We start from the raw sequence: 133,317 nt of genomic DNA on the forward strand, positions 1-133,317 counted from the left end.
TATGTTCATGTCTCTATGTTATTATGTCTCCATGTTTATGTCTCTATGTTCATGTCTCTATGTTCATGTCTCCATGTCTTCATGAACCTGTGCAGAGGGGGGATGCTGTCGACGGTCTTCAGGCTGCAGCGCGTGGACACCACGTTGAAGCTGTCGCTGCAGTCACATGACACGTGCAGGTGGTGCCGCGGGTGTCTGTTCTCCACCATGACGATAAGCCCCGCCCAGCCGTGGGTCAGGTAGTAGCAGGTCATCCCCTCCCTGCCCTGAGGGAGGCAAAAGTACCACGAAAGTACCACGACAAGTTAAAAAGTACTGCGTTGAAAACTTCCAGGATGAATGTTCCTGCAGCCTTCAGGTGACGCCGCATGCGAGTTAACTCCTCTACTTCCTGTTTGGTTTAGCATCGTATGCTACAAGGTACCTCGTGTCTCTCTCCTCTGGTCTCCGTCAGCTGGATGACGGCGTCGGCGATGGTGGTGCTGGAGGCCGGCAGCAGCTCCACCGCCACCAGCCGCGAGCTGTAGAGCGCCAGCAGGAAGCCGGGCTCCTCCCCCGTACTGGCGGCCCGCGTGGCGGCGCTGGTCCAGTGGTTGAAGGCGCAGCAGAGCACGGCGTACTCGCCCGGCTCCAGCATGACGTCGCAGCCCACGAACCTCCTCACCGAGCGCCGGCTGTGAGCCAGCAGGCGGCCGAGCGCCGGCGTCCCCGAGCTGTCGAAGGAGACCCTGAACAGCAGCAGGCAGAGGTCCAGCAGGTGGCTCTGGGTCGCGTCCCACCGCCTGAGGACGCGGGACACGCCCCCTTTTATTACCTCGTCGCATCGTGGCTGAGTCCAAGACGTTAAACGTTGAATTACAGCAAAATCGGTGTAACTGTAAATCAGCTTTGAGCAGGTTCCCGTCAGGTCTTACCGGCTGCCCTGCTGGAACAGAGCCAGCTCCATGGCCGTTCTCTCCAGCACCGTGATGGACGCCACCGTCACCGGGACGTCGGCTCCTCGCGGGAAAACACCGGGCGCCCGAACCTCCTGCCAGTCTGAGTGAATCTTACAGATATCCACCGAGTCAAAGTACCTGAAACACAGAGTCAGTGAACACCCGTGAGACACCACCAGGGGCCGACTCCTCTGGTTGTATAGAAGTCTATGCTTCATGTGTTAAAGCTGCATTCTCTCTCCTGACCACCAGGGGCCGACTCCTCTGGTTGTATAGAAGTCTATGCTTCACGTGTTAAAGCTGCATTCTCTCTCCTGACCACCAGGGGGCGACTCCTCTGGTTGTATAGAAGTCTATGCTTCACGTGTTAAAGCTGCATTCTCTCTCCTGACCACCAGGGGGCGACTCCTCTGGTTGTATAGAAGTCTATGCTTCACGTGTTAAAGCTGCATTCTCTCTCCTGACCACCAGGGGCCGACTCCTCTGGTTGTATAGAAGTCTATGCTTCATGTGTTGAAGCTGCATTCTCTCTCCTGACCACCAGGGGGCGACTCCTCTGGTTGTATAGAAGTCTATGCTTCACGTGTTAAAGCTGCATTCTCTCTCCTGACCACCAGGGGGCGACTCCTCTGGTTGTATAGAAGTCTCTGCTTCATGTGTTAAAGCTGCATTCTCTCTCCTGACCACCAGGGGGCGACTCCTCTGGTTGTATAGAAGTCTCTGCTTCATGTGTTAAAGCTGCATTCTCTCTCCTGACCACTAGGGGGCGACTCCTCTGGTTGTATAGAAGTCTCTGCTTCATGTGTTAAAGCTGCATTCTCTCTCCTGACCACCAGGGGGCGACTCCTCTGGTTGTATAGAAGTCTCTGCTTCATGTGTTAAAGCTGCATTCTCTAAGGGATTTTTAGAGACCACAATACTTCTCTAAGTGCTTTGGTCTACCTGATGAAATCCCAGAAGTCCATCCAGAACAGGCCGTCCTCGGCTCGCCGGGCGCACAGCTCCCTCTTCAGGTGCGGAGGCCAGCCGGGCCAGCCGTCCGCCCAGGGCCCGGTCCAGGAGAATCGACCCCACGGGTTCCTCAGCTGCAGCAGCCTGGAGCAGAAGACAGGAAGCAGCTCAACATCAAGTACTGAGAACAGGAAAAAGCTTTCATGTCACAACCTCACAAGGTCCAACACCAAGATGGCGACAGACAGAACGTCAACCAAGACGTCTCAGCCTCACACCGAGTCGTCAGTCTTACTTTGGTGCGATAGTAACAAACTGGATTTGGACTTTCGCTTCATCTACCTGCACATCTGCTGGAGGCCTCACCTGTGGCCGTCCACGTCCCTCACCTCGAGGACGGAGTACGCGTGTCGCGGCCGTAAACCCAGGGACTCGTACTCGCCGTCATCCACCTTCATGTTCCCGCCTCCGCAAGACGCCCCCATCAGGAAACTAGTGGAGAAGAGAAGAGTCAGGACCCACCGTCACGCAGAAGGAAGCCCCTCCTCCTCCTGACGCCCACCCTGCTTCCTTGGAGCTCAGCATCTTGGCCCAGATGAGGTCCGTGTCGATGGGCTCCTCCTTGGGGTTGGTGGCGCTGGTCTGGAGGGCCAGCGACTCGCAGGGGGCCCCGGTGAGCGTGGAGAGGCCCTCGATGGCGCGACCGGCCTGCAGAGCGAAGTAGGAGCCGTGCAGCTTCGCCAGCGCCTTTTCAATCAGAGCCACCCAGAGCTGCTTCCTCTGGGCCTGCAGAGGAGGAAGAGGAGGAGGAGGAAGAGGAGGAGGAGGAGGAGATGAAGCTCTGCGTCTACTAGCTTAAAGTCACATCGGAGATGAGCTGAGGAACGACACGGCTCAGACATAAAAGGCTTGAAGGGCCAACAAGGAATGCTTTCACGCATTATTTTATAATAATTTTGACTCTGGACTACTGGAGTCGTGCAACGGATGAAAACCAACAAAAAAAAAATTAAAAAATTAAAAAAAATTGGTTAAAAAAAATGCTTTCAATTCCAACATTTTTGCCCTAAAAAAAAATTCTCTAAAAAAAAAAAAATTGCTAAAAAAAACCGGATGAAAACAAAGATGGCGACCGCTGAAAATGACAAACTCAAGGAATTTAAACCAATGGGCAAAGATTCCTCCGACCAAGTCCACGAGACATCTGCACACCTGAGAGAAGAGGAGGTGAGTACCTGAGAGAAGAGGAGGTGAGTACCTGAGAGAAGAGGAGGTGAGTACCTGAGAGAAGAGGAGGTGAGTACCTGAGAGAAGAGGAGGTGGGTACCTGAGAGAAGAGGAGGTGAGTACCTGAGAGAAGAGGAGGTGGGTACCTGAGAGAAGAGGAGGTGGGTACCTGAGAGAAGAGGAGGTGGGTACCTGAGAGAAGAGGAGGTGAGTACCTGAGAGAAGAGGAGGTGAGTACCTGAGAGAAGAGGAGGTGAGTACCTGAGAGAAGAGGAGGTGGGTACCTGAGAGAAGAGGAGGTGAGTACCTGAGAGAAGAGGAGGTGGGTACCTGAGAGAAGAGGAGGTGGGTACCTGAGAGAAGAGGAGGTGAGTACCTGAGAGAAGAGGAGGTGAGTACCTGAGAGAAGAGGAGGTGGGTACCTGAGAGAAGAGGAGGTGAGTACCTGAGAGAAGAGGAGGTGGGTACCTGAGAGAAGAGGAGGTGGGTACCTGAGAGAAGAGGAGGTGGGTACCTGAGAGAAGAGGAGGTGAGTACCTGAGAGAAGAGGAGGTGGGTACCTGAGAGAAGAGGAGGTGGGTACCTGAGAGAAGAGGAGGTGAGTACCTGAGAGAAGAGGAGGTGAGTACCTGAGAGAAGAGGAGGTGGGTACCTGAGAGAAGAGGAGGTGCCCGCTGTCGTCACAGGGCAGCATGTCGTCCACCAGCACCGTGGTCCAGCAGCCGTCTTTGCACAGCCGCACCTGGTACGCTCCCTCTGCGCACAGCGAGCGCGTCACCATCACCTTCTCCACCAGCTCGGGCCGCTCGGCCAGAACCGCCAAGGCGCTCAGGAACCTGCAGAACCCCAAACACCAGAACCCCAAACGCAGCGATCCTCAGATCCTGTAAAGAAGTAAAAGTGCTGCATCTGCGCTCTGCGCGGCGCGAGTGGGCGGGCTCACCAGCAGTTACCCAGAAGGCCTTGCAGGATGTCGGACGGCCGCAGCGTGCGGAACACGCACCACGTGACCGCGCGCTCCCGGGAGGCGGAGCAGCTGATGTCTTGTGGGCGGAGCCACTTCCTGACGCGCCGCTGCACGCCGTCGTCCGCCGGGAAGCCCACGGACTGCGGCCCGGGAGGGAAGCTGTCGTCCACGAAGGTCACGGCGTTCTGGGGACGAGCCAATCAGATTGCAGGAAACGACCTCAGGTGAGTTCGTGGCGTTCCGATCGAGCTGTGAAGTGTAAACTTGCGTACGATGAAGAGGAAGCACTCACCTCCCTGCAGAAGCTGACGATGTTCTCCCACAGCTGCCTGGCTTCTCCTTCGTCGCTCTGTCGCAGCGCCTCCACCGGCGTGCTCTCCCTCCTCTCCGGCTGCAGCGGGGCGGCGCGTCGCCGTGGCGTGTGGCAGGCCAGGCAGAGCGGGGCGGCGCCCCGGTTGATGAGGGTGCAGGCGGGACACGACCAGCCCTCCGGGCCGGCGGGGGCGGCGGCAGCGTCTGCGTCGGTGGCAGCGGCTGTGGCTGCAGCAGCGGCTGTGGCTGCAGCAGCGGCTGCGGCTGCAGCAGCGGCTGCGTCGGCGGCGACGTCTCTGCACGGCGGGAACGCCGCGTAGGCATGCGGCGCGGGCGACAGCGGCGACATCTCCTCCTTCAGGATGCTGAGCCGTCTGCCGGGCGGCAGCTCCGGCTGGGCGGGGAGTTGGCAAACGGCGAGCGTCGACGGGGAAGGGCCGACGTGGGCGGTTTGGCCGAGGCCCTCCGGAGGCGGCACCTCCCTGCGGCTGCAGGGCAGCGGGTGGCGGTGAGCGGAGGAGCCGAGCGCGGCGTGAGAAGCTTCCGCCGGTGATGAGCTCTCCCCGGCGGTCGCTGTGCAGAGCGGCAGCGGCAGCGGCGGCGGCAGCGCCCGCCCTGCCGGCTGCGGCCGCACATCTCCGCCTTCCTCCTCCGTCGCGAGCAGGGCGGCGGCGGGGATCAGAGGCAGAGACAGTTTGCGCGGGCCGCCGCACGCCGAGCAGGACATGGAGGTCGGCGTGTTCTGCAGCGTGCACCTCAAACACTCCCACACCAGGCTCTTGATGGCGGCGTCCTCCGGCCTCAGGGGCCCGGAGCAGCTGCTGGAGCGCCGAGGTAATGAAGGTGCACCTGGGGGCCGGTCCCCGGACGGGTCCCCCAGGGGCCGGCCCGGGGCGCCGCACAGCGAGCAGGCCGGGCGGGCGGCGCGGTCGGACGGCGTGCAGCGCGGGCAGGACCCGCCGGGGCCCTGCCACGTCCACCGGGCGTCCGGTTTCCGGCGTGGCGCCTCGCAGACGGAGCAGCGCGGCGCGCCGGCGGCGTTGAGGAAGGTGCAGCAGCCGCAAGCCCACTGGCTCCTCTGCAGGGGCATCGACCCCGAGGAGAAACTGGAGAGGGAACACAACACTTCCTGGATCCATGAAGCAAACACACGCACAGGAAACCACACAAGAGCTGCACGAAGGTTTTGTGATCTTATTGAAAAACAGATGTTTGTCTCCGGCCGAGAAAGGATATTCATTTTTTTTGCAGAGATAAACACCGGTAAAGATAACTCTCTCTCTCTCTCTCTCTCTCTCTCTCTCTCTCTCTCTCTCTCTCTCTCTCTCTCTCTCTCTCTCTATATATATATATATATATATATAGTTATCACGAGTAAACAGGGAACAGAGTCGTGTTCTGTGACTGAATCAATATTTTGCTCCATCGTTCGGTCTTCAGGGTTCTGCTCGCGTTACGCTTCCTGTCAGAGACACCGGACGCCTGCTGGAGACGTCAGGAACGCAGCGCAGTAATTATTAATAAGAGGACGGCTGAGCTTTACTTTATATCCAACGAGTCATGAAAGATTCATGTTCACGTTCTGGAGCTCGAGATTCTCCACAAGTGTAGAATATAAATGTATTCAGTCATCAGCGGCATGAATTACTCATCATGATCACTTGTTTACACACCTGGAGTTCACAAACAAACAAGACCACAGAGGTCTGGTTGTATAGAAGTCTATGCTTCATGTGTTAAAGCTGCATTCTCTCTCCTGACCACCAGGGGGCGACTCCTCTGGTTGTATAGAAGTCTATGCTTCATGTGTTAAAGCTGCATTCTCTCTCCTGACCACCAGGGGGCGACTCCTCTGGTTGTATAGAAGTCTATGCTTCATGTGTTAAAGCTGCATTCTCTCTCCTGACCACCAGGTTGCAAAAAACGGTCAAAAAACAAGATGGCGACGGCCAAAAACCCAAACCGAGTTGACTGACTGTATCTGGATGCTGATTGGCTCAGAGGTTCTTACCTGCGCTCTCGGTGCCGGCCCGGTCGGGGCAGCTGCCGCGGGAGGGAGGAGCTCTGGCTGCTCCTCAGACACCCCATGACGGGGGAGGGGGGCGGAGCGGCACCCCGGGGCCCGGCAGCGTCTCCCTCAGCCTCCTCCACCAGGGAGGAGGTGGAACCTCCCATGATGCAGCTGGCCTCAGCAGGAGGCGGCGACCTGAAGGAGGATGGGAGTCGGCATCGATACCGTGTAATGTCAACAAAAGAAATCAGTGTCCACGAGACACGACCACGAGAACCAACACTACCGCTTTAGTCCACAGGGGGCAGCAGAACCAACACTACCTCTTTAGTCCACAGGGGGCACTAGAACCAACACTACCTCTTTAGTCCACAGGGGGCACTAGAACCAACACTACCTCTTTAGTCCACAGGGGGCACTAGAACCAACACTACCTCTTTAGTCCACAGGGGGCGCTAGAACCAACACTACCTCTTTAGTCCACAGGGGGCACTAGAACCAACACTACCTCTTTAGTCCACAGGGGGCACTAGAACCAACACTACCTCTTTAGTCCACAGGGGGCACTAGAACCAACACGACCTCTTTAGTCCACAGGGGGCACTAGAACCAACACTACCTCTTTAGTCCACAGGGGGCACTAGAACCAACACTACCTAAAATACAAGAAAGCGTTTGTTTTCACCTGAACTCTTTAGCCCCATGACATGAGGTATACAATTAACTAACAATTAACTAACACAATTAACTAACACAATTAATTAACACAATCAACACGTTCTCTGTCTGCCTGCACATTCACATCATCATCATACTGAGATATTGTGATGTTTTGTGTCATCAAAGTGTTCTTCACTCGTCAAAGAGCCTCTTGATGACATCCGGTGAGCTCTCCTCTCTCGTGTCCTTGGACAAGGACTTGAACCCGAGGAGTCCTTTGTCCACTTGTGTCCTCATGACATCACAAAGTCTCAAAGAATTCATCATTGTTCTGTCAAAAATGCATAAAAGCCCAAAACAACTGGTCTGAAGCCTGAAGGCAGAAGCTTCTCTGAGAGGAGTCCTGATGGAGAAGTTCCCGTATGGACCCGGGTACCTGGTGCACCTGCAGTCCGGCTGCAGAGGACACTGAGCCTCAGTGTCCTCTGCAGCCGGACTGCAGCTGCAGGACTCCGCTGCAGGACTCACCTGTCTGCAGGACTCGGCTGTCTGCAGGACTCACCTGTCTGCAGGACTCACCTGTCTGCAGGACTCGGCTCAGCTGCGGCGTCAGAGCTCCTCGCGTCCCTCCGTCGTGTCAGATGTGCAGCGTCACCGCGCGGCTCCTCTCCGCGCGCCTCACCGCCAGCTGCAGGGAACACGAGACACTTCCGGTCAGGACCTTCACAATAAAACCACATTTAAACCGACACATTTGCAGCATTTTGGGGTTCAAACTTTCATACAAAAATGATGACAAGCAAAACAAATTAACACATTTTTTAAATGTTCTCAGATTCTGAAACGTGAAAATATTTAATTTGTATTTCCGTGAATCTTCAAATAAACTAATAGCAATTTATCTTATACTTATATTTAATGTTCTGTTACACTGTTGTTGTTTCTCATTCTGAGTTCACGCACTAATAAAACATAAACATCATGTTTCTCTCATTGTACATTAACTCATGTACTTGTACTGCATTGTTCCTCCTTCAGTACTTTCAGTATACTTTACTACTTCTCAGAGGGAAATAATGTACTTTTTACATCAACGTATTTATTTACCGTCTTTATTAGGATTTGAAGTAAAAACATCAGGACACGTCAGTCATGAAATTATGATTTCAGATGAAAACATTGTACTTTTACACACAAAGAAAAATGAAAGCAAATATTTAACGAATGATTTCAATCGTTAAAAGTGTTTCAGAAGTCGGAGCTGTGAAAGCAGTTTATGTTTCATTCTGGAATGAAAACAGAATAAATCACCAAAATGAGACGAAGTTATGAAACTTCAGAGGAAAACTGAACATCTGATTCATGCATTCATAAAAACTCTCAGATCTCCAACCAGGAGACGAACGACTCGTTTGAATAGAAAACATTTTAATGATCAATAAACACGGAGCGCTGACGAGCGGCTGGAGAGGAGTTCACGTTCTCAGATTGGTGGTTGTGTGTTTTACAGCGTTTCCCTGAAGGCACCACGGGTCCCAGCCTCCTCCTCCTCCTCCTCCTCCTCCTCTTCCTCTTCCTCCTCCTCCTCCTCCTCCTCCTCCTCCTCCTCCTCCTCCTCTTCTTCTTCTTCTTCTTCTTCTTCTTCTTCTTCTATGGTGCTTTCCTCCAGACCTCCTCTCCAGCAATGAAGGTGGCCTTGACGTTGAGGGCGTCATCGAGCAGAACCAGGTCTGAGGACCGGAGCACACGGAACATGTAGAACCAATCAAACCCCCAGAACCAGAACCAGAACCAGAACCAGAACCAGAAGGCGTCCGCTTGCTGACCTGCGTCAGAACCAAAGTCCAGCGTTCCTTTCTGCTGCGTGATGCCGAGCAGCTGAGCCGGATGCAGCGACGCCGCGTCCAGAGCTGCTTCTACGCTGCAGCCTTCAGATCAATGACATACTGATCATGTGGTGGTTACTGATCATGTGGTGGTTACTGATCATGTGGTGGATATTGATCATGTGGTGGTTATTGATCATGTGGTGGTTATTGATCATGTGGTGGTTATTGATCATGTGGTGGTTATTGATCATGTGGTGGATATTGATGATGTGGTGGACATTGATGATGTGGTGGTTATTGATCATGTGGTGGTTATTGATCATGTGGTGGTTATTGATCATGTGGTGGACATTATAAGTATTTGAAAAAGACAAAGGACACAAACTCACCCGCGGCGTGTTTAAAGTGCCGCACACACATGTCCATCGGGGCGATGCTGCCGCTGAGCGTCGTCGTGCCTAAAAGACAGAAAGAGTTCACCAATAATCAATTAAATTACTTCCTGTTATTGATCCTGATCAGTTCTGACCCTCTCAGTCCTTTGATCGCCATCAGAGTAAACAGAACCAACAGGAGAAGAGCTAGTAGCGTTAGCAGCACCGCTAACAGAGAACCAACAGGAGGAGAGCTAGTAGCGTTAGCAGCAACGCTAACAGAGAACCAACAGGAGGAGAGCTAGTAGCGTTAGCAGCACCGCTAACAGAGAACCAACAGGAGAGGTAGTAGCGTTAGCAGCACCGCTAACAGAGAACCAACAGGAGAGGTAGTAGCGTTAGCAGCACCGCTAACAGAGAACCAACAGGAGGAGAGCTAGTAGCGTTAGCAGCACCGCTAACAGAGAACCAACAGGAGAGGTAGTAGCGTTAGCAGCACCGCTAACAGAGAACCAACAGGAGAGGTAGTAGCGTTAGCAGCACCGCTAACAGAGAACCAACAGGAGAGGTAGTAGCGTTAGCAGCACCGCTAACAGAGAACCAACAGGAGAGGTAGTAGCGTTAGCAGCACCGCTAACAGGATCAATAGCTGACCTGCCAGGTAGGCGTGGAGGCCCTGGATCTGGATGACCTGCTGGCCCAGGGTGTGGCGGCCCGGCGGGAGGCCCATCGCCGCGATGGCGTCCGTCACCAGCACCAGACCTGGGGGGACAGTTTAGGGGTGAGGACAGGAAGTCTCCACAGGAAGTGACATCGGGGGCGCCGCCCTCCCGACCTGCAGGGTGAGCCCGGTGGGCGATGCGCAGCGCGGCCGGGTTGGTGTGGATCCCGTCTGCGATCATGCCGTAATACACCGACCGGCCAGCAGGGAGCCGGTCACTGGTGAGCAGGCCCACGATGCCGGGGTCCCTGTGGTGGAACTGAGGGGGTTCACTACCGTGAATATCACATCAGAGTACAATCAGAGTACAAAGAGAATTCTTTTTTGAGAGCAAAGATTTTTGAATTGAATTTTTTTGAGGATTTTTTTTTTTTGGAGAGCAAATTTTTTTTTAAACTTTTTTGAGAATGTATTTTTTTTAAGGTGCATAATTTTTGAATTTACAGCAAACTTTTAGAGTTATTTTTTTTAGAGTAATTATTTAAAATATAATTTACTTACAAACAAGAAATTTGCTCAGATAAAAATACACAAATCTACCTCCATATAATAGTACCACAGTACTAGTACACAGTACTAGTACAGGTGCATCAGTGCTATACTGCAGTGTAGAAGTACACAGTACTAGTACAGGTGCATCAGTGCTATACTGCAGTGTAGAAGTACACAGTGCTCGCAGCAGTACTCACGGGCAGCATGGCGTTGAACAGGTGCGTGATGAAGCTCGCCCCCTGCTGGACGGCCTCCTCCGCCTGCGACAGGTTGGCCACGGAGTGACCTGAGGACACGAGGCCGTCAGCAGAGTACCACACAACTGTGTTTTTGTACACGGCGCGCGTACCGAGTACCTAGAGACACGGTGACGCCCCTCCGGCTGAGCTCCCTCACCACCGATTGGCTGCCGGCCAGCTCCGGAGCCAGCGTCACCATGGCGACGTGGTCCAGGCCGCCGTAGACCTCCATCAGGTCCTCCAGCCCTCTGCTCCCGAAGGCCCTCAGGAACCTCTCCGGGTGGGCCCCCTTCTTCTGCGCGCTGATGAACGGGCCCTCCAGGTGCACGCCTGAGGGGCCGGATCACAGATACAAAACTATATAGAAATATATTTCAAATATTTATATATACATTAAAATATATATTTTAAAAGAAATATATTGTTTTATACAAGAATAGATTTAAAGTTTCCCCGTGTGTTTTAGTGTCTTACCCAGAACGCCGGCGCCCTGCGCTCCTCCGGCCTGGACTCTGATCTGCGGCAGGACCTGAAACACACAGATTATGAATATGAATATGTCAATGAGACCGTGCAGGTGGAGGGCCTCCATGCAGCTTCACCTGGTGGTAGACGGCCGGCGGCGACGTGACCAGCGTGGGGCAGAAGGACGTCACGCCGTGCTGCAGGATCCTCTGAGACACCAAGGCCACGCCCACAGACACGTCCTCTGAGGCCTGAGAGAAGTCCACGCCGTACCCTCCTGCACCCAGAGGTCACCCAGAGGTCACCCAGAGGTCACACAGCATCAACGTGTGTGTGTGTGTGTGTGTGTGTGTGTGTGTACCATTGATCTGGACGTCGATGAACCCCGGGGCGATGATGCTGCCTTCACAGTCCACGCGTTCGTCTGCGTATCCTTGTTCATCGAAGAACAACTTCTCTGGATCTAGAATCCTTCCGTCACGCACCCACAGGTCCTCTCTGCACACGCACACGCACACGCACACACACACACACACACCTTTATACTCCACTACATTTCTATATAAATATACACATACTGTACATATAGTGTGTATAATACCTCTGCAGTGTGTGTGTGTGTACCTCTGCAGTGTGTGTGTGTGTGTGTGTGTGTGTACCTCTGCAGTGTGTGTGTGTGTGTGTACCTCTGCAGTGTGTGTGTGTGTGTGTGTACCTCTGCAGTGTGTGTGTGTGTGTGTGTGTGTACCTCTGCAGTGTGTGTGTGTGTGTGTGTGTGTGTGTGTGTACCTCTGCAGTGTGTGTGTGTGTGTGTGTGTGTGTGTGTGTGTGTGTGTGTGTGTACCTCTGCAGTGTGTGTGTGTGTGTGTGTGTGTGTGTGTGTGTGTGTGTGTACCTCTGCAGTCTCTGCTCCCTCAGCACTCTGCAGTTGATGAACTGGCTGATCGGAGCGTCAGAAACAGACTTGTTGGACGGCATGTTGTCTCCCAGCAGACGGGTGGAGACAGACTCCGCCCGCACTGGAGACACAGACGACCGAATCAAACGCTCCGTTATACTTTTATCTAGTAAATATTTTATAGAATAGTCAGTTTACTGAATCGCTGAAGGAATGTTTATAGTGAAGTATAAGCTTTGATTCATGTCCTCAGGTGACCTCAGAATGACGTCAGGTGACCTCAGAATGACGTCAGCTGACCCTTCAGGACCCTCGCGCACCCTGACCCCCTGAACTGAGCCCAGAGCTGCTGTTCCTCCTTTAAACAGTCTGCAGACCACTTTGAGCTGTTTAGAATAACTGTGATCTCTCCTGAAAGTGATCTTTATTTACCTTGCACCGTGCACGCGCACGGTGCGCATGCCCCGTGCACGCGCATGGTGCACACATGAAGCGGTATCTCAGGGAGGATCCTCTGGACTCTGACCCTGTGGTTATGCCCTCAGTGTTAAATACTTATTAATCTAGTCAATCTTCCAGGTACTAGTACTTGTGTACTAGTACTACCTGACTGCCTCTGGGGAACTATTACTTGTTGCTCTGGTCGGTTATTTGCGTGAAAACGCACAACGCCATACTCCATCCTGAAAACAGACATTTGAAGGTCTCGTCAGCTGTGAGCTGCTTCACGTACCTTTCGGGGGGAAGCTGTACAAGCAGAGGGTTTGTAGACTCCAGCCGTCACTTCGGCGTACACCACGTACACAATACTTCAAGTATTCCGGTAGAATTAAAACTTGTTCAACCGTCACCACGTCGCTCCTCTTGCACGAAAATACAGGAGCGAGCTGCTTAAAACTAAGGTTTTTTTAACCGAGTTCGGCGACCGTTCATTCCGTGTTTTCGTGCAGCTCTCGTGTCATCAGCAGGTTTCTCTCCGTCGGTAAAGTCCAGAGGAACTCGGTCCTGTTCCAGCTCAGCCTGTCGAATAGAAACAGGGAAGCGGATGTCACGTGACACAGCGGAGCTGCGGGTCACGTGACCAAAACAAACCCATAAACTGTCCTCACAGCGGCGGTAAACCCGATGAAGAGCGCCAAGAAAACACACGTTCATCAATAATGTTTAAATACTTCAAGTACAAGTTTGTGTGTGTGTGTGTGTGTGTGTGTGTGTGTGTGTGTGGGGGGGGGGGGGGGGGGGGGGGGGGGGGTGCTTAAAGAACTACAGTAAAAGTACATCAGTACTGTCAGTGTGTGCGTGTGTGTTCAGTTCTTAAAGGGCCAGCAGGGGGCGCTAAAAAACAACATTTTAACAGTTTACTCTGAGTTCTGGAAACTTCTGTTCTGGGTTCAGGTACTAAAGTACTTCATAAGTACACAATACTTCGTTCTGGGTTCAGGTACTAAAGTACTTCATAAGTACACAATACTTCGTTCTGGGTTCAGGTACTAAAGTACTTCATAAGTACACAATACTTGGTCATCAGCGTATCCTGGAGCAGTTTTTGTCATCTGAGTTTCTTTATTGTCTGAAGTCTTGAAGATGTGAGTCTGGATGACATCACTCACAGGTGAGTACTTGTACCTGTAATACTTCAGTCCCAGTATCTGATAATACTTCTGTTCTTCAACATCAATGCAGGAACTCAACATTTAAAACTGTCTAAAGTTGTATTTGTACGTGAATGTACTTGTACACCAGTATAAGTAGAACCAGGAAATGCAGTACCCCCCCCCCCTCGGCTCACAGCCCCCCGCCCTCGGCTCACAGCCCCCCCCCCCCCCCGGCTCACAGCCCCCCCCCTCCCCCCTCATTCCTGAAAGTCAACAATAAACCAGGTTTCCAGTAAGCCGGATGCCTCCTCAGGTCCTGCTCATCCCCATGGAGACCACTACGAGTCCTCCGTCCTCTGGCCAGACCGGGCCACCCATGAGGAGACCAGACCCCCCCACCCCCTCTTTCCTATGCCCCCCCTGCCCCCCCAATATGAATCAGGGCGTGCGTCTCCACTGGCCGACAGCGTGTAAACGCTGCTGTGTGCAAACAGAGGACTTGGCAGCAGCTTTGGTGCATATTTGAGAGGAGACCCGGGACGCCCCGTTGTACTCTGCAGCCCCCCCCCTCTCTCCCACACCCCCCTCCCCCACCGCCGCCCCCCCTCCCTCGTGGGCCGTGACGTCGGCGCCCCCCAGTCACACGGTAGCTTTGTCTCATTCATGGACGCTTGACTCCAGACCCTCGTGGCCTCTCGGTCTTTCATCCCGTTGGGTTTTGTCAGGCGGCCGAGTTAAAGGTCCGTTATGTGAGCGCCGGGTTCAGGGCGCCGGGTTCAGGGCGCCGGGTTCAGGGCGCCGGGCCCGCTTTACAGGAGCCGCTGACGGGCTGAAAGACGCCCACGAGGTCGCTGGAAGGTCGGACGCTGCAGGAGAAACGACTTCTCTCTGAGCCCGGAGAACGTGACTGAACCGATGAAGATGAAGATCATACGATCAATATCATCACATGAAGCTAGCAGTGTGGCTACATGTAGCTAGCAGTATGGCTACATGTAGCTAGCAGTATGGCTACATGTAGCTAGCAGTGTGGCTACATGTAGCTAGCAGTATGGCTATATGTAGCTAGCAGTATGGCTACATGTAGCTAGCAGTATGGCTACATGTAGCTAGCAGTGTGGCTACATGTAGCTAGCAGTATGGCTACATGTAGCTAGCAGTATGGCTACATGTAGCTAGCAGTATGGCTACATGTAGCTAGCAGTATGGCTACATGTAGCCACACTGCTAGTGAAGGTTTGAAGCTTCACTGTGATCGTCCTCTCACTCCTCCAGCACTCTGATCAACCTGATGTCATTTGTCCTCATTGACAGACGGCCCGTCCTCTGCTCCTCTGAACTACTGAGACTCTACTGGGACTCTACTGAGACTCTACTGGGACTCTACTGGGACTCTACTGAGACTCTACCAGTAGTTTAGTTATCTGGAGATAATCAGGAAGCTGAATCAAAACACAGAAAACGATTAACTCATCTTCACTTATCTTCACTCGTCTTCTCTTAACTTGACCTCACTTGTCTCCTCTCCTCTTATCTCAACTGAACTTGTCTCCTCTCCTCTTATCTCAACTGAACTTGTCTCCTCTCCTCTTATCTCAACTGAACTTGTCTCCTCTCCTCTTATCTCAACTGAACTTGTCTCCTCTCCTCTCACCTCCTCTCCCCTCAGAGGAGGTGAGTTGTGCTGTAACTTCCTGTCTGAACTTCATGTTCATGTCGTCTGCAGCCACAGGAGCTGCTTTGTTCTGGATCCATCTCCTGGGAGTTTACAAGGAGTGGAGGGAGGAGGACGAGGAGGAGGAAGGGGAGGAGGAGGGGGAGGAGAAGGAGGAGTTCTCCTCTTTCTCCTTTCTCTTTCTTCCCCTCCCCCCTCCCTCCATCCCCAGCAGCTTCAGGCTGTTTGCATTCCTCTCAGTTAATAAGTGTTTGTCTGAACCCTGGCGGGGGGTGTAAAGATCACACACACACACACACACACACACACACACACACACACACACACACACACACACACAGCCCCTCCTTAACTCACCCAGCTGTAAAGAGGACAGGAGTGATGCTGAGGAACAGAGGAGGTGCCATAAACTTCATAGACACACTGCTCAGCCATTAACTTATATAATAACACACACACACACACGCACACACACACACACACACGCACACGCGCACACACACACACACACACAGACACACACTGCAATATGAATAGCTGTGTGTGAATAAACAGCAACAGATGATTAAAGCAGGCGCTGGCTTCTCTTCCCTCTCGTGAGGTCAATCATTCTTCAGTCAGCAGGTTGTTGGTTCACATATTAAAGGAAGCAGAGTCCTGCTGAGGCCGACGGGCTGCATCCTGCAGGTATTTGGCCCGTAAAGTTCTCTGCTGGATGAAAGGTCAAAGGTCGCCCCGGGAGGAGACTGATGAACCACAAGCCATCCCATAATACTACAGAGCCAACCAACCAAGAGCATGGAGGCAGATGTTCCTGCAGTAGAGTCACTTCTATGGACTTCTATACAACCAGCGGAGTCGCCCCCTGGTGGTCAGGAGAGAGAATGCAGCTTCAACACATGAAGCATAGACTTCTATACAACCAGAGGAGTCGCCCCCTGGTGGTCAGGAGAGAGAATGCAGCTTCAACACATGAAGCATAGACTTCTATACAACCAGAGGAGTCGCCCCCTGGTGGTCAGGAGAGAGAATGCAGCTTTAACACATGAAGCATAGACTTCTATACAACCAGAGGAGTCACCCCCTGGTGGTCAGGAGAGAGAATGCAGCTTTAACACATGAAGCATAGACTTCTATACAACCAGAGAAGTCGCCCCCTGGTGGTCAGGAGAGAGAATGCAGCTTCAACACATGAAGCATAGACTTCTATACAACCAGAGGCTCTTTGGGGGTCTCAGACTCGGCCCCCACGTGGACCCGGGCCCTGTTTCTCGTCGGCCTGCTCCCCTCTTGAGGGTTCGGCGTCTCAGCGCCACAAAGAAAGCAGATTACAGTTTGTGGAGGCGTTGAGAAAATGGAAAAGAAAAGAGTCATTAAGAGAGGCGGCGAGGCGGCAGGAGGCGGCTCGCTGAGCGGCGTTTTCCTCTCATTGAGCCCCCCCCCCTCCCCCCTCTCTCCCCCCCCCCTCCCCTCCCCCCACACACAGCTTTGTGGAGGCATGCCTGGACTCGCCCTGCCAAGGTCAAGCTGTGGCCGCCAAGAACACAGCCGCCTCTCTGGAGGGTTTCAGGTGTCATGTGACTTTATTTCACCTTCAAAGAATCCTGACGTCGTTCTGCACAAACGTCGCTTTTCTTTTCTTTTCTTTCTCTTTTCGCGGCGTCGTGGCGTGAAGCGAGCGGCGTGGAGGAGACAATGAGGGGGGGTGTAAGCGGAGAATCTGTTTGGTAACCGACGCAGTGAGAGAGCATTGTTCTGTCAGGACTCACCTTCACGTTACCTGGACACACACACACACACACACACACACACACACACACACACACACACACACACACACACACACACGTCCGCTGGAGGCCGGTTCCCCCAGACGAGGCGTTCAGGGACCAGCGTAATGTGTAAAAACTGTCGGTCAGTCTTTATACATTACGCTGCAATGAAATGATTATGAAATGAATAAAAACTCATTGGATCAAATATGTTGACAAAATTCCTTTGGGGACAATTTGCGGTTGAAAAAAGGTAAAAAATCATAAAACATGTCAGTATCGTGATAACCTGATGGAGCGAAGTATCGTGATGACATCGTCATCCTCTGGTGTCGTGGGTCTGGTCCCCCCAGTGAGCTCCCACTGCTCCTCTGGAGGTTTCCCAGGTTTACTGGTTCCTCCAGATCTGGCTTTGTCACGCCGGTCTTCAGCCCCCCCCTTCACCCCCCCCCCCCTGTGATGAATAAAGCCCCCCCCCCCCTTCACCCCCCCCCTGTGATGAATAAAGCCCCCCCCTCCTTTGTCTCCGTGTTGTTACAGAGCCTGTGATGGATGTCAGATTACCTCTCGCCTGTGTGTCCTCACAAAGAAGCATCAGCCTGCACTGCAACAGAGGCAAACACACAAACACACACACACACAAACACACACACAAACAACCCCCCCCCCCCCGCCTCCCCCACCTCGCCAAATACACACACACCCTCAAACACACACACCCACCCTGAAGGCCTCGCATACAAAGATCGACAAATCCTCTTCCTGACCCCGACACCTGAACACACCGGCGCCCGGACGGCTCTGACAGGAAGACACACACACACACACACACACACACACACACACACACACACACACACGCACACACGCACACACACACACACACACACACACACACACACACACACACACACACACACACACACACACAGGAATATCTTCAATAAAAACATCAGTTCCCAGAATGCAACCTCTGGAAACTACAAACAAGTGAAAGTTTAGATCCAGTGCTCCTCCTCGTCTCCTCGTCTCCTCGTCTCCTTGTCTCCTCATCTCCTCGTGTGACGTAAGATGAGCATGTGAAAGGATGAAGATCTCCTTCATTTATAGAACAGATCTTCATCATTTTAATGAATTATGAAAGAAATATGTTTTTATTGTTTTCTTCTCTCTGGTTCTGTGTGAAGTCATAAATAATAAATAAGTAAGTAAATAAATGAATAAATAAGTGAATAAATAATAAATAATAAATAAGTAAAGTGTTTTCAAAGACAAACTGACGTTAAAGAGCTTCTCTCTGAGGTAAAGTGAACTTTCCGCTGTAATAAATCTGAGGCTCCACCATCGGCACCGGGGGGGCCGGTGCCCCCCTCCACCTTCCCTCCCCCGCCCCTCCCCCCCCCCCTCTTCCCCCATGCCCCCCCCCCCCCAGCAACAGACCCTCCATGACAATGGTACCAGCAGTTTCCCAGGAAACCGGCTTTTCATTAGCTGTGTGATAAAAAAGACGTATTCCCGTCTCTTCTCTTTTTCACATCTTGTTTTTTGGGGAAGGGGGAGGAGCTAGAGGCTCCCAGTAGCTCCCAGTGGCTCCCAGTAGCTCCCAGTAGCTCCCAGTAGCTCCCAGTGGCTCCCAGTAGCTCCCAGTGGCTCCCAGTGGCTCCCAGTAGCTCCCAGTGGCTCCCAGTGGCTCCCAGTGGCTCCCAGTGGCTCCCAGTAGCTCCCAGTGGCTCCCAGTGGCTCCCAGTGGCTCCCAGTGGCTCCCAGTAGCTCCCAGTGGCTCCCAGTGGCTCCCAGTAGCTCCCAGTAGCTCCCAGTGGCTCCCAGTGGCTCCCAGTAGCTCCCAGCGGCTCCCAGTGGCTCCCAGTAGCTCCCAGTGGCTCCCAGTGGCTCCCAGTAGCTCCCAGTGGCTCCCAGTGGCAGCGTCATGAACCTTTAGTTTTCAGACACTTCCTGCAGAGGAGTGTTGTGCTGAATGTTCAGAGTTGTCTCCTTGAGCTCTCATGAGACGTCAGAGCAAAGCAGACACAAATCTACCCAGCATGCATTGCGCCGATCGATTCTGAGCAGAACTGGCTCGCCTCGAACCGAAGAAGTGTTTCAGAAGCAGAGAGCTGGAAGCCGGTCCGGACTCACAGAGGAGAGATCCCACTTCCTGCCTGCAGGCGGCGTGCGGCTCGTGCGCGTGCGGCTCGTGCGCGTGCGGCTCGTGCGCGTGCGGCTCGTGCGCGTGCGGCTCGTGCGCGTGCGGCTCGTGCGGCTCGTGCGCGCCCCCGGTTAGCGTTTCAGCCGCGGCTCCTCTTACCGGCAGCCGTCAGCGGGCCAGAGGACGATACCGGCGTCGGGTTACCGGGCCTCTCGTGTGACCGCTTCAACATGAGGAGCCGTCAGCTGGAGGGCCGGGTCCTGCAGGTGATGCGGTCCAGGGGGCCGCGGGGACCAGTGTGTGTGTGTGTGTGTGTGTGTGTGTGTGTGTGTGTGTGTGTGTGTGTGTGTGTGTGTGTGTTTTGTTGGCTCTGCTTTCCAGGAAAAGCGCTCCGGTCCGGGCATGAGGACGCTGCATCCTGCTGCTCCAGCAGGGTGTCGGGTGTCCGTCACACGAGGTGCCGCATTACAGCCGCCATGACGGCATCGCTGGGGGGAGGGGGGGGTAAGAGGAGGGAAAGGGTGGGGGGGGGGGGGGGGCTTCCTAAACTCTGCATTTGCATTTGACTGTTGCAGCTCTTCATGCGGCTCGAGCCGCCAGCTGATCTGTGTCGGGTCAGAGAGACAAGGTGGTCTACAGCGGCCAGACGGTGATATATGGGGGGGGGGGGGGGGGGTACTGAGCACAAAGACCTGGAACAGAAGGCCAGAGCCCACAGGACCACCAGGAGAACCTCAGGGTGAGCGTCTGGTCCGAGGTTCATCCTGAAGGGAGCATGAACCAGACGCACATTTCACCACAACTCCTGTCCTCGACATGTTTACTCAGTCTCAAGGTTTAAGGACTAGACGTGAGGTTCATCATCTGGGGTTCATCATCTGGGGTTCATCATCTGGGGAGCAGGAGGGTCCCCACCAGCACACGGAGGAGATGGAGAGACAGGTCATTGAATACATTCAAGGTTCGACCTCACGGTGGCGCTAAAGCCAATGTCAGTCGACCGCAACAGTGGTGGAAGGTTATCCTCTGGGGAACATGAACATCTGAACCAAATGTAACACAAAGCCATCCGTCAGTTGTCCAGATAGCAACGTGATGTCACCCTGTAGGTGGCGCCACAAGGAAAAGTCTGAGGATCTCCAAAAGTCAGTCGGGTTCTTCATCTGGGGAACATGAACGTAATCCAACCAGGAAACGCTTCAACACGTCCTGATGGAGGAATTTAACTTAATGAAGCGTTTGTCCTGTTGGTGGCGCTAAAGCAGAAGTCAGAGGGTCAGTAGCGCCTTCGTCCTCTGGGGAGCATGAATGCTTGTGCAACATGAGCTGATCCATCTGGTATCGGTTAGTGTGACATCATGGAGACAAGCGAGATGCAGGAAAACTTCATTGTTTTTATTGACAAAGAAAAGTGTAAAATAAACCAGACAGGAAGTAGAAGCTTCAGACCGCGGAGGAAACAGGAAGTGAAGCAGAGACACGCGTCACATCTTTTGTTCACAATAAAAAGACATTTAGTCTCAGTGATAAAGTCGTTGTTGGCACATAAAGCTCGGCTTTAAAAAACAGCTCCAGAAGTTCTTCAGAGTTCGTTGTTGGAGGATTTCAACCAGTAAATACTTCACTTCCTGCAAAGCAATTATTAATCTAGTTAAACTGATGCTAATCATTTTGGACAAAAACAAACAGAAGAGTTAGTAACAAAAACAAAACACACGGAAACAAAAACTAAAACAGTAAATCACAACGACACCAAACATATGGCAAAAATTCACATATTAAAAACAACCAGCGACTTCTCTGCCAATGCGATGGCCCCGCCTCCACGAGGCCCCGCCTCCACGAGGCCCCGCCCTCATTTGGGCCCAAACAACAACACAGAACCACACTTTTTATGATGTAAACAGAGGCCGCGATGCGTTCAAGGCCCGTTCACACGCGTTGAGGAAACGTTCACGTATGTTCACTGAAACAAACTCAGAGTCACTTAGTCAAAGCTCAGGTAAGTTTTACAACTATAAAATAAATAAAACAAAAGGCGGGCTTTACTACTTTAGCACTTTGGCTAACTAGCTTGCATTAACTTTTAACTTCTCGCTACCAAAAACACACGTCATACGTACATCAAGCACACGCCAAGCACACACCAAGCACACGCCACCCTGCAGCTCTGTCGGATCCGGTCTCTGGAGGCTCTGATTGTGAACAGGACTTCGCTCGTCTCAAGTCGTCTCCTGGTTTCATAGTTTTGCTCGTCTTCCTCCATCAAACTCCAAAAAAAATACATCTTCAAAAAGACAAAGAGGGTTTTTTCGAGTGTAAAAAGACAACAAAGGGCGAGTCTGTTAATCCTCAGAGAGTCTGGTGAGGAACCGGACCGCCTCAGAGCAGCGAGTCGATCCGGCTGCTCGGGTCTCCGCCCAACGAGTCCCCGAGGTCGAACAGCTGGTCCAGGTTGACGGAGGCGCCGCACAGGAAGTCCCCGCGGCCCTGGTCCTCCTCGGGCCAGGGGCTCTCCAGGAAGGCGGTGGCCAGGAAGGTCTCCTCGTCAAAGTCCGACCCGTCGGTATTCCTCTGGGTCTCCGCCAACACGTGGACATCCGCCGGCCCCGCGTGGGGGTCCACGATGTGGGTGCCCCGCACCGTCAGGTCCTCCGTCGTGTCGGGGCTCAGGGGTTCTCCGCCCTCCAGGCTCAGCTCCCCGTTGAGGGCCGAGTCCAGCAGGGCGTCCCAGTCGAAGTCCCCCTTCAGGGGACCGAGATCCTTCTGCTCGTCCAAGGGCAACAGCGGGGAGCTGGACCGCCGGGGGGCTTTGGCGCCGCCGCCGCTGGCTCTGGAGCCCGGCTTCCTCTTGTGGCCGAGCCTCCCCCGCACCACGGGCCAGGACCCCAGCATGGTGCCCTCGGCCGGGTGAGGGTCCCAGTTCTGGTCGGCGCCGGTCGCCTCTTCGAACTCCCGCAGGAGCCGCTGTGACTCGGGGTCAACGCCCGGTCCGGGGGCCCCCGCCGGGCCACGGTGGCCCCCGGACCGGGGCTGGAGGTTCACCCGCAGCCGGCTCTGCAGCGCCGGGTTGATCTGGACCGGCGGCATGCGCCGCTTCTTGTAGGCGCCGCTCAGGAGCCGCTCGGCGTACTGCGGGTCGATCTTCCAGAAGCCGCCTTTCCCCGGCTCGTCCTTCTGCCGAGGAACCTTGATGAAGCACTTGTTGAGCGACAGGTTGTGTCGGATGGAGTTCTGGGGAGAGACACACACGGCCAGCCGCTGTTAGCTTAGCTTAGCATAACGACCGGGAACAGGGGGGAACAGCTCGCCGGGCGGTCTGGAGGTCGTGAAATACTTTATGTTGAATGAAAGAACATAAGATAAGTTGTTGAGGATCTTATTACTTTGTGTTTGTGTGGATACGGATGCTGGAGTCTTATGCTAAGCTAAGCTAACCAGCTGCAGACATGAGAGTGGTGTTGAAGCTGCAGCAGAGTGGTGACCCGGTGACCTTGGTTAAATATTATCTGCCCCATGTGCTGCTCTACAACAACAGAACAGATCATCAATCATTCATCCGGATAAATTAAACTTCTTCTGCTGCGGCTGCACTTCCTCCTCCATATATATATATATATATATATATATATATATATATATATATATGTGTGTGTGTGTGTGTGTGTGTGTGTGTTACCTGCCAGGTGGGGTCCGCGTGTCGGTAGTAGCAGTAGTTGTCGGTGATCCACGAGTAGATGCTGGACAGCGTGATCTTGCTCTCGGCGCGCGCCTGCATCGCCATGCAGATGAGCGTCGCGTACGAGTACGGCGGCTTGACGTGCGCGTTGGTGCTGTAGTCCACCTCGTCGGGACAGTGCCCGTGCGCCACGATGCCCGGCAGCTGCATGCGGCTGTAGGCCGCCGCCGTGGGCTTCCCCGGGGTCAGCGGCCCGGCGAAGGAGGCCGGGTCCGCGGCCAGCGGGGAGGCCGGCGCGTCGGGGCCCGCGGGCCGCTGCAGCGCGCGCGGCGGCCCGCCGGGCCCGAGGATGGAGAACTCCTGCAGCCACTGCAGGCTGGTGAGGCTGTCATCCAGCCCCACGGGCTCCACGGGGCCCACGGGCTCCACGGGGCCCAGAGGGTCCACGGGGCCCAGGGGGTCCACGGGGCCCAGAGGGTCCACGGGGCCCGCGCAGCCGTCCCGCTGCTCCGCCTGCGCGGCCGCGGCCAGCAGCTCGTCCTCGTCCCGCGCGCCGCTCAGCGTCAGCATGGCTCTCCCGCGGCTCCCTGAGACGCGACACGGCCACAGCGTGCGCGTGAGAGGACAATGACATTTAAACACAGAGCTGCGTGTGCGCGTGAGCTTTTACCAGAGGTGAGTCTGTCACCTGGAGGCCCGACAGCCGCGCGCTGCGCGCGACCTGACGAGCGGTTTTACATGTAATAATACAATACATATATGTATAATACATCTATACAATAAACACATTGCTCTGTTAGACACATAAAACACTTTAAACGGTGTTGTATATTCAGAGGAATGCGACACCTCCAGACGTTTCACTTTAACATTTATAACATTCTTTACTTTAATGAAGCTGGTTGTGTATTAATATGAACTATTACAGCATAATGTTGTATTCACATGATTAGAGCTGTGGAAGGTTTAGTGTTTCTTTAACGAGCCTTCGTGCTCTGTTATATAAATATAGTAATATAAATATAATGAAGTTAAACTCACCTTTCTGACGGAAAGAGAAACTTTTCTTCTTCTTCTTGTTATCCTCTCGAGCAGCTGATCGATGTGTGTGATCAGTGTGTGATCAGTGTGTGAGCGCAGTGAGGAAGAGGAGAAGAGGAGAAGAGGAGGAGAGGAGGAGAGGGGTTTAGTACCTGCAGCGGGAGGTTTGTCCGGTTACCGTGGACACGCCCCCCCTCTAACAGCTTCCCGGGCTCCCATTGGCCCGCTGGTTTCCATGGAGACTCACTTTTAATCACGCTCAAGTCAACTGAGGCTGCTGCTCTCAAGCCGAGGCCCGCGGACACACAAATACACACACACACACACACATATAATATATATATATATATATATATATATATATATATATATATATATATATATATATATATATATATATATATATATGAATTACTACGTTACTGCAGCACTTGTTAGAGCGAAAGTTTGTACTTACATGATGTGTGTGTGTGTGTGTGTGTGTTAATAGATGTGTACACGTGTGTAACTGTGTGTGTGTGTGTCAATAGATGTGTGTGTGTGTAACTGTGTGTGTTACTAGATGTGTAGCTGTGTGTGGAGGAATGTACTCTCTGAGGACAGAGAGACAAACAAAGGGATGTGGCCTCTGATCGTTGTGTTACTGAGACTCCTCACAGACACTGTTCACCAATAAACACACACACACATACACACACACACACACACACACACACACACACACACACACACACACGTAAACTAAATAAAGTGTTTTTCCTTCAAAATGAAAGTCTGTCAGAGGTCAACAGGAAGTCAAGAATATGTAGTATACAGGTGTGTGTGTGTGTGTGTGTATATATATATGTATATATATATATATACAAATATACAAACATATATATATATATATATATATATATATATATATACATATATATATATATATATATATATATATATATATATATATATATATGTATTCTCTTGAAAAAAAAGATGATTACAGAACAATAAGTAATGTTAAAGTAATACTACTTATACAATACGTCTGTATTGAGTATTCAATGTCAGATGACGTATGGACTGTTTGTGTGTGTTTGGTTTATATACCTGCCTAACGAAGCAGCCAATCAACTCTGTGGATTCAACAAATACCCACTCAAACGGGTGACGTTAGTAAACCCAAGCTGAATGAATACGCGTGGACAACTACAGCAGGGCGGGCACCTTGTTACTGCGCGAGAATCCGCTCGACTCCGCCCGTCGGCAACGTCTCAGAGCAGTTAAACCATCGCACTCAGTGAGTTTGAACGCTGCGGCCAATCAACGCTGCCGCTTGCTGCCTTCGCCGGCCAATCAGAAGCGCGCTGCTCTTTGTTGTTGGTGACGAAATGAAATATTGTTGTTGCTGCTCGACGACGGTGGAGACTCGGGTCGGGAGACTTCCAGGCGGCACCGGGGATCCAGCGGCCTTCAGCGGGCTCACAGCAGCGACCACGGCCACGGGGCTCATATCCCCCCGCGCAGATCTCGGTGAACATGGACGAGCTGCGGCACCAGGTCATGATCAACCAGTTCGTGTTGACCGCTGGGTGCGCAGCGGACCAGGCGAAGCAGCTCCTGCAAGCGGCCCACTGGCAGTTTGAGGTGAGACCCGGACCCGCCGGCCGGAGCCCGGCTCTGGGTCGCTCTTCTGTCCGCCGGGTTGAACGGGCGGCTCGTGACGGGGATTCGTCGTCTTAAGGTCCTCCGCGCGCTCCGGGCTAGCGGCACGAAGCTAGCAGCGCTAAGCTAGCCGCCCAGGACGTGTTTACATGCAGCACCACCGCGTCATCAAGCATGCAGCACTAAGCTAGCAGCACGAAGCTACTACGCTACGACACTATTATGAGATACTAAGTCACTATTATGAGATACTAAGTCACTATTATGACATACTAAGTCGTTATGACACACTAAGTCACTATTGTGAACTTCTTAGTCACTATTATGAACAACTAAGTCGTTATTATGAGATACTACATCACTATTATGAGTTACTCAGTTACTATTATGGCATACTCAGTCACTATTATGACATACTAAGTCACTATTATGGCATACTCAGTCACTATTATGACATACTAAGTCGTTAATATGACATACTGAGTCACTGTTATGACATACTACGTTTTTTTTAAACTTTAAACCACTTATTAATATTCTGGATTAATCGATTTGTTGTTAGTTCTTAAACTCAAAGACAGATATTCACATTCAAGAAGTTTGAAACAAAGAATTTAGATTTTCATCTGCTCACAAAACTCCTTGAATGGACTAGTTCTTCATTTATTAACTATTAAATTCGTCGTGGCGGTCGCTGCAGATCTCCTCACGCTCACAACCGCTGACCTCCGGCTGAAATATCACCTCCGGCCTGTGAACAGCTGACGACACCCGAAGAATCCTCCAAGCTCCAGATGGTTCCATTCCTCCTCGGGTGAAGGGGGGAGGGAGGAGGAAGAGGGGGGGAGGAAGAAGAGGGGGGGAGGGAGAGGAGGGAGCTCAGGTTCTGATTGACTAAACGTGGCGTCTGAGCGACTCGCGGCTGCAGAGCGTCACTGCAGTTTGAAAGCGTCATACTCTAAACAGTCGAGAAATCAACAGGAAGTAGAATCATGAGTTACGCTTCCTGGTCAGAAGAAAACGCCATCGGGTCACGTGACCCGCCGGCCTCCACCAGAACACCATATTCACTGAAGCGCTGGGTCTGGGACCAGGCCTCGCTTCGGGGGGGTCTGGTCTTATCGTTCTCACTTCAATAACTTGGATCTCTCTCTGCAGACGGCGCTCAGCTCCTTCTTCCAGGAGGCCCACATCCCCGGCCACCACCACCAGATGGTAAGGCCCGTTGACCAGTGAGACCAGTGAGGACAGCCGAGCCTCCCAGTTGTGTTTTAGGGTCCGCTGGACGGCGGCGCGCTGCGTATTTAAAGCTCCAAATGTGACTCCTGTAAAAAGAGGTAAAAACAACTTCCTGTTGATTCCTTGTGTTCTTGCCTCAGATGTGCACCCCCAGGAACACTCCGGCCACGCCGCCAAACTTCCCGGAGGCCATCACCATGTTCTCCAAGATGCGGGCGTCCGAGTGCGGCTCCGGCCCCGGCTCCTCCCAGGCGGCGTCCATGGCCTGCTCCCCCCCGGGGCATTTCGGCTCCTTCTGGGCCTCCTCGCCGCCCGGCCACCAGCCGGCCTGGCTGCCCCCGTCGTCGCCCACGGGCCACCACATGCACCACCACCACCATCACCACCACCACCACCACAGGCCCCAGGCGCCCATGTGGCCCCCCGGGGCCTCCCAGACCCCCGCGGCCCAGCAGCCCCCCGTCGTGTCAGCGCTCCACGGCCAGAGATGAGGCAGAGCCGCAGGGTGGAGGTGTGGGGGGTGTTGGGATGAGGGGTGTGGGTGTGGGGGGGGTTGGGGTCATGGAGGTTCACGTGAGAGAGGAAGTGAAAAAAAAGACTGTTGTCCTCTCTGTTTTTTTTTTTTTAAACTAAAAACTCAGCAAGAGACTCTTCCTCAGTTCTTCATCACGGGTCATACAAGCTGAGGAAGACCTGATGGTGATGATGATGATGATGAGCAACATGACTGAGTCCCTGGTCTTCATCCTCGGTTCTAACAGAACCAGCAGAACACTCGTGTGATCGATGGTTCTTCTCTCGACAGGAAGTCAGCAGCAACGAACAAGCAAAGGGTTCAAGGCCCCAGAAGGGTTCAAGGCCCCAGAAGGGTTCTAAAAGCATGAACATACTAAACATTTGAGTGACAGAGGCAGAGTCATGATGTCACTTCCTGTTTCAGCCTCTGATCCTCGAGACTACTTTGTACTTCAGCTCCAACTGAAACAAAGTAAAACTACAGCTTATCTTTGTGCGCATAAAGAAAGTACAGCTCCCATGAAGCAGCAGGAGCCTGTGGGCTTCTGGGAAACGGGGTCCGTTAAAGGCAGCTGAAACAACTCTTGAATAAATAGCTCATCTTGTCTTCATTCAGGATCAGACCCGTTTACGTCGTTTGTGTAAACATTTTAACTTTCACTAAATATTCCACTTCAATCTGTACTTGTTGGCGTTTAAAGCCTTTAAAACAATATTTTCACTGAGGAAGTTATATTCACTAAAGAGTTTACTTTAAAACAAAGTAATTTAATCAGATTTATATTTTTAGCGTGGTAGACGCTCAAAGCTTCGTTTCAAAGCTGAAGCTTTGAGCGTGAGATAACAAATGCATTCAAACCTCTGGGGTTTTATATCTTTTCTAAAGCGGTTCTGGCGTTGTGGGCGGAGCTTCATCCGGATGAGTCGATCAACGCAATAATCAGATTATGAAGAGAGGTTTTTGTTACCGATCATTTTTTTTATTTCTCTTAAAAAACCTGGTAAAGAGATTTTATTTGGAGGCTGTTTTGTACATAAACACAAAAGAAACATTTAATGTGACTCGAACGTCTGTTTATGATCTCTAGTCCATCACAGTATCATGTTTCAGTCTCACATCATGGAGACCTGCGGGTCCTTGTTACTTCCTGTCGGTCTGCAGGTCGTTGTTACTTCCTGTCGGTCTGCAGGTCGTTGTTACTTCCTGTCGGTCTGCAGGTCGTTGTTACTTCCTGTCGGTCTGCAGGTCGTTGTTACTTCCTGTCGGTCTGCAGGTCGTTGTTACTTCCTGTCGGTCTGCAGGTCGTTGTTACTTCCTGTCGGTCTGCAGGTCGTTGTTACTTCCTGTCGGTCTGCAGGTCGTTGTTACTTCCTGTCGGTCTGCAGGTCGTTGTTACTTCCTGTCTCGGTCGGGTCAGACGTTCTGAACCCACAGCTTTGTGTTTTCTTACCAAGTTCTTTTCTAGAGAAGTACTTCATGTTTATTTCCTCTGTGGAGAAGTTGTATTTATACGTTTAATAAAAACATAGTATGATGTACTTCTGTGTCGTCTTCTCTTGGTGCTAGAGGAGGATGTGGGCGGAGCTTCTGATGTGGGCGGAGCTTCTGAGCCTCGTGCTCCCATGATGCAACACATGACCTCCCACACGGACAGTGATGTTTAGTTTATAATGTAAAGTTACGCTAAAGTCCTGAGTGCATTCTGATGGCGCTCCATTAAAACACAGCACTGTTCCTTCATCATCATCATCATCACTCCAGTTTATTGTGACGCAAACACAAAGCTGAACATCCTCATGTTTGACAACAACTACAAATAAATAAACTTCAACATGAAGTTCAAAGATGAAACTACACAATTGTGTTTTCAGAGTGCGACGTGTTCAGTAGGAACCGACGAGGCCGGAGCTCAGACAGGAAGTGAGACTGCATTGAGGGACGGACTGAGACCTTATTTGGGCGTAAACATGAAACGTGTAACAACGTCATGACTTGTCGTGTACAAAGAGCTCAGAAGTAGTATCTAAAGGCTTTATTGAAGTATTTAATACCTGTACATGACAGGAGGCGGGCGGCGCCCCCTACAGGTCCATGAACCTCCTACAGGTCCAGGGGCTCCTCGTTGCTCTCCACTGAGCCCAGAGCCGACACGGGCCAGTCCCTCCCCGAGCTGCTGGAGACTGGACAGAGAGGGGTGAGGGGGGTGGTGAGACTCACACACTTCCCACAATGCACTGCTGTGATGTTAGTTCTGACCCTCGAGTCACACAATATCACTACTAAGAGTGCAGAGTGCCGTGTTCTGTTAAACGAGTGTTTTTGTGGATGGAGTCTGGTGAGTGAAGGTAAGAGGCCTCAGTAAACCTGAGGCTGGTCTCTCTGCAACATGCGTACCGTCCCTTTAAGCTCAGGAACATAGAACTGAGTGAGTGAGTGACTCACCTGAGCGGCTGCTCTTGGCGCTGTGTGGGAGATGAACCTCTGGAGTAGCGCCGGGTTTGTGGGGCAGAGAGCTCTTGGCCTTGTCTTTAGTTTTGCCTGCTGGACGAGAGGAACGAGGCAACAACATGTGATTAACACCAACAACAACAACAACAACAACAACATCATCATAACCGTTTAAAATGTTGACAGAATACATTCACCATCTTTGGTAGAGATTGTAATTGTAGGTAGTTTAGTTTCTGTATTTCTGGCTAGTGCGTTCAGGCGCCCCTTGTAAATATGCCCGTCCAGTCCGATGATATCAACCTCCTCCTAACACACACACACACACACACACACACACACACACACACAGAGTCATTGCTTATGCATTGAATATAACAATACAAGGTGGAGGCCCCGCCCCCGGCTCACCTGGGCCCCCTGGTCCTCCAACTGGCTGTGGGTCTTCAGGGTCTGCAGGAAGGAGCGGCGCTGGCCGGCCGAGGTGACGGTGTATCTCCCCCCGCAGCTCCGCGACACGGCCAGGAAGCCGGGGTCACTCGGCCCCTCGGGGAGCCGCTCGCTGCTGAGAGACACGAGGACACAGGAAGTAGATCTAGATCACATGACACCCGACACCTCTCCTCCTGTCGGTTCCTCTCCTGTCCTCTCTCCTCTTTCTCCTCCCTGTCCCTGACTCACTGCTGGATCCCTGTCTGGTTCTGGTTCTGGTCCCCGTGTCTCATGGTCCTCTGCATGCTCTCTATCTGGCTGCACATCACATCGTGGCTCCTCTGCAGCTGCTGCCGCCTCTTGACGGCCGCCTCGTAGCTGAGGCCGGCGGCGGCGGGCTTCAGGCTGAGAGGAAGACTCGTACTGTAGTGTGCCTCTGATCTCAGGGCACACTGTGAGGTAACGCACATTCAAGTTTAGTACTGTACAGTCCACCTGGGACCCCTGGTTCTCTGACTCTCGCACCCCTGGTACTCTGAAATAGTGGACTTTCTCTTATCATCTGGGTACCAGTACAGGTATCAGTACAGATACTGGTACCTGTACTGGTAAAGGTACTGGGACACTATCATGTCGGTTTGAAGGCTGAGACTGTGTGCCTGTCTGAGTGAATGCCGTTGGGGCTCTGGCGCCCCCTGCTGGTGGGCGGAGGCTCTGCGGCTCTCACCTCCTGTAGTGCTGCCTGAACTGCTCCATAGCGTAAACGGTGAACGGCCTGACGGACTTGTGAGGCGCGAGCCCGGCAGAGGACGGCAGCTTCACCGGATGCCTTTCATCACCAGGAACACACGGGAGCAGAGGTTTAGGGACAGGAAGTAAGACCACAGGAAGAGACAACAGGAAGTAAGACCACAGGAAGTAAAACAACGGGAAGTAAGACCACAGGAAGTAAGACCACAGGAAGTAAAACAACGGGAAGTAAGACCACAGGAAGAGTCAACAGGAAGTAAGAAAAAAAAGACACTAGAAGTTTAAACATCCCATAATAAGGAGGCCCGTGGGTGTGAACTCACTGTCCGTGTGCGTGCATGACGACCGGCCGGTCACAGGAGAGGCAGTGAAACCTGTCCACCAGCTGTCTGCAAACACAGAGGAGCGTCACGAGTCCTCGCCGCCCACAAGGACGCGTTTCTACTGGAGCGCCACTTCAAATGGAAACTAACCAGCAGAGACTAAACGTTAAAGATAGAGCAACGTTTGAAAGAAAGAATCTGATCCACAAATCTGACCCGATTAAAATAACGTCTTGATGGAAACTAGCTGTGTAGTGAGAGCGAGAGACCACACACACACACACACACGCACACACACACACACACACACACACACACACACACACACACACAAACACACACACACACACACACACACACACACACACACACACACGCAGCTCTTACTTCCTGATCCCAGCAGCGTCCTCCTGCTCTGGAGCTCTCTGAGCCTTCAGCTTCCGCTGGATGTTCTTCCATCGATCCTCCAGCTGCTTCTTCACCGAGTCCAACTCCATCCTGTTCAACTGAGGGAGGGCACAGGTGTGTGTGAGGTCTCAGGTGTGTGTGTGAGGTCTCAGGTGTTTGAGGGCACAGGTGTGTGTGAGGTCACCTTGTGCTCCATCTCGGTGGACAGCTGGTCGATGACCTTGCTCCAGTCCTGCTCCTGACCCGTCACTCGGCTCAGCAGCTCGTGGAACATCACGTTCAGCTGCTCGGTCACCGAGTCAAACTGCAGACGGCTCACCTTGCTCTCCAGAGCGTTTTTATCTGCTTGCTTCAGGTGTGGAGGGAGACAGGAAGTAAGACCACAGGAAGTAAGACCACAGGAAGTAAGACCACAGGAAGTAAGACCACAGGAAGAGACAATACTCACCATCCCGCTCTCGACCAGATGCTTGTCGGCTTTCTTCTCCTGCAGCTCCTCCGTGGTCTTGAACAGCTCCTGTGTTACACAACACCACACAAACGTGAAGCAGAGAAGAACACAAACGTTCCTCTCGTCTCCTTCAGGACTCAGAGGTCTCACCTCGATGTGGCTCCGCCTCTTCCTGCTGTCGTCCGTCAGGCGTCTGGTGGTTTCATGCAGCGTTTCACACTCGGCCTGAAGCTGCAGGATCGCCGTCTGCACGTCGTGCACTAGCTCCAGGTTCTGAGTCACACACACACACACACACACACACACACACACACACACACACACACACACACACATGCGTCCTCAGGTGATGTCACTCGAGTCGGCTGAAGACTACAAGTTTGAAAGTTCATAAAATAGATTAATCTGTGTGTTTGGAGTTGTAAAGAAGATGACTTCTCTGCTGCCGGCTACGTTAGCCGCTACTAGCATAACACGCCACAACCACCCGTATTGCATAGTGGGTAACGTAGGCACCGGGTTTTGACAGGGCAGGACAACTTTTGGAAAAAAAAACTTCCACAGGGAGTCTGATAACGTAACAGAGGCGTGCTGCTGAACCGGGCAATGCATGCTGGGAAGAGGCCAGCCTGAAGAGGACAAACAGCTGGAGCTAGCAGAGCTATAGAAGCGTCTGGTTTGTGTCCTTGTGGTGGTGAGAGTGGCCGTGTTCCTGACAGAGGGCCAGCTGAAGGTCAGCTGAAGGTCAGCTTGCCTCTGCGTCCGGCCGCCCTGCTCGGCCTGCGCCGGGCGGCGGCAGGCCGCTCACGGTGTCCTGCAGCTGCTCATAGTGCTGGTACAGCTGGCTGAGCTTCCTGCCCGTGGTCACCGGCCCCTCGGCGCCGTCAGCGGGGCTCGGGCCGCCGGCGCTCGGGCCGCCGGCGCTCCCGTCCCGCTCGGCCTCGGACAGCTGAGAGGTCAAGGACTGCATCGAGTCCTCCAGCATGGCCCGCAAGTCGTCCAGCTGGGGTCAGAGGTCAGAGGTTAGACGTGGTGAGAAGCGGCGTTCATGAAGCAGCTGCTGTTTCCTGTTTGAGGTTTCACAGACGGACTTTTCTTTTTACTGAAATGGAAAATAATACATCTCAGCTTTCTGCACTTAAACATCAAAGGGTCATTCATTTCAATATATTTTGTCTACTTGAGGGCAGAAACGAGCTGCAACTAGAAAGCTGAACATACTGGTGACGAACAGGTTCACTGGTTCTTGTCTCTGGACCTCATCAGAAGTGAAACCCCGAACACAAACAGCTCTGCCCTCCCTCCCATCCCCCCCTCACTTCTCCTCCTCCTGACCTGGTCTTGGAGGTTCCTGTCTGAGCTTCCCTCCACACATGAAGCCTGCGTGGCCTTCAGCTGCTTCACGTCCTCCTCCAGCTTCTTCACACACTTCCTGCACATGACGGTGATGAACATGAACGCCCTCAAGAGACTGAAGCGCGGAACCAGAGGACCGGTTCTGGTCTACATTTGGTGGAACGTCCCCGCCCGCTTGTGCTCTGAGGTGCTTGTGAGACCTGTGGTTACCTGAGGTAGGACTCCTCACTCCCTGAGTGGCCCTCCATGTTGAGGTGGGTCAGGCTCACTAACATGTCCTCCGCACTGTCTCGCTTTGGACGACACGTCACACCATCACAACCATCACAACGACTTTGAGAATGTGGCGCTCCTCGTGGGGGCGGGGTCTCTCACCTTGTCTCGGTCGCTCAGCATGCCTTTGATCAGCTCCCTCTGCGTGTCCAGCTGCTCCATCAGGGTGCTGGACGTCTCCCGCGAGCCTGAACGTACAACATCAGGACAGGTCGGGTGTCACGGGTCAGTGGCCCGGCGTGACCATTAACATGCACTGTGATTGGTCAGTGTGGCAGGAAAGAAGCTACGAGAAGCTCTCGCTTCTTGAACTGACTCTGGTCGGCGTAGTGCTCTGTGAGCCGGTCCAGCTGGACCCGGTCCGCCTTCCCTCTCTCCAGCGCGGAGACACGAGCTCCCAGAAGGCCGAGCGTCCTCAGGGCCTCCAGCGTCTCCGAGTAGCGCTCCGGCACGCTGGCAGCCATCAGGCCCAGAGGGAGAATGGGATCCTCCATCGAAACCGGTCCAGAAGCGATCGGCGCTCCAGGAGCTGCCGGCTGGCCGGCGTCCTGCACGAGTCCTGAGACCTCTGAAAGCTCCTGGAAGAAAAACAGAGTCGCTCCAGGACATTTCGGTCTTTGATTAGCTTTTAATTAGCGTTAGTAGCAGGACACCAACTAGCTAGACTAGTCGTTGGGGTCTCACCTGTGTAGTCTAGCTAGTTAGCATTAGCCATTTTCAGCAAACACTAATTTGCTAGACTAGATGTTGGGGTCTCACCTGTGTAATCTAGCTAGTTAGCATTAGCCGTTAGCAGCGAACACTAACTAGCTAGACTGGCTTTGTGGTCTCACCTGGGGCAGGTGTTCTCTGACCAGCGAGGCCTCCATGGCGTCCCAGGTCACGCAGCGACTCAGCTCCTCCGGGTCCAGCTGCCTCTGCACCGCCTCCCTCAGAAACTTCTGTCCGGTGGAAACACAAGAGACCACACGACGCTCAGCGTGACCTTGGAAACAAGGTGGCGGAAACACCGTTTGACAGCGGAGGTCACGTCTCACCACTGCGTGCTCCAGAGCGTCCACACGGTGCCAGCTCTGCTCCACGTCAGAGGCCGCCTCGGCCTGAAGAGTAAACGAGTGAAGTAGATATTATATCTAAAGTAGTATTTTATGAGTAATCTGTGTTAATATCGCTTTCAACGGTCTCACCTGCTGTTGGTGGCAGAGCTCCTTCATCTGCTCCTTCATGTCCTCCATCATCACCACCTTCATTTCCTCCTTCATCTTCTCCTTCATCTCCTCCTTCATCTCCTCCTTCAAATCCTCCTTCAATTCCTCCATCTCCTCCTTCATCTCCTCCTTTATGTCCATCTTCATCTCCTCCTTCATCTCCTCTTTCATCTCCTCCTTTATGTCCATCTTCATCTCCTCCTTTATCTCCATCTTCATCTCCTCCTTTATGTCCATCTTCATCTCCTCCTTTATCTCCATCTTCATCTCCTCATTTGTGCCCATCTTCATCTCCTCATTTGTGCCCATCTTCATCTCCTCATTTGTGCCCATCTTCATCTCCTCATTTGTGCCCATCTTCATCTCCTCATTTGTGCCCATCTTCATCTCCTCATTTGTGCCCATCTTCATCTCCTCATTCATCTCATCCTTCATGTTTCTTGGTTTGTTCAGATCCGGAATGTTCTGCAAACACAACAGACAAACACGTTATTATCAGTAATCTACCATCGAGTTTAAAGTTATGACGACAAACTTATGTAGTGTTGGTTCTAGTGCCCCCTGTGGACTAAAGAGGTAGTGTTGGTTCTAGTGCCCCCTGTGGACTAAAGAGGTAGAGTTGGTTCTGGTGCCCCCTGTGGACTAAAGAGGTAGTGTTGGTTCTAGTGCCCCCTGTGGACTAAAGAGGTAGTGTTGGTTCTAGTGCCCCCTGTGGACTAAAGAGGTAGTGTTGGTTCTAGTGCCCCCTGTGGACTAAAGAGGTAGTGTTGGTTCTAGCGCCCCCTGTGGACTAAAGAGGTAGTGTTGGTTCTAGTGCCCCCTGTGGACTAAAGAGGTAGTGTTGGTTCTAGTGCCCCCTGTGGACTAAAGAGGTAGTGTTGGTTCTAGTGCCCCCTGTGGACTAAAGAGGTAGTGTTGGTTCTAGCGCCCCCTGTGGACTAAAGAGGTAGTGTTGGTTCTAGTGCCCCCTGTGGACTAAAGAGGTAGTGTTGGTTCTAGTGCCCCCTGTGGACTAAAGAGGTAGTGTTGGTTCTGGCAAAGAGGAGGAAGGCCACATGAGACGGGTCAAGCTGTTACACTTCTGTAACCAGGAAATGTTTATTTCAGGGTTTGTTGGCAGAGTAAACGTGAGTGTGTGTGTGTGTGTGTGTGTGTGTGTGTGTGTGTTTGTCAGCCCTGAAACAAAGGACATTCCTGAGCTGTGAGTGTGTAACTTGTGACATGAAGTGATGCATAGCGACCCCACAGAGCTTCATCAGCATCCTGAATGACTAACAGCTGGTTAATCAGCGACGTTCCACCACACAGACCTGTCAATCACCCTGTAGCCCCGCCCCTAAAACCTCCCCATATTATGGTCTGTTTGACTCTAACAGACCATAATGTCCTAAATGAACATCATGCTGTATAGAAGAAGACTAGAAACTAGAGATTGAGACATAAACTCTTGTTTAAAATGTTTACTGAGGGAATACATCAAGAGAGAAGTAGAGTCACTTATATAGACTTCTATACAACCAGAGGAGTCGCCCCCTGGTGGTCAGGAGAGAGAATGCAGCTTTAACACATGAAGCATAGACTTCTATACAACCAGAGGAGTCCCCTCTGGTGGTCAGGAGAGAGAATGCAGCTTCAACACATGAAGCATAGACTTCTATACAACCAGAGGAGTCGCCCCCTGGTGGTCAGGACTCACAGCTGCTGGTTACTCTTCACCTGCGTGCCTCAGTGTGAGCAGTCAGCTGTTACCTGGACCTCACCTCCCTGCAGAGGTCACTCCGGGTCAGCTCGTCGTGGTGAAGTCAGCGGATACGGCGGCTGACCCGGACGTGGCCACAGAGGACATGAATGATTCAGGTGAGCATCACCTGCAGCTATTCTTCCCCTGACAGCTCGTCCTCTCTCCAGGGGACTGATCCCCTGGAGGGGGAGGGGTCAGCGAGGAAGCGCTGACGCCGTCTGGACAAAGACAAACACCCGTTTTTATCCCAAAGCGAAGGAATAATGAGGTCATTCCTTCGCTCCGGGCGTTTGTCTTTTCGGGATAAAAGCCGAGTGGTCGGCGTCCCGATGACAGAAACCTGAACAGAGGTCATGTGACACGTCTCCCATTGTCTCTGGCCTCGTGCGAGACATTTGAACTTTAACGTGTGTGAAGACGCCACAATAGACAATAACAATAGACAACACCTGTTGTGACATCACGGCTGGGGGCGTGGCCTCCAGGTGCAGAGTCACACAACTGAGTACATGTTCAAGGTACTTGTACACAACTTAAGTGTTTCTATTTCCTTGTATTTCATACTTTTCACTTATTTGACATGTATTTATACATATACTGTAGATATATGGAATATTGTGATGTTCATATATCCATATTAAAATGATAAACATGTTTATACTTGTATATACAAATATATAATACATTTGTACACATGCTAATATATTAAATATTTTTGTATAAATTAAGACAAATATATACAAGTATATATTTTAGTTTTTTAAATAATATTTTATAAAATATTTGTATATCTCGATATATCTGAAAATATTTGTATATACATTTGAATATATTAAATATGCATATCTATTTAATACATTGATTATTTACCACTAAATACAGTGCATTATGTTTAAGAAAATGTAAATTATTTAGTAAATAAAGAAAGGAAATTGGGGGCACTGTGACGTCACGGGGTCCGGTGCTCTACCTGCTCCTCTTCGTCCTCGCGGGTCCCGGTGCCGGAGGCTCCTGTCGCGGGATGCTGTGGCTTCTGCCCCCTGTGGGCCGGGTCCCGGTGGCCGGGCCGCGGCTCCTCCTCCCCCCTGATGTCCCCGTCCCTCCTCCAGCGGGTCTCGCGGACGTCCAGCTGCAGCAGTATGACGTGCAGCAGCGCGTGCAGCGCGCTGAAGTTGACCGCGCCCCTCTGAGGCGTCCCGATGGCTAAATTCAACAGGTCGAACACGCCGATCGTCTCCTCCGACATCTTTGTTCGCGACCGTTAGAAGTCAAAACTTTCCCGGTGAGAATAACTTCAGCTCGTGACAGCGCGCTATCCGGCTCCCTCGTGACGACACACCGGACTAAGAGCAGAAATAAATACTTTAAAAGTCACTTCAGTGGTTTCTTCTCGCGGCGCTCGGTGAGACTCGTGCCCGGCATCCCGCGGCTTTAATCTCGGTGTCCGTTGGAGGAATGTGAGTGACAGCTCTGGAGGAAACTAACGGCCACCGCGGCGGCGTCAAACGCACGCGCTCACCGGAAACACAGCGAGACGCCCTTCAAAATAAAACTTAAACGAAGTCGTTTTAAAAATGATCATACTATCCAGTTTTATTGGTGAAATGTAACTAAGCAGCCTACATCGCACGTGTTTGCTTTGTAAGTTGATTGAATGTAATATTATTCTATTCTGTTTTGTATATTTCTTGTATTTTTCTTATTCTATTTATTTCGTATAACTTGTGCATTTTTCCTATTATTCATTTTTTAAAATATTTAATTGCTTACCTTATGTATAAATGCTGCTGTCGCAAAAAAATATTTCCCCTTGTTGGATTAATAAATCTGTACTTAAGTACAAATTTGAGTTCTTTAAACTTTACCGTTTCTTTTTATGACATTTTAAACCACAATTTTTTCAGCTGACAGTTTAAGTTACTTTACAATTTTATTTATTTCCACACAAAGCAAATTTCTAAAAGATTTTACAGCGAAAACGATTAGTCCAAAAATCCTTATCATATTATATCATCTCATGATACAGTAATATAACAGTACAACGGTCACCGTTTAAAATACTAGCGTACTGATTATACTGACACACCTGTGATAAAAGGAACTTTGTACTGAAACAGAGTATTTTTTACTGTGTAGTACTTTTATAAAAGGAAGCACTCTGTCACACTTGTCACTTTTATTTTCTTGTTGTGACCGGATGTAGTATTCAACGTTGTTCCCGCTTGACGTCACTTCCCTCCTCGCGGGCCCACGTTGGGCTGCAGCGTTGCTGGTAACCAGGCAACAAGCGGGAGTCATGCTGCGTTCAGGGAACAATCTTCTAACTATTTTCATGACTTGAGTAAAAGACAGAAAGCAATAAATACGATAATTAAAGTTTGAATACGACTGTTGAAGATTCAGATATTTAAAACTTACTTTAATGTTTTGTTTTCTAAAGTTTGTATTAATATGCAAGTCAAATTAATAAAGATGAAGAGTTAATATATTTACATGTGTTCATGTCATTACACACAGAAGACTGCTTGTGGTTTATCCAGATAAAAGCCCCAAAGCTAATGTTCAAAATAATATTTATTGATAATAAAAACAAGCCAATTGTAACGAGACATTCAAGTATAAAATCAGCTTCGTAAACACGAGCGTTTCCCTTAACATCCGATTGAATCGTGAAACTTCTCACAGAGCGATAAATTACCAGAACGATGTGCTGTGATTCATAACAATAATAATAATAATAATAATAATAATAATAATAATAATGACATCATGATTCATAACGGGTAAACACAAAGAAAGTCAGATATTCCCACGCCGCATGAAAGCCTCACACGGAGATTAAAACTAGAAGAAAGAAGCGAAAAGAGCCAGAGAAACGTCCACAGGTTACAGGTCACGGTGCGTTCACTGACCACGGTGAGGCCTTCAAGGACTCGGCCTCTCGATGGCTTCACGTCCTGCTCTTCTCTGTCAACGAGACGTCTGCTTCAACGCTTCAGAGACGAAAGCCGGGATTAAAATAATCGATCGGCCGCTTGACTGATAAGGAAAATAAAACTGGTTTCTCTAAACCCGATGACATCACCGCCCCCCACCCCCAAGCCTTCATGACATCACCACAGAGTACGCCTCCTCCTATAAATCAGTGTTTCATGTAATATGTTATGTTGTGGTTTGATCTCTGTTCCCTCACACGTTTCCTCCCAGAGCTGACGGACTCCCTTTTGTACTGTTTTACCGCCCGCTGGCAACCCTCCTCCTCCTCCTCTTCCTCCTCCTCCTCTTCCTCTTCCTCTTCCTCCTCCTCCTCCTCTTCCTCCTCCTCCTCCTCTTCCTCCTCCTCCTCCTCTTCCTCTTCCTCCTCCTCTTCCTCTTCCTCCTCTAGATGCTGTCGTAGTCAGACTCCCTCCTGGTGGCCTCGGCCCTCCACTCGGCCAGGAGGAAGGTGACGGTTCCCAGGAAGCCGGTCAGCACGAGGATGAGCAGCTGCCAGTGCAGCAGCAGGTAGTTACTGTAGAAGAAGGCCAGGGCGGCCATGATGGACTGGGAGGAGAACACACACGGTATGAAATATTAAATATTATGACACATTTATTGTAACGTGGCTTTGGAAGGTTGGATGTTTAACTATATTAACATGTCTTCACGTCATAAGGTTTCTTCATTCTGTGCAGCAGTTCTCATTAAAACATTATTTATTTTATTCTCATATAAAAAGTTATTTCTGGCACATTGATAATGTCATAATCTCACAGGACACATTCTACTTTTTTACTCTTAAATTTAATTAAAAAAAAAAAAAATCTGCCGGGGAAAAAAAAAGTGAGAAAGTTCGCGGTGACTTTTGTATGGAAGCCCTTTTCCGCCACAAAAAAAAAGAAATTAGGACAAAAAATAAAATCTACTTTGTTTTTTTCGTTGTCTTTTGCCCCTGCCTTTTTTTTGTTGACTTGAAAAAAGCCAACGAAAAAAGAAAAAAAACAGTTTCCCGTTTCATTCCAGAAGAGAAATGAGAACTTGATTACTGATAACAATCGTCAAAATGACAGTTACAGCCGAAATATAATTGTATCTAATATTTGTACACACAAAGTACTTTGTTGTCCTTCCACTGACCATTTTAAGAACAACTAGCACACATACATGTGTGCAAAGTCCACACATATAATGAATGAATTATTTACTTTAATGTAACCATCAACAGTTCTAATTTTTTATCTTCTTTTATCTTCCTAATTTTTTTAATTTTTTTTCCTATTTTTATTTATTTTTTGGTCCTTATTTTTTTTTTGGATGTGGCGGAAATGGGCTTCCATACCTTTGACCCCCAAAATCTACTCAGTTAATTTCTGAGTCTCAAAGCTCAAAAGAATCTAAACACTTTTACAGTTTGTTTGTCTGTGTGTTACATTACAACACAATCGTACGACACACACACACACACACACACACCTGGATGAACTTGAACACGGCGAAGGCCGGCGCGCTGTTGTCTCTGAACGTGAAGCCGATGATGCTGAGCAGCTGAGTGTTGAAGCAGCTGTCACCCAAACCCAACAGGAAGCTGCAGAGCAGAGCCACGCCCACACTGGGGGGGGGGGGGGGGGTGAGAGGGAGATGAGTGTCCTCTGTCGGGCTCAGCCTGAGAGACAGTAAGGAGATGCGTACCTGGGCGTGATGTAGGCCTGCAGGTGCGTCCCCTCCTCCGGGGCGATGGGGGCGTCGCTGGCGATGTTGAGGAAGATGAGGAAGAAGGCCACGTAGTGCGTGATGAGGCCGAGCAGAACCACCGGGTTCCTGCCGAAGCGCCGGCACCGGTTCAGCATCCCGAACACGCCCCCTCCTGTCGGGACAGGAAGTCAGTCAGGGGCCGCCTAGTGGGCTCCAGCAGTACTACACAAGTACTACACAAGTACTACACAAGTACTACACAAAGGCCCCCTCCTGTTGCGACAGGAAGTCAGCCGCGGTCAGAGGTACACATAGTCCTGTACACAGTACTCCTCAGACTACACAGTGCAGTATACAGGACAGGTGCAGCAGCAGAAGGCGGGGCTTAACCGAAGGAGGCGGGGCTTAGCAGCGGGAGGCGGGACTTAACCTAAAATCTCTCCGATGCCGATGAAGATCCCTGAGATGCCGATCAGACTCTTGGCGTCGTGGCCGAAGCTCGTCATGGCGCCGATGCACGTCCCGTACACGCCGCTGTAGAAGGTGAGCTCCAGACCTGAGGAGACGCACAGGTGAGTCCACACACGCACACACACACACACACACACGCACACACGCACACACACACACACACACACACACACACACACACACACACACACACACACACACACACCTGTCCCAGCCCCTCACCTGTGTACCCGATGGAGACGCTCAGCAGCAGCATCTCCTTGGTGGTGAACATCTTACACGCCTTCACTGCAAAACACAAGGAGGACGTGAAGGTCAGGGGGCGTCGCCCTGAAGGTCACAGCTGAGGTCATTCTGGAGGAAACTCACCAAAAGCTTCCAGAGCCTGAGACCAGAGGCTCGGACGAGAGGCGCTGGAGAAGAAAGAGGAGGAAGAGGACGATATGAGGCGGATAAAAGAATGTTTAAATAAAAGTGATTGAACACCGACATCAGCATCGTTCCAGAAGAGAAGAATATCAACAACTATCCCTCATCAATAATCACATTTATCCTGGTGATTATAAACATGGAGTAGCGGTCTGAGGACTCACCTGGATGAGGACTACCTGCCTGCAGACTCACCTGGATAAGGAGCAGCTGTCGGTGGACTCGGCCTGCAGCAGCGCCTCGGCCCCCTCAGGGGGAGCCGGCTCCGGGTCCGGCTGGCGGATCAGGAAGAAGAGGAAGCAGCCCACCAGGCTGATGACAGTGAGCGAGATGAAGACCGTCTGCCGGTCCTTGTCTGGGGACAGAGTGAGTCAGAGCGAGAACAGGAAGTGAACTCTGGAAAGAGAGATGCGACCATGTGACCCTTTGACCCCATGACCTCGTGACCCCGTGACCCGCCCTACCGGTGATGTGGGCGTGTCCGTGCCAGGCGACGTAGATGTAGAGGTTCCCAAAGAACAGGCTGCAGAGAGAAAGGAGAGAAAATGACAAAAAACACTCAAACCAGACCCAGACCCAGGAGCCAGACCCAGGAGCCAGACCCAGGCCCAGACCCAGGAGCCAGAACCAGACCCAGGAGCCCCAGAGGCTCACCTGAACTGCAGCAGCGCCCAGAAGATGCCGCTGTTCCTCCCGATGGAGCTGTCGGTGGAGTTGATGGCCAGCACGTTGCCCTGAGCCGTCCACAGCACTGAGACACAAGCAGGGTTCAGACACTCGCTGACCAAGTCAGGACTTTTCCATGACTTCAAACCAGATTGTCAGACTTTTCATGAATTTTCACAAAATATTTATGAGTTTTTAAAACATTGTTATGAATTTACAAAAACAATTCAAAAAAATTTTTTCATGAATTTTCACAAAATTTTCACATTTTTTTTTTAGAATTTGCACAAAAAAAAATTACAATTGTTTTATATTTTCATAATTTTTTACAAAAATTTCATGATTTTTTTACAAAAATTTCATGATTTTTTTACAAAAATTTCATGACTTTTAACCAAATGTCCATGAGCAAACGTTGTGTAAAATATGTGTGTAAACAGTAAAAAGTGATGAAATGTAGTATTTAAACCAGTGGTTTTCAAACTGTGGGGTGCGACCCTCTAGTGGGGCGTGGAGGTATTGCAGGTCGGGCGTGGGGAGGTGCACATTCTTAAAAAAATAAAAAACATTTTTATTTTTTTTGAATCCTTTATTAATCCCACAGTGGGGGATTATTCTCTGCATGTCACCATCCTAAGTACTGAAGCAGCTTTGTGCTGCAGTGAAGATCTGGGGCTTCAGTGCCTTGCTCAAGGACACTTCAACATGAAACTATGGGGAGAAAACAGGAATCCAACATGGGGGCGGAGCTAGCTGCATTCACAACAAAGGGGAGGAGTCAGAGGAAGTCTCCTTACCTGCCGCTCCGATTCCAACCAGCACCGAGGCGGTGTAGAAGCTCCAGGTGTACGGGTAGATGAACATGGCGATGTAGCCGCTGTGGGGGGGCAGAGGGTTCAGAAGGCTGGATGCTGAGTCACTAGAAACATTGGGGCGGGGCAGGGGGCGGGGCAGGGGGCGGGGCTCACCTGTACAGAAGCCCGCTGAAGAACATGGAGAGCTGCGGCCCGATCACAGTCACCACGGAGGGGGCGATCATGTTGGAGGCCGAGAAGACCCCGTAGATGATGGCCATGCTGAGGGGACAGGAGCGCAGTCAGACAGGAGAGACCTCACGGGCTGGAACACTGCTCCCTCAGATTATATTAGGATTTCATTAGGATTCCAGCATGCGACAGATTACATTATTAGGATACAGACCTCGTGTATCCGCTCCCGTGGAACTCTGTGTTGTTGAAGCTCTTGAGAACCGTTTGCTAGAGAGAAGAAGAAGAAGAAGAGAGGCGTTCAGGGACTGACGTCTCCTAAGATGTGGAACGCTCGTCAGAGAACAAGCCAACACACCTCGATGTTTCCACATGTCTGAAAGGCCGTGAACATGAACATGAAGCCGAAGCCCAGGATGACGATGTTCAGCAGCTTCTTCCCCTCGGGACCCATTCTGCTCCGTGTTAGAAAACTCCTTGAGGAAGTGAACGCAACACAAGAAATCTGAGGAGAGAAGAGAAGTAGAAATCAGTGCAACGCTTCTCTTTATAAAAACGTTGTTTAATCACAAACACATGAACACTTAAGGTCATCAACGCTTTCTGACATTTGATCAAATAAGTAAAGTTAGATTTTAAAGAAGCGTTTTTTTTTTTTATTGAATGCCGATTCACAAAGTGGATCGTTTGGATCACAATAACATATAAATATAAGCCATATCCCGCATTGTGTCTGACTACAAGCACAGTAGCGTTTCATTTGCAGTGTTTTTCAAAGGGAGTTCGTCTTGATGGACTCAGAGGAGTCTTCAACTCACCGGACTCCTCGGCTCCCGTCGGGCTCGTTGTGCGGCTCAGAGTGTTTTCACAAACATAGTCGGCCTTTTCCGGAAGTCCCGACACAATCAGCTGTTCGTGTTCTTCCTAAAATTAACTTCAACGTGTCGGTTCCCTTCGTGGTAAAAACAGATCCTCTGGAACAACTTCCACGGCTCCCGGTAAACAGGACTTGCCTGAAACTAGAAAGGGCGGTCATGTGACTGAGTCAGCTGACTGAGTGCAGAGAAGCTACACCAGCCAGTTGTGCTGGTTTATTCACGGAAAAATAGATTCCACTTCAGGTCAATGGTTTATTAAGTTATCGTTATGAATCAGACATCAGGTAATTGATTTTGAACCGCCCGTGATTTAAAACCGGATTAAAATACTTAATACATTATTGTTTTTAAAAACGCGTTCATTTGGGTAACCGGAAGCAGCTACAGCTCACGTGAATAAAACTACTTCCGGTTATTTTTTATAAATACACGTTATGAGTAAAGCATATATGTAATTCCTTTTAAACCAACCGTGATTTATAAACATAATAAAACAAGTAATATCTTTTTGTTTTAAAAAGCAAGGAGAAGTTTCTCATTTTGGAGGTAACGGCTGCAGCTCGCGATCGAGTAAAGCGACTTCCGGTTATTTTGTATAACCGGCTCGTTCGTTATTAACAGGAAGTTACAGAATAAAATACTTCTTGTTAGTTCCGATATGTAGTCCATTTTTAGTTTACAGATGACGTTTGGATTAATTTATATGTGATTATAAATATATATTCATGTAGAAATGTGTGTATAGTTGCATCCTTTGTTGTTTTTATGTCTGCCTGTGAAAACATTACTACTGGTTTCGACGTGTTGTAGAAATACGATTTTTGGATTATAAACCACACACAATATGTTTTTACATTAAACCTGAGACTCATCATCAACAATAGAGCGTTAATTATTACAACTACACATAAATAAGATTTTTTTTACAACACGTGGTGTTTGCTGTCAGATCTAGGAGCTCAGCTCCAATCAGCTCTCTGATGTGGCGACAGTAGGCGTTTCCCATCATGCACTGGGCCAGTCAGGTGGTGGAGAGCTGCTGCAGCGCCTGCCTCTGAAATCTACGGCTGCCTCGCTCTGGTGAGATATTAAATATTATATATTTATATAGATATTTAAATGAATAATATCTTTTTGTTTTAAAAAAAAGCATGTAGAAGTTTCTCATTTTGAAGGCTCACGAGGGAGTAAAACTACTTCCTGTAAAACCACATATGAAACATATGAAAGTCAAACGTTTTACATTGGTAAGGTTTTGTAGAAAATTATAGTGGAATATTTTTGAAATGTTTTACTGAAGTAAAGGATATTTTTTAAATATATATTTTTGTGTTAAAAAAAAGTGCAATATTCAGCCACAAGGGGAAAAACATGCTACACCGTAAAATCACACTTTAAATCAGTGTTTGATGCAATATCTTATGTTGTGGTTTAATCTCTGGAGTCTGAACAGCAGCTGCTGTGTCGCCGGACCAGAAGACCAGTCAGGTCTAAAGCATTCCCTTTTTACTGTTTTACCGCCGCTGTCAACGCTCGCCGTGACCTGCTGGTGACACACTGCAGTCTGCCAGAAAAGGAGCGGAGTCAGGGACTTGTTTGATGAATCCCCGCTGGGCGCTATAATGCGTATAAAGGGGCGTGTCGCCCGGCGAGGCTCAGTGATGCGTTATAATGGTTGGGTTTGGTGGTGAATGTAGAATCTCTTTCAGCTGCTCTTCATCAAGACCTTTTAAAATGTCCTCTTCATCCTCACGCCTCTGCACATCCAGAATATTCAGATTGATTTTAAATGTTGGAGCAGAACAAGTGTTTGGTTCTACGATGTGAAACACAGAGTCTCCTTCTCCTCCTCATCCCCCCCCTCCTCCTCCTCCTCCCCCCCCTCCTCCTCTTCTTCCTCCTCCTCTTCTTCCTCCTCCTCCTCCTCCTCCTCCTCCTCCTCTTCCTCCTCCTCCTCCTCCTCCTCCTCCTCCTCTAGATGCTGTCGTAGTCAGACTCCCTCCTGGTGGCCTCGGCCCTCCACTCGGCCAGGAGGAAGGTGATGGTTCCCAGGAAGCCGGTCAGCACGAGGATGAGCAGCTGCCAGTGCAGCAGCAGGTAGTTACTGTAGAAGAAGGCCAGGGCGGCCATGATGGACTGGGAGGAGAACACACACGGTATGAAATATTAAATATTATGACACATTTATTGTAACGTGGCTTTGGAAGGTTGGCTGTTTAACTATATTAACATGTCTTCACGTCATAAGGTTTCTTCATTCTGTGCAGCAGTTCTCATTAAAACATTATTTATTTTATTCTCATATAAAAAGTTATTTCTAGCACATTGATGATGTCATAATCTCACAGGACAGTCTACTTCTTTACTTGTAAATTTACTTTAAAAAAAAAAAAAGCCAAAAAAAAGGTCACGGTGACTGTATGGAAGCCCTTTTCCGCCACAAAAAAAAAATAGAACCAAAAAAAAAAATTCTCCTTTTTTTTGTTGTTGTCTTTTTCTTTTCGTAAACTTGAAAAAAGGCAACAATTTTTTTTCTTCAATTTTTCCAAAAAAAAACCATATTGCTCAAAAGAATTTAGAACCAACACACACACACACACACACACCTGAATAAAAAAGAACACGGCGAAGGCCGGCGCGCTGTTGTCTCTGAACGTGAAGCCGATGATGCTGAGCAGCTGAGTGTTGAAGCAGCTGTCACCCAAACCCAACAGGAAGCTGCAGAGCAGAGCCACGCCCACACTGGGGGGGGGGGGGGGGGGGGTGAGAGGGAGATGAGTGTCCTCTGTCGGGCTCAGCCTGAGAGACAGTAAGGAGATGCGTACCTGGGCGTGATGTAGGCCTGCAGGTGCGTCCCCTCCTCCGGGGCGATGGGGGCGTCGCTGGCGATGTTGAGGAAGATGAGGAAGAAGGCCACGTAGTGCGTGATGAGGCCGAGCAGAACCACCGGGTTCCTGCCGAAGCGCCGGCACCGGTTCAGCATCCCGAACACGCCCCCTCCTGTCGGGACAGGAAGTCAGTCAGGGGCCGCCTAGTGGGCTCCAGCAGTACTACACAAGTACTACACAAGTACTACACAAGTACTACACAAAGGCCCCCTCCTGTTGCGACAGGAAGTCAGCCGCGGTCAGAGGTACACATAGTCCTGTACACAGTACTCCTCAGACTACACAGTGCAGTATACAGGACAGGTGCAGCAGCAGAAGGCGGGGCTTAACCGAAGGAGGCGGGGCTTAGCAGCGGGAGGCGGGACTTAACCTAAAATCTCTCCGATGCCGATGAAGATCCCTGAGATGCCGATCAGACTCTTGGCGTCGTGGCCGAAGCTCGTCATGGCGCCGATGCACGTCCCGTACACGCCGCTGTAGAAGGTGAGCTCCAGACCTGAGGAGACGCACAGGTGAGTCCACACACGCACACACACACACACACACACACACACACACACACACACACGCACACACACACACACACACCTGTCCCAGCCCCTCACCTGTGTACCCGATGGAGACGCTCAGCAGCAGCATCTCCTTGGTGGTGAACATCTTACACGCCTTCACTGCAAAACACAAGGAGGACGTGAAGGTCAGGGGGCGTCGCCCTGAAGGTCACAGCTGAGGTCATTCTGGAGGAAACTCACCAAAAGCTTCCCGGGCCTGAGACCAGAGGCTCGGACGAGAGGCGCTGGAGAAGAAAGAGGAGGAAGAGGACGATATGAGGCGGATAAAAGAATGTCCCATCCATCCATCCATTTCCCGTCGCTTATCCGGGTCGGGTCGCGGTGGCAGCACCCAGCAGACCGACCCAGGCTTCCCTCTCACCAGCAACATGTTCCAGCTCGTTCTGGGGGACCCCGAGACGTTCCCAGGCCAGCCGGGAGATATAATCCCTCCAGCGTGTCCTGGGTCTTCCCCGGGGCCTCTTCCCAGTTGGACGTGCCTGGAAAACCTCTAATGGGAGGCGTCCAGGAGGCATCCGGATGAGATGAACCACCTCAGCTGACTCCTTTCGATACGAAGGAGCAGCGGCTCGACTCCAAGCTCCCCCCTGATGTCCGAGCTCCTTACCCTATCTCTAAGGCTGAGCCCGGCCACCCTACGGAGGAAGCTCATTTCGGCCACGACCCAGAGTTCGTGACCATAGGTGAGGGTTGGAACGTAGACCGACCAGTAAATAGAGAGCTTCTCCTTCCGACTCAGCTCCCTCTTCACCAAGACGGACCGGTACAGCGCCTGTTTTACTGCTGCAGCCGCACCGATCCGCCTGTCGATCTCTCGCTCCACCTTACCCTCACTCGTGAACAAGACCCCGAGGTACTTGAACTCCTTCGCTTGGGGCAGGCATGCTTCACACTTGGCTGCAAAACGCCAACACAAGCCACGGGCCAACACGCACCAGGAACGCGTCTGACACAGCTCCTACTAAAGGTGTACAGAGATCGGATGATCATCTGCAACGGGTCCAGCACCCCATACTCCCGCAGCACCCCCCACAAAACCCTTAGAGGGACCCGGCTGAAAGCCTTCTTCAAGTCCACAAAGCACATGTAGACTGGTTGGGCAAACTCCCAGAACGCCTCCAGTAGTCTAGCGAGGGTAAAGAGCTGGTCCACTGTTAAACGACTGGGACAGAATGAGCAGTGTGATACCACGATAGTTCTAGCACACTCTCCGGTCCCCCTTCTTGAAGATGGGAACCACCACCCCGGTCTGCCAATCCCCCCGGCGCCTTGGCACCAAGGAGCCCCGCTGAGAACAGCCTGGGGTCGGCCCTGCTTTCCTTTCCTGGTTTGTCGGATGGTTTGCCAGAACCTCCTTGATGCCAACCAAAAGTCCTTTTTCATGGGCTCCCTGAACTCCTCCCACTCCTCCGCCGCAGCTGCAGCCTTCCTGGCCTGCCGGTACCTGTCAGCTGCTTCACCAGGACTAACCTGGATGACGACTACCTGTCTGAGGACTCACCTGGATGAGGACTACCTGGATGAGGACTACCTGTCTGAGTACTCACCTGGATTAGGACTACCTGTCTGAGGACTCACCTGGATTAGGACTACCTGTCTGAGGACTCACCTGGATTAGGACTACCTGTCTGAGGACTCACCTGGATTAGGACTACCTGTCTGAAGACTCACCTGGATGAGGACTACCTGTCTGAGGACTACCTGTCTGAAGACTCACCTGGATAAGGAGCAGCTGTCGGTGGACTCACCTGGATAAGGAGCAGCTGTCGGTGGACTCGGCCTGCAGCAGCGCCTCGGCCCCCTCAGGGGGAGCCGGCTCCGGGTCCGGCTGGCGGATCAGGAAGAAGAGGAAGCAGCCCACCAGGCTGATGACAGTGAGCGAGATGAAGACCGTCTGCCGGTCCTTGTCTGGGGACAGAGTGAGTCAGAGCGAGAACAGGAAGTGAACTCTAGAAAGAGAGACGCGACCATATGACCTTGTGACCCCATGACCCCGTGACCCGCCCTACCGGTGATGTGGGCGTGTCCGTGCCAGGCGACGTAGATGTAGAGGTTCCCAAAGAACAGGCTGCAGAGAGAAAGGAGGGGAAATGACAAAAAACACTCAAACCAGACCCAGACTCAGGAGCCAGACCCAGGAGCCAGACCCAGGCCCAGACCCAGGAGCCAGAACCAGACCCAGGCCCAGACCCAGACCCAGGCCCAGACCCAGGAGCCAGACCCAGGAGCCAGACCCAGACCCAGGCCCAGACCCAGGCCCAGACCTAGGCCCAGACCCAGGAGCCAGACCCAGACCCAGGCCCAGACCCAGGAGCCAGAACCAGACCCAGGAGCCAGACCCAGGAGCCCCAGAGGCTCACTTGAACTGCAGCAGCGCCCAGAAGATGCCGCTGTTCCTCCCGATGGAGCTGTCGGTGGAGTTGATGGCCAGCACGTTGCCCTGAGCCGTCCACAGCACTGAGACACAAGCAGGGTTCAGACACTCGCTGACCAAGTCAGGACTTTTTAAACCAGATTTCCATGAATTTAAAGCTAATTTTTTTACGAATGTTAAGCAACTTTTCATACAATTTAACCAAATTTTCATGAATTTTAACCACATTTTCATGAATTTTCACACAAAAATTAGGAATTTTCACATTTTTTTGTGAATTTTCACGAAGAAATATGAATTTTCACAAAGAATCATGATTTTTTACAATTTTTTATGAATTTCCACAATTTTTATGATTGTCCACAAAATTTTTAGGAATATTCCCCCCAAAAAATGGAATTTTCACACAATTCTTTTTAATTTTCACACAAAAATATACATTTTCACAAAATATTTATGAATTTTCACAACATTTTTTAGCTCATGTTTTTAATTTTTTTTTTTTCTTTTTACATTTTCATGACTTTTAACCAAACGTCCATGAGCAAACATTGTGTGAAATGTGTGTGTGAACAGTAAAAAGTGATAAAATGTAGTATTTAAACTAACAATGAGGATTCAAAGCATACAGTAAACCTTCAATGACACAAATGAATGAGAGACAATAGTTTGATTTAAAAAATAAACATTTATTTAGGTCATTCAGCATACATACAGAGCCCTGTATGTATGCTGCTGATATTTTGAGTCTCTTTCTTGTAAAAGCAGATTTGTTTCAAGGATTTCCTTGAGCATAAGAGCCCTGACAAGGAAGAGGAGTCAGAGAGCCTGGGGGCGGAGTTAGCTGCATGCACAATAAGAAGGAGGAGTCAGAGAGCCTGGGGGCGGAGCCAGCTGCATGCACAATAAGAAGGAGGAGTCAGAGAGCATGGGGGCGGAGCTAGCTGCATGTACTATAAGAAGGAGGAGTCAGAGAGCATGGGGGCGGAGCTAGCTGCATGTACTATACGAAGGAGGAGTCAGAGAGCATGGGGGCGGAGCTAGCTGCATGCACAATAAGAAGGAGGAGTCAGAGAGCATGGTGGCGGAGCTAGCTGCATGCACAATAAGAAGGAGGAGTCAGAGAGCATGGTGGCGGAGCTAGCTGCATTCGCAACAAAGGGGAGGAGTCAGAGGAAGTCTCCTTACCTGCCGCTCCGATTCCAACCAGCACCGAGGCGGTGTAGAAGCTCCAGGTGTACGGGTAGATGAACATGGCGATGTAGCCGCTGTGGGGGGGCAGAGGGTTCAGAAGGCTGGATGCTGAGTCACTAGAAACATTGGGGCGGGGCAGGGGGCGGGGCAGGGGGCGGGGCTCACCTGTACAGAAGCCCGCTGAAGAACATGGAGAGCTGCGGCCCGATCACAGTCACCACGGAGGGGGCGATCATGTTGGAGGCCGAGAAGACCCCGTAGATGATGGCCATGCTGAGGGGACAGGAGCGCAGTCAGACAGGAGAGACCTCACGGGCTGGAACACTGCTCCCTCAGATTATATTAGGATTTCATTAGGATTCCAGCATGCGACAGATTACATTATTAGGATACAGACCTCGTGTATCCGCTCCCGTGGAACTCTGTGTTGTTGAAGCTCTTGAGAACCGTTTGCTAGAGAGAAGAAGAAGAAGAAGAAGAAGAAGAAGAAGAAGAAGAGAGGCGTTCAGGGACTGACGTCTCCTAAGATGTGGAACGCTCGTCAGAGAACAAGCCAACACACCTCGATGTTTCCACATGTCTGAAAGGCCGTGAACATGAACATGAAGCCGAAGCCCAGGATGACGATGTTCAGCAGCTTCTTCCCCTCGGGACCCATTCTGCTCCGTGTTAGAAAACTCCTTGAGGAAGTGAACGCAACACAAGAAATCTGAGGAGAGAAGAGAAGTAGAAATCAGTGCAACGCTTCTCTTTATAAAAACGTTGTTTAATCACAAACACATGAACACTTAAGGTCATCAACGCTTTCTGACATTTGATCAAATAAGTAAAGTTAGATTTTAAAGAAGCGTTTGGTTGTTTTTATTGAATGCCGATTCACAAAGTGGATCGTTTGGATCACAATAACGTATAAATATAAGCCATATCCCGCATTGTGTCTGACTACAAGCACAGTAGCGTTTCATTTGCAGTGTTTTTCAAAGGGAGTTCGTCTTGATGGACTCAGAGGAGTCTTCAACTCACCGGACTCCTCGGCTCCCGTCGGGCTCGTTGTGCGGCTCAGAGTGTTTTCACAAACATAGTCGGCCTTTTCCGGAAGTCCCGACACAATCAGCTGTTCGTGTTCTTCCTAAAATTTACTCAACGTGTCGGTTCCCTTCGTGGTAAAAAATGTTTTTGGGGAACAACTTCCACAACTCCCGGTAAACAGGACTTGGCCGAAACTAGAAAGGGCGGTCATGTGACTAAGTCAGAGAAACTACTTCCGGTTATTTTTTATAATTATACGTTGTAAGTAAAGCACATATGTAATTAATTTTAAACCACCCGTGATTCATAACCATATTGAAATAAGTAATACCTTTGTGTTTAAAAAAAACAAAACACGTGAAAGTTGCTCATTTTAGAGGTAACGGCTACGGCTCGCGAGGGAACTACTTCCTGGTAAAAATAAAACCACGCCACATATGAAAGTAAAACGGTTTTGAATACACGAAGTTTAATCGTAGTGTAATGTTTTAAAAAAATATTTTACTGAAGCAAAGGATATTTTCCGTCACTGCTTGTTGTTTTAAATATATATTGTTTTGTTAAAGAAAGGTGCAATATTTAGTCATTCCACAAGGAGCGCAGGCGCGGCAAAACGTGCTAAATTGTAAAAGCAGAAGAAGAAGGTTCACTTCACTGGTTTGGGGCAGTTGATGAGCGCGAGGCAGACGGAGTTGTGCGGGAAGAAGTTGCGTGTTTTTGCGTTTGTTCGTCCTCGAATACTCTACAGGCGAAGCCAATCCGTTTAACTTACACCCTCGCGTGTGTACGGGTGTGTGCTTGGGCCTCTGACGAACAGGTAGGCTCCGTGGTAGCCGAGGTTTAAACTGTTTTAACGGAAGCCTGCTAGGCCTCGCGCCTCTTTTAGCGCCATGAGTTACGGTAGGCCTCCGCCAGACGTCGACGGCATGACTTCCCTGAAAGTGGACAACTTAACGTACCGCACGTCGCCCGAGACCCTCCGGCGCGTGTTCGAGAAGTACGGGCGCGTGGGCGACGTGTACATCCCGCGGGACCGCTACACCAAAGAGAGCCGCGGGTTCGCCTTCGTGCGGTTCCACGACAAGCGCGACGCCGAGGACGCAATGGACGCCATGGACGGCGCGCTCCTCGACGGGCGGGAGCTGCGGGTGCAGATGGCGCGCTACGGCCGGCCGCCCGACTCTCACTACGGCGGCAGCGGCGGAGGCGGCGGCGGTGGAGGAGGCGGCGGCGGAGGCGGCCGCAGCAGAGGAGGCAGCAGCAGCCGGAGATACGGCGGCGGCCATGGACGCAGAAGCAGAAGGTGAGCTCGCACGCGCACGAGCTAAGTTAGTTAGCAGCCGGACTCCATTGAAGGATTAGCATATCCTGGTTCTCCTCGAGGCTATGGGCCGATGCTCGGTTCTTCTGGAACAAAAGAAAAGTTTTACGAGGTCACAAGATCCATTCAACACTTCGGCACAGATTAGATGCTTTTTTAAAATCATTATTACGAATAAATTACCTATAAGTTCTGTGCAAGTAATGGCACACAAAGGAAACGTTTCTGATTTGTTCTTAATCATAATCTCCTTGGTGTTTATTTAAATGCCGACTTTACCTCCTGGTACTGATCGGTTTTCTCATTGTTTTAGTTGTTATTATTATTATTATTATTATTATTATTATTATTATTATTACAGCTCTTCAGTTGGCTGGAGTTAGTTTGGTTTCTGTAAACCCGCTAATCTGAGCACTTAAGATGATAAAGAACCGATAAGCGAGTCCACACCAACTTTTTGTTCTATACACACATGTATTGCCCTGCCACGGCGTGTCACATTTCGGTGCCGTCATCATACTGTAGATGATAACCCACTGAATGTATTCAGCTCTTCTCCCAGCCCGAGACACAAGAGGCGCAGCCGGTCCCGCAGCCGGAGCCGGTCCCGCTCCCGCAGCCGGTCCCGCTACAGCAGATCCAGGTCCAGGTCCTACTCCCGCTCCAAGTCTCCCAGGAACTCCCGGTCCAAGTCTCCCAGGGCCAAGAAGGTCAAGGCCAAGTCCCCGTCTCGCTCCAGATCTCGCTCCAGGTCCCGGTCCAAGTCCAAATCCAAGTCTAAATCCAAGTCCAAGTCCAAATCCAAGTCTAGGTCCAGAACCCCCACCAGCCCCGCCTCCAAGCGAGAGTCCCGGTCGAGATCCAAAAGCCAGCCCAAGTCCGCAGCAGAGAACGGAGGCGAGTCCCCGTAGAGCTCAGAACCAGGTGAGTCCTGACCCGAGACGCATTGAGTCTCATTGTTTGTCTGACGGGCGAGAGGCAGACTAGCTTAAGCTAACTGTAGCCGGTAAGTTGACCCCCTGTAGCAGGAACATCTCTTCCAGTTCATTAGCTCACAGATAAACAAACATCCCCCTGCCGGTCTTCTGTCCACCAGAACCTGATCTGCAACGTTAGCGTCATAGAGCTCATAGTTACATGTTTCTGTGTGCAAGCTCGTCATTATTTTTTTCACTGAATAACTAAAGCAAAGTGTTTGTTAAGAACAGCCCTGTAAACCAAAAAATCTGGACTTCTCTCCTTCCCAAGCGGCGGCATCCTGTTTGCTAAAGTGGAGTTTGAGCTGAGCTGAGGCAGTATGAGCAGTTAGAAGGGAGGAAGTGGTGCCCGCGGGCCGGCCTGCTGCTGGGCGAGGGTCTGCAGCAGGGCGGAGGCGGTCAGAGTTGGGGTTTGGTGTTGGTGCGTCTGGAGCCGTCCTGTGTGCTCGATGGGGCGCTGAGGTTTGTCTAACTCTCCTCCATGTCGTCGCTTCAGCTGCATTTTCCTTTACGTACATTTTCAATGTGACGAGAATCCCCCTTTTTTAAAGTGTAAATACATTATTTATTTGGGACTCTTTGCAGCTCAGAGGATGAAAAAGATGAATCATTGCAGCGGTAACTCAGTTTTTGAGTTTCCTGCTACCCATTTAATTTAGTGTTGTAAGTTTCAGTTTATAAATGTTATGTCAGTACAGCGTATTGTCAATAAAGTACTCAAGGCACTACTGCCTCTTGTACTGTATCTCCAATAATGTACAGTACATTACTGTAGCTACAGTACTGCCTCTTGTACTGCATGTACAGTACATTATTGTACATACAGCACAAGAGGCCAAAAGTGAGTTTTTGCTGCAGTGATTCCTCTTTAGACGGATCGATGATCAATAATCTGCAGCTCAATGTTGGTTTAAAGAGCTGAGACCAGAGGGAGTCCTCTAGCTGCTGCCGCTCTGATAAAGACACAAAGCACACCGACAGTACTACACCACTAGTAGTACTATTAGTGTGTTGAAAATAGCTGTGGAGGGAAATGCAGCGTGCAAAGCATCCTGTGACTCCGGCTGCAGGATGAAGTTCTTGTACCGGAGGAGACGCTTGAGGCTCTGATAGATGATTCTGTCTAAAAGCTTAGTTTCATATAAATACAAAGAGCATGATGTGTGTTACCTGTCTGTGTGTTTAAAGGCTAACTTGTTCCCGTTGTGCCAGGTTTCAGGTGCCGGCTGAGCTCGGGGTCCTGGAGCGGATCCTCCTGAGCACCAGAGTCCTGCTGCAAAGGTTATTATTGTGTCTTCCATGCTTTGCTTTTGTTTTGCTCACTTCATTGATGAGGTTTTTATTTTCATACCCATTTTTTAAAAACGTCTGGTCGCTGTGGAGAGGAGCTGCTGTCCCTGAGTGTTGTAGTCGCGCTCCTCCACTCTGATCCTGTTAACTGAAGCCTGACTTCATGATAATAAACGATCACATGCAACAACGTCGTGGAGGATTTCATTCAACTTTTAGGGAAGTTTCGTCTTGTTTAGAATAAAAAATAGGAGGTTTTGGTGCAAAGTAAAGCAGCGTACAGTTATAATCATATTACACCTTCATCATCTATTAATCTGCTCTTTCTACATTTAATTGTTTGGTCTGTAAATTTTTTTTTTTTTTTTTTGTTTCCCTCAAAAGATTAAACGATTCTCCAAATGATTTATTTCCTTCCTGCCGCTCTTTGGTAACATGATGTTGTGTGTCTGGTTCTGAATGTCGGCTCGTTTTCTACGTTAAACTCGAGTTGAGCTCAAAGTTGTGTGTTAGCCCGAGGAGACGCCACCGGGACCCTAAACGCCTCGTAGCGCTCGGTGACCTCGTGGTTCCAGGTCACAGGTCGTCTTCGGACTCCAGACAGTTTATTTTTCTTTTTGGTTCTTTTCTATTTCTTTTTTGCTCCTAATCCTGCTTGTGTGTTTGTTTTGTGCACTAGGCGCAGTTGTGTAGCAGTTGAGTATTGCTGGTTAGCTGTTAAGGTGGCGTGTTGCTCTGCTGAGTGCTGGGATGTTTCCAGAGACCAGTAAGAGACCAGTAGAGACCAGTGGTGCGGCGCCCTGTAAGACATGTTCCTGCCTGGTCATGGACGACATGTGACTCATTAAAGATTTGTGTTTTGTCTAAACCGCCTCCTCTTGGCTCCGCTTATTTACAGAGGTTTACTTACAGTTTAATGGTGAACATTTACTGCTAAAAGGTGAACATTTACTGCTGAAAGATGAACATTTACTGCTAAAAGGTGAACATTTACTGCTAAAAGGTGAACATTTACTGCTGAAAGATGAACATTTACTGCTGAAAGATGAACATTTACTGCTGAAAGATGAACATTTACTGCTGAAAGATGAACATTTACTACTGAAAGATGAACATTTACTGCTAAAAGATGAACATTAACTTCTAAAAGGTTGACCTGAACTACTTACAGGTGAACATTTACTACACTAATGTGCTTAAACGTCACATTTACTCGTCTAGAAGTATTTACTTTTTTCTGCAGGTGAAATACAAACTAAGTATTATCAGGAAGAAGTACTTAAAGGGAAACTTTTGAAATCAACATTGAATGTTTGGGAAATCAGGATCTGATTTTCTGTAATATCAGGATTTATTTTTATTTAAAGAGGCTTAAAAATAGCAGTCTGTTTTTGACGAGAAGTCATCCATCAGCAATACAAGTTAAAGTAAAACACTAAAGTGACTGAATGCATTGAGACAAAGAAGCACACAACATACAAGAGTTATAGATATGAAGTGAGATATTGCACATTTAGTTTAATGTCTAAGACTTTGTGAGTTTCAATCTATTTTTTGTGGCTATAACTTGTTTACATCCTCACGTCCAGCAGGGTTAAAGGTTATAAACACCAACACTCTGTTTCTAATCTGTTGATTGAAAGGGGGTGGGGCATATACAATATAGATATTAAAATCCCCCACATGCATCAAATATAATCCAATAAACTTTCTAAAGGGGAAAAATACTTCTTACTTTTGTTAATTAATCAATAAGGTACTCAAGGCAGTACTGTATCTACAATATTGTACAGTACATTATTGTAGATACAGTACTTCCTCTTGTACTGTATTCCTTATATCATACGTGACATTATAAATAGAAAGTAAATATTAATCTGTCTTTCAGCACTAAATAGTTGTTGCCACCAAATGTGTATCGCATTTCAGTAGCCGAGAGAAAATAGTCCCGTATGTATGTAACCGCCACACATACGGGAGACACACACACACACACACACACACACACACACACGAGAGAGAGAGTGATTTACTGACCAGGCCGGTGGAGGATGTCAGATGTGAAGAAGGGCTCTCGCTGCTTCTGTCTGTCTTTTGTCCGTCACTTTATTTCCCTCCATGATGTTTAGAGAACTTGCGGTGATGATCTCATGATTTTGGATCAGACCCTTTCCTCAGATCGTTATCTGCTCTCGTACATCAACATGTGACTGTACAGCAGGAACAGAGACCAGCTAACATCACCACTGACGTCTTCAACATACAAAATATCAAAGTTTACACCAAACCTGCTTGTTTGAAATGACAACTAACAAGCAAAATCTACCTGTTATATGGAGTATGTCGCTCTGGTAAATGTAAACAGGCTGTACAGAACATTATGGCTCAATACAGAACATTATGGCTCAATACAGAACATTATGGCTCAATACAGAACATTATGGTTCAATACAGAACATTATGGCTCAATACAGAACATTATGGCTCAATACAGAACATTATGGCTCAATACAGAACATTATGGCTCAATACAGAACATTATGGTTCAATACAGAACATTATGGCTCAATACAGAGCACCTCATGGACTCTCAACCAATCGGAATACTTGATTTCATCTCCCCGTATTATAAAGTATATTAATGTTGATATCTTAACTGAAGCAGAACATTGACATTGTAGTAAAAGCACAGTGTGTTTATTAACTTTGCGTATTCAGATTATTTATTCAACAAATACATTTATTTGTATTATTAAAGATAAAGACCTAGCAGTAAATATAGTAAAACACAAACTCCACTGTCACCAACATTAACACAATGAGTACATGAATGAAGCAATAACAACAATAAGTGCATTAATGTTGGTACTTTCAGAACATGCTGATGCTAAACATCCCATAATAATAACATAGACTGGTAGCTTCAGACAGTTCTCTTTCTTTCATTATTTTAAGTTTGAATATTTTTTATTATTGCTAGTAAAGCTGTAGCGAGCAGAGCTATGAGGGTGGCTCCAGCTAAAGCCCCTCCCACTACTGCCCCTACCGTTGAAGCGTCCCCCCGGCCTCCTTCCTGGTCTCCGTTCCTCCGCACCAGGTTCTGGATCTTCTGCAGCAGCTCGGTGACCTGGGACGTGTCCGGGTCTCGGTTGTCCAAGACGTGGTATCCCCCGCGACATTCCCGGATGAAGTCCTTTACGGCTGGATCCTCTCCGATGAGCTCCTCCACGCTGCGGCCCGCCGCCCTCAGGTCGTCCCCCCGGGTGAACAGGGCCACGGTGAAGTGCTCCGCCTCGGGGCCGAAGGCGCTCTGGATCGTCTTCACCATCTTCCGCTCGGCTGGTGTGAAGCTACCGCTCTGGACCACGGCCAGGAACACCACCGGGCCGCCGCGTGCAGCCCACGACAAGCTGCTCCGGATCTCGCTCAGCACCTGGTCTTGTTGACTTTTGGGTCCAGACAGACCAGGGGTGTCAACCACAGTCAAGTTCTGCCCGTTCAGAGCGACGCTCTCCACCTGGCACTCCCGGGTCACTGCGGTGGAAGACAGACACGACCGGAACGCCGACCTCCCCAGGACGGCGTTCCCTGTGGCACTCTTCCCAGCTCCAACCCTCCCGATCAGCACGACCGTCAGCTCTCTGGCCGGCCGGCCGGCTGCAAGCACAACGGGGTCGTTATTGGTGGTTCTGCTTCATAATTGTTCTGTTTATTGGAATGTCTAAAGAGTGTTAAAGTGGGTCAATTCTGCATGAACTCAAAACAATGAAAACAACCATTAGGTAGAAATAGAAGAGGACTAATAGAAGAGAGGACCCCTCAGACCTTCACTTTCTAAATGTCACTGAACGAACCAACAAAGAGACACAACACGACCGCAATGAGACCCACAAAGAGGACAGAACAGTATTCTGGGACAATAGAGGGAACCACACCTAGAAACAGGACGGATCACATTTCTGTCTGAAGGAGGAAGAGTCAACCCTCTCCTGAAGAGACGTCTGAAAGCAACACGCCGGTCTGGATTCAGGCCTCAGCAGAGACTTCCCTCCTTGCTGTCTCTGAGCAGCCTCTCTCTCCTCTGTCCTTATCCTTCTCTCCTCTGTCCTTATCCTCCTAAACCAGATCCTCATCTCCTCCCTCCTTGGTATCTCAGGCTTTGCTCTCCCTCTTCTCATTCTAACTCATGACCTCACCTACCGGGGAACTTGGAGAGGATCTGTGTCTGAACCTTGTCCTCTCGCTACTGGAGTCCCCCAGGGCGCCGTCCTGGGTCCTCTCACTACTGGAGTCCCTCAGGGCGCCGTCCTGGGTCCTCTCACTACTGGAGTCCCTCAGGGCGCCGTCCTGGGTCCTCTCACTACTGGAGTCCCTCAGGGCGCCGTCCTGGGTCCTCTCACTACTGGAGTCCCTCAGGGAGATGGTCAAAATCATAAAGTCCTGGGTCCTCTCCTCTTCTCTCTGTACACCAACTCTCTCTTTGTCTTTGTCTCGTATGGCTTTTCCTCCCATCGCTATGCTGATGACACCCAACTGATCCTCTCGGTTACCCGATCAGAAACACAGGCAGCAGCAGGAATCTCTGCGACTGACGTCTCAGTGGATGTTCACCTGAACTCCTGCTTCCTGCAACACGTTCCTGCAGGTCCATGCTGTACAACACCAGACTGTAAACTATCAACTATCACATTTATTAGAGACTGTGTCTCTAATAAATGTACTTACAAGGCTGTAAACTATTAGTAAGAGTACTGTATGTATAATAAATGTACTCACGAGGCTGTAAACTATTAGTAAGAGTACTGTATGTATAATAAATGTACTCACGAGGCTGTAAACTATTAGTAAGAGTACTGTATGTATAATAAATGTACTCACGAGGCTGTAAACTATTAGTAAGAGTACTGTATGTATAATAAATGTACTCACGAGGCTGTAAACTATTAGTAAGAGTACTGTATGTATAATAAATGTACTCACGAGGCTGTAAACTATTAGTAAGAGTACTGTATGTATAATAAATGTACTCACGAGGCTGTAAACTGGTGCCGGACATGAGTGACTTGTAAACGCAGCTCTTGTTCTTTCAGGTGATTAAATGTCAAATAGTTTCATTTTCTCTGCTTCGTTCCTTCTGGATCACTCGATGTGTTCTTTGTCTGAAGTGGAAGTCAAAGTATACAATAGGTTATTTATAACACAGCGCAGGCGGAGCTTATTTCAACTACTTATCTATTGTGTTTTCAAGTGAAAAGGTTCCTCTTGTACACGGAGTAAACACATAACATCAAAAATGAAGTTCAGTGCTTCAGTGGATCAATTCTTTTGTTTGACAAGTACCTCATGAATGAAGTATTCAATTCAGTTTTTGTAGAGCCCAAAATCATAAATACAAATTTGCCTTTGAGGGTTTTACAATCTGTACAGACATCCTGTATATGGTAAATATGGTACTATGATCTCTCTAGTGGGGTAATATAGTACTATGATCTCTCTAGTGGAGTAACATGGTACTATGATCTCTCTAGTGGGGTAATATAGTACTATGATCTCTTTAGTGGGGTAACATGGTACTATGATCTCTCTAGTGGGGTAATATGGTACTATGATCTCTCTAGTGGGGTAATATAGTACTATGATCTCTCTAGTGGGGTAATATAGTACTATGATCTCTCTAGTGGGGTAATATGGTACTATGATCTCTCTAGTGGGGTAATATAGTACTATGATCTCTCTAGTGGGGTAATATGGTACTATGATCTCTCTAGTGGGGTAATATAGTACTATGATCTCTTTAGTGGGGTAATATAGTACTATGATCTCTCTAGTGGGGTAATATGGTACTATGATCTCTCTAGTGGGGTAATATAGTACTATGATCTCTCTAGTGGGGTAATATGGTACTATGATCTCTCTAGTGGGGTAATATAGTACTATGATGTCTCTAGTGGGGTAACATGGTACTATGATCTCTCTAGTGGGGTAATATAGTACTATGATCTCTTTAGTGGGGTAATATAGTACTATGATCTCTCTAGTGGGGTAATATGGTACTATGATCTCTCTAGTGGGGTAATATAGTACTATGATCTCTCTAGTGGGGTAATATGGTACTATGATCTCTCTAGTGGGGTAACATGGTACTATGATCTCTCTAGTGGGGTAATATGGTACTATGAGTTCTCTAGTGGGGTAATATGGTACTATGATCTCTCTAGTGGGGTAATATGGTACTATGATCTCTCTAGTGGGGTAATATGGTACTATGATCTCTCTAGTGGGGTAACATGGTACTATGATCTCTCTAGTGGGGTAATATGGTACTATGAGTTCTCTAGTGGGGTAATATGGTACTATGATCTCTCTAGTGGGGTAATATGGTACTATGATCTCTCTAGTGGGGTAATATAGTACTATGATGTCTCTAGTGGGGTAACATGGTACTATGATCTCTCTAGTGGGGTAATATAGTACTATGATCTCTTTAGTGGGGTAATATAGTACTATGATCTCTCTAGTGGGGTAATATGGTACTATGATCTCTCTAGTGGGGTAATATAGTACTATGATCTCTCTAGTGGGGTAATATGGTACTATGATCTCTCTAGTGGGGTAACATGGTACTATGATCTCTCTAGTGGGGTAATATGGTACTATGATCTCTCTAGTGGGGTAATATAGTACTATGATCTCTCTAGTGGGGTAATATAGTACTATGATCTCTCTAGTGGGGTAATATAGTACTATGATGTCTCTAGTGGGGTAATATAGTACTATGATGTCTCTAGTGGGGTAACATGGTACTATGATCTCTAGTGGGGTAATATGGTACTATGATCTCTCTAGTGGGGTAATATGGTACTATGATCTCTCTAGTGGGGTAATATGGTACTATGATCTCTCTAGTGGGGTAATATAGTACTATGATCTCTCTAGTGGGGTAACATGGTACTATGATCTCTCTAGTGGGGTAATATGGTACTATGAGTTCTCTAGTGGGGTAATATGGTACTATGATCTCTCTAGTGGGGTAATATGGTACTATGATCTCTCTAGTGGGGTAATATGGTACTACATCTTGGAGGTAGATGTACTCTTTACAGGTAGATGTACTCTTTACTGTACTAAATCTGATATGTACATCGAGTACGCTTTACTGTACTGCAGGGAGCTAACACTAGACATGCTTCTCTGCACTGAACAAAGGAACCAGACGATGCGTTTCAACTGCAGACATTTTATTGAACCAATGAGTGAGCAGCGCTCTCCCTCAGCACAGTGGGAGCTGGCCATGGCTTGTTTCTACTGCATCACTACATCAATAACTCAGGCTGATAAATTATTGCATTATATATGAAAATTAAAGATTCAAGTGTCCATAACCGCAGCTGTGGTACCAGAATAGTTAGCAGAGCCGGCCGCCAGAGGAGGAAGTGAATTCTACCAGTAAATCTGAAGGTATTCCTTAAACTGGACTAAAGTATCACCGGGACGTTCACTTCCTGCTCTGGAGGGCTCACCTGGTCGCATGAGGAACCGGCTCATTACGGCCTCACTCACACCGGTTAGGTTTAATACTCGGGGTCGGCAAATTAACAACAAAAAAAAAGTTAGAAAAATGATGTGAAGAGCGAAACACAAAAGCGTGGGAGGAGATGGTCAGGAGCTCCCCGGCGGCGCCGGAGAGAGCGACGTCTCCATCGACAGAAAGCGACGTCTCCTCCGTCGACAGAAAGCGACTCCTGCAGCAGACGCCGTAACGAGAAGACCCTCCGGCCTCCTAAACGCACCACGTCAGCAGGTAACCGTTGTAAAGTCGGGGACCTTCCTGCACAAACCCCGCCCACAATCCCCACGACAACACTCCATGTGGAGACGCAACGTTTTATTGAAACACCTTGAAGTACAAAACAAAAAGTTACATGAAACGGTGCCTCCTTGTTGTGGCACAAGACCTAAAAAGAAAATTTAAAAAGGATATCAACAAAAAAGGGGGGGGAGGGGAAGGGGTCATCACCACTCGTCCCTGATGCTGTGTGGCGCTGCAGTGGTGTGTCTCTGTGAGAGCGAGCCTGCCCCCTGCTGGCGGAGGGCGGTGGAGTTAGAGAATCCCATGTTGTCAGAGGTAATTCACGTGTTGGCTAACGGGAGCTGGTGGGGTTGCAGGGAGGGAGAGGAGGGAGGAAGGGCAGCAGCACATAGGAGGAGAGGGGGTTAATGGTCTTCTTGGAGAAGGGACAGGGCCGCGAGCAGACTCTAGAAGCCGTGGACTTTGAGCTGCTCCTCCTTGGCCAGGCCAATCTGAAAAGAAACCAGACATTAATAAAGGAAACTCCCCCCGGTCGGCCGCGTTCCACACACAACGAGGGGGAACCCCGCGACGCTCACCTCGATGAGGAACTGGCAGATATTCTTGCGCTGGTCTCCCTGGAGCTGGATCACTTCACCATACTCTGGGTGCTCAATCACAGTCCCATTGCACGCAAACTTCTGCCGGGGGTCAAAGAGAGAGGAGACAATGAGTCAGTGTCTGCATGGCGCCGCCCTGCAGCAGCGGTTAGCAAAACGCCGTAAAACTAAACTTGTGTGGCTCTGCGTACCTTCTTGAAGGCCTTGACTAGCTTCTTCTTGTCATAGTCGATGGCAATGCCCTGGACAGTGGTGAGGGTCTTCCTGCCGTTCCGCTGTTGGATTCTTATGTGGATATAGTCCTCAGTCCCGGCTGGGAGGCGGTCATCACCCTTAGTTGCATCAGCAAAGGGGTCTGGGAGGAAGACAGCACGCGTTAGACACACAACTAGATTTATACACACACAACAATCTCAGTTTCAATGACACAAAATCGGTTGTTTGCGTCTCCTTTGTTTACAATCTGGCAGACACACAGAAGGGCCATGTTTTTCTTTTTTTCTCTCGGGATGAAATGCGCATGCGCAGCAGCCTGGCAGCGTTACTGCGCTAGTTTTAGCTGCCCAGACGGGATTGCACGCGGATTACCAACCGTGACGTGGCGACTTCCGTCTACGGAGCGTGAACCCGAGACTCTAAAAGTGCAGCCGAGTGAAAAAACAAAACGGTATTTTGGTGGTACAACGGTACTGTTTCACGCGGCCATTTTTTTGCGTCGGGAAGAATAAGCTAACCGGGTGCCGCTCGGGCCTAATGGCGGCGGAGCGAGCGGAAGGCCGCCGGTCTGCTTAGCGGCAGAAATACCGTCAAATAAAGACATTTAATAGCACACATTGATCACTTAGAGACTGAAAACGTTGAGATAGATTTAAATAAAGCCGATGAAAGCCCGGCAGATGCGCAGGCCGAGCGGCCGTTAGCTACGCGGACACGCGCCCTTCCCCCACCTCACCGCGCTCACCGCGGCTTCTTTATGACGACTTACCAAAAGTTTGGAGGTTCTGGATATCGGACATACGATAAGATTTGCTTTCCTTTCGGATGATAACTTGGTTAGCGGGCGGTACGTCGGCTGACTTTGAGCTGTTTGAGTCGTTTCTTGGTTTTCTCTTTCCTCGGGGACGCGGCTCTGCTTCGACGGCTCTCACAAAATGGAGCTCTCCGAAGCCCGTAGCTGGAAAACAAGCCTTTGTAGCCCCGCCCCGTAATCACGTCATCACGTTATTGACGTAGGAAAAAAGAGGGGGGGGGGAGGTGTCGTTGTTTGGCTTGCCACGCCCTAATATTGCTCAACTTTACTGGAAAGCTGACGTCATCGTGTCACAACAGAAGCAAAACAGAAAATACTTAAATAATTAAATTAAAGAGAAGAGCTGAAGAAGTAAAAAAAAGAAAAGAAAATGTAATGAAATATACAACATAAAGCCATAATGTAAATGTACACAGAAGAACTAAAGAAATTAAAATATAATACATTTACTACAGCAGCATTTAAACATTCAGGTAAGCAAAATAATATGCAAAATGTACAATATCTACTAAATATACTTAATAAACTGAACTGAAAAACATACAAAAAAGTATTTATATATATATATATATATATATATATATATATATATATATATATATATATATATATATATATATATATATATATATATATATATATATATATATGTATGTATGTGTGTGTGTGTGTGTGTGTGTGTGTGTGTGTGTGTGTGTGTGTTCTGGGAGAGGATGTGGACATGGTGGAGGAGTACAAGGTTCTGTTTGTAAGACATGTTTACAATACGTATTAGCACTTAGTTGTACTTTGTTCGATGAGTAAATGTACTAACTACTGAACTATTTGTAGTAAGTATTTGTACTTTGTTCTATGAGTAAATGTACTAACTACTGAACTATTTGTAGTAAGTATTTGTACTTTGTTCGATGAGTAAATGTACTAACTACTGAACTATTTGTAGTAAGTATTTGTACTTTGTTCTATGAGTAAATGTACTAACTACTGAACTATTTGTAGTAAGTATTTGTACTTTGTTCTATGAGTAAATGTACTAACTACTGAACTATTTGTAGTAAGTATTTGTACTTTGTTCGATGAGTAAATGTACTAACTACTGAACTATTTGTAGTAAGTATTTGTACTTTGTTCGATGAGTAAATGTACTAACTACTGAACTATTTGTAGTAAGTATTTGTACTTTGTTCGATGAGTAAATGTACTAACTACTGAACTATTTGTAGTAAGTATTTGTACTTTGTTCTATGAGTAAATGTACTAACTACTGAACTATTTGTAGTAAGTATTTGTACTTTGTTCTATGAGTAAATGTACTAACTACTGAACTATTTGTAGTAAGTATTTGTACTTTGTTCTATGAGTAAATGTACTAACTACTGAACTATTTGCCTCAACTGACTGAACGTGAACCAGGTTGACATTATTTTCCCCTTCGCGCTCTGTGAGCCTGGTTTTGTCCCTTCCGGGGACCCGTCCGAGTCCGACTCCATGGCGACGGCTGGTCCCGTTTGGTTCAGCATGAAACTTAAACCTTAAACCTTTACGCTCTTTTTATTCAGTCAACGATATAACACGGACACGTGACGTCACTTCACCTGCACCCGCGTGGATATAGACTGCGCGCGGCGCGTGCGTGAGGATCCGGGACTTTGAGGAGGTGAGAGAGTTCCTCTTTGTTGTGTAGTATTCAGACCCTGTACTGCTGTACAAGTACAACACCTCACTGATAGTACCACAGGTACACATGTACACATATGTATTCATCTGAGGTCATTATATTCAGTAACAGTATGAATAGTGTAAAGTTCTACATTAATGCAATAAAAACACAACACACAAGATAGAAACTACACAAACCTGAGCACACACAGTAACACAACACGTACAAATACACAAGTACTGTGAACACCAGAAGCTACAAAGTTACAATACTGGTAAGGAAGCAAGGAAGGAAGGAAAGAAGAAAAGGAAGGAGGAGACGTGATGATACCTAAAATAAATACCGTGAAATAGCAAAATGTGCTTAGAGTATCAAAAGTAGAAGTACTGATGGTGCAGGGTTATATTATTATTATTGTTATTATTATTGTTTACAATACAAATGTGAAATGTAACTATATCTGCAAGTGTTGTATACAAAAGTACAACGCAGTACACACATGAAGACAGAGCGTGTAGCTCAGTGCAGTGCTGGAGGACATGTACCAATACTGCTGGCGGTATTATATATTATATGTATATTATATATTTCATGTACACAAACAGAGAGCTGAAGCCAGACTGCCTCATGGGGCTGAAGGACGTCCTCTCCTGAGAGACCATGCAGGTAAGAAGCAGCTTGTTTCTCTGAGCAGGTACTCGGCCCGGCCCGGCTCGGCCCGGCCCGGCCCGGCCCGACTCGGCCCGGCCCGGCCCGGCACGGCCCGGCCCAGCTCGGTGTACTCATGTGTGTGTGCTGGTCCTCAGGTGTGGCCGGTCTGGGAGCTCTCCATCCCGCTCCCGGCGGTGCTGATGATCACGCTGGGCCTCTACATGGTCGTCCTCGGGCTCGGGCTGTGGATCCGGTCCTGCCTCAAGGTCGGTGCCGCGGGACCCGCCTTCTTATTTACTGCAGCTCGTGAGAAACAAACTCAGTGTGTGTGTGTGTGTGTGTGTGTGTACGGGACCTCGTCCTACACACTGAAGCACAGACTTACCAGTGGTCTTTGGCGCCCTCCGGTGGTAGAGAGCAGCTACATCAGGAGATCTCTCAGGAAACATGATTGTGTTCATGAGATATCAAACATGTCAATCTGTTCATCCTTTTCTTAATAAAGAGAACGCCCCCCCCCTCCTGCCCCCCCCCCCCCCCCGCCCCCCCCAACAGGACCGGTGCCCCCCGCTGTGCGGCGGCTGCTGTCCCGGCATCTCTCTGAACGAGTGCTGCTTCAGATTTGCAGAAATGTGCGACTGCCGCCTGCCGACCGTTCGCTCGTGTTGGGCCGTCATGTGTCCGTCTCCTTCAGTAAGTGACCTCACTCTCATGAGGTCTAATGAGGTCTAATGAGGTCCCATTAGGTCCTACCATAGATCTCAATGTGTGTCTAAATCTCCCCATAGATCTCAATGTAAAGTGAACTCTCCTGTGTGTTTTCCAGTGTGCTAAATGTGACTGTGCCTGCACCTGTCAGCCTCCAGAGTGCGACACCTGCAACTGCCTCTGCTTTGAGATCAGGATCAAGTAGACGAGGATGGAGAGAGAGAGAGAGAGAGAGAGAGAGAGAGAGAGAGAGAGAGAGAGAGAGAGAGAGAGAGAGAGAGAGAGAGAGGGAGGAGTGGCTCCTCTCCGTGATCTTCCTCCTCTCATCACACTTCCGTGTGAACTCGAGGTCCGTCAGACTTCCTGTCCGTGGCTCTCAGCTGCGGATGGATCAAAAGCCTTCGTCTTAAATATGTAAATATTCAGTGTGTATCTTCTCATGAGCGTGTGGTCTCCTCTGGCAGCTCGTCACGTGGTGGGACTACTTTCAGCGGCGGAGTGATCCACGTTCACTGCTCAAGCAGCTACTCATGGTAGTTTTCTACCTTTATGGACTGAAATAGAATATACAATATTTTATAGTTATAATAAATGTTGCACAACATGTTGTAATGGTGTACTTGATGTACTCTGTGCACTTGATGTACTCTGTGTACGTCTACCAGGTGAGCAGCTCATAATTGTCTTTTATTAAATTCTGAAATTTCTTAAAACTTGATTGATGACTTTAGTTTCTTTGTTCTTTATTAATAAATGTGATGAGGCGTCTTTAGAGCTTTATGCTTTTTAACATCTTTCTGTGGCGGTCGTCGTGTGTACCTAATAAACTGACCACTGTAAACACACCAGGAAAAGAAACAACAACATGTTCTCTGTATGTCCTGAATTTAATATAGAAATTAACGAAAACAATTAAAGTGTGCGCTCACAGCATGAAGAGGCAAAGAGGCAGAATATAGTTTACATATCCATCAGTAGTTAATCATTATACGTTGTGTGGACTTCACATGGTCCTTCATTGTACTGATTTCAACACATTCACAATGCAGCTTCACAGAGCCACCGGGATGAAGAAGAAGGGATTCTTCACTTCAGACAGGAAGCTCTTCTTAGAACAAACAGGAAGTGGATCGTTCCCTTCAGAGTAAAAGCACATTTTGATGGCTCCTTTTCCCCAAACTCATCTCACTAACATGTCCGTTTATTGCACTTTTCCCTCAGACGGTGGACATTTGGCACAACCCATTAATATTTATCTCATTCTCACACAAAAGTGTACAGCACATTTTAAAACGCATATTTTACTGATAGTTTAATTTTATTCTGACTTTACTGTTATAATTAAAATCATAACATATTTTTTAATATGCAGCATGATTCTGAACAAGATTTGCCAAAAATCCGTCCTCGAGCGGTGCCGGACTTTTTTCAGCTCTTTGGTTCAGGACCTTGACAACATCCCACATACGCAGAACACAGCGTTCTGGAAAGGTTAGCGCCTGAGGAATCCAAATCTGCAACAAACAGCACTACAAAACAAAGTTTTGACATATTGGGAAGATGTTTTAGTAAAAAAACCCATGTCATTCAGTTCTAAAATAGAAAGTAGTGCACCGATTTGTGACTTTACAGGTAGAAATATGAGGTTTTCTTCTTTTTGTACCCGTATATATATATATTCTCACAAGGTTTACAGTTGTGTGGCACTTTAAATGAAGTTAATAAACGTTGTGATTGTAAAGATAATTAAGTTTACGTTTAAAAAAAAGATATTTTGAAAATCAGGCCTGGTGGCTCATAAGACGATGTGACACGATGCAAAGCTGCAGGTTTACTGCACGAAGAGCTGCAGACACACGGAGGAGACGAGGAAGAGGAGGAGGAGGAAGGAGGGGTGAGCAGGAGCGCCCTCGTTGGTGGTGGAGGTGGAGTTGGAGGTCTCGTTGGAGGTGGAGGAAGGTAAGAAGCCCACCACGTCAGACAGAAAGCTCTGGAACCTGCTCAGTGTGTCGAACCTCGACTGAGCTGCTCGTCTTGACCTGGTGGCGTTTTCAGACGACAACACTGCTGCCTGGAACCAGGAGCCGTCCAGCTGACACATCAGGGGACCTCCAGAGTCCCCCTACACACACACACACACACACACACACACACACACACACACACACACACACAGCATTTAGTATTCAGAGGACAGATGGGGATCGTAGGGAAAGTACTTAATAGTTTGGTAGTTATTAGTATTGAGAGGTTTGAATCCGCCCTACGACCTTTGGGTCGGGACGGACCGAAACGCAACGCAGATTTCGATGCTTCCTTTTGGTGCCGATTGAAATACTTTCACACTCCTCTGATGACTCCGTCCTGGCAGCGGCTAACGATAGGCTACCGCATGTATAGCTACAGTAGCTAGCTAGCTATGAACCTTTTAACGGAGAAAATGCCAAAATGTAACGCAAGGTTCACCAAATGCAGCAAAGACAACAGCCTGTAAAGAAGAAGAGACAAACTCCGATTCGTTGAGGAAACGTCTGTTTTAAACGCTGGAATCTGGACGAGGACGCTCCAAGACACAAAGTGAGATTATTTAGAGACGCTATGGTATCTATTGTGTACTTTAAACGGTTAGTATATTGTTCAATTTGATTGGTTTCAGGCATCGTCTAGGCGCCGGTATCACACTTCTCTCTCTCTCTGTCTCATACAGACCACTTATCTTCAGCAGGACACAGAAGGAGAACTCTCTCACCTGCTCCAGTGTTAAGAGTCCGGTACAAATGGCGTCACTGGCTGACGAGTCGTTCCCACAGCTTTCCACTGAGGTCTGGAGCTCCTGCAGAACTTCTTCCTCTGAAGATGGAAAACAAGGAAACGGTGAGAGGAAACATCTGGATCAAACCCAGACAGGCAGGAACCCGGACCGGCCGGTTCCCTCCAGAGATATCGAGCGACGGTTCTGGACTCACCCCCTCCTCGCCCGGAGCTCCAGCCCGCCACCCAGCACGTGGAGCCCACGGCGAAGGTTTGTCCGTTGTCCATGCAGACGGGCTGGATGTAGTCGGACAGGCCGGGTCGGGCTGCCAGTCGCAGAACGGCGACGTTGGACCCGTTCAGGGTGCTCAGGGTGATGTTGGTCACGTTCAGCGTCACCTCAAAGGGGTTGGATCCGTTCTGCTTCAGCCGACCCAACACGACGGTCCACTCAGACGGCGTGGGGGGGCTGTGGGAGAGGAGAAGAGTTCTGATTGGTTTACACAGTGCGAGGGCGGGGCAATCTTTGCCAAATGTCGGCTGAACAGCAGTGGGAGACTTTGCCTTTTGTACCTGGGCCTTTTGTCTCGTTGTTGTTGGTTGTCAGTCCTACTACAGCAGTGTCGTCTGCAAATGTGACCGTGGTGTTCGTGGGGTGAATAGCTGTGCAGTCATATGTGAAGAGAGAAAAGGACTGAGGACGCACCGCTGTGGTGTTCCAGTACTCAGGGTCGGAGTGGTTGAGGTGTGGTCACCCACCCGGGGTCTGTTCATAGTTGCTCAATTTTGAACCAGTTTGTGTGGAATTATTGTGTTGAAAGCAGAACTGAAATCCCCAAACAGCATCCTTACATAGGTGTTGTGTAAGGGCTGCGTGAAGAGCTGTTGTGATTGCATCATCTGTTGATCGGTTTGTCCGATAAGCAAACTGGTGTTGGTCAGGATCGGTAGGGATGACAGTTTCAATGTGGGAGAGAACTAGACTCTCGAAACATTTTGTGATTATGGGTGTTAGAGCAACTGGTCGACAGTCATTCAAGCATTTCACTTTGGTTTTCTTGGTACAGGAACGACGGTGGTTGCCTTAAGCCTTAAGGCAACAGACTGTTGCCTTAAGGCTTAAGGCAACAGACTGTTCAAGTGAGAGGTTGAAGATGGTGGTAGATACCCCTGTTAGCTCGTCTGCACGAGCAGATGTAAAGACACAAACAGCAGTTCACTTTGCAAATGCTGTTCACTTGAAGACAAAGTCCATCCTCCTTTCAAACAGTTCAATGAGCGCTTCAGTTCCAGTACCAGCTCCTTCTCGATGGCCATGGACCAGTGAGGATAGTCAAGCCTCCCAGTTGCGTCTCTGGAATAAGTTTCCATGCGTTTTAGGCAGGTTGTGATTTCTATTTGGCGACAAGGATGGGATGGACGCGCATGAATACAAATCATGCGGCACCATCCCACCTTTGTCGCCAATTTGTGTTGGAAATTAATATAGTTTCCTTGTTAGAAATCAACAAGTAGTAGCAGCACTTTAGTAGCACTCAGATGGCACTTACTGATAGCACTTTGTAGTTTGACTTTATTAAAGAAATTGTACTTTTCTTATTCTTGTTCTCATGGTTGAATACACGTATAATAACAACACCATAGACACATTAACACAACGCTACCGCAGATGTGAAAACACAAACAGCAGTTCACTTTGCAAATGCTGTTCACTTAAAGACAAAGTGCATCTTCCTCTCTTTGGTAACAAACAGTTCAATGATCGCTTCAGTTCCAGTACCAGCTCCTTCTCGATGGCCACGGACCAGTGAGGATAGTCAAGCCTCCCAGTTGTGTCTCTGGAATAGGTTTCTATACGTTTTAGGGCTGAAAGGTTTTGATAAGAACGGGTGCAGTTCCTTTACGGTTAAACGTCCATGACGTCTCACCTGGAGAAGCAGTCGGCGTTGCTCAACACGGCGTCCACGGCCACCAGAGTGCCGCCACACGCGTGACTTCCGTTCTTCTGCAGGCTCGCCATCCACGGCCACACGCCAGCCGTCACCACGGAGCTTCCCCCCGAAATACGTGAATTCATCGGGGCTCGGCCACAGATCACCGCTGAAGGAACAAAGGTTGAAGGTCAAACACAAGAGTTAGAGGGAAGTGTTCCTTTATGTACAAATGTATGATACTTAATTTGAGGATTTGCTGCATCTCAGAGGTCCATGTTGTACTCTTTAATGTACTACATCTCACAGGTACATATTCAGATGTATAATTCAGAGGTACAATCAGTGTTTACAGGTTGGACTCACGTGAGGCTGTAGTGGTTGGAGGGACTGTGGTGATGTCGCTCCCGCTGGATGTGAAGGTGACGAAGCCCGGCTGATTGCTGGCGATATTGCTGTTGATCCAGGACATGTACTGGGACACTCTGGTGTAGACTCCTGGGAAATTAGGCTCTGCGCAACCTCTTCCAAAACTCACGACTCCTGACTGAATCCAGAGAACACCCTGCTTGCTCACCAGCGGACCACCCGAGTCGCCCTTTAAGCAGAGAAACATTCAGGAAAATGACCTTTACATGAGGTCAAATCTGACATGACCAGATGAAGATGATCACCTGGCAGGAGTCCTTTCCTCCCACACGGAGCCCGGCGCAGATCATGTTGCTTGTGATTGAGCCCAGTCCATAGTCAATGTTACACTGATCGTTCCCCACGATGGGCACCTCCACCTCCATCAGGGCTTGTGGGGACGGAAGCGACACTAAAGAGACAAAAATATAGTTCAATAAACAGACTTTTAAAGCTGCGTGTCGACAAAAGTCAAAGCTGCATTCTCTCTCCTGACCCCCAAAGGGCGACTCCTCTGGTTGTATAGAAGTCTATCCTTCATGTGTTGAAGCTGCATTCTCTCTCCTGACCACCAGGGGGCGACTCCTCTGGTTGTATAGAAGTCTATGCTTCATGTGTTAAAGCTGCATTCTCTCTCCTGACCACCAGGGGGCGACTCCTCTGGTTGTATAGAAGTCTATGCTTCATGTGTTAAAGCTGCATTCTCTCTCCTGACCACCAGGGGGCGACTCCTCTGGTTGTATAGAAGTCTATGCTTCATGTGTTGAAGCTGCATTCTCTCTCCTGACCACCAGGGGGCGACTCCTCTGGTTGTATAGAAGTCTATGCTTCATGTGTTAAAGCTGCATTCTCTCTCCTGACCACCAGGGGGCGACTCCTCTGGTTGTATAGAAGTCTATGCTTCATGTGTTGAAGCTGCATTCTCTCTCCTGACCACCAGGGGGCGACTCCTCTGGTTGTATAGAAGTCTATGCTTCATGTGTTAAAGCTGCAGTCTCTCTCCTGACCACCAGGGGGCGACTCCTCTGGTTGTATAGAAGTCTATGCTTCATGTGTTAAAGCTGCAGTCTCTCGGTAGCAAAAAATGAATATCCCCCCTGACCCACCTCCAAACCCAATAGTGCCCCAGCCGGTGACCCAGGACTCGGTGCCGTTGAGGAAGCTGCTGTTTGGAGTTGCCAGGCAGACGGGCAGAATGAAGTTGGTGAAAGTCACCGGCGAGGAGAGCTTCAGGAGGCTGATGTCGTTGTCACTGGTCCTGGTATTGTAGTCGGGGTGGTTGATGATCTGCGTCACCGTCCGTTGGACCTCATTGGGGTTGTCGCCCTCCTGGTTCTGGCGCCCCAGATAAACAACCAGGTTGTTGACGTTGGTGCTGTAGAGACACGTCACAGAGCGTTAAAGCTCCTCCAGGGGAAACGCAAGAACAAACAGAAGAAGGTGCTCCGGGCTCTGTGCTTACGAGGAGAAGCAGTGGGCGGCGCTCATCACCCACTCATTGTTGATAAGAGATCCTCCACAGAAGTGGGACGTCCTGTGCAGACTGGCCATCCAGGGCCAGGCGCCCCCAGGGGCCGGCTGCCCTCCAACGATCCGGGTGTTCAGCGGAGGCCGACCACACACTGAAGAGACGGGCGGCAGAACCATCGACTATCAGGACTACAGTACCACTGCTCCGGACCGCCAACAGCCCGAGCTTCTACTCTCGTTTCATGACGACAATGAATACCAACAAAATGACACTGAAGTCCCAACAAGTAACAAGTAAAGAAGAGAAGAAAAACACAAAGTTGTGACTTACCATTTAGTTGCGAGAGAGACTCTGAAAAATAGAAAAGATTCATATTTATATTTGTGAGACATTGACAGGTGATATTTGAGACGCATTGTGATCATTTCTTTAAAACATCTAACCCCATCCAACACCCTTTAATCCTTTTTAACCTAATTCAAAAAACCCAAACTTTATGCTACTACTACTGCTGCTGGTCTTATTACTACTGTTGTATAAGTACTACAGTAGTACTGTACTACTACTACTATCTGATCTATCTGATGATGCTCCACCGTCACAGAAACAGGACAGATGTGAGGTTTACTCTTTACGAAGACAACCTGCAAGATCAAAATATAGAAATATAAATAATCTAGAATTGGATGACTTCATGGGCGGCAGTACGTACAACAGCAAGTGAACGCATCACGAGCATGCACCGTACAAGTTTGTCTTGGGAATGAGGAAACATTTATAGGTACTTCCTTGTGACTTATGAGATGAAGAGAACTAAATGTCTGCAGTGCAGCGTATCGATAACTCACTGATGACGTCATCCAGCAGACAAACAGTGTGATGAATGAGGGAGTGTCAGCGACTGATCACCTGAAACCTGCTTCAGTGTTGCTCCAGCGAGACTTCAGACTTCATCACTTCTCTTCTTCTGAGCATTTCAGAGAAATATAAAACTTGCTTTCTGTTTACTTTGCAGATCTAAACTGCTCCTATTTGGACTTCAGAGAGTTTCAGATAACCTTCCTTTACTTTTCTCTTCTTTCCTCTTTGATCATTTACATGTTCAATATATTCATATTTTAATTTATTTCCCTGCAGGTTCACTCAGCACGTTGGTTCATTTTCAGCAACTATTTTGTAAAAAAAGAGCTGAATTTCAGATTTTTCTGCGTTAACTTTAGTCTCTGATCAAGCATATAAACACCGTACCTCCTGCTGCACCTGAGACCTCTCACGTGAACGGTTCAGGTGAACGGTTCAGGTGAACGGTTCAGGTGAACGGTTCAGGTAAACGTTTCAGGTAAACATTTCAGGTGAATGGTTCAGGTAAACGTTTCAGGTAAACATTTCAGGTGAACGGTTCAGGTAAATGTTTCAGGTAAACGTTTCAGGTAAACATTTCAGGTGAATGGTTCAGGTGAATGGTTCAGGTGAATGGTTCAGGTGAATGGTTCAGGTGCGTGCGGTGAGGAGGGCGCTTACCTGGAGTCAGCAGGGTCAGCAGAGTCGCCACAGAGATGCATTTGAAGAGAGCCATGCTGAGAAGTCCGTCTGATCAGGTCTGCTGCAGCATAAATAACCTCCTCTTCCTCCTCCTCTTCCTCCTCCTCCTTTTCACCTGTACTTCATAACCCAGGTTGTACTTTTACACCTGGAGGAGAAGGGAAGTATACCTGTAGACACCAGATGTAGAAAACAATTTTAAATATCAGCAAATAAACAATGTATTATTTAAAAATAATTGATAAACAGTTAACTAGTACAAAGTGGTGTACTTGTACCACAGGTGTGGAGTAACATGACTAATTTGAAAAATGAATAAATAAATAATAATTTGCAATATTTCCAGATATTCAGTCACCTGAACACACGTCAATCATAATCATGAACAAATACATCATCCTCATCGTCACTGAGATGAAGATGAAACAGCTTTTATGTTTAATCAACACGCTGCTGATGAACGACTTAGAGGATTTCTTCATTAATCTTCGTCAAAGACGCAGATTTTCCAGGAACTCTGAGGAGGAAAACCGGACCGGCCGGTCGGAGCAGATCCGCCTTCATTCAGCTGAGCTGAACCAGGAAGTGGCTTCAGAGAAAGCACAGCGCAGGTGAACCTGAACCACAGGTGAACCTGAACCACAGGTGAACCTGTACCACAGGTGTCTGTCAGGTGAGCGGACGTGCACTCATTCATGAAAACTATTGTCCATGTTAATAAAAGTAATATAGGAATAAGTAATACTGCGTTCACAACAAAAGTGTTAAACATTTTCCAACACTTTTTTGTATATATATATATATATATATATATATATATATATATATATATATATATATATATATATATATATATATATACATATATATATGAAATGTACTGAAATGTATTAATAAGACGTGATTCTCCTTCACAGAGGCTGTCAGTCTTCTCAGGCCTCGTCCCCATGACACACACACACCATGACACACACACACCATGACACAGCGATTCACAGCTGAGTCTGAGAGGCGTTTCTGCTTTGAAGAGGATCAAGACCTTCCTGAGAAACAGCAGGACGCAGGGTCGCCTTAACGCTGCCTGCTGACCTCAACAGGAAGGTCCTTCATGAATAATGAGTCAGGTTTGCTCACCACACGGGTTGAGGCATCTTACTCCTTGAGCTTGTTCTATTACATTATATATGTCAGTTTGTCAGTGTTGGAATAAATGTGTAATATTTAACTGCAAAGTAGTATTGTGTGTTTGATACCTTTTGTTTTGCGTTGAATCATACTGGGAGTTTTACCCTGGTGACAACCTGTAATGTAGTGGGAAATCCACTAGATGGCGATCCTACTTCATTTTTTTGTGTTTTTGTTTTTCCATAGCCTCGTTTTTTATTGCTGAACATGAAAAAGGATGAAAATGATGACAAAAGGGAGCCTGACGAGCATTTACCCAGGAATGAGTGCAGAATTAGGGCTTATGTGTTACTACACGTGTGTGGTGGGTCTGGAGTCCAGCGCCTCCTGGGCACAACACGGCCGACTCCAGAGGACTCTCTTCAACGATCCGTTGGTTTTAACTGACGAGCGTGCTGCGAACAGTAGATCTTTTTCTGAAGGGTCTGCAAACTTGTGCTTAGAGGATCTCATGCTAGGATCCAATGCAATGCTATGTTTGAATTTTAAATAAGTTTGGACCTTTTTCTGTGGAGTTATGAAACTTTGAGGGAGAGAAATCTGAGTGTTTAAACTGTCATGTGGGACAATCTCTGAAGTGGGGTTGCACTGTCATTCGTTCCCTTATGGTGGTCGGGTTCTTCAGAGGCCACCTGACCTGGTCATGTAGCTAGGAATAGTGCAAGTCTGGGCATGAATTTGTTAGCATGTTAGCATGACGCTAACAGTAGAAATTTTTCTAAAGGTGCTTACATGATCTCAGTCAAGGCATCCGACGCAAAGTTCCCATCAAGTTTCAAGCAGTTTGGGTCTTTTTCTGAGGAGTCATGAAGCTTTAAAGGAGCTACATTTTGGTTATTTGGGCCTTTCAAACCACTCCCAGGCAGAGATGCTAAGGGCTGCAGGGGCGTAGCCAACATGGTTGGGCCCATTTGGGAAGAGATACAACATGGGAAAGAAAGCTAAGCTCTGACGTGTAGAAAAAAATGACATTCAGTCTCCGTCCCCAGTGTTTGTGTAAAACCTGCAGTCTCTGAATGCTGTTGTGAAAGATTTCACCGAAGGCCGTTTGGGACTAATTGGGCCAACTGTACCCAGGAATGACCTCACATTCTCTGGGTACAAGTCATGGAAAATCCACCTCTCTTCCAGGGCATACATGGTTTGACTGTACAGAGGAATGACGTCACATTCTTTGGGTACGAGTTGGGTAAATTCCCCTCTCTAAGTACCTGGGACTCTGGGTCAGAGTTAGGGAAAGTACCAGGGACAATGGGGACCAAAAGGGTAATTTGCTGGACGATGACTTCTAAGGCTTACGTGCTTTTACTCTACCCAGGTCTGAGGTCACCTCGAGGGGTACAAGTTGGGGAAATCCCCCTCTCTTCCAGGGCATGCATGCTCCGCCCGTACCCAGGAAGGACCTCGCATTCTCTGGGTACAAGTTGGGGAAATCCCACTCTCCAAGTACCTGGGACACTGGGGACCAAAAGGGTAATTGGCTGGACAAAGCACCCAAACATAGGTTAAATATATGGCCAGGGAGCCTTTGAACCACCTCTTAAGTGGACGCTCTCTTAAGCGCGTCCCCTGAGTTCAAATATATCCACAAGCACTCATGTTTACCCAGCCCAGCAGGCCCAATTTGGGGATACATGCCGAGCAGAGTGACCCCCTCTCCTGGGGGCACTTGAGTTGGAGACCTGGGGGGACATGCACTGATGTTCACCCCTTGTGGTCCTGAACGTGCCCCGCCCTCCGCCACCTGGTGGTCGACAGCATTACAGCCCAATTTCGACCAAACTTTGTAAAACTGCCACGCGGCCAGTGGAGGTCCAGCGTGATGGCCGCTTTCCCACCTGGGGGGAAGGAAGACGTGTCGTCTGATGCCGAGCCCTCGCCATTTTTTTTCTTGTGTTTTTTAATCCTTATTGCGATGCAAATTGAGTCCAAGTGTCCCGCTGAGTGTTATGGACAAGACGGAGTCGTACGTAATAATGTGTGTTTAATACCTTTTGATTGCATCGAATCATGAAATTGATTGGATCCAGAAACTGGAAGCTGAACCGTGACAAATACTTTTTATTATTATTAATAATAACATAAACAACCTGGTTCAGAAAAAATAATAATACATTTTTATTATTTTTTTCAATTATTTGTTTATTTTGAAGGGACAATGCACTTTAATCAACAATAAAACTGTAAGTGAGTGAGTTCAAACTAATTCACATCAAAGCAAAATAAAAGTATCACTGCAGTCTGAGCACATGTAGAAGACTGCAGGCGCCAACACACACACACACTACACAAGACAGACACACACGCACACTACACAAGACAGACACACACGCACACTACACAAGACAGACACACACGCACACTACACAAGACAGACACACACGCACACTACACAAGACAGACACACACGCACACTACACAAGACAGACACACACGCACACTACACAAGACAGACACACACGCACACTACACAAGACAGACACACACACACACTACACAAGACAGACACACACACACACTACACAAGACAGACACACACGCACACTACACAAGACAGACACACACGCACACTACACAAGACAGACACACACGCACACTACACAAGACAGACACACACGCACACTACACAAGACAGACACACACACACACTACACAAGACAGACACACACGCACACTACACAAGACAGACACACACGCACACTACACAAGACAGACACACACGCACACTACACAAGACAGACACACAAACACACTACACAAGACAGACACAAGATCAGTGTCTCACCTGAATGGCAACAAGCCGGTTCTTTAGGCATGTTTGAATGTTGTTGTTGCTTTCTTTTGTGCGTTTGTGTAACAAAAGCATTCCAGGAGTTTGCTGAAGCAAATGCAGCTAAAACCTGTTTAATAAAATCATCAAGCGCAGGTAAACCATGAAAAGATCAGGTGTAACAACCTGTTTCATGAATTACTTTATTAACATAAACAACCTGTTTAAAGATTTACTTTATTAACCCAGACAATAGTTTTTATGAATGAGTGCACGTCTGCTCACCTGACAGACACCTGTGGCTCAGGTACACCTGTGGCTCAGGTACACCTGTGGCTCAGGTACACCTGTGGCTCAGGTACACCTGTGGCTCAGGTACACCTGTGGCTCAGGTACACCTGTGGCTCAGGTACACCTGTGGCTCAGGTACACCTGTGGCTCACCTGTGCTGCTTTCAGTGAAGCCACATGGTCCGACCGGCCGGTCCGGTTCCCCCTCAGAGTTCCTGGAACATCTTCGTCTTTCAGGACGTAACTCCTCAAGAAATCCCCGAAATGGTTCATCAGCAACATGTTTATTAAATATAAAAGGTGTTTAATCTTTTATTGTTGTTATTATAATTATTATTGTAGTTATTATTATAATAATCATATTTAATAATGATAATTATACTAATCATAATTATGTGTTTGTTCATTATTATGATTGACGTGCGTTTAGCTCTCTAATTATGTGCAAATATTATTCACCACCAATCATTATTTATTTATCTTTATATTATTTAAGTACACCTGTGGTTCAGGTACACCTGTGGTACAAGTACACCTGTGGTTCAGGTACACCACTTTGTACTGGTTAAGTGTTTATTAATTATTTTCAATAATACATTGTTTATTTGCTGATATTTAAAATGCATTAGTATTTGTTTTCTACATCTGGTGTCTACAGGTATACTTCCCTTCTCCTCCAGGTGTAAAAGTACAACCTGGGATACAAAGTACAGGTGAAGTAATACTAGTGAAGTAGTACTAAGTACTAGCTTGCAGTAAATGAACAGTTCTAACAAAGAGACGTGACATAACTGATGTGGTGGAACAGGTGAGGTGGTGGGCGTGGCTATGGACAGGTCTGTGTGTGTGAAGAGGAAGAGGAGGAGAAGGAGGAGGAGGAGGAGGAGGAGGAAGAGGAGGAGGAGGAGGAGGAGGAAGAAGAGGACGAGGAGGAGGAGGAGGAGGAGGAAGAGGAAGAGGAGGTTATTTATGCTGCAGCAGACCTGATCAGAGGAACTTCTCAGCATGGCTCTCTTCAAATGCATCTCTGTGGCGACTCTGCTGACCCTGCTGACTCCAGGTAAACTCCTTTTAAGTTCAGATGTGGGTAGTTTTAGGATTTCTAGAGGCAAAAAAAACATTTAAAAATGAATAAATCTGCAAAGTAAACAGTAAACAAATTTTATATTTCTATGAGATGCTCAGAGAAAAGAGAAGTAATGAAGTCTGAAATCTCTGGATCTTCAGTCCTGAGTGAGTGTCTGCAGGGCGGAAGTCACCTGGTCTTCTGTCCAGGTCCCTGTGAGGGACAAACCACTCCTTCTTTGGTCCATGTTCAGTAGTAAGGGTCCCTGTGAGGGACAAACCACTCCTTCTTTGGTCCATGTTCAGTAGTAAGGGTCCCTGTGAGGGACAAACCACTCCTTCTTTGGTCCATGTTCAGTAGTAAGGGTCCCTGTGAGGGACAAACCACTCCTTCTCTGGTCCATGTTCAGTAGTAAGGGTCCCTGTGAGGGACAAACCACTCCTTCTTTGGTCCATGTTCAGTAGTAAGGGTCCCTGTGAGGGACAAACCACTCCTTCTTTGGTCAGTTTTTCTTCCTCAGTGATAAAGTCCAGTCTGTGTTGTCTTGAACAAGTGCACTGAACATCTTGTGATGTGAGGAAAGTTCTCCTTCTTGAGAGAAGAGTAAAGATCCAGAAGTGATGCTGACTTAAAGTGCTGTGCATGGATCAGACCGCGGTTCAGCAGCTTTGAGCATTAATGTTCAGGCTGGACTGTGAGCCTGCCGGTGGACTGCTGCTTTTACTGCTGTGAAGTGTACTGCGCTCGTACATGCACCACTTCAAAGTAAAAGCAGTGTCGTCGTATTGCATTCATCAGCCCTAAAATATATATTTATTTATTTATTAAACTTCATACAATTTTCTACGAGGTCTGCTTTAAAAATCCATGTGTGGTGTGTCACGTGAGAGCTAGTGGAATACATTTGTTGTTGGAGGAGTTTCAGAGGAATGTGAGCAGAAACTGGACCTTTCCCACGTCAAAGGAGATGTTTGTTGCTGTCACAGCACAGACGTCTGTCACTGAAGCAGGTTGCAGGTAACCACAGAGCTCCGCCTCCTCCAGCCACTACGTCTACTGAAGAAAAGAATAATATGTTCCTCATTCTTCACACTGTGTTGGTTTGATCAATGTGGAGCCTGACGTCATTAGTTTACTGGAAATCTGAGAGTTTGATCAATTAGTCTTTTATCCGCTAAACTGCACAAATGTACTTCCCGTAAGTCACCAGGATGAACTTTAAATGTTTCCTCATCCCCACGACAAACTTGTACATTGCATGCTCGTGATGTACATTTGACCCATGAAGCGTTCACTCACTGAATGTTCTGCTGTGCATAACGTCATCCTGGTTATTTCTAGAAAAACAGACTTTGATCTCGTAGGATGGTCAGAGCGAAATATTCTACTGAGACAGCGGCCGGTTTCTTCACGGAAAAAAATGAATTGTCTGGACAGAGGAGGTGTTGTTGGACTAGAATTTCTTGATCTCAAGAAGGCATTTGACACCTGTCAATGTCTCACAAATATAAATATGAATGTTTTCTATTTTTCAGAGTCTCTCTCGCAACTAAATGGTAAGTCACAACTTTGTGTTTTTCTTCTCTTCTTTACTTGTTACTTGTTGGGACTTCAGTGTCATTTTGTTGGTATTCATTGTCGTCATGAAACGAGAGTAGAAGCTCGGGCTGTTGGCGGTCCGGAGCAGTGGTACTGTAGTCCTGATAGTCGATGGTTCTGCCGCCCGTCTCTTCAGTGTGTGGTCGGCCTCCGCTGAACACCCGGATCGTTGGAGGGCAGCCGGCCCCTGGGGGCGCCTGGCCCTGGATGGCCAGTCTGCACAGGACGTCCCACTTCTGTGGAGGATCGCTCATCAACAATGAGTGGGTGATGAGCGCCGCCCACTGCTTCTCCTCGTAAGCACAGAGCCCGGAGCACCTTCTTCTGTTTGTTCTTGCGTTTCCCCTGAAGGAGCTTTAACGCTCTGTGACGTGTCTCTACAGCACCAACGTCAACAACCTGGTTGTTTATCTGGGGCGCCAGAACCAGGAGGGCGACAACCCCAATGAGGTCCAACGGACGGTGACGCAGATCATCAACCACCCCGACTACAATACCAGGACCAATGACAACGACATCAGCCTCCTGAAGCTCTCCTCGCCGGTGACTTTCACCAACTTCATTCTGCCCGTCTGCCTGGCAACTCCAAACAGCAGCTTCCTCAACGGCACCGAGTCCTGGGTCACCGGCTGGGGCACTATTGGGTTTGGAGGTGGGTCAGGGGGGATATTCAGAGGTCAACGGGGAGTATTATATATAATTATATATATATATATATATATATATATATATATATATATATATATATATATATATATATGTGTGTGTGTGTGTGTGTATGTACATATATGTATATATGCCGTGGGTTTCAGACCGAGGCCTTCAGTGAAGCCATATAGTCCACATCACGGGCAGACTGGGGGACAAAGTGTCCCTGGAGTTTCTGTCACAGACCGACACACTGAATACACGGGGGTTCAGATCCTCTGACTTGTGCATTCGACTCCTCGGTCCGTGTTTCAAGACGGGTCAGGTGGGTCGCCCTGGCGACGCAACATGGCACTAATGACAGTGCGCCCCGGTAAACAGAGTCGGGGGCGTGTCCCTCCCCGGCGGGGAAAGAAGTCACAGCAACACATATTCCACGGCCACGGGCAGCGGCGAGGTCCGGGCACGAGCTCTAAAGCACTCGGCCAAAGCCAGCGTGCCACCTTCGGCTCAAGCCTTTCCAAGCCTTTCCCCTTTTTGTGCTGCCCCTCGCCGGTCGCAGCGCCCGGCGAGGGGCAGCACAAAAAGGGGAAAGCACAAACCCTGTCGGGTCAACAACAATGCATGTTGTCCAAATCTATCCAACAAAACTGCCACACTGACCCGACACAGTGCAGACAGGACATTGCAGCACAGCTGCGCCAGCGGCACCCGCGCCCAGGAGAGGCCGCGGGTAGAAGCACGAGCACCCCCAGGTGCTGCAGCAGTAGCACTGTGACTTGTTCATGATTTAAATCGACTGCAAATGTAAAAAAAAACAACAGTAATATAATCAGAATTTCACTCACCAGATGCACTTGAACCTATGTGGGAAAGGGGTCAACAGTAAATCCTGAGATTCTATATTCTAGGTGAGACGCTGGCTTCACTGACCAATCACAGGGTCTCGAGAAGGCCCTGACGGCCCGCTATATAGATATATAGCATCTTTTCTTTTGGGTGGAACATCATAAACTTGTGTTTACAATGTTTACTGAGGGAATAAAGAGGGGAGTAAAGTCATTTATATAGACTTCTATACAACCAGAGGAGTCGCCCCCTGGTGGTCAGGAGAGAGAATGCAGCTTTAACACATGAAGCATAGACTTTTATACAACCAGAGGAGTCGCCCCCTGGTGGTCAGGAGAGAGAATGCAGCTTTAACACATGAAGCATAGACTTTTATACAACCAGAGGAGTCTCCCCCTGGTGGTCAGTAGAGAGAATGCAGCTTTAACACATGAAGCATAGACTTCTATACAACCAGAGGAGTCTCCCCCTGGTGGTCAGGAGAGAGAATGCAGCTTTAACACATGAAGCATAGACTTCTATACAACCAGAGGAGTCGCCCCCTGGTGGTCAGGAGAGAGAATGCAGCTTCAACACATGAAGGATAGACTTCTATACAACCAGAGGAGTCGCCCTTTGGGGGTCAGGAGAGAGAATGCAGCTTTGACTTTTGTCGACACGCAGCTTTAAAAGTCTGTTTATTGAACTATATTTTTGTCTCTTTAGTGTCGCTTCCGTCCCCACAAGCCCTGATGGAGGTGGAGGTGCCCATCGTGGGGAACGATCAGTGTAACATTGACTATGGACTGGGCTCAATCACAAGCAACATGATCTGCGCCGGGCTCCGTGTGGGAGGAAAGGACTCCTGCCAGGTGATCATCTTCATCTGGTCATGTCAGATTTGACCTCATGCAAAGGTCATTTTCCTGAATGTTTCTCTGCTTAAAGGGCGACTCGGGTGGTCCGCTGGTGAGCAAGCAGGGTGTTCTCTGGATTCAGTCAGGAGTCGTGAGTTTTGGAAGAGGTTGCGCAGAGCCTAATTTCCCAGGAGTCTACACCAGAGTGTCCCAGTACATGTCCTGGATCAACAGCAATATCGCCAGCAATCAGCCGGGCTTCGTCACCTTCACATCCAGCAGGAACGACGTCACCACACTCTCTCCAACCACCACCATCCCTCCAACCACCACCATCCCTCCAACCACCACCATCCCTTCAACCACTACCATCCCTCCAACCACCACACTCCCTCCAACCACCACTGCGCCTTGTGAGTCCAACCTGTAAACACTGATTGTACCTCTGAATTATACATCTGAATATTTACGTCTGAGATGTAGTACAGTAAAGAGTACAATATGTACCTCTGAGATGCAGCAGAACATAAAAATTATCAAGTTAAGTTCCACAAATTTGTACATAAAGGAACACTTCCCTCTAACTCTTGTGTTTGACCTTCAACCTTTGTTCCTTCAGCGGTGATCTGTGGCCGAGCCCCGATGAATTCACGTATTTCGGGGGGAAGCTCCGTGGTGACGGCTGGCGTGTGGCCGTGGATGGCGAGCCTGCAGAAGAACGGAAGTCACGCGTGTGGCGGCACTCTGGTGGCCGTGGACGCCGTGTTGAGCAACGCCGACTGCTTCTCCAGGTGAGACGTCATGGACGTTTAACCGTAAAGGAACTGCACCCGTTCTTATCAAAACCTTTCAGCCCTAAAACGTATAGAAACCTATTCCAGAGACACAACTGGGAGGCTTGACTATCCTCACTGGTCCGTGGCCATCGAGAAGGAGCTGGTACTGGAACTGAAGCGCTCATTGAACTGTTTGTTACCAAAGAGAGGAAGATGCACTTTGTCTTTAAGTGAACAGCATTTGCAAAGTGAACTGCTGTTTGTGTTTTTACATCTGCAGTAGCGTTGTGTTAATGTGTCTATGGTGTTGTTATTATACGTGTATTCAACCATGAGAACAAGAATAAGAAAAGTACAATTTCTTTAATAAAGTCAGCCTACAAAGTGCTATCAGTAAGTGCAATCTGAGTGCTACTAAAGTGCTGCTACTACTTGTTGATTTCTAACAAGGAAACTATATTAATTTCCAACACAAATTGGCGACAAGGGTGGGATGGTGCCGCATGATTTGTATTCATGCGCGTCCATCCCATCCTTGTCGCCAAATAGAAATCACAACCTGCCTAAAACGCATGGAAACTTATTCCAGAGACGCAACTGGGAGGCTTGACTATCCTCACTGGTCCATGGCCATCGAGAAGGAGCTGGTACTGGAACTGAAGCGCTCATTGAACTGTTTGAAAGGAGGATGGACTTTGTCTTCAAGTGAACAGCATTTGCAAAGTGAACTGCTGTTTGTGTCTTTACATCTGCTCGTGCAGACGAGCTAACAGGGGTATCTACCACCATCTTCAACCTCTCACTTGAACAGTCTGTTGCCTTAAGCCTTAAGGCAACAGTCTGTTGCCTTAAGGCTTAAGGCAACAGTCTGTTGCCTTAAGGCTTAAGGCAACCACCGTCGTTCCTGTACCAAGAAAACCAAAGTGAAATGCTTGAATGACTGTCGACCAGTTGCTCTAACACCCATAATCACAAAATGTTTTGAGAGTCTAGTTCTCTCCCACATTGAAACTGTCATCCCTACCGATCCTGACCAACACCAGTTTGCTTATCGGACAAACCGATCAACAGATGATGCAATCACAACAGCTCTTCACGCAGCCCTTACACAACACCTATGTAAGGATGCTGTTTGGGGATTTCAGTTCTGCTTTCAACACAATAATTCCACACAAACTGGTTCAAAATTGAGCAACTATGAACAGACCCCGGGTGGGTGACCACACCTCAACCACTCCGACCCTGAGCACTGGAACACCACAGCGGTGCGTCCTCAGTCCTTTTCTCTCTTCACATATGACTGCACAGCTATTCACCCCACGAACACCACGGTCACATTTGCAGACGACACTGCTGTAGTAGGACTGACAACCAACAACAACGAGACAAAAGGCCCAGGTACAAAAGGCAAAGTCTCCCACTGCTGTTCAGCCGACATTTGGCAAAGATTGCCCCGCCCTCGCACTGTGTAAACCAATCAGAACTCTTCTCCTCTCCCACAGCCCCCCCACGCCGTCTGAGTGGACCGTCGTGTTGGGTCGGCTGAAGCAGAACGGATCCAACCCCTTTGAGGTGACGCTGAACGTGACCAACATCACCCTGAGCACCCTGAACGGGTCCAACGTCGCCGTTCTGCGACTGGCAGCCCGACCCGGCCTGTCCGACTACATCCAGCCCGTCTGCATGGACAACGGACAAACCTTCGCCGTGGGCTCCACGTGCTGGGTGGCGGGCTGGAGCTCCGGGCGAGGAGGGGGTGAGTCCAGAACCGTCGCTCGATATCTCTGGAGGGAACCGGCCGGTCCGGGTTCCTGCCTGTCTGGGTTTGATCCAGATGTTTCCTCTCACCGTTTCCTTGTTTTCCATCTTCAGAGGAAGAAGTTCTGCAGGAGCTCCAGACCTCAGTGGAAAGCTGTGGGAACGACTCGTCAGCCAGTGACGCCATTTGTACCGGACTCTTAACACTGGAGCAGGTGAGAGAGTTCTCCTTCTGTGTCCTGCTGAAGATAAGTGGTCTGTATGAGACAGAGAGAGAGAGAGAGAGAGAGAGAGAGAGAGAGAGAGAGAGTGAGAGAGAGAGAGAGAGAGAGAGACCAAAGGTCATAGGTCAGATTTGAACCTCTGCCGTAAGGTCTCACTACTAACAACTACTAATTATTTTAATTGTTTCCCTATGTTCCCCGTCTGTCCTTTATCCAATCGTTCATACTAAATGGTGTGTGTGTGTGTGTGTTTCTGTGTGTGTGTGTGTGTGTGTGTGTGTGTGTGTGTGTGTGTGTGTGTGTGTGTGTGTGTGTGTGTGTGCGTGTGTGTGTGTGTAGGGGGACTCTGGAGGTCCCCTGATGTGTCAGCTGGACGGCTCCTGGTTCCAGGCAGCAGTGTTGTCGTCTGAAAACGCCACCAGGTCAAGACGAGCAGCTCAGATGACGTTCGCTAAACTGAGCAACTTTCAGAGCTTTCTGTCTGAGTCAGTGGGCTTCTTACCTTCCTCCACCTCCACGTCCAACTCCACCTCCAACAACACATCTCTCACCAGCGAGATGTCCACCACCAGCGAGGGCGCTCCTGCTCACCCCCCCTTCCTCCTTCTCCTCCTCTTCCTCGTCTCCTCCGTGTGTCTGCAGCTCTTCTTGCAGTAAACCTGCAGCTTTGCATCCATGTCTCACATCATGTGGTTCAAAGAAAACTTCCTTTTTGCACAAAATGTAAATTTACCTCTTATATATATATAAAATACCTGATGATTTGATCATCCAGTTCCTGCAGATGGGAGTGGTCAGATGATCAGGGGAAAAGACTCATGAACTGAAACTTCCTGCAGAGGAGATCAATCGAGTGATCAGGTTTAAGACTCGTGACTGGAGTTGAGATATCTTTAGACCAGTCAGCGGGCGTTGATGAATCCCAGGACTTTGCAGAGTTGTTTGTTTTGTTAAAAGAAATAAAAGAAAGGCACTGTATATAAGTCTCATGGCCAAGAGCAAAGTGTGTGTGAGAGACGTGTGTTGCTTTGTAAAAACTGATGAAGTGATAAAAAAAAGCCTGTGTGTGATTACAGGAAGTAATTATTGCATAAAAAATGATAGACGATAAATAGAGGAACAATGTATATAGAACTAAAATTGAACAGACATTCATGACAACGTGATACCATAAAGGACAATTTCCCTTGATGGTAAATGAAGAGACATGACTTCCTTATAGCCTAAACAATAATAAATCTTTTTCTATTAAAGACTTGAGTACAAACAGAAACTTGAATAAAAAATATTTAAGACTGATTGGCTCTGGTTTCTGTGTGTGGGATCTGAGGGATGTTGTCATTGATGCTGACAGCCCTGTGAAAGCGATGTACAATTTAAAATGATTTGCACTAAAAGCGATAAATGCGATTGCCGTTGCAATAAAAAGTGGGTTTTGAGAGTCTGTTGGACCTGTTCCAGAGAATGGAAGCATTTCTTGATAAAAGAGAAGGGAGAAGGAGGAAAGGAGTGCGTTTTCCGAAAGTTGCGGCATGTCCTTAAACCTAGAATAAAATAACAAGTAATGTGGAAGGTGTGTTTGGGGCAAAAGAGATAAAAGGGTAAAATGATTAACCATGTACAGGGAATTTAATGGTAGTTGGCTCCACTGGTAACTGCTAATATTAAAAGAGTGTCGTTGGCTGAGAGCAAGACAGCGTGCCTTTGTTAAGGTGTGGCAGGTTTGTGTGCCGCGTTAAAAAAGGGAGTAGGTGGGTTGTTGGACCTTCTCGTACCGAAATTAGTTTTATGACTGACACATCATTCACAGGATTAAGCCAACAATAAATTGATTCTTTATGAAATACATAACAAATAAAAGCCAAAAGAAAACTACCATGGGGAACTTGGTCATAACCTTCTGTCTCCTCTCCATAGAAGGAAGAACATTCTGAACCATGTAGATGAATGTACCATTCTGTCTGTATTATGGCTTTCTATATCTTATCCTGTAATAAAGTATTCCAAGAGTAACGTGCTTAAAGTATTGTTGATCTCTCACAAGAAAACTATATTAATTTCCACCACAAACTGGCAACAAGGGTGGGATGGACGCGCATGAATATAAATCATAGGCGTCCATCCCACCCTCGTCGCCAATTTGCGGTGGAAATTAATATATTTGTCACCAAAGAGAAATCACAATTTTTTGTTCTGCTCTTCTTGGTCTACTTTGAATCTTTAATATAGTGGTGAGATTGTGGAAAGGTTGAAATAAAGCAGCTCTGTCAAAGAGTACACACTCAATGTCAATGTCTGTGTGTTACTGACCTCTACACTCTGACCTCTACAGACTCCTGATCAACACTATGTCCATTTTGTTTCAATACATTCCATGCATACATGAACCATTATACAGAAATGAAAAACATACAGTGACCTTCTTTTGCATGCAATTTACATATCCTTCATAATATTATCCCTTATTAATTATCACATGCATTGTAATGTACACATTAAACGTTTCTTTTCTTTTATACATATACAAGTCCAATTTTTACAACCCAAACTATTACAGTTCTACAAAAAACAACAATGCCGAGCAAAGAGACCCCCTTTTCTTGAGTTGGAGATCCAGGGGGTCATGCACTGATGTTTACCCAGCCAAAGAGGCCCAACTTGGGGATACATGCCTAGCAGAGTGACCCTCTTTCCTGGAGGAATCTGAGATCCAGGGCATGCATCCTCCAACTGTACCCAGGAATAAAATCCACTTCTCTGGGTAAAAGTTGTAGTAATCCCCCTCTCCAGTGTTCGAACCGGCCACTTTGTGGTTCTGGGTTAAGGGCCAGTTGGACAAATTAGTCGGACCATATTAATGTTGTTGGAATGGTCCTTATTGAGTTCCCATGGCCTTCTCTGATGACTAAAAAAGGGCCATTTCGTTTACAATAATATGGGCCGAATAGTTTGTCCGACTGGCCCTTAACCCGTGGACATTGACACTGATATCACCCAGTTAAGGATGTCCAAATTGGTGCTACATTCACAGCAGAGTGGCCCTTGGAGATCATGGGGGACATGCACTGATGTTTACTCAGCTAATGAGGTCCAGATTGGGGATACATGCCTAGCAGAGTGAGCCCTTTTCCTGGAGGAATTTGAGTTGGAGATCCAGGGGGACATGTTTACCGAGCCGAGGAGGTCCTAATTGGGGGTATCGAACACAAATCAAAAGGCCATTTCCACTACATTGACATGGGCAGAATAGTTTATATAACTGTCCCAACACAAAGAAATTCACATACTGTATATCGGTGAAAATTGACTAGGTTCAACACACCATTCAATTTCCTTCACAAAAAAGTTTCTGCCGTTTCTGAATTATAAGGTTAAGAAACTTATGGCTGTGTTGAAAGCGCTCATAATTATATGACAGTGTTATTAGTACACCATACATATCATTATTGTAGAAAATGATTAAGGTGCACTCATGATAAGAATACTTTTCATTGCTTCAATTGATTAAATTTCTGATTATGAATAATACCTATGTACTGATTCGCCCAACCCACATTCAAACTCCTAGTCATATGGTAATCTACACACACATACATTAACATAGACATACATAATTCATGATACATACGTGCATACAGTACATATATCCTCATAAGTATATATTAATTCATATACTACTGCCAGCAGGCACATTTACATGAATATTATGTAATTAATTTGGGTGATGAGGCACTTAAAATTAGCCGATACATTTTCCTAACACTGACACTTTTACTTACTAGACGTTACGCTGCGTTCACAACATAAAGTCTTGCGAATATTCACTATGCTTTGAATGTGAACACACCATGACCCTTTGCCATCATTATGGGCTTAAATGCATCATATGTAGTCATTAACATCTTCTGCTCATCAGCAGAGAAAAGACATACTCTTTCTCCGACCTTATTTGCCATCGTGGCAAGAGAACATCATGAATTTGACAATCGACTTTTCTCTCTTCTGAAAAGGAGCGGGCATGCGCAATTATCCTGAGAACTGACATCTGGTTAAAAATGAAGGGATCCACCTTCGGGGAACCAACATATCCTGACGTCAATCATCTCAGTAGGTTAAGCTGGACAATAGGACATTTGATCAACTTTGTTGAACCACGTATGAGGAATAGGGCCCAGGTCCGATCTACATCAAGCACATGGTAAAACTGTACACTCCAGCTGATTCACTCCAATCAGCTTCTGCCAATCGGCTTGTGGATCTTGAGATCGTCCATGTGATCTCTATCTCCAGTGGATTGTTCTAAGTTCTGCAGCTCCTCCTAAAGGCTGAATTATACTTCTGCAACTACAACTACGGCTGGCCACGCAGTCGGATTGACGGACTTGTGTTGGTTTATAGTTCCCCTGCGTTTTCCATACTCCAGACCAGCAGGTGGCGCAACGACCGTTTAAGAGTCGACCTGCACACCGACGTTCACCTATATCTCCCTCCAGGAATTCACCTCCATCTTTGTGTCCTGATACTCGTCAGGTTTTATAAATGCTCATATTTGTGGACCTCTTCAGCCAAACGGTAGTGGTTGGAGGGACAGTGGTGGTTGGAGGGACGGTGGTGGTTGGAGGGAGTGTGGTGGTTGGAGGTGCGGGACAGGTGACACTAATGTCACTGTCGCTCCCGCTGGATGTGAAGGTGACGAAGCCCGGCTGATTGCTGGCGATATTGCTGTTGATCCAGGACATGTACTGGGACACTCTGGTGTAGACTCCTGGGAAATTAGGCTCTGCGCAACCTTTTCCAAAACTCACGACTCCTGACTGAATCCAGAGAACACCCTGCTTGCTCACCAGCGGACCACCAGAGTCGCCCTTTAAGCAGAGAAACATTCAGGAAAATGACCTCAAGGGATTTCGATGTGTCGCTATGGGGGATTTTTCGAAACTTGTTTTGAGGAACCGAAAAGCTTGATCTACGTCATCTTATCCTGGAATTTATCCAGCTATATCCGTAAGCCAGACACGAGGAAAAGGGCCTTGATCTGTTCGTAGCACGTTCGAAACAACACCAACATGTTCTCTTTATGTCCTCTAATTTAATATAGAAATCAACCAAAACAATTACAGCGTGAGCTCACAGCATGAAGAGGAAAGTGTCTCAGAAACGTTCACTTCACCTCAGAGACAAAGAGGCAAAGAGACAAAGAGACAAAGAGGTAAAGAGACACAGAGGTAAAGAGACAAAGAGACAAACAGTCATTCTGTTCTAAAATTGGACAAAATATAGTTTACATATCCATCAGTAGTTAATCATTATACGTTGTGTGGACTTCACATGTTCCTTCATTGTACTGATTTCAACACATTCACAATGCAGCTTCCCTGCAGCTTCACAGAGCCACCGGGATGAAGAAGAAGGGATTCTTCACTTCAGACAGGAAGCTCTTCTTAGAACAAACAGGAAGTGGATCGTTCCCTTCAGAGTAAAAGCACATTTTGATGGCTCCTTTTCCCCAAACTCATCTCACTAACATGTCCGTTTATTGCACTTTTCCCTCAGACGGTGGACATTTGGCACAACCCATTAATATTTATCTCATTCTCACACAAAAGTGTACAGCACATTTTAAAACGCATATTTTACTGATAGTTTCTTTACATTCTGAGTTTACTGTCGTTTAGCAGCGAACGCGTCTTTAAACCACACGATGTGACACGATGCAAAGCTGCAGGTTTACTGCACGAAGAGCTGCAGACACACGGAGGAGACGAGGAAGAGGAGGAGGAGGAAGGAGGGGTGAGCAGGAGCGCCCTCGTTGGTGGTGGAGGTGGAGTTGGAGGTCTCGTTGGAGGTGGAGGAAGGTAAGAAGCCCACCACGTCAGACAGAAAGCTCTGGAACCTGCTCAGTGTGTCGAACCTCGACTGAGCTGCTCGTCTTGACCTGGTGGCGTTTTCAGACGACAACACTGCTGCCTGGAACCAGGAGCCGTCCAGCTGACACATCAGGGGACCTCCAGAGTCCCCCTACACACACACACACACACACACACACACACACACACACACACACACACACACACACAGCATTTAGTATTCAGAGGACAGATGGGGATCGTAGGGAAAGTACTTAATAGTTTGGTAGTTATTAGTATTGAGAGGTTTGAATCCGCCCTACGACCTTTGGGTCGGGCCGGACCGAAACGCAACGCAGATTTCGATGCTTCCTTTTGGTGCCGATTGAAATACTTTCACACTCCTCTGATGACTCCGTCCTGGCAGCGGCTAACGATAGGCTACCGCATGTATAGCTACAGTAGCTAGCTAGCTATGAACCTTTTAACGGAGAAAATGCCAAAATGTAACGCAAGGTTCACCAAATGCAGCAAAGACAACAGCCTGTAAAGAAGAAGAGACAAACTCCGATTCGTTGAGGAAACGTCTGTTTTAAACGCTGGAATCTGGACGAGGACGCTCCAAGACACAAAGTGAGATTATTTAGAGACGCTATGGTATCTATTGTGTACTTTAAACGGTTAGTATATTGTTCAATTTGATTGGTTTCAGGCATCGTCTAGGCGCCGGTATCACACTTCTCTCTCTCTCTGTCTCATACAGACCACTTATCTTCAGCAGGACACAGAAGGAGAACTCTCTCACCTGCTCCAGTGTTAAGAGTCCGGTACAAATGGCGTCACTGGCTGACGAGTCGTTCCCACAGCTTTCCACTGAGGTCTGGAGCTCCTGCAGAACTTCTTCCTCTGAAGATGGAAAACAAGGAAACGGTGAGAGGAAACATCTGGATCAAACCCAGACAGGCAGGAACCCGGACCGGCCGGTTCCCTCCAGAGATGTCGAGCGACGGTTCTGGACTCACCCCCTCCTCGCCCGGAGCTCCAGCCCGCCACCCAGCACGTGGAGCCCACAGCGAAGGTTTGTCCGTTGTCCATGCAGACGGGCTGGATGTAGTCGGACAGGCCGGGTCGGGCTGCCAGTCGCAGAACGGCGACGTTGGACCCGTTCAGGGTGCTCAGGGTGATGTTGGTCACGTTCAGCGTCACCTCAAAGGGGTTGGATCCGTTCTGCTTCAGCCGACCCAACACGACGGTCCACTCAGACGGCGTGGGGGGGCTGTGGGAGAGGAGAGGAGTTCTGATTGGTTTACACAGTGCGAGGGCAGGGCAGTAGCTCACAGCAAGAGGGTCCCAGGTTCAATCCCCGACCCCAGGCACTCCTTCAGGGTGGAGTTTGCATGTTCTCCTTGTGGCAGCGTGGGTTCCCTCCGGGTGTTCCGGTTCCCCCAACAGTCCAAAGACATGCAGCTCAGGTCAACTGGACTCCAAATTGCCTTGAGGCATGAATGGTTGTCTGTCTCTATATGAGATAAAGTGGACACCTGTCCAGGTGAACCCTGTCTTTGCCAAATATCAGCTGGGATCGGTTCCAACACCCCGATCCTGAATGGCAGTGGCGGGCCTTGCCTTCTGTGCCGTCTGATATTGTATGTATAAATACGCGCTTCACGGGATGCTGCATCATTAACGGACAATGCTTGTAGTCAGCATCAACAAGAACACATTGACAAGAACCAGTCACATTTAGTTCGAACAAAACATGACAAAACAATCCAACAACACTGCGGCACTAAAACACTGCACACTCAAGAGCGGTTAAACGTCCATGACGTCTCACCTGGAGAAGCAGTCGGCGTTGCTCAACACGGCGTCCACGGCCACCAGAGTGCCGCCACACGCGTGACTTCCGTTCTTCTGCACGCTCGCCATCCACGGCCACACGCCAGCCGTCACCACGGAGCTTCCCTCCGAAATACGTGAATTCATCGGGGCTCGGCCACAGATCACCGCTGAAGGAACAAAGGTTGAAGGTCAAACACAAGAGTTAGAGGGAAGTGTTCCTTTATGTACAAATTTGTGGAACTTAACTTGATAATTTTCATGTTCTGCTGCATCTCAGAGGTACATATTGTACTCTTTACTGTACTACATCTCAGACGTAAATATTCAGATGTATAATTCAGAGGTACAATCAGTGTTTACAGGTTGGACTCACAAGGCGCAGTGGTGGTTGGAGGGACTGTGGTGGTTGGAGGGACTGTGGTGGTTGGAGGGACTGTGGTGGTAGTTGGAGGGATGGTGGTGGTAGTTGGAGGGATGGTAGTGGTTGGAGGGAGGGTGGTGGTGGTTGGAGGGAGTGTGGTGGTTGGAGGGACTGTGGTGGTTGGAGGGACTGTGGTGGTAGTTGGAGGGATGGTAGTGGTTGGAGGGAGGGTGGTGGTGGTTGGAGGGAGTGTGGTGGTTGGAGGGATGGTGGTGGTTGGAGGGAGTGTGGTGGTTGGAGGGATGGTGGTGGTTGGAGGGATGGTAGTGGTTGGAGGGATGGTAGTGGTTGGAGGGAGTGTGGTGGTTGGAGGGGCTATGGTGGTTGAAGGGGCTGTGATGATTGGAGGTGTGGTGGTTGGAGGGAGTGTGGTGGTTGGAGGGACAGTGGTGGTTGAAGGGGCTGTGGTGGTTGGAGGGAGTGTGGTGGTTGGAGGGATGGTGGTGGTTGGAGGGACGGTGGTGGTTGGAGGGACGGTAGTGGTTGGAGGGAGTGTGGTGGTTGGAGGGATGGTGGTGGTTGGAGGGACTGTGGTGGTTGGAGGGACGGTGGTGGTTGGAGGGATGGTAGTGGTTGGAGGGATGGTAGTGGTTGGAGGGATGGTGGTGGTTGGAGGGATGGTAGTGGTTGGAGGGACAGTGGTGGTTGAAGGGGCTGTGGTGGTTGGAGGGAGTGTGGTGGTTGGAGGGATGGTGGTGGTTGGAGGGATGGTAGTGGTTGGAGGGATGGTAGTGGTTGGAGGGACGGTGGTGGTTGGAGGGACGGTGGTGGTTGGAGGGATGGTAGTGGTTGGAGGGATGGTGGTGGTTGGAGGGATGGTAGTGGTTGGAGGGACAGTGGTGGTTGGAGGGAGTGTGGTGGTTGGAGGGAGTGTGGTGGTTGGAGGTGCGGGACAGGTGACACTAATGTCATTGTCGCTCCCGCTGGATGTGAAGGTGACGAAGCCCGGCTGATTGCTGGCGATATTGCTGTTGATCCAGGACATGTACTGGGACACTCTGGTGTAGACTCCTGGGAAATTAGGCTCTGCGCAACCTCTTCCAAAACTCACGACTCCTGACTGAATCCAGAGAACACCCTGCTTGCTCACCAGCGGACCACCAGAGTCGCCCTTTAAGCAGAGAAACATTCAGGAAAATGACCTTTGCATGAGGTCAAATCTGACATCACCAGATGAAGATGATCACCTGGCAGGCATCTTTCCCTCCTGCACGGAGCCCGGCGCAGATCATGTTGCTTGTGATTGAGCCCAGTCCATGGTCACAGTTACACTGATTGTTCCCCACGATGGGCACCTCCACCTCCATCAGGGCTTGTGGGGACGGAAGCGACACTAAAGAGACAAAAATATAGTTCAATAAACAGACTTTTAAAGCTGCGTGTCGCGAAAAATGAAAAGTGAAGCTAAAGCTTAACGTGTTGAAGCTGCATTTTCTCTACTGACCAGCAGGGGGCGACTTGTATAGAAGTCTATAGAAAGTGACTCCCAGCCCTTAGGGCTTAGGACAGAGGCTGCAGTCTGACAGAAGGGGGAGTGTTTTTCACCAGCTCTGAATCTGGATAGAGTTTAAACTGTTTTTTTTAATTGCATGTGACACTGAAACTGTTTCATTGAATTTAACATTGAATTTAAATTGTTGGATCTGATGACATGAGTTATTCACGCGTTATTTATGTGTTATTAACACGTTAACTTAACCAGCCCTAATATACACCCTGTATATATTTCCCCCCTGACCCACCTTCAAACCCAATAGTGCCCCAGCCGGTGACCCAGGACTCGGTGCCGTTGAGGAAGCTGCTGTTTGGAGTTGCCAGGCAGACGGGCAGAATGAAGTTGGTGAAAGTCACCGGCGAGGAGAGCTTCAGGAGGCTGATGTCGTTTTCACTAGTGTTGTTATTGTAGTCGGGGTGGTTGATGATCTGCGTCACCGTCCGTTGGACCTCATTGGGGTTGTCGCCCTCCTGGTTCTGGCGCCCCAGATAAACAACCAGGTTGTTGACGTTGGTGCTGTAGAGACACGTCACAGAGCGTTAAAGCTCCTTCAGGGGAAACGCAAGAACAAACAGAAGAAGGTGCTCCGGGCTCTGTGCTTACGAGGAGAAGCAGTGGGCGGCGCTCATCACCCACTCATTGTTGATGAGCGATCCTCCACAGAAGTGGGACGTCCTGTGCAGACTGGCCATCCAGGGCCAGGCGCCCCCAGGGGCCGGCTGCCCTCCAACGATCCGGGTGTTCAGCGGAGGCCGACCACACACTGAAGAGACGGGCGGCAGAACCATCGACTATCAGGACTACAGTACCACTGCTCCGGACCGCCAACAGCCCGAGCTTCTACTCTCGTTTCATGACAACAATGAATACCAACAAAATGACACTGAAGTCCCAACAAGTAACAAGTAAAGAAGTGAAGAAAAACACAAAGTTGTGACTTACCATTTTGTTGCGAGAGAGACTCTGAAAAATAGAAAACATTTAAATTTCATTTAAATTTGTGATAAATTGACTGGTGATATACCAATCCAACTCATTTCAACCCTATCTAACCTGTTCTAACTCCATCTCACTCCTTTGTAAATTGCTTGTAATTTTTGGAGTGAATCCCTTGAAGACATGTGATGACGGAGACACGGAACGTCACGATTCAGTGCTGACCTACTAGTACTACTGTTACTGATGGTCTCATAACTAAAGTTGTATTTGTACTACTGTTACTGTACTACTGTATTAATGCTACTGTAGTACTACTATTATCTGAAGATGCTTTAACATCACAGAAACATTACAAATGTGAGGTTTCCTCTGTGCGAGCCGTACTTCAAAAGCTGATTGACTCAAAATTAATGCTCAGATCGAAAATCCAGGGCCCGCCACCGGTCAGATGCAACGCAAGTTAGAATGTACAACAGCAAGTGAACGCATCACGAGCATACGCTGAACCAGTTTGTCTTGAAATGAGGAAACGTTTAAAAGTACTTCCTGGTGATTTACGGGATTAAGGGTAATTTAAAGGGGATGTTCGTTGCTGTGGCAAAACTTCTTCAACAACAAATGTTTTCCACTAGATCTCACGTAATCAACCACACATGGGTTTTAAAGCAGACTCAAAGAAAATTGAAAATAGAAAATCACAATCATCTTCAAAAACTGGTGGGATGTCTATGGAGGCCCATTTCTGCCACACCAAAAAAAATTAGGACCAAAACAAAAATTTAAAAAAAAATTAATTAAGACAAAAAAAAAATTAGGACCAAAAAAAAAATAAAATTTAGTACCAAAATAAAAAATAAAAAAAAAATTTGTTTGTTTTTTTTGTCTTTTTTTTTTGTTGACTTGAAAAAAAGGTAAAAAAAACAAACCCCTGTTTATTTCCAGAAGAGAAATGAGAACTTGATTACTGATAACAATCGTCAAAATTACAGTTACAGCCTAAATATAATTGTAGCTAATATTTGTACACACAAAATACTTTGTTGTCCTTCCATTGACTTTTTTTAAGAACAACTAGCACACATATATGTGTGCAAAGTCCACACATATAATGAATGAATTATTTACTTCAATGTAACCATCAACAGGCTTACAGGTGGTTGACAATGCTAAGCTATCTGTTGGTAAATAACACGAGCACTTGAATATAAAACAGTGCTTGCAATGTTAAATTAAAAGAATACGTGAATTGAAACAAGATTGGACTATTTTCTGACTTGTACTTGTTTTGTTGTATGAACAAAACATATTTACATTTAAATGAAGGTTTGTAAAACCAAAGTGATGAAATGACGTATTTCTTAGAATTAAAAAAAAAATAAAAAATTAGAGCCTAAAAAAAAAGAAAAAAAAATTTAATTTTTTTTTCCTCTAATTTTTTTCTTTTCTTTTTTGTCCTAATTTTTTTTTGGTGTGAGCGGGAATGTGTCCAATAGTTCTGGAGAGATCTTCTTGAAGCATTCCTGACAATGAAGAGTCCTTTTCTGGAGGCTGCATCATGGAGCCTTCGACTGTGGTCATGTGAACGGCTTCCTGTTGTGTACTGTTGTGTGGTGGGCTTGTTGCGCTGGGGTTGACGATGAAGCACATTGTCACCTGAGTTGAGTGTGTGTGTGTGTGTGGGGAAGGTTGGAGGGGGGGGGGGTCATGAGGAGAATCTGCATGAGGTTTACTTTTGTCTGTGGAACAACAGATCGGCGTGGAGCTTTCTGTTGTGAGGTGTGGATCGATGCTCACGCAGAAAGATGTTCAGCTTCCAGGGAACCAGAGCGAATGTTCCATCGACTCATCTAATGACCCCGTATGATTCAATGCAAGAAAAGGTATCCAAATTACTATTTTACAACACTTTGACATAATAAGGACATTGTATTATTATAAATCAGTATATATATATATATATATATGTGTGTGTGTGTGTGTGTGTGTGTGTGTGTATAGGGGCGGGCCGTCAGGGCCAGCTAGGCCCTAAAGAGAATCACAAAGTTTTAGCTATTTTATAATTACATTTTTAAATGTATAATAGCACCGAGCTGCTCCAGGGCGTGAGTCGGCCTCTCAGGAACTACCGGTTTGGTTCGCCTCCGCCCGGTCCGGCTGCATGGCGGGAATCCCACTCAGCATCCGCCCCGGCACGGTCATCGGCCGGGGCGGTGTGTTTTGTTTTTCTTTATTTTTTAAGGTAGCCCCACGTTGGGCGCCAGTCCCCCTCCCCCCCACAATCACACAGCGCTCCAGGTATTCAAGGTTGGTAACGGCCTTCATGAGCGGCGGCTCTCGCGGCCGTCACGCTGATCTCCCTCACCGTCTTTCCTACTGTTCTTAATGTTGGGGAAAAACAATCAGCATCAGCTGAGGCCGTTTAGGCCTCATCCACACCCTGCCTCCACACTGAAGCCTCACCTTAGAAGAGGTGACTGTGTCTGACATCATCCCTGATCACAGTTTAACACACACCCGGTTTGACTCAACAGGATGCTCCTGTCGTCATAATAAGAGGGTCTTGATTACTTCTTATAAAGCAAAAAGGTTGTTTGGAAAAAGTTAAGGATTTTATCTGAATTTGGTCCGATTCTCCTTCAGGCAAAGACGAGAGTAGAGCGACTCTGCATTGTTTAAACCCAACCTCGTGAAGTTAAGATAAGATAATCCCTTAGTAGTCCCTCAGTGGGGACATTACAGGATTACAGCAGCACCGCTCACAAGTATGATGAAAAGAATCAAGTAATATAAATAAAACAGTAAAATAAACAGTAGAACGGTTTGAAAACCGATTAAAAATTAGCAGTAAAAAGATGAATATTAAATATAGAGATGTAATAAAGGATTTGTATAAAAGTGCTTTAGTACTTAGAGGCTTCAAAAGCCACAACAGTTCCTCCTCCCAAGTCAACATCACACACTGCCTTATGGGTATTTTATCACACTACATAAATATATCTTCCTCTCAGGGCGGCTCCTCAACCTACTGGACACCATAACAACATTTAGACTTAAATTTTCAGCGAACCTGGACACGACTTTCCTTCCTTTATTTTTATTTCTTTCCTCTTTGATCATTTTACAATATATTTATATCTTAGTTAATTGACATATCGGGTTCACTGAGCCCGTTGATTCTTTTGCTGCGACTATCTTGTAAAAAAAAAAAGAAAGAAGATTTTTCAGCGTTAACCTTTCACCCGGGTGCAAGAATAGAAACACCGTACCTCCTGCTCCACCACGGACCTCTCACGTGATTGGTTCAGGTGAATGGTTCAGGTGAATGGTTCAGGTGAATGGTTCAGGTGAATGGTTCAGGTGAATGGTTCAGGTGAATGGTTCAGGTGAATGGTTCAGGTGCGTGCGGTGAGGAGGGCGCTTACCTGGAGTCAGCAGGGTCAGCAGAGTCGCCACAGAGATGCATTTGAAGAGAGCCATGCTGAGAAGTCCCTCTGATCAGGTCTGCTGCAGCATAAATAACCTCCTCCTGATCCTCCAACACACACAAACCTGTCCAGAGACACACCCACCACCCCACCTGTACCTTCTTCATTCATCCACACGTCATTCAGGTAAGAGGACGTGCAGTCATTAATTAAAACTGGAGCCAGCAAATTATTTAGAGCCGGTTGAACGAGTGAACAGGTTCATGAAATAGGATGAAAATATTACTCCAGAGGTAAAGAGCAGAAGAGCTTCTCGGAGGCCATTCATGTGTTCATCCGGATGATAAAGCCTAAAAATAAAGCATTCAGATTCAAGCCATGCAAAATATACTTCTGCCCCTACCTTCTTTTTTTCTTGTGTTGACAAAGAACGATTTGAAAACTTGAGGAATGCCAGCAGCTCTGTACTTAACTGAGCTAAATGCTAAAAACGGTATGCTAACATGTTCACCATCATAAAATAGCCTGTTAAGTTTAAACGTTTAAAAGCCGCAGAAAGAAAACTCCAGAAACACAAATGCATCGTTTGCTTTTTAATCAACACTTTCATTTCAAAACCAGCACGTGCACCATACAAAAAACACTCGTAAATAAAAACACGAGGGCTCGGTCACGTCTTCAGTGCCGGGACCGAGGGTTAAACTGCTGATGATGTGTGTTGTTTAGGTCTAAACGTATAAGAGTATGTATTTATTATGTCGGGACAGGAGTCACCGACTGGAACGAGGAAATATAGATATATATATATATTTTTCCGGTTGCATGAGATTTAGTTTCAATAACTTGGATCATATTTAACCGTGCTGTTAACTGAGACGTTTGTCTTTATTTTCTCTTCCAAACTAGAATAACAGCTTCAGATTTCTAGATTTATTCTCACAATTCATTGCTTTTTAATATAGTTTAAGGACACAAGTGCAGCAGTTTGTGAGAAACTAATAATGACGTTGACACATACAAAGTGTTCCCTTTAAAGTGTAGACGAGTCTGGTGGAAGTAGAACTACTCTGGAGCTAACAAAGCTAACAAACATAATAAATATAATAAACATGTGAACAGCGAAGCAGTGCGGATGTGATCTGACTGTAAATGAGGTGACCAGAAGAGGAGTTGGGTCACATGATCGAGAGCAAACGCAGAAGAAACGAGGATCGCACATTTTTCTACACAGTGAAAGAAAAGAAGTCAGTGGAGTTTCAGGAAGAGAAGAGGAGGAGAAGAGGAAGAGGACGAGAAGAGGAAGAGGAGGAGAAGAGGAAAAGAAAAGGAGGAACGCTCCGCTAGTAGGGACGGCCCCGTCGCTCCTGTCTGTGGTCGCCCCTGGAAAACAACAACAACACACTTATTACATCACCGGCGACAAAAATATAAAAATCAGGAGAAACACAAGACTTTTGTGAGCGTTTCCGTGTCCTTCAATGTTTGTAGGGCTGAGAAATGAGAGCCCCGTTTGCTTCATGAGAGAATGTCAGAGTCCAATGGATCAGCGGTTGACTTCATGTCGCTTTCAGGCTTGCTGACAAAAAAGTATAAAGTTTGTTGGGTTCCACGACGCATGTGTACCAGAAGCACAATATTTCCTACGTTTTGATGTAAAATTGATGCCTGAAGAGTGAAAATTATTGAGGGAATGCCAAAACATCTCCACTCCAATCTGCGCCACACACACCCATTGTGAACTCTGAACCGGTCCAAAGATGTTCCTAAACTTGAACGATGATTACATGAAAACTGTGCTAGCATCAGAAAATGTCCAATTGGGTACATAAACTCCAGACTTTTTTGTCTTTTGACGCATGTGCTGGCAATGCCGCGAGAGGAGATACTCTGCAAAGTTTTGTGGTACAATGATTATTATTAAGCCCGCAGGAGAACCTGCAGTGTGCTTGCTGCACAAGGCTCTCTGGAGCCTCTAGAGCATCTAGAGGCTCATTGCCACACCGAAAGAATACTCCTTACTCTGTCAGCACAATGAGAGTTAAAACAATGACCTGGTAAAGTCGGAATCTGAAAAGATTCGTGATGGATGAAGAGTCTGCTCCTCTCATGGAATATTAGTGTAATTGTATCGAATCTAAAAAATGGTGTGTCACTGGGTCTGACCTTGCATCCATCTTCCCGGGGCTGTATCCTCCTCGCTCGCCTCCTCGGCCTCTGAAGCTGCAGCGCTCGCCTCCTCTCTCACCTCCTCGGCCCCTGAAGCCGCCGCGCTCGAACCCGCCTCTGCGCTCGCCTCCTCCAAAGCCTCCTGAACGCAGAAAGAGGAGACCAGTGACTTCAACACAGGTGAGACCTTAAGGGAGGTTAAACCTAGAGGATGGGAAGACCTAGAAGGAGGGTAAACCTAGAGTAAAGGTAGACCTAGAGTAAGGCTAGACATAGGGGAAGGATATACCTAGAGTAAGGATAGACCTAGAGGAGGGGTAGACCTAGAGTAAGGATATACCTAGCGGAAGGGTAAACCTAGAGGAAGGGTAAACCTAGAGGAAGGGTAGACCTAGAGGAAGGGTAGACCTAGAGGAAGGGTAAACCTAGAGGAAGGGTAAACCTAGAGGAAGGGTAGACCTAGAGGAAGGGTAGACCTAGAGGAAGGGTAAACCTAGAGGAAGGGTGAACCTAGCGGAAGGGTAAACCTAGAGGAAGGGTAAACCTACAGGAAGGGTAAACCTAGAGGAAGGGTAAACTTAGAGGAGGGGTAGACCTAGAGTAAGGATATACCTAGCGGAAGGGTAAACCTAGAGGAAGGGTAGACCTAGAGGAAGGGTAAACCTAGAGGAAGGGTAAACCTAGAGGAAGGGTAAACCTAGAGGAAGGGTAGACCTAGAGGAAGGGTAGACCTAGAGGAAGGGTAAACCTAGAGGAAGGGTGAACCTAGAGGAAGGGTGAACCTAGCGGAAGGGTAAACCTAGAGGAAGGGTAAACCTACAGGAAGGGTAAACCTAGAGGAAGGGTAAACTTAGAGGAGGGGTAGACCTAGAGTAAGGATATACCTAGCGGAAGGGTAAACCTAGAGGAAGGGTAGACCTAGAGGAAGGGTAAACCTAGAGGAAGGGTAGACCTAGAGGAAGGGTAAACCTAGAGGAAGGGTAGACCTAGAGGAAGGGTAAACCTAGAGGAAGGGTAGACCTAGAGGAAGGGTAAACCTAGAGGAAGGGTAAACCTAGAGGAAGGGTAGACCTAGAGGAAGGGTAGACCTAGAGGAAGGGTAGACCTAGAGGAAGGATATACCTAGAGTAAGGATAGACCTAGAGGAGGGGTAGACCTAGAGTAAGGATATACCTAGAGGAAGGGTAAACCTAGAGTAAGGATATACCTAGAGGAAGGGTAAACCTAGAGGAAGGGTAAACCTAGAGGAAGGGTAAACCTAGAGGAAGGGTAGACCTAGCGGAAGGGTGAACCTAGAGGAAGGGTAGACCTAGCGGAAGGGTAAACCTAGAAGAAGGGTAAACCCAGAGGAAGGGTAAACCTAGAGGAAGGGTAAACTTAGAGGAGGGGTAGACCTAGAGTAAGGATATACCTAGCGGAAGGGTAAACCTAGAGGAAGGGTAAACCGAGAGGAAGGGTAAACCTAGAGGAAGGGTAAACCTAGAGGAAGGGTAGACCTAGAGGTAGGGTAAACCTAGAGGAAGGTTAGACCTAGAGGAAGGATAAACCTAGAGGAAGGGTCGACCTAGAGGAAGGGTAAACCTAGAGGAAGGGTAAACCTAGCGGAAGGGTAAACCTAGAGTAAGGATATACCTAGCGGAAGGGTAAACCTAGAGGAAGGGTAGACCTAGAGGAAGGGTAAACCGAGAGGAAAGGTAAACCTAGAGGAAGGGTAAACCTAGAGGAAGGGTAGACCTAGAGGTAGGGTAAACCTAGAGGAAGGTTAAACCTAGAGGAAGGTTAGACCTAGAGGAAGGGTCGACCTAGAGGAAGGGTAAACCTAGAGGAAGGTTGACCTAGAGGAAGGGTAGACCAAGAGTAAGGATAAACCTAGAGGAAGGTTAGACCTAGAGGAAGGATAAGCCTAGAGGAAGGGTCGACCTAGAGTAAGGGTAGACCAAGAGGAAGGGTAGACCTAGAGGAAGGGTAAACCTAGAGGAAGGGTAGACCTAGAGGAAGGGTAGACCTACAGGAAGGGCAGACCTAGAGTAAGGGCAGACCTAGAGGAAGGATAGACCTAAAGGAAGGGTAAACCTAGAGTAAGGGTAGACCAAGAGGAAGGGTAGACCTAGAGGAAAGTTAGCCCTAGAAGAAGAGTAGACCTAGAGAAAGGATAGACCTAGAGGAAGGGTAGACCTAGAGGAAGGATGGACCTACAGGAAGGGTAGACCTAGAGGACGGGTAGACCTAGAGGAAGGACGGACTTAGAGGAAGGGTAGACCTAGAGGAAGGGTAGACCTAGAGGAAGGGCAGACTTAGAGGAAGGGTGGACCTAGAGGAAGGGTACACAAAGAGGAAGGGTAGACCCAGAGGAAGGGTAGACCTAGAGGAAGAGTAGACCAAGAGGAAGGGTAGACCTAGAGGAAGGGCAGACCTAGAGTAAGGGTAGACCTAGAGGAAGGGTAGACCTAGAGGAAGGGTAAACCTAGAGGAGGGGAGGGGGGGGGGGGGCAATATTCAACAGACACAGCAAGAGGAGGGCAGCATACATATATTTGTATATTTATATACATATGTACAAACACACAACACACCTCTCTCCATGGGGGACATCCCAGCAGCGTCCTCGGGCTTCGGGGCTTTGCACTGGTTGCACTCGTTACGCCACGAGAAGTTCAGGTTGCCACAGTTGCTGGAGAGGAACAAGCAGAAAGGACCAAATTGATATTTATGTTTGTCTTCATAGTTTCAGCTCCAACATGATGGTTGCATGTGTTCAATGGAACAAAGTGACTTTAAACACAACATTTATAATGTTTCTATGCAGATATAAACTTACGGATTTGAACACTTCCAGTCTCCGGCTCTCTGTTGTCCTCCTCCTGCTCCTCCTCCGTTGCTCCCGTTGCCCCCGTTGCCTCCGTTGCCCCCGTTGCCTCCTGGGAACCCTCCACCTCGCCCGCCCCCGAAGCCCCCTCGCCCCATGGGCCCTATGCGGAGCAGCAAAGCAGCCCGTCAGCAGCTGTCTGTGTCCCGGGTGGACAAAGAGCCCTGAAGTGCTCACCAGACAGGAGAGCTGAACATTGACAGCTTGTCTCGCGCTGCTGAGGAAGACCATGCGATACGACTGAAAGCCTCAATGTGTCTCAAGTGGAACAGGCCTCGTGATCAAAATACCAACCTCCGGGTTCAGAGAACTTCTCACCTCCTCGTCCTCGACCTCCCCTCGTCCCACCTCGGCCCCCGAAGTCGGCTCTGCGGGTGGCAAAGGACACCTTGATGGGGTTCCCGCTGAAGTCTTTCCCTGAAGGCAGAGGGGGAGATCAGAGCTCTGTCTCTCTCCTCTGGTCGGGAGGGAGGGAGAGAGAGAGAGAGAGAGCAACAACTTACCATCAAACCAGTCGATGGCGGCCTTGGCTGAGGGGGGGTCATCGAAGGACACCGTGGCCTCGCCCTTCAGCTTCCCCGTCTCCCGGTCTGTGTACAGGTTGATCATCGGAAGGCCGGTCTTCTTGTTGATCTGAGTGGGTCATATGGGACGTTTATGTCATATATGTTACACTCCACTATCCAAAACCTCTTATACTGTTGTTGGAGCTGGAGCCGATCCTAGCTGTCACTGCGAAGGCAGGGTTCACCTGGACAAGTCGCTAGTCCATCACAGGGTCTGACATAGAGTCAGACAACACACACACCTTGATGATGCCGATCTGCTTGAAGAAGTCGGCCACTGCCTCCACGCTGTACTCGTCTCCCAGACCCTGAACGAAGATGGTGTTGTTGTCAGCGTTATCGGGGTCCGTCACTGAGGGAGAGGAGGAGGACATCAGGGCGACTTTGTCTTGTGAAGCTACACCATCGGTCACATTTAGAGGACCAGAAATACACTTTTCTGTTTGAATGTGGCCAAAGAAAAGAATACCTACTGAAGCCGGGTCCTCCATGTCCCGGCTCTCTTGGTCCTTGAGGGGGAAGCAAAGCAAACAGAAATGAATTGAGGAAAAGAACAAGTGCAAACCCACATGAGCCCTGAGACAGTTCTCTACTGGTTCCCAGTGGAGCCAGTGGGAAGCTCTTAGTCTCTCAGCTGTGTGTGTCAGAACTAACACCAGGACCCACACACACAAACACGAGGACCCACACACACAAACACGAGGACCCACACACACAAACACCAGGACCCACACACACAAACACACACACACACCAGGACCCACACACACAAACACACACACACACCAGGACCCACACACACAAACACACACACACACCAGGACCCACACCATCGGCGACACACATGACTCTTGTTGTGTTTGTTTGTTATATGTAGATAATCACGGGGTTCTCCATTGTCATCCTGAGAATTTGAAGCATTTGTTTTATCAGCTTCAGGGAGAAGGAATGACGTCAGAGTGATTCATGTCCTTGAAGCATCAAAGACACACCGTCCACCAACACAACCTCTGACCGAGAGTGAAGGAGTGATGATTCCTCTTCACTTTGAAGGACGTCACTCAGTAAACGGACCCGACCACACTCACCTTACTCATGTTGTTAGTATTATTGTTATTGTAATCATCATCATCATCATCTTGGCATGGAGGATGATGACTCGCTGCCATTCTCTAAACACACCTTGTTTAATAACTCTGTGTCACCGTGACATTACATTTGTCCAGATGTGAAAGACAGCACTTTGTTGTTTTTGTGACTGGGCTTTTGAGAGATTTGTGTTATTTAAAAAGGTGAAAGCAGCTGCAAAGACCTCAGTCGTCATAACAGGAAGCAGCAGAAACTCAGAAACCTCAGACACACTGTGCATCAGCTCGACCTCTGTGCATCACTTTGACCTCTGTGCATCAGCTCGACCTCCGTGCATCACTTTGACCTCTGTGCATCACTCTGACCTCTGTGCATCACTCTGACCTCTGTGCATCACTTTGACCTCTGTGCATCACTCTGACCTCTGTGCATCACTCTGACCTCTGTGCATCACTTTGACCTCTGTGCATCACTCTGACCTCTAGTTTGCCTCGAGTGACTTGCTGTGTTCTGTACACACATTAAATGCTTCAATTCAATGTTGGTTTTGTTGGTTTATATGTTGTTGATTTTATTGTTATTCACAAAGAATTAAGACGTTTAATCAACATCGCTGGTGCATTATATAATTTGCATCTGCACACATGCAGTTTGGACGCTGCTGCACGTCAACAATAATAATTCACACGTGTTGTTGTGACTGTGAGCTTAACGCTGGCACATGTCCAACCGCTTCCTCTAAATGACTAGTGGCACTTCTCCAGCACAGAGCCTGCAGGAGGCCACACCGGTTCCTGATGCTTGATCACATGATGAAGAAACCACCAACATTCCTTCCTTTGTCAGGAGTTACCGCTAAAGGTTAAGGTTTCACAGCTAAAACCAGTTTTCAAGCTGGAATGTCAAACCGAAACCTCCGTCTGAAACCTCCTGAGATCATACGCGATGTCTCCGGTCAAGCACGATGATTCTCGTGTTGTGTCTATTGTGGCGCTACGCCGTCAAACACGGCAGGTTTTATGACCCAGAGCCCAAAGCCCTGAACTCCCATCAAACCCTCCTGCGCCCTGAAGGGTCCATGAGGATGTCATGTGGCCTTTGCCGCCCTCTGCTGGCAGGTGCACACCCAAAACACCCAAAACACCCGAAACCATCACAAACCTCCACAAAAGATAAATGGGATGAGGACCTAAAGCGGGAGGTTTTCATTGAGCTGTAGAGGCTCCACCCCTTTGCGGCCTCTGTGGGCTTTGCAGCCGCCGAGAACTGCGATCCCCAACTTTTTAATGCACCACGGACCGGTTTTATCAGACAATATCTTTGCGGACCGGCCTGCACGGTGTGGACGATAAATATGATGTGATAAAAATATGACAAAATATAATCTTTCTGTAACTTAAACCTTATTGTCCGGTCTAGTGCTTAAGTCAAGACCCGCTTCATAAAGACAGGATGTTGGAGATGGATGCAGGTTTTTTGAGATTTTTTGGCGATCTTAGAATGCTCTGCCTTGGTTTTAGACCAGAACACCGGCTTCAACAGACTTTTAAGTTTCGTTGTTGGGGTAACTCATCACGTTCAGACACACAGACGAATGTATTCGGTCATTTTTCAAAATAAAACATTTTCCAAACTTGATTTTCTTTTTTGGACCCTTTTTTTTCAATTCACTCTTTCTGTGCGGCCCGGTACCAAGAGACCCACGGACCTAGTGGTTGGGGACCGCCGGCCGAGAAGATGGCGGTTCCTCTCTAAACTGGTTTTATCCAGAATTCTGAGGAACCGGCTCAAGAACCAGAACTAATTTGGGGTCGAAAGGTTCTTACCTGTGACTCTACCTGGTGAAGGGTCTGACCTCTCGTCATGGAAACCTCCAGATACTCAGGTTACTTTACACCCGCTGGAGTGGACGCCCCTCCTTTTAGCTTCTAGCTTCGACTCCTCAAACTTAACAAACCTTTTGTGTTGTTTTTTTTTTGTCACTTACCACCAAACTTATTGAATCCTCCACGATCGCCCATTCTGATGAGGAGGAAGAGAGAGAGAGCATTGAAGGCTGGTGCTGACAGCAGTTTCTCTCAGGGGGTTGTGGGTAACTGTCCCTCTCAGTCTGACTCAAACCCACCCTGAACCCCTTGGTCTGCTTCAGAGCCTCCAGGACAAGAGGCCAGCTTAAAGACCTTGGCAAGTCTTCAAGTGACTTCATGCAACCATTTTGTTTCATCCTGTAACCTGGCTGTGGGTCAAATAACCAGCCCAACACCTCTAACCCTGCTGGCTGCTGGGTATTTTTTACGTCTCAGACAACCTCTATTGATCTACATAACTATTCATCGTTCTTTCCTGGCACTACAAGACGACTGTAGACCTCCCCACATGATGGCTTAAGAGCAGAACGCAGCCTGGAGAGCAGGTAAAGCCTAGGAAAAGATTCAGAGAGGGATTAAAGCAGAGCATGACACAGAGCGCTGGTTGGGAGGGAGGTGGGAACAGGTGAGAGAGGCAGGTAATGGATGTTTACACGCCGCTTTAGTCCAGTTGTTGCAGACAAAGAGACACTCGTGAGAACGCCGTACTGGCTGCAGACTCCACGGCCGTTAGAAGGTGCAATGTGTCAGATGGGGCCAAAGACCGGTTTTAAGAAGTGGACGTTGACTTGAGGACGTTTTGAAACCTCCAGTTCGACGTTTTGGCCGTCGTCAACTTGCTTTCATGCAACCGGTGAACAGGAAGTGACCATATATGGACCGAGGAGGAGTGACCTAGAGACACCTTACACGATACACCATAACACCATAATGTCCTAAATGAACATCGTGCTGTATAGAAGACTAGAAACTAGAGATTGAGACATAAACTCATGTTTACAATGTTTACTGAGGGAATACATCAAGAGAGAAGTAGAGTCACTTATATAGACTTCTATACAACCAGAGGAGTCGCCCCCTGGTGGTCAGGAGAGAAAATGCAGCTTTAACACATGAAGCATAGACTTCTATACAACCAGAGGAGTCGCCCCCTGGTGGTCAGGAGAGAGAATGCAGCTTCAACACATGAAGCATAGACTTCTATACAACCAGAGGAGTCGCCCCCTGGTGGTCAGGAGAGAGAATGCAGCTTTAACACATGAAGCATAGACTTCTATACAACCAGAGGAGTCGCCCCCTGGTGGTCAGGAGAGAGAATGCAGCTTTAACACATGAAGCATAGACTTCTATACAACCAGAGGAGTCGCCCCCTGGTGGTCAGGAGAGAGAATGCAGCTTTAACACATGAAGCATAGACTTCTATACAACCAGAGGAGTCGCCCCCTGGTGGTCAGGAGAGAGAATGCAGCTTCAACACGTTCCAGCAGTTGAATGTTGCGTAATCTTGTTTGGACCCAGTAGTCGAGGCTCCTCCCCCTATCGGTTTGGCGCTAACAGCCAGATCTCACACACTGCACCTTTAAATACGTAGAGTGAACATTTAAGGTCTATAATGACTTGTTGTTGTTTATTGAGCTCATTTGTCGCCGGGTTCTAACCTTTAGTTCACACGCTATAGTTTTACACTTTACATGCTCCTCCGTTCTCCAAAACCATGTCGTGTCTTCAGCACGAGAACATCGAGAGATGCAATCATTTAACAGAGCTATTGATCTGCCTGCTTAAAGGAAACTGGTGGGTTGAGTTCCTCATATTATATAAACTTATATATCTATCCGGCTCGGCTGTGATGGGTGAGAGAACAAACAATGAAGTGGAAAACTAATTCTATGTCGATGGGATCATGACCAACATCACGAGGAAGAACATGAGATATTGTGCCACCTCCAAAACAAAAACATCAACTTACCCATTTACCAGTTTGTGCCTCACAGCCGTCACAAAGTCTCTTTTTTGTGGCGTGTTTTGGCTCATGAACATCTCATCAGTCATAACCTCATAACACGAGCACAGATCAGAGCTCTCTCAACCCTTTGTTTCCTTCTGAACTTCCTGTTAAAACGTTAAATCTAAATTGTTGTTTATAATATTGAAGGTGATCATTATTCTGCTGAGAGCCAGAATGACCTGACTTTCTTCCTGGACCTTGAACGCCTCTAGTTCCACAACAGAGAGGCTCTGCTCAAGCAGACGCACCAACACATACCAACAAGAAGTATTTATCCATAAGTCATATTTCACTGCAATGTGGTTGTTATCTTGAGGTTTGGTCTCACAGGTTTATTGTTGGATTCTGTACGTAAACTAATTATGTGTAGCATCAAGCTAGGGATATGGAAATGTATTTTTCCTTAACTTGGGGAGCTCTCTCAAGTCACTTTTGAGGCCTTCGATTCACTTTTATGGTTTATGTTCACATTTATGAAATATTGAATTGTGTTCTAAACATGCAAAACGGACTCATGTGCTCTTGCAGAGCCAGGTTGAGGTTTTCTTTGCCATGTCACACATCAGTGGCTCTGCTGTTCATGGCAGTATGCTGGTGTTTGGCTCCCCCTTCTGTCTGTGGAAAATCTGCACGCGGGACCAGAGGTGACCTAAAGCCTGTTCATGCAGAAGCAACCTTCCTTCAAGGATGCATCCTTCACGTTTCCTAGGAACCGGTGCAGCGGTGAGCCACGAGGACCTGCAGCCCAAACCCTCCATGATGAGCTCATCAAACCTCCTCGCTCAGAGCGACACCAGAGACAGAGCGGTTCTCTCCTCGTCAGGTCGCTTCATCGTTACTTTAAAGCAAACCGCCAGGTGGGCGGAGCTAAGAACACACTGTAAACAATGCATTTGTTTTGGGAACATGATCTCTCTCTGCTGCGTTTGATTCATATTTTAGCAATTCCTGATTATTGAAGATGGAGTCCCCTCACATGCCGTGTGGCAGAGTGCTGAGGCATTAGAGCTGCTGGTACGAGTCCTCAGTGGAAGTCAGGACCTTCGAAGGCCTCTCGTGGTTCAGCTTGGACCTACAAGCGGTTATTTTTCTTTGGGCCACATGGAGAGGAGCCCATCAGGAGCCTCCCCGTTCAGGACCGACACCACGGACCCTAAACACTCACCCCATGCCTCCTCTTCCTCTTGGTCCGCCTCGGCCACCTCGCTCGAAACCGCGATCGTATCCGCCGCCACGGCCTCCAAATCCACCGCCGCGTCCCCTGCCGCCGCGGTCCTGACCTCCGTAACCTCCGTCGGGACCTCCGTACCCTCCACCTCCTCCGCTCAGCGGGGGGCTTTCATCTCCATATCCTGAGGGAGAGACCAGACCGTCGGCCAACCGGCCGTGAGAGAAAGGGTCAATGTTTTGAACTACTTCTCTACTGAGGAAGCAAAGCACAAACACAAAGTGAAGTTGAACCCACCTTGACCTCCACCTTGACCTCCACCTTGACCTCCACCTTGACCTCCACCTTGACCTCCACCTTGACCTCCACCTTGACCTCCACCTTGACCTCCACCTTGACCTCCACCTTGACCGTACTGGCTCTGCTGGCTGTGGCTCTGTGGGGGAGGAGCGCTGTAGCTCGGAGGCTGGCTGTAGTGGCCTCCTCCGTGTGGGGACGGCTGCTGGTGGCCCCCGCTGGCCCCGTAGCCACCAGCCTGGCCCCCGCTGCCCTCATAGCCCGCGGACTGGCTCCCATAGCCCCCAGCTTGGCCCCCGTAGCCTCCGGACTGGCCCCCGCTGCCCCCGTAGCCTCCGGACTGGCCCCCGCTGCCCCCGTAGCCTCCGGACTGGCCCCCAGCTTGGCCCCCGTAGCCTCCGGACTGGCCCCCGCTGGCCCCGTAGCCTCCGGACTGGCCCCCGCTGGCCCCGTAGCCTCCGGACTGGCCCCCGCTGGCCCCGTAGCCTCCTCCGCTCTGTCCGCCGCTCGGCGGCTGGTTGTAGGCAGCAGCCTGCGAGTTCCCCTCGTAGCTGTGGAGGGTTGAGAAGAGGAACCTGAGCTGCAGCTCCACACATACATGTCCATATCCATCCATCATTTTCCTGATGAAAAGACTTTTTATATCTCTTTGTGTTCAGGAGATAAGGACCGACGAACCTCTTAGAGGTGTGTCTTTTTTTCCAATACTCATAACTTCCAAACCATTTGGACTAATGACTCTAAATTTGTAGCATATGTGCACATTGCATCTTTTAACATGCACGAAAAATATCGTGTAATTTAAACACCGGGGGGCGCTACAGTAATTCAGACAATTTGGGCCTTTTTGTCATTTTTTACCATTTTCAGCGTTTGTACTTTTACACAACTCGTTCGAGAACATTAATGCGATCGACTTGGTGACGTGGTCTACACTCCACGTAGAGACAGACGACGCATGTGTATGTTCACATTGTCTCAGCGCCACCTACTGGTAAAATAAAAGCATGTGTTTTATACTATGAGGTAATACTCCGTGTTTAGTGGCTCAGGATGCTCAAAAACTCACTACACAAGCTCTTGTAACTCCACTGGACTTCATCCAATTTTCTCCGAACTTGTGGTGCTCGCTAACGGTCCCGGCTCGAGGACATGGACAAGCCTATGTTCACTCGTAGTCAAAGCGCCGCCTACTGGCGAAAATAAATCAGCGTTACGCGCTCCACAAGGGAAAAAGAAGGTCTAATGAAATGTCTTATGTGTGTCTGAAACTGTCCCATTAAGCGAATGGATTCCTGTGTGATGTCAGAGCGTCTCAGGCCGCCTGAGCCCCAGAGAGGCGTCTTACCCTGCAGAGGATGAGGAGGGAGGCTGCTGCTGGTACCCGGAGAAGGACGACTGGTTGCTGTTGTTATAACCTCCGGGGCCGTACAGCTGATTGTAGCCTCCTCCTCCTGCTCCTCCTCCTGCTCCTCCTCCTGCTCCTCCTCCTGCTCCTCCTCCTCCCTGGCTAGAGGGTGGAGAGCCGTATCCTGCAGGGACCCCACAGGAGTTACAGTCCGCTCCATCACCTGGCGACCGGAGGAGAAGCCGTCTCCCTGTACCTGACTGAGATGAAGCGTAGCTGCCGTAGCCTCCTCCCGGGCTGTAGGGGGCGCTGCTGTCGGGGCTCTGGCTGAAGCCCCCGTAGCCCTGCTGGCCGTAGCCCTGCTGGCTGTAGCCCTGGTTGGCCCCTCCTCCACCTCCTCCACCTCCTCCATAGGACCCATAGCTGCCAGAGGTCACCAACAAAACACTCAACCACATTTCAAAACGTGACTTCATGTATTTTAACGGTCTGTGGGGCGTTGCTGTGATCTGGGGTTGCTGCAGTTGCTCAGGTCGAGGTTCAGCAACCACCAGGTCCAACTACACACGTATGTCAAGATTGAATGTGTTTAATGTTTAATGTTGTGACTTACCCCTGGCCAGATGTTTGAGGATAATCTATGGAATAAACAAAATGCAGCATTAATATCAAGACATTAATAAATGAGAACAAACATCTAACAAGTGATGGAATGCAACGAGGAAGGAAACTGTCTCAAAGAAAAACATGGAACATGGACATAAAACATGGGAACATAGATTATGAACGTTACAGAGTTCTATAGATTATGAATGTTAGTGTTCTATAGATTATGAACCGTAGTGTTCTATAGATTATAAATGTTACAATGTTCTATAGATTATAAATGTTAGTGTTCTATAGATTATAAATGTTAGTGTTCTATAGATTATAAATGTTAGTGTTCTATAGATTATAAATGTTAGTGTTCTATAGATTATAAATGTTAGTGTTCTATAGATTATGAACGTTAGTGTTCTATAGATTATAAATGTTAGTGTTCTATAGATTATAAATGTTAGTGTTCTATAGATTATAAATGTTAGTGTTCTATAGATTATGAACGTTAGTGTTCTATAGATTATGAATGTTAGTGTTCTATAGATTATAAATGTTAGTGTTGCTCTATAGAACGGAGTTGCTAATAAACCGCGCATGCGCTGTTGCCCTCAGGAGATGACCATAACATGTTCTTTATCATGAAGAATAAACTGTAACCACGAGCAGGAGACACCGAGCACCGGGCTCCGGCACCGGGAGCACCGGGGTCCGGCACCGGGAGCACCGGGCTCCAGCACCGGGAGCACCGGGCTCCAGCACCGGGCTCCGGCACCGGGAGCACCGGGCTCCGGCACCGGGAGCACCGGGCTCCGGCACCGGGAGCACCGGGCTCCGGCACCGGGAGCACCGGGCTCCGGCACCGGGAGCACCGGGCTCCGGCACCGGGAGCACCGGGCTCCGGCACCGGGAGCACCGGGCTCCAGCACCGGGAGCACCGGGCTCCAGCACCGGGCTCCAGCACCGGGAGCACCGGGCTCCAGCTCGCTCATGAGCTGATCACCGGAACGTTCATCTTAACCTTCAGACATTAATTCCCTTCTTCCGGTTCTCTTACCGTTTGACGCCATGTCGACGAGAGAAACCCCGTCACGTTCAGCCGATCTGCCGGTGAGCGAACCGAACGAGGAGGACCGGAGGAAGAGGAGGACCGGAGGAAGAGGAGGACCGGGAGGAAGAGGAGGACCGGAGGAAGAGGAGGACCGGGAGGAAGAGGAGGACCGGGAGGAAGAGGAGGACCGGGAGGAAGAGGGATGAGCGTCCTGCAGCTCCTCCCGCGGCCGCTGGGGGCGCGCAGGAGCAGCGTCTTATGAACAGTTCATATTCTAACATTTTATATAAAAAGATACATTTAGAAAAGAGCTTATTAACGATAATAAACAGAGGAAATATTAAGAAACCATCGCAGTGCATGGAAGCAACATGACGTGCACATCAATAACAGAATGGGTTAGTTATACAGGATCTGCATGGATTTAGATTTATGAAGTGTCAGTAACTTATATTCTGCATTTAAAATGCTTATTTGTCATCTAATAAAACAGCTTTGTTTAATGTTTATTAACGCAAATAATAAATTTGGTTATAATAAATCTTTACCGTATATTCCATGGTGTTAAGGAGATATTTGATGTAGAAAATCAGTTTTGGTTTACTGATCAGACAAACTGCTTCAAAACAAATCACGTTTTTTTTCTTTCAACCACTCAGGATATTAAACAAGAGAGTAAAAAAAGCCAGAGAAAATTAATTTAAATCAAACTTTATTCATTTTCTTACAGAAGTCAATATTGACAAAACAATGAAATGAGTTGAAAAGACGTAAACAAACCAGAAAAGATGAGGAAAGAACATAAATAAGAGAAGAGGGCGTCGCGGAGTGAAGGAAAAACATGGGGGTCTATTTACAGAGACCCCGCCCACCAGGTCATAGGGGAGGAGCTAAGAGACTCCGCCCACCAGGTCATAGGGGAGGAGCTAAGAGACCAGCGTCCAGCTAGCAGCAGGCTTACGTCTAGTAACCTTTAAACTCAGCAGGAGCTCAACTTTAAATCCAGTTTAGTTTCAGCGTTATCGGTTTAAATACAAAGCAGAAGAAGAAAACACTGGAACACGACGCGTTCCCAACGGGACGAGAACATAAAATACTGTCAGGAATCCTCTGGGTTAAAATGATGCAGCAACGCTACAGAACGGCTCAGTAGTCTTGTCTAAAGAGAGGGAGGGGCTTAAAAGCATGACTGACATCTTAAAATGAAGCACTAAGAAAGAGAAGGGTGTGTGTGTGTGTGTGTGTGTGTGTGTGTGTGTGTGTGTGTGTGTTCAGTGCGGTAATAACCTCCATATGAGGACTCGTGCATGGCAGAGAAACTTTAAAGAATAAAAAAAGTGGGCGGTGAAGTTTCAAATGGTGGCGAGAGAAATGAACCTTATTTAACGTGACTTAAATAAAAAAAGGTGCGTCTCCTGCAAGGCGGAGACAGAGGAAGCAGGAGGCCCTTCTTTCCTTTCCTCCAGCGCTCGTCTCCTTCACTGCATCCTGCCGCTCGCCCGGTCTCTCCCTCTCCTCCGGCTACTCGTTCTTCTTCTCCTTCTGTTTGAGCAGTTTGTTGATCTCCCTCTTGGCCATGGAGGCGTACTTGGTGATGACGCCGTGCTGGTTCAGGCCGGGCAGCAGCAGCAGGAAGCTCACTGCACAACAACAACAACAACAGCAGCAGCGTTGGTGGGGCTACGGCCAAAATGTCATATCACGGTATTTTAGAAGATTCTGGCGCTGTCACGGTATTTTTAAACTCATTCATTGACACCAAAAAGGACCGACGGCCAACTGAGCAGCTGTTTGTACATAAAGGAAGCTAGACAAGGAGGGACTTAGGACCCAGGGGAATGAAGGAAAACACAACAGGAGTGTGACAGTTTCTTCTTGTCTTGATGGTGGGCGAGCTGTACCCAGCATGCAGTTCGGTGGTCTAATTTTATAAATGTACAAATATTAGTGTTACAAACTGTTTATGAATCACAAACTGTTGTGTTGTTTTACCTGTTAAAGAGTGATAGTTGTGGGTTATTAGTTGTCAGAAAGTCAGAACCACGACACAAGCAGCTGTGTTGTGGCTGTGCACCGTATCACTGCATATGAACATAATGCTGTGTGGACGCCTGAAACCGGTTTCTCTTCCAGCCCTGAATGTTGGTCTACGTTTTAAAGCATTTAAAATAACAAAAAACAAACAGAGTCTGTGACTCACGGCTCCAGGTGATGTGGAGCAGAAACATGTTGAGCATCTGCAGGAGATAAAAGCATTAAACCGTTTCCCTTGATGGATCAATAAAGTAGGTCTGACTTCCAGGTCCAGACGCTACAGAGCAGCACAGAGGTCCTGAAAGACAAACCCACAGGAAGCTTCTCCTGACTGCTGATCAACGCTTCCTCTCACAGGTCAGACTCTCCTATCAATGGATTTAATTCCTTATTCATTACATAATAAATCTGTGCATTTACAATATTGGAGCGCATTATATTCAAACGCTGGGAAGACGTGTTGGACTAGAGTTTAATCCGGCTCCACACACCGAACAAGTAGAAGAGGCGTTCAGGTACTCACCGATCAGGTAGGTGAGGAACAGGTTGTGCACCTGCTGTCCGATCCAGGCCACGGCCAGCAGGCTGCTGATCACCGAGGCGAAGTACTGTGGAGAGCAGCAGAGTTACGCTCAGCGCCGACCTCATTAAAACAGCTGCTGCCACTGAAGGAACATTGAAGCGTGCGCTCCAGCGGCGAGCACTGTGACCCAGTTTGAGGTCTCAGTGGAGCAGCAGAGCCAAATCAGCTGAGGGTTGTTATCTGGAGCACAGCATCACCTCACGCGGTCACCTACCATCTTGGGCTTCTCCTCCTTCAGGGCGCAGAGCCTGGTCCACCAGCCCGCCATGCGGCGCTGCGTCTTCACCAGGTTACCGCAGATCTCATGGAAACGCTGCTGCTGCTCGCTGGTCCTGTTCACAAGGAGAGGGGGAGGGGTCAAGGAGACAGGACATAGAGCTCAAGGAGACAGGACACAGAGGGTGTTCACCACAGCAGACAGAGTTCACTACAGCAGAGAGTTCACTACAGCAGACAGAGTTCACTAGAGTTCACTAGAGTTCACTACAGCAGAGTGTGCACTACAGCAGACAGAGTTCACTAGTGTTCACTACAGCAGACAGAGTTCACTAGTGTTCACTACAGCAGACAGAGTTCACTAGAGTTCACTACAGCAGAGTGTTCACTACAGCAGACAGAGTTCACTAGTGTTCACTACAGCAGACAGAGTTCACTAGAGTTCACTACAGCAGAGTGTTCACTACAGCAGACAGAGTTCACTAGTGTTCACTACAGCAGACAGAGTTCACTAGAGTTCACTACAGCAGAGTGTGCACTACAGCAGACAGAGTTCACTAGTGTTCACTACAGCAGACAGAGTTCACTAGTGTTCACTACAGCAGACAGAGTTCACTAGAGTTCACTACAGCAGAGTGTTCACTACAGCAGACAGAGTTCACTAGTGTTCACTACAGCAGACAGAGTTCACTAGAGTTCACTACAGCAGAGTGTTCACTACAGCAGACAGAGTTCACTAGTGTTCACTACAGCAGACAGAGTTCACTAGAGTTCACTACAGCAGAGTGTGCACTACAGCAGACAGAGTTCACTACAGCAGAGAGTTCACCACAGCAGAGAGAGTTCACTAGAGTTCACTAGAGTTCACTACAGCAGAGTGTGCACTACAGCAGACAGAGTTCACTAGTGTTCACTACAGCAGACAGAGTTCACTAGAGTTCACTACAGCAGAGTGTTCACTACAGCAGACAGAGTTCACTAGTGTTCACTACAGCAGACAGAGTTCACTAGTGTTCACTACAGCAGACAGAGTTCACTAGAGTTCACTACAGCAGAGTGTGCACTACAGCAGACAGAGTTCACTAGTGTGCACTACAGCAGACAGAGTTCACTAGTGTGCACTACAGCAGCGGTCAACAACAACAACCGCCTGCTCATCAGGAGGAAGCATGACGCCTTGTGGTTTGTCACCTCAGGGCCTCTTCGATAGAGGAAGTACACGAGTGTTGCAGAGACATTAACAACCTTCAGGTTCCTGTCATAACGACTACAACCTGTAGAACGTGATCAACTCCAGACTCATCTCAGGTTTAAACTCAATCGTCCCGACTGCTCAGATGTGACACCTTATGACATTAAACCACTCATTGGCGGACGGGCCCTGTCGACGAGACAGGACGGGTTCTGAGGAGTCAGCGAGGTTGTTTCACCAGAGCTGAACCCAATCGGCCAGGACCCTCAGAGGGAAAGTGCCCTTTATCTTCTGCCTCGCCATCTCCCCTATTTCTGTCCTTACTTGTCAGGGAGCCAAACGGGCCGCCAGCATGTGAAGCCCCGCCCACTGTGAAGCTGCGACGCAGCATGTTCTCAAAGAATCTGGATCAGACCCACAGACACAGAGACTCGCTGCTGGCCTACATCCAGAATCACAAAGCTGCCTTTAAACCCGGCCGTGTGGCTTGTTGGTTCCCATCCCCGGCTTCCTTTCCTCCGGCGCTGAGCCGACGACGCGCTTTTAAACCAGAAAACACGAATTCGACACTTGACTATTCCTCTTGGTGCGAACCCGAGCCGGCCGGGTCGAGCCCTGCTGGAGCCGGGTCAGCGGTGCCAACGCAGGCCGTCACTCGATCCCGGGTGTCCGCTGTCACCAGCAGACGCACCGCTGAGAGATGAGCCGCCGGAACATTTTATTTAAGTCAAGCAAAAACTCTCCTCCCTCAACGTGAGGCGCAGCCAGAACATCTCAACTGATTTGGTTCCAGTGCAATAAATCCTCATGACTGCTTTTGTCGCCGGCTGACAACTAGAAAGCGAACAGAGCTCCGGCTTCTTTACAGCCCATCCGCATTTAGTCCACCCTGACGCAGCAGCGACCAAACAGAAGAACTATTTAGACGACGCTGAGCAAGAAGGATTTATGTCTCGTTTTACTCCTCAGATTGTTCTCTGGACAGCTGCCAGGACTTTCTATTTTTAAAGTTAGACACAAAGAACAGCCCAGAGGAGAGCGGTCCAGTCAGGTGGAGGGAAGAGTGCAATAAAGAAAGACTCTCATTCAAATTCCATATTTGAATCAGAGTCCTTTTATCCCGTGAACACTTGAGGGGGGAAACAATCCACACTGAGCTTCATGTTCTCACCACTTGTTGGCGCCGAAGACTCGGGGAGCGAGGGTGGGCACCAGGTAGTCGGCCAGGCAGAGCAGCATGACGGCACAGGAGAGCCCGGTCAGCACGGACGGGTCCAGGTAGTAAATCAGCCTGAGGAAGAGGATGAGGAAGTCAGTCGATGTTCAGAACCAGAGCCTCAGTTCAAGAGCTCACAATGTAGTTAAGAGCAATTCATCTGTTCACGTGCTCTTCTCCTCAGTTTAGAACGGGTTCACGGCGCTGCAGCTCCTGCATGTTGCATTTAAAAAACTTCAATGGAAGTGAAATGAATGCGTGTTAGACCGAGAGAGGAGGCGGTGCATTAGAGTAACGTTTAATAAAAAGGTCTACAAAGTTCATCAAGCAGCACTAAATGTGACAAATTAATTATAACGGACACGCTTACTGCTGCTTCACATGTGGGGACGAGAACACGACCTTTCAAAACCAGGTCAGCTCCGTAGATGTAGAAAGGTCTGGCTACAGACACGCCTCAGTGTGTGTGTGCTCAAGAGGACTCACATGAAGAGCACGGTGGTGGCCCCGATCAGGGCTCCAGGGAACCAGGGCTTCTCCCAGCGCAGGACGCGGTCGCCGGCCAGGATCACCTCGCCCCAGCCCTGCAGCTGCTCCTCCAGCTGGGCAGTTTCCTGAGCCTGAAAGACACACACACACACACACACACACACACACACACACACACACACACACACACACGTAACCGAACCAACCACCACATGACTGCACTAAAACAGTGCAATGATCCAGAACAGCAGAGAGCGGGTCTAAATGGTACAATGATTCATTTGCAGTATAAATATCAACTCCATTGAAGTAATTCACTGTAAACTCTTCAGTCAGGTAAACTGTCCTGAGAGTCAGAGGCTTTGTTCACTTTTATTAAACAAAAAGGGATTAACAAAGTTAATCGTTAACATGTCAAGTCTGTTACATTCTCCAGGGGAGTTTGTTCTGTAACAAAGACTTTAATGTGCTGGTCCAAACACTTTATTCTGTTGCTGACAAAGAGTGTAGTTAATCATCTGGGTGAGAACAGGGCGAGGGTGTGGCTGCCGCTGCCGATAAGCAAGGCAATGATATGACTGTGCAGCACGAGCCTCGTCACTCCTGGAGCAAGCTAGCCTAACTAGCTTTACAAGCTAACTAGCTAGCTAACGTCAGTCCCACCGAGCGGCGGCCGGTTGACCGGGGGGACCGCCCGTTAGCTCCCCGTTAGCTCATCTGCTGCTTCGGAGCCACGACGTCCGCGACAACTGATGGAGCTACACATCGAGCTGGAATAAAAAGGCCCGTCCGCGCCACAAGGCTAGCCGTTAAGCTAATGTCTCGGGTACTTTGGAGCCCACCTGTCCGGTAAATACGGTAAAACGCGGGTAAATACTCACGAGCATGTTTGCGCTCTTGTTGTCGCCGTCGGCCATGGTCTCCGGTAGGTTCGGTTGTGTGACTCGGTTCGTTGTTCACCAGTTAGCGGCCCGCAGCGCAGCAGCTAGCACGCCTCCTTTCTGGCTCTGGCGTCACTAACGGTCGGACTGGAGCAGGAGGTCTTTATGGAGGAAATATTGCGTCAAAATCCGCCGACGGCATTCTGGGAAATGTAGTTTTGTATCTTCATGCGAGGCCAAAAGTGGGCGTTCCCTTTTAGTACGTGAACCCATATAAGGACTCTTACTCAATATGCACACATAGTAGGATTTCTTCCTTTAATAGATAATACATCTAATAATAATATATAAAAGATAATATATTACATATATTACATAGAATAATAATATAAAATAAGATAATCCTTTATTAGTCCGTTAATGGGGGAATTACAATATTACAGCAGTATTGCTCACAGTAAATAAAGATAAAGATCAAGTAATCAAGTAAATAAACAGTAGAACAGTAATAAAACAAAATTTAAAAAAACAGTAAGAAGAATATGAAATATACAGATCGTATAAAAAAACAAGTGTGTATAAAAAATGTGTATAAGTATAAAAAGTAGTTATATTAATACAAATAGGTAATACTAACAATAATTCTGACTATTATTTTAGATGAAAGCCTGTAAAGATTTACAAAAATAAAACGTAATGTGTGTGAATGTGCTCTAGTGTGTTGGCAGTAATATAGTAATATCATAATAGAGTAATATTATATCACTATGTTACTAAAGTGATATGTTTAATAAAGTAATGTATTAATATCTCAGCAGAGACCTGCAGAGTCCCGGTGGTGAGGGAGATCTGGATGACGGGGACGTGGAGGCCTGGTGGCCCGGGGCCCAGCGGTGGAGGAGGATCGTGTCTCGGGTCATAAAGGAATCAGGATCCTCGATGAGACCCGACGGCAGAGGGTCCAGAACCTCCTCCACCGGGCCTCCAGTCTGCAGGTCCAGACCACCTGTGTGTCAACGCTCATGTCCATCACTCATGGGCAAAAGGGTGTGCCTGTAGGGGGCGCTATAGAGCATGTTTTCAATGCAACGGAGACCCCAGTCCACAAGACCTTATGCATGTCCACTTTGGTCAGTTTGGGCCCTGAAAAGACAATTTAATAATACATAAAAAACAAGTCATACTTTCACAAACAAAACAAATAAAAACAGAACACGTTAAATGTGTTATTATTAGTATTTTTCTTAACTGGGATTAAATGAATAACCAATATACCCAAATATGTATGTGATGATTCCAAGGCCAAACATTTTATTTTATGAAGATGTATTATTTGGTAAAATGATACATACTCAATACACTAATTTGTATATATTATATATTTGTTTATATCTTTCACATATTTTGTACGTTTATTTTTTTTGGGGTGTAAAGTAAAAATAGATTTTTTAAATATTATTGTATTCCTTATTATGGTGATAAAACGTATCTTTACATATCTGAATTTAATATTTTTTAAATAATCATTTTATTTCGCAATCTCCAAATTAAAAACAGTTTCCAACGTGACCTCTGTGAGGAGAGCCCGAGGGAGATATGATTGACGTGAAGCTTAAACCAATCAAACAAAAGGTCAAAGGAGATTGGCAGAAAATTCTATTCAATGAGGTTTTAGATTAGGTCAGTGGGCGGGATTTACGAGGGGGGCGCTCGTTGCAGGACCTCGGCGGAGCCCGGCTGTTTTTACCTCCCTGTTCTTGTGCGGGAACATTCACACATCGTGAGTACTTACAGGACTTAATTATTGCTTATTTTAAACACACGTATTCGTATTTTTAAGTGGAAAATACTTTGATGATTTATATATTTAAATCGCCCGGCGTCAGCCCGACCCGCCTGAGTTGACCCGGATCACGTGCGCCAGCAGCCCCAGGGCGTTTGAGCAAACCGAGCGCCCCCTTCACCGTGTTTTGTTGTTTCTCCGGCGGTGTGTCGCGCTCGGCCTGTCAAACCCGTGCGTGACTTTTCGCTGGAACGACGAGACGGGAGCTCCAGGGATGCACATGACTAAAAAGTGAGACCCGAATACTGAGGCTTTGTTCCCGATGCCGGGGTTGCTAATGTGATGCCGACGTCGTTTTTTTTCTGGCGGTTTGTTTCGCGTCTCCGTCGCTAAGGAAAACTCGACGCCCGCGCCGAGCTAGCTCCCGTTAGCTGGAGCTAGCTGGCTAGCTGTGTAAGGGGTTTTATTGTTCTGCGTGGAGAATTAAGTCGGTTTCTGTTCGCTGACGGTTGTTTTTTCTTCTGCAGGACGAGGAACACAATGAAACCGCCGTCACAGACCTCCCCTTTAAGCAGCATAGTAAGTAGTGACGGAGGTTATTTATTGGGAAAAGATAACCCGGGTATTAGCAGGGGCGGGGCCAGGGGCGGGGCCAGGCCGTGTAAACACTCAGGGCTCAGCACGAAGCTACGGGGTGCCCTGGGGGCGGGGCCAGGGGCGGGGCCAGGCCGTGTAAACAATCAGGTGGGAGGGGGAGGGGCCAGGTAGGATGTGAACAATATTAAATAAAAATAAAAAAATCCAAACATTAAATCAGCATAGAATGTAATTCTCGGCTTTGGAATCATCACGTACATATTTGTCTTTTTAAATATACATGTTTGATTTTAATTTACTTTAATTTAATCTAATTTAATTACATGTATTTATACTTGAACTCACTTTGAATTCACTTAATTATTATAGACAAAAAATTAAAATGAGCTGCCAATATTTATTAAACTGTAATGACATTGTTTTGCTACAGCAGCATTTATACATACAAGTAAAGCTATAAGATATAAAAATAAGAAAAAAATAATGAGAAAGAATTGAGGTTTCTTTATTATTATTAGTTTGTCCACAGACCTCTATCACAAGATTATTGTTGTTATTGATTAATCTGCTGAATCCTTTGTTAATCGCTTTATAAAATAAAAAATCTTGTTTTTCCCCAAAAAGTTAAAAACACAAATATATTTAGACAAAGAAAGTTTTGCAAACCTTTTGTTCCTCAGAACAATAAATCATTAAATAATGAATCTTTAGGAAATCGTTGGTGATTTTCATATAAATATCATCTTAAAGAAGCTCGTATTGTTGTGCTGTAGCGTTTGTTTTCTTCACAACAACAACAACATTCTCCCGTGTTGCTGCAGGTGTTTGAAGGCGTCTACAACAATGCCCGAATGCTTCACTTCCTCACAGCCGTCGTGGTGAGTAGAGACCTTTAATACTTCATAATCATCTCGAATATGTATTTAATACTTTATAATCCATCTCAAATGTGTATTTAACACTTCATAATTCATCTTGGAAAGATATTTTTATATATTCATCTGAAACATCTGGGTTCTCTCGAGTTCATCACCAACACTACAGTTTACTAGATTACACCTGAACGCACCATGAGAATGTTATCACGTACCTTCATTCAGTGCTCATGTTCACTGAACGGAGCCTGAACGCACCATGAGAGCTTTCTTGTGGTTTCAGGGCTCCACCTGTGATGTGAGGGTGAAGAACGGAGCCGCGTACGAAGGAATCTTCAAGACTTTAAGCTCTCAGGTACAAAATAAACAAACAAACCCAAACAGCTGAGTCCTGACGAGAGGCGATCTGTCGTATTGATCCGTTTCTCTCCGGTCTGCTCAGTGTGAGCTGGCTGTGGACGCCGTGCACAAGCAGAGCGATGGAGACGCAGGAGGAGGAGGAGAGGAAGAGGAAGGCCCGTCCTCTTCCCCTAAGATCGAGGACATCACAGACACGATGATCTTCAGCCCCAGCGACCTGGTGACCATGACGTGCCGCGACGTCGACCTGAACTTTGCCGTCAAAGGTGACAAGTGAACTTTTTTAATCCATTCAATTAGCACTAATCCAACCAGACTCCATTCAGAAAACAAGCGTTTTAAAAAATGTATGTAAAATTTTTAAAAAAGTAAAATTTCAAGCCGATTGTTTTTTGTGACGGAATCCTTCGTCATACACGATGCGTTCAAGGACCGTCAGAAAGATTAAAAAACAACTAATGAGGTGTGTTCATGTTCAGACACCTTCACCGACACGTCCATCAGCTCATCGCGAGTGAACGGGGACCACCGCGAGAAAGTCCTGCAGAGGTGGGACGGGAACGGCAACGGAGAGAACTTTGAGCTGGAGGCGGACACGGTGAGGACACACACACACACACACACACACACACACACACACACACACACACACGGTGAGGACACACACACACACACACACACACACACACACACACACACGGTGAGGACTCGTCCCTCATCTTCACGTCTCTGTCTCCTCTCAGTCTAACGGTTGGGACGCCAACGAGATGTTCAAGTTCAATGAGGAGACGTACGGAGTGAAGTCCACCTACGACGCCAGCCTGTCCATGTACACGTGAGTCAGTCCCGTAGACACACACTCTCATACCTTTAAAAAGCCAACACAAGTTCTTAAAGTGTGTGTGTGTGTGTTTCTCCCAGCATGCCGTTGGAGAAGGGGACCTCCGAGGTCTTCCGGCAGCGGGAGGCGCGCGCCGCCCGGCTGGCTCACGAGATCGAGGGCAGCCTGCAGTACCGCCGCAGGGTTTCCCTGGAGAACGACGAGGGGCGCAGCGAGGAGGACAAGTTCAGCTCGGTGGTGCGGGAGCGCGAGGACCGGGCCAGCCCCGGGTTCACGCCCAGCGCCAGGCAAGTCCTACATGGTTAAAAATCATAAGTTATGGTGAAAAGTCATGTACATTTGATTGTTTGTGTATATTCATTGGTCCTCGTCCTCCAGAATGCATCTCACCTCCCCTCCTCTCCTCAGGGAGGGTAAATACATCCCTCTCCCTCAGCGGGCTCGAGAGATCGGCCTGTCGGGCAGAACCGGCGCCTCCGGCCGCACCGCGGCGCCGCCGTCGTCCTCCAGACACGCGGCGGCGGCGGCGGGCGGCTCGTCCTCGGACCGCAGCAGCCCGCTGTCCCTCCGGTCCGCCTACTCTCCCCACCGGGCCGGCAGCCCGCCGGCGGCCGGCAGCCCGCCCTGCAGCAACCACGCGGCGCCGCACGCCCTCGCTCACCCGACGGCGCCCGGAGACGCCGCGCGCACCGCCGTGAACGGAGGTACCAACCACGACTCCATCTTCTGTCACACACACAGATCATACATCATAGTCACCACAATACTCATGTTTCATTAACATCATGTTCAGCTCAGGTTCATGGATCTCATTCATGACTTTGTTGTTGTTGTTGTTGTTGTTGTTTGTGTCACAGTCACGTCCAGAACTTCCCCCAAAACCCAGAGACTCCAGAGCAGCAGGACCCTGAGGACGCCGAGCAGCCAGACCTCTACAGGTAGAGAGAGAGAGAGAGAGAGAGAGAGAGAGAGAGAGAGAGAGAGAGAGAGAGAGAGAGAGAGAGAGAGAGAGAGAGAGAGAGAGAGAGAGAGAGGTCTAACCCCCCCTACTCTCTCTCTCCCTCTCCCTCCCTCTCTCCCTCTCTCTCTCTCTCTCTCCCTCTCTCTCTCTCTCTCTCTCTCTCTCTCTCTCTCTCTCTCTCTCTCTCTCTCTCCTCTCTCTCTCTCTCTCTCTCTCTCCCTCCCTCTCTCTCTCTCTCTCTCTCTCTCTCTCTCTCAGTCTCTCGGGCTCCTAAAGCCGACGCCCCCTTGGAGCTACTTCCTGTGGGCGGCGGCCCTGTGTTCCTGGACTCCTCCTCCTCCGTCACCATGGCTCCCGGCTCCAAGCCGTCCGGCCCGACGCCGCTGTTCCCCGTGGACGGTGAGACGGGTTCAGATAAACAACAACAACAACAACAACAACCAGCAGCGCAGTAACAGAAGCCACAGGAAGTTTACAGAGAAATAAAAAACTGAATTTCTTTTTTTTCTTAATATATTTTATTTTTATCAAATCAAGTAAAACAATAAAAACATTAAAAAAAAAAAATCAAAATCAAGTTCTCAAATGTTTTTGAAATTACATAAAAAAAAAAAAATGTAGAAAGTGTGTTGACACACCTCCCCGTGTTTTTTCCCAGCATGCAGTGCGTGAACTGTGTCTTCTCTCCACAGTGAACGAGATCCTCAGCTCGGCCGCCAAGGAGAGGACCGACAGTCTGACCGAAGGGAAGAGCTGCAAAGGTGAGCGGGAAACCCCGTTTTATTTTGTTCACCGTGTCCGAGGCGCTCGCCGCTCACGCTGCGCTCTCCGCCCTGCAGCTCCCACGGTGCAGCAGAGGAACCAGCTGGAGGAGCTGCGCAAGTTCGGCAAGGAGTTCAGGGTGAGAGCTGAGGGGTCACGCAGGGTCACGAGGGGTCATAAGGGTTAACACGGGGTGACGAGGGGTCACACAGGGTCACGAAGGGTCATGGGGAGGTCATGGGGGGTCATGGGGGGTCATGAGGGGTCATGAGGGGCTGTGGATGCATGTGTTGGACCCTCAAAGGATGAATATCAGTTTAAATGAGCGTTGTAGTTATTTTATCTTCAGCTCTTCGCCTTTCTGACGGAGCTGAAGCTGTAGTTTACTCTCTCCAAACACACCAGACTCCACTCATAAAAGCAGAGATTTAAGCTCTCACAGCTCAGGAGCTGCTGGTCTCCTGCTGCCTCGGGCTGCTGCTGTGTTTGTGTTGTTGTGTCACAGTGTTGTTGTAAAGTGTTGGTTCAGATCCACTGAAGTCTCACAACAACACAAACACACTAACAGACGGAGGCAGCAGCAGACCAGCAGCTCCTGTTCCCACAGCTTAAATCACTGCTTTTATCAATGGAGTCTGGTGTGTTAGAACAGTTTGGCTTGTTGTCAATAAACACTGTGATCTAGAAGAATACACAGTTTATGACAGAGAAAACTACTATGTACTAATACTACAAACATATGATCTTACTTTCAGTACTTTGCTCCATCTACTGTAGTAGTACACAGACTGTGTAGAAGTACCTCACAGAAACACTTCTAAACATCACAACTTCTCTTTTTTATAACATGGATTCATTTAACAGACACTATTGTTCAAAGTGACTTCCTGTCTTACGTCCTGGTGACTTCCTGTCTAACGTCCTGGTGACTTCCTGTCTTACGTCCTGGTGACTTCCTGTCTAACGTCCTGGTGACTTCCTGTCTAACGTCCTGGTGACTTCCTGTCCGTGTCTCAGCTGCAGCCCACCTCTTCTCCGTCGGCGAACCCGGCATCTGCAGACGCTCCTCCTCACAGCTCCGCCTCCTCCTCTTCCTCCTCCTCCTCCTCCTCCCCCGCGCCGCCCAAACCCGCCTCCTCGGCCCAGGACCTGCAGCCGGTGACGGAGGTCGCCCCGCCCGCCGCGGCCGCCGGGCCCGAGGGCTCGAGCCCCGGCAGCGAGGACGGCCGTCCAGACAGCGGCGAGCGGCCCGAGGCTGCAGCGGCAGCGTGAGTAGAGTGACCGCTACCCAGGAGCATGCTGGGTAGAGCCGTGTGACCGCTTGCTGGTTAGCTTAGCATCGTCATTTCTTTTTTTTTTTTAGGTTTTTTATGGTTTTGTGTGAAATTTTTATGCGGCCATCTTGGAAAAGAGATTCTTTAGGGCGTGATTTAAATTTAGTTTTAATTTTTTATGTATAAATTAATATTTAAACCGCTCTGGTTGCCATTTTCTTGACTAATTCTGACGATTCTTTTAAAAACAATTTGCTGGTTCAGATTTTCTTGATCTCGCATCAACAGCACGAGCAAACGTTTCAGTGACTTTGTGTTTCATGAAATGTACACGTGGTGTTTGTTGTGTTGCTTCCAGACACGTGAAACACTCCACGCTGAACCCCAACGCGAAGGAGTTCCTCCCCGTCAAAGTGAACGTGGTCCAGGTTCCTCCCTTTGCCTCCATCTTTATATTCTTTATTCTCCATCAAGCCTTTCATGTAGAATCACACGCTCGTAAAACTCTGTCGTGACAGAAGCCGGCGCCGACGCCCACTCCTCCCAGGCCGACGCCCCCCAGCCCCTCATTGGTCCTGGCTCCTCCCGGACAGCCAGGGGGCGGAGCCATCTACAGCAACCCACCTGGACACTACCTGTCCTACGTGTCCCCGCTGCACATCCAGGGACACCAGATCCAGGTCTGGAGATTATAAAACATATATAGAGAATATGTATGTATGTATGTGTGTGTATATATATATAAAGAATATATTATTAATACAACTTGTTTACCTCCTCAGGCTCCTCAGATGTACCAGTACACAATGTCGACTGTCAACCAGGGGAAATACCCCAGAGCCAAAGGTACACACACACACACACACACACGCACACGCACACGCACACACACACACACACACACACACACACACACACAGCTAGCTCTCCTCCTGTTGGTTCTCCGTTAGCGGTGCTGCTAACGGTACTAGCGCTCCTCCTGCTCGTCTCAATCACTGATTGGTTGTTCACGGCGTCACATGACCAGCAGCCGGCCTCAGATCAGTGTGTTCCTCGTGCCTGACGGCGTGTTGTGCTGCGTTCAGGGCCCGTGGTGGGGCAGCGTCCGGAGCACCACGCCTCCCAGGCCTCCTCTATGATCTCGGCTGCAGCCTCGGCAGCGGGACCG

At 48.3% G+C, this 133,317-nt stretch overlaps 17 protein-coding genes across 29 annotated transcripts in view; 5 read left to right on the forward strand and 12 right to left on the reverse strand.

Moving 5' to 3' along the window:
- LOC137786293 (calpain-15-like) overlaps positions 1 to 7,851 on the reverse strand; it is a 9,579-nt gene extending 1,728 nt beyond the window's left edge. Inside the window, exons 1-12 of the mRNA XM_068578061.1 lie at positions 7,646 to 7,851; positions 6,407 to 6,601; positions 4,688 to 5,501; positions 4,376 to 4,570; positions 4,060 to 4,268; positions 3,769 to 3,952; positions 2,452 to 2,675; positions 2,256 to 2,381; positions 1,881 to 2,033; positions 915 to 1,076; positions 425 to 782; positions 88 to 266 (exon numbers count right to left, since the gene is read on the reverse strand). Of these exons, the coding sequence (XP_068434162.1) occupies positions 88 to 266; positions 425 to 782; positions 915 to 1,076; positions 1,881 to 2,033; positions 2,256 to 2,381; positions 2,452 to 2,675; positions 3,769 to 3,952; positions 4,060 to 4,268; positions 4,376 to 4,570; positions 4,688 to 5,501; positions 6,407 to 6,601; positions 7,646 to 7,806 (2,960 nt within the window). The 5' untranslated portion in view covers positions 7,807 to 7,851. The remainder of the gene's footprint in view (positions 1 to 87; positions 267 to 424; positions 783 to 914; positions 1,077 to 1,880; positions 2,034 to 2,255; positions 2,382 to 2,451; positions 2,676 to 3,768; positions 3,953 to 4,059; positions 4,269 to 4,375; positions 4,571 to 4,687; positions 5,502 to 6,406; positions 6,602 to 7,645) is intronic.
- Positions 7,852 to 8,694: 843 nt separating this feature from the next.
- amdhd2 (amidohydrolase domain containing 2) lies at positions 8,695 to 13,103 on the reverse strand. 2 transcript variants are annotated; one of them, XM_068578046.1, is made up of 12 exons: positions 12,818 to 13,103; positions 12,082 to 12,205; positions 11,548 to 11,684; positions 11,324 to 11,463; positions 11,196 to 11,250; positions 10,879 to 11,051; positions 10,680 to 10,768; positions 10,105 to 10,238; positions 9,924 to 10,031; positions 9,285 to 9,353; positions 8,893 to 8,994; positions 8,695 to 8,796 (listed from the first exon to the last, which is right to left on the reverse strand). In XM_068578046.1, the coding sequence occupies exons 2-12, from the start codon at positions 12,162 to 12,164 to the stop codon at positions 8,717 to 8,719; spliced, it is 1,170 nt and encodes a 389-aa protein (XP_068434147.1). In that variant the 5' UTR covers positions 12,165 to 12,205; positions 12,818 to 13,103; the 3' UTR covers positions 8,695 to 8,716. The 2 variants fall into 2 exon arrangements, with proteins under 2 accessions (XP_068434147.1, XP_068434146.1); XM_068578045.1 differs by having other exon boundaries at positions 10,105 to 10,249; positions 10,839 to 11,051.
- A 7,575-nt stretch (positions 13,104 to 20,678) lies between these two features.
- On the reverse strand, positions 20,679 to 26,035 carry foxj1a (forkhead box J1a). 3 transcript variants are annotated; one of them, XR_011077568.1, is made up of 4 exons: positions 23,993 to 24,126; positions 22,952 to 23,538; positions 21,396 to 22,506; positions 20,679 to 20,900 (listed from the first exon to the last, which is right to left on the reverse strand). XR_011077568.1 is itself a non-coding variant. In XM_068578039.1 (4 exons), the coding sequence occupies exons 3-4, from the start codon at positions 23,519 to 23,521 to the stop codon at positions 21,655 to 21,657; spliced, it is 1,422 nt and encodes a 473-aa protein (XP_068434140.1). In that variant the 5' UTR covers positions 23,522 to 23,538; positions 23,993 to 24,046; positions 25,085 to 26,035; the 3' UTR covers positions 20,679 to 21,654. The 3 variants fall into 3 exon arrangements, 2 of the variants coding, with proteins under 2 accessions (XP_068434140.1, XP_068434139.1); XM_068578039.1 differs by adding an exon at positions 25,085 to 26,035 and having other exon boundaries at positions 20,679 to 22,506; positions 23,993 to 24,046; XM_068578038.1 differs by having other exon boundaries at positions 20,679 to 22,506.
- On the forward strand, positions 25,356 to 27,422 carry ubald2 (UBA-like domain containing 2). Its single transcript, XM_068578058.1, has 3 exons — positions 25,356 to 25,621; positions 26,798 to 26,854; positions 27,019 to 27,422. Exons 1-3 carry the CDS (start codon positions 25,514 to 25,516, stop codon positions 27,367 to 27,369), a joined length of 516 nt encoding a protein of 171 aa, XP_068434159.1. The 5' UTR covers positions 25,356 to 25,513; the 3' UTR covers positions 27,370 to 27,422.
- Positions 27,423 to 29,135: 1,713 nt separating this feature from the next.
- Positions 29,136 to 38,280, reverse strand: LOC137786271 (glutamine-rich protein 2-like). Of its 3 annotated transcripts, none has more exons than XM_068578033.1 (18): positions 37,756 to 38,280; positions 35,024 to 35,509; positions 34,874 to 34,936; positions 34,670 to 34,777; positions 34,153 to 34,414; positions 33,939 to 34,024; positions 32,358 to 32,480; positions 32,205 to 32,273; positions 31,941 to 32,105; positions 31,736 to 31,854; positions 31,349 to 31,414; positions 31,003 to 31,104; positions 30,525 to 30,680; positions 30,255 to 30,405; positions 30,041 to 30,152; positions 29,838 to 29,936; positions 29,447 to 29,575; positions 29,136 to 29,345 (listed from the first exon to the last, which is right to left on the reverse strand). In XM_068578033.1, exons 1-17 carry the CDS (start codon positions 38,029 to 38,031, stop codon positions 29,496 to 29,498), a joined length of 2,523 nt encoding a protein of 840 aa, XP_068434134.1. In that variant the 5' UTR covers positions 38,032 to 38,280; the 3' UTR covers positions 29,136 to 29,345; positions 29,447 to 29,495. The 3 variants fall into 3 exon arrangements, with proteins under 3 accessions (XP_068434134.1, XP_068434133.1, XP_068434132.1); XM_068578032.1 differs by having other exon boundaries at positions 29,838 to 29,933; positions 30,255 to 30,408; XM_068578031.1 differs by having other exon boundaries at positions 30,255 to 30,408.
- Positions 38,281 to 40,166: 1,886 nt separating this feature from the next.
- Positions 40,167 to 46,729, reverse strand: LOC137786278 (UNC93-like protein MFSD11). The gene is made up of 15 exons (XM_068578041.1): positions 45,814 to 46,729; positions 44,827 to 45,027; positions 44,367 to 44,513; positions 44,223 to 44,278; positions 43,991 to 44,098; positions 43,820 to 43,899; positions 43,011 to 43,107; positions 42,821 to 42,879; positions 42,552 to 42,711; positions 42,297 to 42,340; positions 42,150 to 42,215; positions 41,887 to 42,012; positions 41,454 to 41,628; positions 41,238 to 41,373; positions 40,167 to 40,328 (listed from the first exon to the last, which is right to left on the reverse strand). Exons 3-15 carry the CDS (start codon positions 44,460 to 44,462, stop codon positions 40,167 to 40,169), a joined length of 1,365 nt encoding a protein of 454 aa, XP_068434142.1. The 5' UTR covers positions 44,463 to 44,513; positions 44,827 to 45,027; positions 45,814 to 46,729.
- Positions 46,730 to 46,836: 107 nt separating this feature from the next.
- On the reverse strand, positions 46,837 to 53,495 carry LOC137786279 (UNC93-like protein MFSD11). 2 transcript variants are annotated; one of them, XM_068578042.1, is made up of 14 exons: positions 52,938 to 53,495; positions 52,477 to 52,623; positions 52,312 to 52,367; positions 52,080 to 52,187; positions 51,909 to 51,988; positions 50,707 to 50,803; positions 50,356 to 50,414; positions 50,095 to 50,254; positions 48,527 to 48,570; positions 48,380 to 48,445; positions 48,145 to 48,270; positions 47,712 to 47,886; positions 47,493 to 47,628; positions 46,837 to 47,022 (listed from the first exon to the last, which is right to left on the reverse strand). In XM_068578042.1, exons 2-14 carry the CDS (start codon positions 52,570 to 52,572, stop codon positions 46,861 to 46,863), a joined length of 1,365 nt encoding a protein of 454 aa, XP_068434143.1. In that variant the 5' UTR covers positions 52,573 to 52,623; positions 52,938 to 53,495; the 3' UTR covers positions 46,837 to 46,860. The 2 variants fall into 2 exon arrangements, with proteins under 2 accessions (XP_068434143.1, XP_068434144.1); XM_068578043.1 differs by lacking the exons at positions 50,707 to 50,803; positions 52,938 to 53,495 and having other exon boundaries at positions 52,477 to 52,621.
- Positions 53,490 to 57,399, forward strand: srsf2b (serine and arginine rich splicing factor 2b). 6 transcript variants are annotated; one of them, XR_011077571.1, is made up of 5 exons: positions 53,498 to 54,246; positions 54,815 to 55,188; positions 55,513 to 55,703; positions 56,454 to 56,522; positions 57,211 to 57,399. XR_011077571.1 is itself a non-coding variant. In XM_068578053.1 (3 exons), exons 1-2 carry the CDS (start codon positions 53,834 to 53,836, stop codon positions 55,173 to 55,175), a joined length of 762 nt encoding a protein of 253 aa, XP_068434154.1. In that variant the 5' UTR covers positions 53,490 to 53,833; the 3' UTR covers positions 55,176 to 55,188; positions 55,513 to 57,399. The 6 variants fall into 6 exon arrangements, 2 of the variants coding, with proteins under 2 accessions (XP_068434154.1, XP_068434153.1); XR_011077572.1 differs by lacking the exon at positions 55,513 to 55,703 and having other exon boundaries at positions 53,496 to 54,246; XR_011077570.1 differs by having other exon boundaries at positions 55,513 to 56,522.
- A 1,205-nt stretch (positions 57,400 to 58,604) lies between these two features.
- Positions 58,605 to 61,656, reverse strand: LOC137786287 (GTPase IMAP family member 7-like). Its single transcript, XM_068578055.1, has 3 exons — positions 61,563 to 61,656; positions 59,578 to 60,188; positions 58,605 to 58,741 (listed from the first exon to the last, which is right to left on the reverse strand). Exons 1-3 carry the CDS (start codon positions 61,585 to 61,587, stop codon positions 58,706 to 58,708), a joined length of 672 nt encoding a protein of 223 aa, XP_068434156.1. The 5' UTR covers positions 61,588 to 61,656; the 3' UTR covers positions 58,605 to 58,705.
- Positions 61,657 to 63,752: 2,096 nt separating this feature from the next.
- On the reverse strand, positions 63,753 to 66,122 carry eif1 (eukaryotic translation initiation factor 1). Its single transcript, XM_068578059.1, has 4 exons — positions 65,926 to 66,122; positions 65,132 to 65,295; positions 64,920 to 65,021; positions 63,753 to 64,832 (listed from the first exon to the last, which is right to left on the reverse strand). Exons 1-4 carry the CDS (start codon positions 65,954 to 65,956, stop codon positions 64,788 to 64,790), a joined length of 342 nt encoding a protein of 113 aa, XP_068434160.1. The 5' UTR covers positions 65,957 to 66,122; the 3' UTR covers positions 63,753 to 64,787.
- Positions 66,123 to 67,447: 1,325 nt separating this feature from the next.
- Positions 67,448 to 69,707, forward strand: LOC137786292 (uncharacterized). The gene is made up of 5 exons (XM_068578060.1): positions 67,448 to 67,627; positions 68,236 to 68,296; positions 68,437 to 68,547; positions 68,837 to 68,974; positions 69,108 to 69,707. Exons 2-5 carry the CDS (start codon positions 68,291 to 68,293, stop codon positions 69,192 to 69,194), a joined length of 342 nt encoding a protein of 113 aa, XP_068434161.1. The 5' UTR covers positions 67,448 to 67,627; positions 68,236 to 68,290; the 3' UTR covers positions 69,195 to 69,707.
- Positions 69,708 to 69,875: 168 nt separating this feature from the next.
- On the reverse strand, positions 69,876 to 75,896 carry LOC137786294 (transmembrane protease serine 9-like). The gene is made up of 9 exons (XM_068578063.1): positions 75,881 to 75,896; positions 75,542 to 75,701; positions 75,186 to 75,454; positions 74,346 to 74,491; positions 74,038 to 74,269; positions 73,669 to 73,840; positions 71,956 to 72,209; positions 71,739 to 71,839; positions 69,876 to 71,111 (listed from the first exon to the last, which is right to left on the reverse strand). The coding sequence occupies exons 2-9, from the start codon at positions 75,628 to 75,630 to the stop codon at positions 70,821 to 70,823; spliced, it is 1,554 nt and encodes a 517-aa protein (XP_068434164.1). The 5' UTR covers positions 75,631 to 75,701; positions 75,881 to 75,896; the 3' UTR covers positions 69,876 to 70,820.
- Positions 75,897 to 82,342: 6,446 nt separating this feature from the next.
- On the forward strand, positions 82,343 to 89,750 carry LOC137786506 (transmembrane protease serine 9-like). The gene is made up of 10 exons (XM_068578416.1): positions 82,343 to 82,397; positions 83,939 to 83,959; positions 84,139 to 84,298; positions 84,386 to 84,654; positions 86,205 to 86,350; positions 86,427 to 86,748; positions 86,955 to 87,126; positions 88,614 to 88,867; positions 88,984 to 89,084; positions 89,433 to 89,750. The coding sequence occupies exons 1-10, from the start codon at positions 82,343 to 82,345 to the stop codon at positions 89,748 to 89,750; spliced, it is 1,818 nt and encodes a 605-aa protein (XP_068434517.1).
- A 4,726-nt stretch (positions 89,751 to 94,476) lies between these two features.
- LOC137786282 (transmembrane protease serine 9-like) lies at positions 94,477 to 99,404 on the reverse strand. The gene is made up of 8 exons (XM_068578047.1): positions 99,301 to 99,404; positions 98,945 to 99,213; positions 98,390 to 98,535; positions 98,024 to 98,313; positions 96,777 to 96,971; positions 95,962 to 96,215; positions 95,745 to 95,845; positions 94,477 to 95,111 (listed from the first exon to the last, which is right to left on the reverse strand). Exons 1-8 carry the CDS (start codon positions 99,387 to 99,389, stop codon positions 94,821 to 94,823), a joined length of 1,635 nt encoding a protein of 544 aa, XP_068434148.1. The 5' UTR covers positions 99,390 to 99,404; the 3' UTR covers positions 94,477 to 94,820.
- Positions 99,405 to 103,648: 4,244 nt separating this feature from the next.
- Positions 103,649 to 118,212, reverse strand: fus (FUS RNA binding protein). Its single transcript, XM_068579185.1, has 16 exons — positions 118,092 to 118,212; positions 117,051 to 117,075; positions 116,694 to 116,860; positions 116,438 to 116,621; positions 115,568 to 115,640; positions 115,090 to 115,342; positions 114,790 to 114,976; positions 111,736 to 111,770; positions 109,133 to 109,168; positions 108,902 to 109,011; positions 108,597 to 108,726; positions 108,412 to 108,510; positions 108,046 to 108,196; positions 107,801 to 107,898; positions 105,225 to 105,369; positions 103,649 to 104,441 (listed from the first exon to the last, which is right to left on the reverse strand). The coding sequence occupies exons 1-16, from the start codon at positions 118,102 to 118,104 to the stop codon at positions 104,402 to 104,404; spliced, it is 1,746 nt and encodes a 581-aa protein (XP_068435286.1). The 5' UTR covers positions 118,105 to 118,212; the 3' UTR covers positions 103,649 to 104,401.
- Positions 118,213 to 118,780: 568 nt separating this feature from the next.
- Positions 118,781 to 124,855, reverse strand: arl6ip1 (ADP-ribosylation factor-like 6 interacting protein 1). The gene is made up of 6 exons (XM_068579247.1): positions 124,697 to 124,855; positions 123,813 to 123,946; positions 123,282 to 123,401; positions 120,917 to 121,034; positions 120,643 to 120,727; positions 118,781 to 119,725 (listed from the first exon to the last, which is right to left on the reverse strand). The coding sequence occupies exons 1-6, from the start codon at positions 124,730 to 124,732 to the stop codon at positions 119,607 to 119,609; spliced, it is 612 nt and encodes a 203-aa protein (XP_068435348.1). The 5' UTR covers positions 124,733 to 124,855; the 3' UTR covers positions 118,781 to 119,606.
- Positions 124,856 to 126,312: 1,457 nt separating this feature from the next.
- The window catches only part of LOC137786536 (ataxin-2-like protein), a 9,091-nt gene continuing 2,086 nt past the window's right edge, over positions 126,313 to 133,317 (forward strand). The window contains exons 1-19 of one of the 2 annotated variants that reach the window (XM_068578468.1): positions 126,313 to 126,476; positions 126,583 to 126,770; positions 127,007 to 127,058; positions 127,898 to 127,954; positions 128,235 to 128,306; positions 128,394 to 128,577; positions 128,791 to 128,909; positions 129,055 to 129,146; positions 129,233 to 129,443; positions 129,565 to 129,856; positions 130,010 to 130,090; positions 130,372 to 130,512; positions 130,806 to 130,874; positions 130,953 to 131,014; positions 131,893 to 132,143; positions 132,508 to 132,577; positions 132,668 to 132,829; positions 132,932 to 132,995; positions 133,235 to 133,317. The exon at positions 133,235 to 133,317 is cut by the window's right edge and continues 84 nt beyond it. In XM_068578468.1, the coding sequence (XP_068434569.1) occupies positions 126,754 to 126,770; positions 127,007 to 127,058; positions 127,898 to 127,954; positions 128,235 to 128,306; positions 128,394 to 128,577; positions 128,791 to 128,909; positions 129,055 to 129,146; positions 129,233 to 129,443; positions 129,565 to 129,856; positions 130,010 to 130,090; positions 130,372 to 130,512; positions 130,806 to 130,874; positions 130,953 to 131,014; positions 131,893 to 132,143; positions 132,508 to 132,577; positions 132,668 to 132,829; positions 132,932 to 132,995; positions 133,235 to 133,317 (2,079 nt within the window). In that variant the 5' untranslated portion in view covers positions 126,313 to 126,476; positions 126,583 to 126,753. The remainder of the gene's footprint in view (positions 126,477 to 126,582; positions 126,771 to 127,006; positions 127,059 to 127,897; positions 127,955 to 128,234; positions 128,307 to 128,393; positions 128,578 to 128,790; positions 128,910 to 129,054; positions 129,147 to 129,232; positions 129,444 to 129,564; positions 129,857 to 130,009; positions 130,091 to 130,371; positions 130,513 to 130,805; positions 130,875 to 130,952; positions 131,015 to 131,892; positions 132,144 to 132,507; positions 132,578 to 132,667; positions 132,830 to 132,931; positions 132,996 to 133,234) is intronic. The other variant, XM_068578469.1, reaches the window with a different exon arrangement.

This window comes from Clinocottus analis, unplaced genomic scaffold, assembly GCF_023055335.1.
Source record: "Clinocottus analis isolate CAN_PGR_092001 unplaced genomic scaffold, fCliAna1.0.p SCAF_16, whole genome shotgun sequence".
Lineage (NCBI taxonomy): Eukaryota > Metazoa > Chordata > Actinopteri > Perciformes > Cottidae > Clinocottus > Clinocottus analis.

Bases quoted from the DNA above. Each gene is read 5' to 3' on its own strand.
- amdhd2 (XM_068578045.1), bottom strand. From the start codon at position 12,164: ATGCCGTCCAACAAGTCTGTTTCTGACGCTCCGATCAGCCAGTTCATC. The intron at 11,685-12,081 runs GTACACACACAC...GTGCGTGTGCAG, and splicing joins AGGGAGCAGAGACTGCAGAG to AGAGGACCTGTGGGTGCGTG. The intron at 9,354-9,923 runs GTCAGCTATTGA...TCTGTCTTTTAG, and splicing joins CCTCCACGCCTACCTGGCAG to GCACGACGACGCTCAGCGGC.
- foxj1a (XM_068578039.1), bottom strand. From the start codon at position 23,521: ATGCTGACGCTGAGCGGCGCGCGGGACGAGGACGAGCTGCTGGCCGCG. The intron at 22,507-22,951 runs GTAACACACACA...GTCTCTCCCCAG, and splicing joins ACGCGGACCCCACCTGGCAG to AACTCCATCCGACACAACCT.
- ubald2 (XM_068578058.1), top strand. From the start codon at position 25,514: ATGGACGAGCTGCGGCACCAGGTCATGATCAACCAGTTCGTGTTGACC. The intron at 25,622-26,797 runs GTGAGACCCGGA...CTCTCTCTGCAG, and splicing joins CGGCCCACTGGCAGTTTGAG to ACGGCGCTCAGCTCCTTCTT. The intron at 26,855-27,018 runs GTAAGGCCCGTT...TTCTTGCCTCAG, and splicing joins CCGGCCACCACCACCAGATG to ATGTGCACCCCCAGGAACAC.
- LOC137786271 (XM_068578031.1), bottom strand. From the start codon at position 38,031: ATGTCGGAGGAGACGATCGGCGTGTTCGACCTGTTGAATTTAGCCATC. The intron at 34,778-34,873 runs GTGAGACGTGAC...TCCACCGGACAG, and splicing joins ACGCTCTGGAGCACGCAGTG to AAGTTTCTGAGGGAGGCGGT. The intron at 31,105-31,348 runs GTGAGTTCACAC...TGGTGATGAAAG, and splicing joins GTCATGCACGCACACGGACA to GCATCCGGTGAAGCTGCCGT.
- LOC137786278 (XM_068578041.1), bottom strand. From the start codon at position 44,462: ATGGGTCCCGAGGGGAAGAAGCTGCTGAACATCGTCATCCTGGGCTTC. The intron at 44,279-44,366 runs GTGTGTTGGCTT...TCTTCTCTCTAG, and splicing joins AGACATGTGGAAACATCGAG to CAAACGGTTCTCAAGAGCTT. The intron at 40,329-41,237 runs GTGTGTGTGTGT...TTCTCCTCCCAG, and splicing joins CCGTGTTCAAGTTCATCCAG to TCCATCATGGCCGCCCTGGC.
- LOC137786279 (XM_068578042.1), bottom strand. From the start codon at position 52,572: ATGGGTCCCGAGGGGAAGAAGCTGCTGAACATCGTCATCCTGGGCTTC. The intron at 51,989-52,079 runs GTGAGCCCCGCC...GCCCCCCCACAG, and splicing joins TTCAGCGGGCTTCTGTACAG to CGGCTACATCGCCATGTTCA. The intron at 47,887-48,144 runs GTTAAGTCCCGC...CTGTCCCGACAG, and splicing joins CGGCATCGGAGAGATTTTAG to GAGGGGGCGTGTTCGGGATG.
- srsf2b (XM_068578052.1), top strand. From the start codon at position 53,834: ATGAGTTACGGTAGGCCTCCGCCAGACGTCGACGGCATGACTTCCCTG. The intron at 54,247-54,814 runs GTGAGCTCGCAC...GAATGTATTCAG, and splicing joins CATGGACGCAGAAGCAGAAG to CTCTTCTCCCAGCCCGAGAC.
- LOC137786287 (XM_068578055.1), bottom strand. From the start codon at position 61,587: ATGTCCGGCACCAGTTTACAGCCTC. The intron at 60,189-61,562 runs GTGAGTACATTT...TTGTGCTTGCAG, and splicing joins CGGCACCAGTTTACAGCCTC to CCGGCCGGCCGGCCAGAGAG. The intron at 58,742-59,577 runs GTAGGGGCAGTA...CCTGCTGTACAG, and splicing joins GCCGGGGGGACGCTTCAACG to TCACATGTTGATGTACGAGA.
- eif1 (XM_068578059.1), bottom strand. From the start codon at position 65,956: ATGTCCGATATCCAGAACCTCCAAACTTTTG. The intron at 65,296-65,925 runs GTAAGTCGTCAT...TCTTCCTCCCAG, and splicing joins CCAGAACCTCCAAACTTTTG to ACCCCTTTGCTGATGCAACT. The intron at 65,022-65,131 runs GTACGCAGAGCC...GACCCCCGGCAG, and splicing joins TAGTCAAGGCCTTCAAGAAG to AAGTTTGCGTGCAATGGGAC.
- LOC137786292 (XM_068578060.1), top strand. The intron at 68,548-68,836 runs GTCGGTGCCGCG...CCCCCCCAACAG, and splicing joins GGATCCGGTCCTGCCTCAAG to GACCGGTGCCCCCCGCTGTG. The intron at 68,975-69,107 runs GTAAGTGACCTC...TGTGTTTTCCAG, and splicing joins TCATGTGTCCGTCTCCTTCA to TGTGCTAAATGTGACTGTGC.
- LOC137786294 (XM_068578063.1), bottom strand. From the start codon at position 75,630: ATGGCCAGTCTGCACAGGACGTCCCACTTCTGTGGAGGATCTCTTATC. The intron at 74,492-75,185 runs GTGGGTCAGGGG...TTGTCTCTTTAG, and splicing joins GGGCACTATTGGGTTTGGAG to TGTCGCTTCCGTCCCCACAA. The intron at 74,270-74,345 runs GTGATCATCTTC...CTCTGCTTAAAG, and splicing joins GAGGAAAGGACTCCTGCCAG to GGCGACTCGGGTGGTCCGCT.
- LOC137786506 (XM_068578416.1), top strand. From the start codon at position 82,343: ATGGCTCTCTTCAAATGCATCTCTGTGGCGACTCTGCTGACCCTGCTG. The intron at 83,960-84,138 runs GTAAGTCACAAC...CCGTCTCTTCAG, and splicing joins GTCTCTCTCGCAACTAAATG to TGTGTGGTCGGCCTCCGCTG. The intron at 84,299-84,385 runs GTAAGCACAGAG...GTGTCTCTACAG, and splicing joins GCCGCCCACTGCTTCTCCTC to CACCAACGTCAACAACCTGG.
- LOC137786282 (XM_068578047.1), bottom strand. From the start codon at position 99,389: ATGGCCAGTCTGCACAGGACGTCCCACTTCTGTGGAGGATCGCTCATC. The intron at 98,536-98,944 runs GTGGGTCAGGGG...TTGTCTCTTTAG, and splicing joins GGGCACTATTGGGTTTGAAG to TGTCGCTTCCGTCCCCACAA. The intron at 96,972-98,023 runs TACCATCCCTCC...CTCTTGTGTTTG, and splicing joins ACCACTGTCCCTCCAACCAC to ACCTTCAACCTTTGTTCCTT.
- fus (XM_068579185.1), bottom strand. The intron at 116,861-117,050 runs GTAAGTCACAAC...GACCTCTGGCAG, and splicing joins CCTCAAACATCTGGCCAGGG to CTATGGGTCCTATGGAGGAG. The intron at 111,771-114,789 runs GTGAGTGTTTAG...CCTCCTCATCAG, and splicing joins AGAGGAAGAGGAGGCATGGG to AATGGGCGATCGTGGAGGAT.
- arl6ip1 (XM_068579247.1), bottom strand. From the start codon at position 124,732: ATGGCCGACGGCGACAACAAGAGCGCAAACATGCTC. The intron at 123,947-124,696 runs GTGAGTATTTAC...TGTGTCTTTCAG, and splicing joins ACAAGAGCGCAAACATGCTC to GCTCAGGAAACTGCCCAGCT. The intron at 121,035-123,281 runs GTGAGAACATGA...CCTTGTGAACAG, and splicing joins GTCTTCGGCGCCAACAAGTG to GACCAGCGAGCAGCAGCAGC.